Source organism: Taurulus bubalis, assembly GCF_910589615.1.
Source record: "Taurulus bubalis genome assembly, chromosome: 7".
In the NCBI taxonomy this organism is placed as follows: Eukaryota; Metazoa; Chordata; class Actinopteri; order Perciformes; family Cottidae; genus Taurulus; species Taurulus bubalis.
Window position 1 is genome coordinate 17225474 of NC_136595.1, and position 144179 is coordinate 17369652.

General features: G+C 40.3%; 8 protein-coding genes across 9 annotated transcripts in view; 4 read left to right on the plus strand and 4 right to left on the minus strand.

The window, feature by feature from the left end:
* Positions 1-8904: 8904 nt before the first annotated feature.
* On the minus strand, positions 8905-11967 carry dynlt2b (dynein light chain Tctex-type 2B). The gene is made up of 5 exons (XM_079221052.1): positions 11829-11967; positions 11175-11308; positions 10359-10428; positions 9425-9488; positions 8905-9319 (listed from the first exon to the last, which is right to left on the minus strand). The coding sequence occupies exons 1-5, from the start codon at positions 11873-11875 to the stop codon at positions 9272-9274; spliced, it is 363 nt and encodes a 120-aa protein (XP_079077178.1). The 5' UTR covers positions 11876-11967; the 3' UTR covers positions 8905-9271.
* A 6455-nt stretch (positions 11968-18422) lies between these two features.
* On the plus strand, positions 18423-28738 carry LOC306738841 (5-hydroxytryptamine receptor 3C-like; the record flags this gene model as incomplete). The annotated part of the gene is made up of 12 exons (XM_079220763.1): positions 18423-18432; positions 18559-18722; positions 18898-18942; positions 19079-19185; positions 19656-19825; positions 20239-20399; positions 20714-20924; positions 21881-22066; positions 22237-22466; positions 26027-26237; positions 28165-28374; positions 28455-28738. 12 exons carry the CDS (start codon positions 18423-18425, stop codon positions 28736-28738), a joined length of 1989 nt encoding a protein of 662 aa, XP_079076889.1.
* A 2298-nt stretch (positions 28739-31036) lies between these two features.
* Positions 31037-37262, plus strand: LOC306738843 (5-hydroxytryptamine receptor 3C-like; the record flags this gene model as incomplete). Its single annotated transcript, XM_079220765.1, has 9 exons — positions 31037-31058; positions 33129-33289; positions 33412-33456; positions 33933-34039; positions 34337-34506; positions 34826-34986; positions 35827-36037; positions 36413-36622; positions 37039-37262. The coding sequence occupies 9 exons, from the start codon at positions 31037-31039 to the stop codon at positions 37260-37262; spliced, it is 1311 nt and encodes a 436-aa protein (XP_079076891.1).
* A 2525-nt stretch (positions 37263-39787) lies between these two features.
* On the plus strand, positions 39788-50414 carry LOC306738844 (uncharacterized protein; the record flags this gene model as incomplete). The annotated part of the gene is made up of 17 exons (XM_079220766.1): positions 39788-39837; positions 40970-41117; positions 41299-41343; positions 41478-41587; positions 42064-42233; positions 42522-42682; positions 43032-43242; positions 43658-43948; positions 44280-44486; positions 46695-46855; positions 46999-47043; positions 47411-47517; positions 48096-48265; positions 48576-48736; positions 49096-49306; positions 49521-49730; positions 50122-50414. 17 exons carry the CDS (start codon positions 39788-39790, stop codon positions 50412-50414), a joined length of 2751 nt encoding a protein of 916 aa, XP_079076892.1.
* A 1870-nt stretch (positions 50415-52284) lies between these two features.
* rubcn (rubicon autophagy regulator) lies at positions 52285-72928 on the minus strand. Its single transcript, XM_079220482.1, has 22 exons — positions 72821-72928; positions 70499-70652; positions 69905-69988; positions 68521-68680; positions 68182-68288; positions 67609-67834; positions 66337-66762; positions 65464-65511; positions 64666-64761; positions 64172-64287; positions 63736-63934; positions 62991-63098; positions 62005-62079; positions 59877-59937; positions 59517-59649; positions 59272-59417; positions 59018-59082; positions 58484-58722; positions 57854-57915; positions 57611-57764; positions 57341-57434; positions 52285-54732 (listed from the first exon to the last, which is right to left on the minus strand). The coding sequence occupies exons 1-22, from the start codon at positions 72856-72858 to the stop codon at positions 54596-54598; spliced, it is 2928 nt and encodes a 975-aa protein (XP_079076608.1). The 5' UTR covers positions 72859-72928; the 3' UTR covers positions 52285-54595.
* A 5508-nt stretch (positions 72929-78436) lies between these two features.
* Positions 78437-109851, minus strand: tsc22d2 (TSC22 domain family 2; the record flags this gene model as incomplete). Its single annotated transcript, XM_079221205.1, has 4 exons — positions 78437-80859; positions 81308-81359; positions 94831-94902; positions 108254-109851. The coding sequence occupies 4 exons, from the start codon at positions 109849-109851 to the stop codon at positions 80563-80565; spliced, it is 2019 nt and encodes a 672-aa protein (XP_079077331.1). The 3' UTR covers positions 78437-80562.
* Positions 109852-125626: 15775 nt separating this feature from the next.
* pfn2b (profilin 2b) lies at positions 125627-131883 on the plus strand. 2 transcript variants are annotated; one of them, XM_079220719.1, is made up of 3 exons: positions 125627-125905; positions 128230-128422; positions 130874-131883. In XM_079220719.1, exons 1-3 carry the CDS (start codon positions 125777-125779, stop codon positions 130969-130971), a joined length of 420 nt encoding a protein of 139 aa, XP_079076845.1. In that variant the 5' UTR covers positions 125627-125776; the 3' UTR covers positions 130972-131883. The 2 variants fall into 2 exon arrangements, with proteins under 2 accessions (XP_079076845.1, XP_079076846.1); XM_079220720.1 differs by having other exon boundaries at positions 130476-130887.
* A 1522-nt stretch (positions 131884-133405) lies between these two features.
* The window catches only part of rnf13 (ring finger protein 13), a 34527-nt gene continuing 23753 nt past the window's right edge, over positions 133406-144179 (minus strand). The window contains exons 5-9 of the mRNA XM_079221465.1: positions 142341-142431; positions 141596-141701; positions 141131-141224; positions 135281-135361; positions 133406-134790 (exon numbers count right to left, since the gene is read on the minus strand). Of these exons, the coding sequence (XP_079077591.1) occupies positions 134420-134790; positions 135281-135361; positions 141131-141224; positions 141596-141701; positions 142341-142431 (743 nt within the window). The 3' untranslated portion in view covers positions 133406-134419. The remainder of the gene's footprint in view (positions 134791-135280; positions 135362-141130; positions 141225-141595; positions 141702-142340; positions 142432-144179) is intronic.

The window sequence follows — 144179 nt, forward strand, 5'->3', positions numbered from 1 at the left end:
TTATTACGCCGGGCAATAAGTCGCCGAGAACAAAAGAGCGGAGCAACTGAGATTGGAGTGAGACACGAGAAAAGCTGAGGTCGTGATCTTCTCAAAAATAGAAGATCTTTGACGAGTCGAGTCTTGGCCAATCAGCGTCTTCATGTTCCTCAAACTTGTTTTTAATGGAAGCTAGTCAGCTTGCTATCACGTGTTTGGGTTGTGTACTGTCGTTAAAGTTACTTTATGTTCTGTTACAGTTCAGTCTTGCTTGTAAAAAAAACGTAACGTGATGAAACATGCCGCCGCCCTAATCAACCGATTATTAAAATAATCGTTAGTTGCACCCCTAATATTATCCGTAGTCGCACACAGCTCCGACTCCTCCAGGACGAGTGTCTGAATAAAGCCGCTTCCAGTGCTCCTTCAGGACCAGCAGCAGTTTGATTCAGTAACGGCAGGATGTCTTTACTTTTAAAGGTGCTATATAAATGAAGTTATTATTATTATCTATGGAGGGGTGCATAACTCCATTCCACTAAATACTGATCTAATTGTTAGTAATGGTGTTGGTGATAAAGTACAAACTATATTTATTAGGATCTTTTGGTTTCTGACAACTTTTGTGATGACAATGTACCGGGTCACGGAACATTGCTGTACCTAAGATGCAAACATAACAAGAGGGTTAAGTATGTAAGTAATGTTAACTGGAAATCAACGTTGAGGTTAAATATAACTATAAAAGTTTCGGAATTTAAGTATGTGATAATTAGTCAACGTTGACTTCCAGTTTCAGAACAGAAACATCAGCCTCCTGGTTGAAAGTCTGCTCTTTCTACTAGTCATCTGTCCCAGCTCACAATTACGTGGATCACATACAAACTGGTGGGTTATAAGTGAATTATAGTGCATCATTTTTAGTAGGTATTATGTACTCGGTTTGTGAAAACAGCCTGAATGTTTAGATTTTAACCCAAAGTGCTTGCCCTACAACTACAAATCACAATGAGTGATGTGATCTCTCATTCAAGTCCTAATAAAAACATAAGAGTCATAAGATTCTGAAGGACTAGCTTAGTGCCCCATAGTATTTGTGCAAGTGTTGGGCATGAATGCATGGCAGCTCTGTAGCCGACCGTGTGTAGTTTACTTCAGATTTACTTTCATATTCATCTTGCTTTATTGTGTATGTAAGAGCAAAGTGTAACCAGAGTAAAATTCCATGTATGTGTAAACACACATGGCCAATAAAACTGATTCTGATAAAGGTCGAAAAGAAAAACAGTCAAGTTACTCAGGGGGTAAGAGGCTGCAATACACACCTCAAACACTGTATCATGCTCAATGACATACTTCCAAAATACTGACTTCAACACAAAAAAATAAAATCACGTAAGCTCACAATAATTTAGAAGTCAATGACCAAAAACTCACAAGGACATGATTGTTGATATGGAAAATACATTATTATATTGTGACACTTTTGCCCATAAAAAGTGCTTATTTCTTTGCTGGCAATGTCTGTCTTGTATATGTGTGTTCTTTTGTAACCAAGGGTGACATTTATATTAGCCTGTTCAGCCATCATGTTTTTGTCTCGATAACACCCAACCAGCCTGTAGAAATCTGACATGTGCTCATGGACAGCTTATGGAGACAATACCCACTCTTAACTTTTAGGTTCTGTACTTGGTTGTAATACATTTTTTACTACTTTCAATGCACATAAAATTCCCATATTTTCCTTAAATAAACACTCACTGCTGCTCTCAACGGCCTGCTGCATGGACTGCCCCCACAGGTGACATCCCCGATTCTTTAATTGTTGATATAGGTAATGGCAGTAGTTGCTAAGTGCGCCACAGAATCGGACGGGCCCTTCCCCTTTTTTAGGGAATCCAGCTCCCCAAACACCACCCAGGGGATCAGGACAAATGTGCTAAGAGAACATGAAGTGGGGAGAAAGCAAGTGTAGTGCCCACACTCGCAACACGTAGACCGCTGGTATCCTTGCAATGCAGGTTTATTGACGAAACTGACAATATTGTTGGTGAGACTCTCGTACATTTAACGCTACAGAACAGCTAACAAGCACACGTTGCTACTCAAATATGCGTCTCACACGCTTAACCTTCCCGCAACCCGACCATCATGCAAACTGCCTCCTTATGGTTGGCCGGAGGGAGCGAGAGGTGACAGAGTGACACCTCCCAAATACACAGACACCTGTACAGGGTCGCTACACTACCCTCCCCTTACAAAGTTCCTTGCCCAGGAAGATCAGGGTGGACTACCGTCACTTCCAATGAGACCAGGGCGCATTCTTGCCCTCTCTGGAACCTACGGTCTCACTTTGACTATTACCTGTCCCACCACAAAGCCCTTCTCCGTCTTCTCGCCCAGCCCGACTGGGGGGTTGGGTCCCCTGGAACAGGTGACAGGGGAGGACACCTCAGACTCCACTCACGAGCGTCTTACTGCATAGGTTCTTATCATTTACCTGACAGCCAACGTTGCCAACTATTTATTAAAAACTATTTACAACACAAATTCTAATAAAATGAAAACAACTTCTATCAAAAAGACAAACAAATCCTTCTTGCTAAGGGCCTTCACTCCACTCATGAGGGCCGTACTGCATAGGCTCTTATCATTTGTGCATAGAATTAGAGCACACTCTGGGTACGGACTCTGGTTTTGCAGGCAGCACCCTGTCATCACCATTGTTCTCAGCATTCAGGGTTGAGTCCCGTGGAGCAGAGGTGACGGGGGAGGACGCCTCAGACTCTGACGGAACACCCCTGCCCCAGAGCTCTGGGGAGTGCGTGTTGGAGGAACGCTACGGAGCCGTTTATATACACACACACACACACACACACACACACACACACACACACACACACACACACACACACACACACACACACACACACACACACATCCACACACTAAATATTTTAATACATAACAAGACAATGAAACAATACATTACAATGCAGACTTCAACTTTTTTAATTGTGAACAAAACAGTAACTTAATTCATGATTTCAATTTTGGAAACTAGGTTTCCAGCCAATTTGATTTTAACTTTAAGTGGAGGGTCATCAGCTCATCCTTCCACAATGCCTCCTTTATCAGAAATGTACGTCCATCTTCCAAGAGCATGGTTAAGGTGCCCGGCTCGCCCTCCACGTCCATGACGCCCAGAGCTCCCACCACTTCTTCTGAGTTGATCTCCTGCAGAGAGAAACGTATACAGGTACCCTTCTGTTAGATATTTTCCCACCTATTACCTATTACCAAAACATCAATCGTACTCATCCAAATAAACTATACATATGTAACGTTTTTATTTTGCTCCATTGTTTATATTAGTTTTTTTATTGTCACTTAAGATCTATTTTTTTTACTCGAATGAATGGCTGTTCCAATAATATTAAAAAGTATAAATAATTTTTTTAAATTATAATAAATACAACAGCAACAACCAAGTAGGCTTACTTCGACCCTTGAAAAAAGGGTGGACTGCAGCTGCACTCCGTAGTCAGAGTTTGTGACCTTTAGGTGGGACACCTGGATGTGTGTCCCAATCTCAAGCTTGATCTGCACAGCTCCTTGGGTGGTAGCTGCAGCCTTGCAGCTTTGGGTACCGATCCTTCTTTCACTGTGGCTTGTAGACCCACACCAGCTCCCCAGAACGAAAGTGCTGTCCTCTTTCCCTCACATCGTAGTTACGTTTTTGCCTCACGTCTTCCATGTCCCTCCTGCACTATCCCCAGTACAAACCCTGACAGAGTGTTTTGGACGCCTCAAAATGCCCAGACCCTGTAGCTCCATGCATGGCTTCCAGCACCGTGACCCATAGCCCCTTGGGAACCACCATCTGCCAGACCCTTGGTTGCTTTGGAGAACACTGCTACCTCTTCCCACGGCGGCCGCTGCTGCGCCTTCACCAACTACACGGCCGGCTGTAAGTCTGCGTCCTGACCCTGGCGCTGCTTCTACTCTGCCAGGTCCACTGTCTGCAGCTCCCGGCATACGACCTCCTCCAGCCACTGCACAGTCTCCCTCCTCTAGCAGTTCCTTCTCTCAGGTCTCTCTTCGCTCACAGTAACGGCACTAGTCTGCGGCACATGGGCGACGTGAGAGTGCGTCAGCATTGGTGTGCCGTGTCTGAAAGGGTCATTAAATTTGAAGGCCCGGGTGGAGGAAGAAATTCAGCCAACAACCTTCTCTCGTTCCGAGTGGTCTCGTTGATTTATTTGTCAGGTCACGAAGCAAAATACAAGTACGAGCACTGCGATTGCAAAGGCAGGGATGATTCGACCAGCCCTGCTCAGCCAATGTGGACGTAATTTATTATTTACAAATCTGATTGGCGCTAACTATCAGAAGAGGAAGGTAGTCTCCGCCCTTCTGACTTCAAGGCACAACATCGTGTACAACGCTGTCTGTGCCTCTCTTCTCTAATTGTTTTAATACAAAACATTTGTGTATGATTGAATGTGTTGGGTCACAGCTGAGCTACACTCCCTCTCGCTGACTCCTCACAGCTGACCTTGAACATCCTGACTGTGCTACTGTTTCACACTGTGTTTAACAGGTTGGTCAGCTGAGCACACACATTAGAACACGTTTTTATCATCACACAAAATTATTCAAGCACGCTGATTATTAATAATGATTATCACGTCCCAGACCGGCTCTCCACGTTGAAGTCGAAAGAATGGAGCTCTTCAAGCAACCTGGCAACTGTCACACCGCGGTGAGGGTTGTCTTGTCTTGGGTTTTTGTCTTGTAACTTCCTGTTTTATTTTGAAGCCTGACTCTCCTCTCGTTTCAGGTCACTTGCCCTTCCTCATGTGTCACCGGTCTGATTGTCTCCCCTGATCCCTGAGTGGTTCCACCTGTTCCCCATCACCCTCATGTGCTTATAGTCTGCGTCTTCCCTCTGTCCTGTGCCAAAGTGTTTGTCCTGGTCCATGCACCAAAGCCCGCGGCCACAGCCCTAGTTAGATTTTCCCCAAGAGTTTTTGTGCGTAAGTAGTTTTGTTCTGTTTTTTTTCCCCTCCTTCGGGAGCACTTTATGTTTGAAGGTTTAGTGAGAGAGTTGTTAGGATCGAAGGAAACAATAAAGTGCGCCTGTACGGATATCCCCTGCATCTGGGTCCTCCTTTTAGATCAGGCCTGACAGCAACCTGCTGATTTTTGTGGCTGCCAATTTTGAATCTGCCAGTTGTTCCTCTATGGGACTGTTTGCAGGATCCACCAATACACTGTGGTTGACTGCATTTATGTACTGAAAAGTATTAATAATTATTTTAATGAAACAAATATTGATTATATTTTCAAAACAATACTGGACATTGAAACTCTATAGAGGAATAACTATGCTACTAAACAGTAACTTCCAGTGGTTGTTGTTTATATTCAAAACGGAAACAATGGCCTGGTAATTGTCAAAGTTCACCTGTGAATTAATATAAATATGAATTATAGCTTTACACTTGTTCATTAATAAGAAATTCAGCAAATTGTTCTACTTGTTTATCATGAAGAGTGATACATGCACACAGGGTTGTCCTTCAATCCGCTAGCTCATGTCGATGTGTTCTTGGACAAGAGACTTAATCCCAAATTGCCCCACATGCTGTGCCAACGGTGTATGAATGTTAGTTAGTCCTGATCGGCAGGTGGTATACTGCATGGTAGCCCCTGTCGTCGGTGTGTGAATGGGTGAATGAGGACTCTTTTGAGTGGTCGGAAGACTAGAAATGCGCGATACAAATACAGTTCATTTACACACACGCTAAGCAGGCCCAGATAGGAGGACCCGAACACTCTGTATGTAGTATAAATGTGTAGGGGGGGTGTACAGTGTGTGTGTGATCATTAAAAATGTGTTCTGATTTATGTTTTTCACAGAAAATGAGCCAAGACCATTGAGTCTGAGTTTGAAAAAAATAATGAATCGTATCATTTTCGTTTGATAACAAATAAAAACGGGTCCAGACCCGAACACCACATAATGGTTAGGTTAGGGCCCTAAAGCTTTCTGAAGATTATAAAATTGCTTGTTATAGTGACCTCAATATCATCCTAAACAACCAAGAGACATTTGTGTAAAATGTTGATATTTCTTGTGTTTTACACAGTGAAAAACAGCCTGGTCAAATTGACCCCACAGAACACCGATGTGTACAGGACATTTAAAACATATCATGTTAATTTCATGTTTACTTAGTTGTCCCCATTAAATTAGGAAAAGTCATGAAATATGAAGCATTTATTTAGAGACGTTAAAAATTTAATGGGGTCAAATTGAGCCCAAAGGTAACAGGAAGGTTTTAAATCTTTTTTTTTTTCTCTGCTAATTTAATTGAATCATTACATCATGAATCATGGGCCCACTCACCCTTTCTTGGAGATCTTGGCACGCCCGTTTGCTCTTCTAGTATGAACCTTGTCGCCGGCGACAGAAAGTAACATGCCAGATGAAATTACCGTAACTCTTGAAAAAAATCACGCTATTGACATAATTCCATTGGATTCTGAACATTTTATTGAACAGACACTTGGAATAATTAATGTGAATAGATAGAGCTCTTTCCCCACAGATGGTTCAGTTAACCACGAGAAGAGGTTTAACAGAGTCTACTCTGTATGCACATTGTTTCGGCCCTTTCGCAGGCGTCCTCCTCTGTCCGCTGAAGCACCAAGGAGAAGTCCCAGCCTTGATATGTGCTTGGTACTGCTGTATCCAAAGAAGAAGGTTAAGTGGGTAGATCAGGATGACACTACAAGTCAGACATAAGATACATTTGACAAGATACAGGTCAGGATTAGCCGTCTCATGCGCACAATGTTCAGAATTAAGCGAGACAAGTTACATCTAAAAAGAAAAATGATACATTTCCACAACAGTCTACTATTAATCTAAAGTGGAATTAGTTTGTAACTATGGAACATTTCCTTTCAAATCTAATCAGAAATTAGACATAAATTGGCTCATAAATTGATTTTGAAGGGCATCAGAATCAGGGCATCAGAATCTCTTGATTGTCTCTAGGTGGTCTACTATTAATCTAAAGTGGAAATAGTTTGTAACTATGGGTCATTTCCTTTCTAATCTAGTCTGAAATTAGACATAAATTGGCTCATAAATTGATTTGAATCATTTTTCTCATGAATGTGATTTTTCTAGAGCTTTTATTTTGAAATTAAAAAACAGAACGTCCTTGGAATAACAGTTCTCATTCACCAGAAGTTTGCTCTTATTTTCAGTTCTTTACACGCTCGTACCGTAATGACTAGTACAAACGCATCCCAAAAAAATACGTGCGGGCTGGCCCGACTGTGTTTTTCGAAGTGAAGGCTGGCTTGGCCGTAGGTCCGTCCAGGAGAAGTCTCTGTTATTCTGTAGCAGCTGGAACAGAGGACCATGCCAGCGAACCCCCGCACTTCGGTCAACCATGCAGGTCTCTCTTCCTCTGAGGGTCGCCATTGCAGCCCTCACAGCAGGTGGCCCTTCCCTTTGACAGTCCCAGGGGGTCCACCGATATTGTAAGAATTATCGTGTTGGGTAAACTTAGCTTTTGCCTTCCTTGTGAATTAATGTCTGTTTCCTTTGTTGCCCTTTAGAAAACCGATTATCCAAAAAGCTACAAGCATGTGTTGGTAATATATAACATTTAAATAATTCAAACCAAATGTAAGGCTTTAGAAGCTATGTTGCTGTAATAAATGAAGCATATTGTAATAATGTGCCTATAATGCTGTAAGCATATGTCAATCTACAACACTACTTTCAGACATCTATAACCCATCTATGAATCTTTAAAACATGTATATAGTTGAATTTGTGTTTACATAGTCTCAAACGCCAAAGCATTGCTTCTAAAACAACAGAGATGTAGGGAGGAGAAAGGAGAGTATAATAGAGAGTATTCAGAACTCACCACGATCACAGCTGAGTGCTAAATATAAATGCAGAATCGTAAACATCTGTCATTGTGCAGTTAATTGGAAAAACAACATCAAGACCACCACTTGAATTGTAAAGAGCTGCTGCACACACAGATTTAGAGAGAGAATACATGTATTATAGACTGCTGAAAGAGAAGAGACACAATGTGAGGATACAGTGTACTTCTAAGGTGTAGTATAATCTTAACTAAGTTATATATTGCAAAAGAAAATATTGAAATTTTGCAAACAAGAAGAATACTAATGTACGAATGTTTTTGTGAAATTGTGTTCTAATCCTAAATCCCATCACCGTGTATAAAAGCAATAATATTGTAATAAAGTCATCCGATTGAAAAATGTTTCTCAAACTACTGCTTGAAAAGGAATACTATCCTGAAGAACAAATTGGTATTTCTCAGGTATAAAACCATTTTTTTTATACCCGAGAAATACCACATGAATGGATTAACATGTGTATAAATACATATACACACACTCGTATACAGTATGTGTGTCAGATATCCGTCCTTATTTTCATGCTTGGCACAATCAGCCAGCACACCATGACTTGAAATATAATGGCCATGTGAAAAAAAAAATGCAATCTTGATCACTTCAGGTGGCATCTCATGTTGTTGGTGATCCAGGGGACCCAGAAATATAACCCAACTCAAATTTGACTCAAGAAATTCCCTGTGGCTAGAAATGTGTATGTAATAAAAGTTTTAAATCTTTTCAATTTTGATTTGTTTATCGTAGATCTACAAATACTCAATGCCACAATGCAGTGCACATAAAGAATAAATAAGTATGACAACTGTAGGTAACATTTTGTTTATAATTATAGGCATTGTTGGACTTTTTTTCCTGTTTTCATGTCTTCAAACTGCAAAATTATATTACTTCTGTGATGAATAATATGTCTACTTCAAGAGATAAGTCATGGTTTGAAACTCAAACAGGGCTTTATTTAATATTTACAGTTATAATCTATAATGTAAGTTCATAAATCATACAAGTGTTGATGCACAAGACAGACAGTGGTTCAAATTTCCGTAAAGTATTTCTTGCTCAATTCCTGTATACTTACAGTCGTTGGCCAGCAGTAATGATCTGTCATAATGTTGACAATCAGAGACAAATACTGACCTCTGCTGTAGCTGCTGTGCTAAGTCAAGCACCTGAAGTGTACAAAAACACACTGTGCTGCATCATATTCATATGCACCGTGGGCCGGACGTGCTGGAGGCGAGCAGCCTCATTTGGATGTTCACCTCACAACTTTTCATCTGAGAGATCTCTATCATCCATCCTTATGTCCTCAGTAGTAATAGCTTCCGAAAACTGCCACCACACAGAACAAGCTGTCCTGTACACAGAGGCAAAACACATTAAATACACACTGATTAAAACATTGTATTGAGGAGTCTGTTTCCCCCCCTAACATCTGAATGAACAGAACAAAGGCACCTACGTTCATGAAAACATCTTCTGCATAGTTGTCTGTGTCCGCATCCCATAAACACCTTGAAGACATCCTGGTGAAACACATGAGAGGGTCAAGCATTAATTTTTGAAGGTCTGAACTATTTTTTGAAAAACGTTGTACAATGTAATGCAATCCACAAGGATGAGACCTTTAATCATAATATACATTAATTGTTGACTGTGAGTCAGAATGAAATTCCAACTCCATGGTAGCTACTTCTTTTTAAACATTGTTGTAATAATGTGAGTTTGAAACCGTGATGGCACAGCAAAAGAGAAGGTTACTTATCAGGACACATTTGTTTAATAATACTGTCAGTTCAATGACAGTTCAAATTCAGGAATTCAAAAATATCTTCTTAGTACTTTTAAATGCATGGAATTAAAGATTCTAGTGTCACTCAGTTGACACGATGCTGCTGTAAAAAATACAGTGAAATCTACAAATTCCAGCAAAATGTGTATGACAGCAGTGACAAATAATGTTACTCCAGTAAGGGTTCCAACACATTTTTACCAATGAGTTTTCAAAACTTTTCTATGACTTTTCCTTAATATTTTACTCCATTTCCATGATTTTCGAGTTTAAATATCATATCGTGATCATAGGATAACAGTTTTTCTCATTTCTAAACTTTTCAAGAAATGTCATGACTGTGGTAAAGCTGTCCAGTAGTACTGAAGGATTCTGATAAATGTAGTGCTGTTATTGCATTGTCGTTCTTTTGTTTTGTTTTGCAGCTTGAGCATTTATGAAGTGCACAATAAATATAACACACATCCGCTAAGTTGGTGATCTTTTTTTGTCCATCACTTGAGTGTTGATGGTAAGAATGACCATAGTCAGAGAGTATTCCCATATATTAGTTTTACAAATTCCACAGCAATTTTGTGTTCACCATTACCAAATGATCACTCACTTGACTCCTTGTCCGCGATGTTCTCCAATTACCACTTGCACGACCAGTTTATATCTGTCAAACCCAGCATCTGTTGAAGAAGAGAAATGAGCTGTAATAGTGTACATCAGCAATAATGCAATATTTCTGCAGGGACAATACAGGAGTGGGTAGCATTTACTTAGGTCCAACATTTTTCATGAAGAACCATCTTTGATGGGACACGTTTTATTGTTGACTGTTCTTGTAATGACAAAAATATACTTTTAGGCTGTTTTATTTAGCTTAAATCTTCTGACTTCATTTTTTTATTCTGTTCACTTTGTACTCGTTTCCTTCTCTAAAGGATTCAGAGTGGTTCTGTACTGACTGCCACATCCATCAAAAGCAGGACTTTGTTTCAAAATTGGTGGAACACCTTTAGTTTGTTGTCTTGACAATCAGAAGTATAGTGAATGTGTAAAACCTTCTATGAAACAAAGTAATCTAGGCTAAACCAAAAGGACATTGTAAAGTAAAAATAATTACTTTTTTCACAATCTAGTTTTGTATACCGGTATGTTTAGTTATTTGGAGGCGCTTTTTGCTCTCTATGTATTTCACCAAGGTCAGGCCAAGTCTGCAGTTCGGTTGCCATTTATGTTGAATGTTAAATCAGACTGTGAATTAACACAACTGAGTCATATTTTTTTAACGTTTATTACTGCTCAAATATATATTTGAAAGACAACTTTGACTTACGTCATTCATTATTTTGAACAACAATTCAAATGTACAACAATACTTGGATACTCTGTCCTTCTGAGTGATAATCAGAGATGGAAAAGCATCACTCACTCTTCACTTTGTCCTTAATGCCTTCTGCCAGGGAGCGGGACAGCTCTGGAACTTCTTCTGGGTCATACTGCATCCCCGACAGTCGCTCCCTCACAATTTCCCGAATGCAGTCCTTCACGATGGCCGGCTTAAACCTGGGAGATTAAACAGTAAACAACAAAGCAGAAAATGAAGTCCCATCAGCCATCACAGTGGCCACAGATCACAGTCTCTCTCTCTCTCTCTCTCTCTCTCTCTCTCTCTCTCTCTCTCTCTCTCTCTCTCTCTCTCTCTCTCTCTGGGTGAAATGTAATCCAACAACCAATGAAAATAAAGCTAATAATAATATGGGGGGCAGACTCAATGTGTCTGTTGTGCTATAACTAGCGTTAGCTAGTTGATTTAAGTTCGTTAGCTAATGTTAATTACAGTACTGACGCCAAACGTAACCACGTCTCGTATAGATCTGTTCAGCCAATCGTATTGATTGGCACAGCTACGTTAACGCTGACTAGTTAGTTAAGTTACAGTAGAAAACACCTAAGTTTCCCTTGGTACGCGGTTAAATATAGCTAGTGGCTAACTTAGCTTCCAAAACACATCGTTAGCATTGCACTAGCGTTAGCTAGCTAAAAGCTCCCTGTAATACCAACTGGGAGACTTTGACCAACTCACTTGTTCTGATGATTAGGTCGTATGAGGTATGTATCGGACGCCCCCATCGCATGACAAGTATAGAAGCCACAAAAAGGAAGAGGAAATAAAGAAGTCACGCAGTTGCTAGGGAGCTAATCGTTGCAAAGTTTCATCCGTTACCATAGCGACCTTTTTTCCAACTTTCCGGTTTCAAAATAAGAGTGCGATAAATACGTTTGCGCTGCGTCTTGTTTTGAAATATGCCAGAATTTAGAATTCAAATCACACAAGATTAAATGGAAAAGGACGATATCTTCCACACTACACTATAACACGCACAAGTATTTCATCAGGTGTCTCATACAGCCCGTATGAGGCTATTTGCATACGAATAAGATTTGCCTGTAGCTAATCATATGCAAACTGAAACCAGCGAACACAAATCACATAATTCTCGTTCAAATCTAGATGAAGATTCATTGAAATAATTAAAGGGACTCATTTCTAATTCCAGGTATGTTGTTCTTATGTCAAAAAAGCCAGAGGGGTAAACACTGCGCACAGTTGTATAATAATATTGCGTGTCAATGATATTGACATCATATAAACACTTTTAATCTGTTGTTTAATAATGCATTTTCATATAGGACAGAAGTTAAAATTTGACTTAAAGTCAAAATTGAATTATGCACAGGAAAGATGGGTAGAAATGTTTGACAAGCTTCTGTCTCTCTAGGGAAAGGTATGTACGATTTCTTGTGCAAAAATATCCCATCAATTTGAATAAAATGTAGTAAATATAAGTAAGTATATGTTTCCATCTTCTGCAAGATGGAGGACATAGAACACACTAGTCTTACAAAATTGTCATTACCCCAGTCATAGTACAAAACTAGACCCAAAACTTAATAAAACCTAGTTTCCACATATACATTTAATTTCCCTCAAGCCCTCTTGGTAGAGGCTCTTGGTAAGTTTCATTTTCCTAAAACTCTCTATTGTTAGAGCCACAGTACTTTTACTTTCATTTTCCTAAAACTCTATCGTTAAAGTCACAGTACTTTTAAGTTTCATTTTCCTAAAAGTCACAGTCTCTCTACCAAGGCAGGATACCTCATTCTCACAAGTTGTTTATATACTGTGCAGATCAGCTGTAGTGTGTTGTCTCTTTCTCAGCCATTAGCACCACTCGCACCGACAGGATGGCACCGCTGGAGTGGACCCGTCTCTTCCAGATAGCAGCAAAGGATCTTAAACCAGGAGACTCCTGGATTCTGGAGTTTGATGAAAGTCTTATGCATGCCTCCCAAAAACCGGGCTGGAAGAAGTGTATTGTGAGCACCGGTGCAAGGTCAGTGTGTTTAACTACTGTTAAATACTGTAGTTGGCACGTATATGTTAGGTTAAGTTTAAAATAAATAGTGTTTGATGCATTAGGTTTATTAAGGTTTTTGTCTATATGCACTAGGTGGACAAAAATCCCTTCTAGAACCTCAAAAACTGGTCTCCACAATGTAAACCATTACATTTTAGCTTAATAAATTGGTTTTAGTTCATTTTAGGGTTACATTTATAGCTTTTAGTTAATGACATGCCCAGTGTGACAAAGGTTGGGTTTTGTAGACCTCAGTTGATGAGGCCAAAGAACCATAGGTTGATGCAAAATATACATGACAGTATAAAGATTCTGGTATTATTATGTAAACAGGAAGGAGGTGGTGTAAAATGTCTCTCTCTTATTTTACCTTTTGCACTAGCTTCAGTCAAATGTATTTAGCCAGATAGTCAATGATTAGGATCGTCCAACTGAGATTTAAACCCAATTATATAATTTATTCCCCCAGAACATCGTTGCTTCCAAATGTTTCTGTAGCTAAAACCTGAGTTTCCAGTGTAACTTTGGTTAGTTGTCATTTTGTTAAAAGGCCTCTGTCTTTATGAAGGTACAAATGCACCAAGTGTGCAAGACGCTGGTCTTCTAACAAAGTGAGGGTTGCCTGTCACATGCGACTGTCATCCAGGCAGGGCGTTGTCAAGGTGAGGCCCTTCTGTCAGAACTGCAAGATATGCACCGAAGGTCCAATGGAGAAGCCAAGCATCGACTCAGAGAACATCAACATCCTCATGAAGAATCTTGTGGAGAAAATACGAATAAAATGCTACGATGAAGACCTGGGCAAAAAGAACAAGCCTTTCAGAAGATTTGATGGTCAAAGACCCCATGAGCCTGCTCATTGTGAGGCCTGTATGCAAGGCGTTTGTCCAAGGAGTAAGCCTTTTTAAATAATACAAAATACATACATATATAAATGTGTGTGTTTCAGGCTGTAGAGAGTTTACTGATGTGTTATGCCTAAGCTCATATTGAATATGCATTAGTTGACTTCCCCTCCTGTCATTCTGTTACACTGTGTTGCTTCCATCATTTTCATATGATAATCAAGTGCATATAAGCTTTCATAAATATTCCTTTTTGTATTTTCTTGTTTTTAATTCCCTTCAAATATGAATGTTTCTGCTCAAAAGCATTACAGCTGCCTTCTTAAAAACATAAATGTAATAGAAAAATAAATATGTATGCAAACAATTAACTCAACGTATTTGTGATTTGTAGTGTGGGTGTTTCTTTCTTTTCAACTAAAAAGTGATTTATTATGTATACAAAGGAATCACCAAGGTCCATTTATCTGTGAACAGTAACCCTAACCCCCTAACCCTAGCCTGAATATTATAAATAGTAATTGGACATGTGCTGGTAAGAATTTTAAGAAAAGGGGATATTACCACAGACTGTAAAAAGATATTACACACATTGAAGACATGGCAGTGTATCACCAGCAAGTGGCAGTGTTGCATGAATACAGAAAGAAAACATTTCAGTTTCATTTCTCTTGCATTCTATAATTAATGAGTGCTCTGAAGATTTGATGAAAAACAAAGACAGCAATCGTATTTCAGTTAATCTACACTCATTAGATTTATTTTGTGTGTGATACATTTGTAAATCAAAAGTTAACTCTCAGTCAGTGATAATCATAAGACATCCTAACTACCCAAACACACAACTATCCATACATTTGTTACCCAGAACTTTGACCGTCTACTAATAACTTTGTATATGCTTAATATCTGACCCATCAAAACAAACCTCCCCTTTCAATTCACTTTACAAACCTAGACCTGTAAGTTAAAGAACCTAGGTTTAGACTTGTAGGTTTCATTGTCCCATAACTCTCTATTGGTGAAGTCAGCTGTTTATGTTGTACACATTTAGTTGAAATGGAACCATGCAGAGGAGGAAGAAATGTTTGACGAGCTACTTTCTCTATGTGGAAATGAGAATGACAGCACATCAACTACTAGGGTAAATTGATCCCATCTATTTGAATTCAAATGTAGTAAATATTAGTGCAAGAGAGAAGACATAGGACACGACTAGCCTAACAAACGTGTCATTCCCCATTCCAATATTAGTACAAAACTAGAGCAGAAACTTAAGGTAAGGTTGGTACTTTTAAGTTTCCTTTTCCTGAAACTTCATTGGTACAGTCAGTTTCGTTTTCCACAGTCTCTCAACCAAGACATGTTATGTCATTCTCACAAGTTGTTTGTATACTGTGCAGATCAGCTGTCAGTGTTTAGTCTCTTCTTCAGCCACCAGCACCACTGGCACCGATAGGATGGCACAGTCAGAGTGGGCACCTATCTTCCAGATGAAAACTAATATTCTCAAAGAAGGAGACTCCTGGCGTTTGCAGTTTGATGAAAGTCTTGTTCCTAACTCCCAAAACTCAGGCTGGGAGCAGTACATCCGGAACACATGTGCCAGGTCAGTGTGTTGAATCATTAGTGTAGTGTTGTCATGTGTACAGTATGGTATACCTTAAGTTGATAGAAATGACAGTTTAAACTTTAGGAGATACATTTGGTTTGTTACGTTTTGTGTTTGTGTATATGTACTTACTGTACTTGTAATACTAAAGTAATGTCAACAAAAATATGTCTGATTTGGGGACCAAAACTGGTGCACAATGTATACCTCTACATTTCAGAGTCAATGGTCAAGGCTCAAGTTAAGTTAAATTAACGGAAATTAATGTTGTTAATGTTAATGCTATGTCCAGTGTTTCACAAGCTTGGCTATTTTAGAGTTATATTGATGGAAGAAACACTCTAGTAACACTTGCATGGCAGAGATAGAGTGTAATTTTGTTAAAGGGCCAATTCAGACTTTCTTTAACTTGGGTCCTCTGTCATTTTCAAGGTTCAAGTGCACCAAGTGTGGAAGAGGCTGGCCTTCTAACCGGGTGATGGTGGTCTTCCACATGCGCCTGACAGACGGGCAGGGCATTGTCAAGGTGAGGGCCTTCCGTCAGAACTGCAAGATGTGCAGCGACGCAGCGATGGAAACGCCCAGCATCACCTCGGAGAACATTGACATCCTCCTGGAGAATCTGGTGGAGAAGATAAGAATAAAATGCTACCATGAAGACCTGGGCAAAGAATACAGGCCTTTTGTAAGCCTGGAAGTCAAAAGTCCCCACGAGCCTGCTCATTGTGAGGCCTGTCTTGCAGGCATCTGTAACAGGAATTGAGCTTGCTTTGCTTTTAAGCACAAAAGCACATTTTTGTTAATTTAAAAGAAGAAAATTGTCTTAGACTTTAATGCCTAAACTCATATAAGCAAATCATGAATTTTTGTTAATTTAAAAGAAGAAAATTGTCTCAGACTTTAATGCCTAAACTCATATAAGCAAATCATGAATTATATATTACAATAATGTTTGCATTTATATCATATTTCATTGTATTGTGCACTCTTTCATGTTTATTAATATTAATTTGCAAGTTACCTTATTCTTGTAGGTAGTCAGTGGTCTTTAAAATATTAATGTATCAGCTACAAAGCATTAAACAAGCCTTCTTATCAACAGAAATGTGATGGATAAATAAAGCGTATACAAACAATAATCTAAATGATTTGTACTGAGGTTTATTTTCTTAAAAAAAAAAAGTGGTCTGATTTATTTATTATTTTAAATGGCACTAAATGAGAGGACGAAGTCCTGTTAATGAACTATATATAAAGGAGTCATTAAGGTAAACTAATCTGTAAACATTACAATACCTAAATGTCAAATATTATATTTGGACATATGGAGGTGAAATGTAGAAAAGGGGGATATTTTGCATACAGTAGGTTTATTCTTTTTGTATGCATGTCACATCTAGGTGGTAATGTGTCTACAGCACAAAGGAAATAATATACTACATTTCTAACAAGAAATGAAGAGAGAGTGTCACCCACAATTCATCACACTTCATTAACAGGAGATGCACAGAAGTGGTGCCTGCATGTGACGGACAGGAACACCACTGTAATAGCCTCAAAGTTTCAACAAATGCAGCAGTGTCCTTCTTAACAGCTCCAATTTCAATGTATGAGGCTTAAATTGACTATTTCTGCCCAACACTAAAGAATAGGAGTACGAAATTGTGACAACTTGTTAACAGCAATTACACAATATAAAAAACGGTTGGTTTGCAGAAGCATTGCGTGTTGCTGCAAAGTTGTGCAACCTGGTTAATTTTGACAGACAACTTTAAATATAAAATGAAAAATAGTTGGTTGGCAGGAGGTTTAAGGGGAAATGAGAGGACACATGTTTCTCACAAGCCACCCACTGTTTATTTGCATATGACCAGCAGCTGTAACACTGATGCCACTGTAGTCAGTCTTCACCGTCTGGAAGTCACACATTCTGGTAGAATACATTAACTTTGGATTATCTTTGTTTTGTATGAAACCACCAACAGGGAAAGTTGCTGCCTTGCAGAGTTTTCCATTTCCCACTTCATTTGCCAGGGGTTTGTCAACATCACGCTTGGTTTACATTGCCACTATGTATAGCTTGGCCACGAAGGCTGAATTTAGTCTCGCAAGCGTGAGTTTGCCAGGTAAGTGGAGGATATGCCTTTGCTGTCTGACCATGGTTATTTATGGGCAAGCGACTCTCCTGTTCATACAATTAAAACTAAAAGCAAATGTTCCAATGAAGCATTGTGATGATTCATCTGTGTGTCCTCCAGACTTGATACTGAAGAAACAGCTTTAATCGGACGACTGTAGGAAGATTTAACTCCTGCAATCATGACACCAAAGGTAAAGTATCTTCTCCTGGTGCATATTCTGTATGTTATGATGTGTTATTTCAGAGGATAAATACAGCATCAGTTATAATGCATCTTTTCTGTAACTGATTGTTTTTCCTAAACAATCTATAATTCATAATTTTAATTTAATGTTTTAAGTTGCCTAAATGTAATACATTTTTTGTAATTGTTGTGTTATTCTAGTGCTTCCCTCCATCAGTCACTGTGGTCGTGATTCTCATTCTTATGCCAGGTACGTTTTTTGGTTTGCACAATATTGAGTATTAAGCATCCACATATCACAAGTTTGTTGCAAAGAAGAAGGTTATATAGAATAAATACGCTCAGGAGAATGTGCACTGCATCGCCAATTATATAACGTATAATGTAGCCGATGTGCAATATTGTACAACAAATAATTGAAGATTTAAATGTATTTTTATTCTGCGTTGAATTGGAAATAAGTTAATAGAAATCCGTATGACTACTGGTAAGTATTGTGGAGACAACCCCCTTGTTTTTCAATCTTTTTTTTAGTTGCAGGTCTGCTGTCTTTTTGAAAATAAGCCAAAGCATGTTTACGACTAGACTTTCAATTCTTAAATCTTCCCGTCAGCTGTGTGCAGTGCCATCAAGGTGAACTGCTCTGAGCCGAACCAACCCGCTCTGCTGGAAGCTCTGCGTCCAATCTTTAACCTGAGCGCCATACGACCCATTATGAACATGACAACCTGCACCAACGTCGTCACAGCCTTCACCATGTATGGGATACTAGGAGTGGTATGTTTCAGCTCTGAGTCGATAAGAACAAGGAAGGAGCATTATACTGTATACCGAGTGACTCACTCCATTATATGTCTGGGCTCCACTGAGAGGATTCATTTGGTCCCCATAAAAAACATTAGAAATACTGTCACTGTCTTTGTGTCTTAACGCAGGTTTTCTTGTCTTCCAGGATGAAAAGGCTCAACTCCTGGTCACTTACCTTTGGCTACATTATGTATGTTCTACAATCATCCATGTTCATTTCTCAGTCAGTAGTGTAGGGATAATTGTGGGATTATTTTTTGTAAATGATGTGATTATTACTTATACAATACCTGATATATGCACTGACACCATCTTTGTGGTTTTAGTGGTGGGAAAACGAGTTTGTCACTTGGGACCCAATCCAATGTGGCACTGACAGGATTTCTCTTCCCAGAACCCTGTTTTGGGTGCCAGATATTGTTATCAATGAATTGTGAGTATATATTATGTGTATATATATATATATATATATATATATATATATATATATATATATATATATATATATATATATATATATATGTATATGTAGAGGTGCAAAGTTTTTGAAATGGCTAAATAATTTCCCAAACCAGCTGGGAACAGTAGTTTTTAACAAATTTAACAAACAGGAGTAAATATTGCATTTTGTATGACTATTTTCAGCCGCTGATTAATACACATTTGGTGGTTTAGAGAGTATTTCCGTAAACAGTACGATGTATTTCGGATTAACTCAAAATACACACACATGTTCGCTGTAATTAAGGAAAATGTCACACAACAGAGTGACTCATTTATGTGCCTTCAGGTTGTGGCGAAACAGGCAGTATTTGTTAGAAGGACGGATTTTTTATTTTTATTTTATTTTGTAAATTTGCAGATGTTTCACTCATAACTTCTCTGCCTGTTCCTGTCTTACAGTATGGATGAAAACAGAGCCCCCTTTGTCCCATATGTGTACCTGCATAGCAATGGTAAGGTGCACGATGCTAAACCAGTCAGAGTTGTCAGCTCCTGCAACCTCGATATCTACACCTTCCCCTTCGATATACAGAACTGCACTATGACTTTCAACTCCTACATGCACTTGGGTAAGAAACTTCCCCAAATGTCTTGTTTCCTGTCTTTATAGACTTTTCTATGCTGTTTTGGACAAATACATCCAATAAATATAAATGTAATCGGTAGTAAGTTATCTTTGTCCCTTTTATGAGCAGTAATGCATGTTTTCCTGTAATGGTGTCAACTTCTATTTTGGGACACCCATGTGTGCAACCTCAGAGTTGGGATGATTAATGAACATGTGGTTGGGAGGAATATCTATTTCACTTTTCATGAGTGTACAGTGATAAGCTTGGGACAGACAACATATTTTTATAAAATCAAATTAATATATATTAATTTTGTTAAATAAACACTAAATTCCTATATTTCTGTAATGTGTATAATGTAACATGACCTTGACTTGACAGGATATTATATTTCTCTATTCCTCTGCTCGTAGCGAGGGACATAAAGATGATCCTGGGGAGGAGTGCAGATAATATAACAAAGATCTCCAAGAAGGTGATAACCACCATGGGGGAGTGGGAGCTGCTGGATATCACCTCCAGCAAACACAAAGAAAGAATTTCGGATGATTACATTGATGAACTTATCTTTAATGTAGGTTGATGTCTGTAAATTGCAGATATTGCATTTCAGTCTCAGATTATAAGAGTATTGGGTTTGAAGCAAGTAAACCTACTGTATGTTGTGAAATTTCTTAATTTACTTTAACATTCGGTTCGATACGTTTGATTTGCATTCGTCCTATTATAAGTAACAGTCCCATTCCTTGATTGTGCAGCTGGTGTAAATATACTGTATGTGGACATGGAGTTATGACAGCACTATTGCACAGTAAAAAAAGCTTGCTCAGTTTTCAAATGTGCACAGAATGGGTACCTGCCAATGTGTTTTGTATCTTACCTCTGCAGGTCAGAGTGAGGCGCCGGGCCACCCTCTATGTGGTGAACCTGCTGATCCCCAGCTGCTTCCTCATCACAGTGGACCTCTTCAGCTTCCTGCTGCCTACCCAGAATGTGGACCGGTCCTCCTTCAAGATGACCCTCATCCTGGGCTACACCGTCTTCCTGCTGATCATGAACGACCTGCTGCCCATCACCGGAAGCACCATACCTCTCATAAGTGAGATTCAGACTCAGCAAAAGTTATCTGTATTTACCCGTTCCATCTGTATCTTGCTTTTAAATGTTTTGTTTTTTTATTCTGCTGTTGCTCTAGTTGTTACTGAGAAGCATAATTCATCTTTTGTATCCGTAGATGAGCTGCTGCATGAGGCGTGTAGACTGCCAGCTATCTTATGGTCAAACGTGTAAACAACGATATAATGATGATGCACCTTCTCTATCACATACTAGCACAGCCATATACTGCATGAGTCTAAAACAAAATACTATTTAGCTGAAAAGTTATCATCCCCCATTCATTCTACCTGTTCAGTTAAAGTTACTACAAGGAAGTTTCATTTTGTGTTGATTTTGGCGGTCCCTGTGAAAGAAAGTGGTAGTGTTTCCGAGCACAAGATTCCCTTTAGAAAACCTCTCAATTTACTGCAGCAGGCGTCCAACAGTCGGCTATGCGCAGTTCTGGTTCTGGTTCTTCCGTGTCTTAGCCCAGCAATATGGCCTGGGTCTTCAGCAGCGTAGTGTCGGTGTTGATTGCAAGACAAAGCTCTGCTCGTGGCCAAATGGTGAGACTCTCCTCCTGGACAATGAACTCCCTTTCTCCCACCGGAGCTTCCGACTTCAGGACGAAGTTAAAAGTTCCTCAACTTTATTTTCAGGCTCGAGAGATGTGGATCTGTGGTTTACCTTTTGCCACCATAATTAAAGAGATTACAGGTTTTCGTTGCAGAAAAAACAAAGATCATATGCACATGGACAGATATTGCCTTATAAGGCAATCCCATGCCTTATTCTACAAACAGATACTGTGGGCAAGCAATGGTCAGATTTACATATGCATTTCCAGATGCGGTACGGAGAGGTTTTCATTTTTGTTTTTTAATTTTCTTTTCTGTATGATTCAAGGTAAATAATAAAAACATTCTGACCCCTCACCCCTGTCTCTCTTTATGGCAGATGTGTTCTTCGCTATCTGCCTGGCTCTGATGGTGGCTAGTCTACTGGAGACTATCCTCATCACCAACCTGCTGTGTGGCTCGGCTGACTTCTCTCCCGTCCCTCACTGGATCAAAGTGCTTGTTCTGCAAAATCTGGGCCGTCTCGTTTTCCTGCCTCAGAAGACTAAAAAAACAAACGATTCAGGTGAAGGAGGTTCATTACAAATGTTGAAATTAGTACTTATTAGTATTAATACTGAATATGACTTGATATACAGTGCAAAGTAAATCCGATGGATCAGCATGATTGTTTCTACGCATTCACCATATTGTAGGAGTAGACGTAATAATGTATTTTTTCCCCTTGAAAACTAGAGATGAAACCCAACACTGTGGTAGCACAGCGAAAACCTGATGCTGAGCTTTCAGAGAAGATGGCGGAGGACAAGGCCGTCCAGGAGCTGAGGAGCCTGGGCAAGAACCTCCAGGCCATCCGCCTCCAGGTGGAGAAGCAGCTTGGTGGAAGCCAGGGCTCAGAGGAGTGGATGCAGGTGGGTTTCATCATAGACCGCCTGCTGTTCGGCCTCTACATCGTCTTCGTATCGGTCAGCTTCATTACCATCATCATTATCTGGGTGAACTCATACAGTCAGTAGACAACTGCTGCCTGTTTTAAGGGGCACGTAACTCAAACATATGTTGAATTTGATCAATACATAATAACATTGTTGTTTTGTTTAGAGCCAAGACATTTTTACATTCTCTAAAGTTATTGTATTATTAATCATAATACATTTTTCCTATTATCCCTATTGGACATTAAATTACCTCTAGTACATTTATTAGATGTCGAAGCCTTTTGTGTTATATTGTTCTAAAATGGAGAAAAACATTGTATCCAAAATAAAATTACTTGAAAAGATTCTTGCAGTTTTCGATTGACATTCATTTCAAATATAATGATCATGTTTCAATTTTTTTCAATTGATTATTTATTTTAATACCAGTTTTTAATCCTATATCCTATTGTAGATTCATATAACACAAACCAAATCTTTAAACTCACACTTTTCCCTTTGGTTTAAAACATCTGTGTATTTTCTGACAGTTTCCTACTTTGGGGACTTTGTGCAATTCAGGGCTTTTCTGGCATGCCACAAAATAAATCAACTCACCTTAAGTTGTTGGCCTTTAAGAGCACTTACATTACAAATGCTAGTTTTGCCATATATTTTGTCTGTTTTTGACACCTACAATGGTTGAAGGCAACATTACAGGACATCCCTAAACACCAGCACACCACTCAGACTAACAACCATTTTTGACCCAATGTTAATGTTTTTAGTGCTGCCCGCTGAAAGTCAAGCCTGCTAAGGTTCTATTCATCTTCATCTCTGTGCTCATGCATGGTAAGTACAGCTCATAATGCATGATGCAGATATATGTGTAGAGGAAGTAAAACGTTTTGAATTAATTGCGGTATTGTAATGGTTTAGCAAACTGAGGCTACTGTGTACAATCAAGTCAAGAGAAAATATATTATTATTTTATATATGTTAAACATTATCAGACAAAAAAAGTGATTTTCTTTACAGCTACCAACTAAAGCTTTAATGTAAATAAATTGTAGTTAGCCTTAGTAAAATGTGTGAGCATTCATTGATTAATTAAAAAAGGAACAACATTTCTTATTTTCGTTAAGGACACACACATACTTTGTGCAGGTTGCTTAATTTATGATAGAACTTTTGGTTGTTGAAAAGCATGCAGTTGGGAAATACAATTACTTGCTGCTAGTCGGGGCAGCTAATCTACACTAATAATCATAACTGCGATTAATTTATTCCACCGTAGCTCCTTGCAGTTCTGTCATGTTGAACTGCTCTCGACCCGACCCGCCTTCCCTGCTCGAGGCTCTCCAACCCGTCTTCAACCTCAGCTCCATTCGGCCTGTCATGGATATATCAACTCCCACCAACGTCAGCATTCATTTCATCATTTATGGCATTTTGGGGGTGGTAAGGGACCATGCACTATCCTAAACCCAACTCACTATTAGGACATGTTCTATAGCTTCTAAGTGTAATCTAGCATTCTCATATCAATCCATGAATAACTGGTTCTAAACTGATAAAAAAAAAAAAAAAAATTCAAAAACTTCACTATGGTTTTGCCAGCCAACAGGACAATTTCCCTTAATCTTTTCAATATCTATAATGTCTTTCCATAACAAAAATGTCTGTGAAGAAGGAATGCTTTCGACTGCATTTTGGTTCTTTTTCAGGATGAAAAGGCCCAGGTCCTGAAAACATTTATATGGCAAACTTTAGTAAGTACTTTCTTTAAGATCACCTTCTCAGTTACTAGAAAAAATAAAATTGTTCACCTTTCTCCACACTTGAGAATCAGAAAAACACGGACGTTTTCAGTTTGGATCTTAGATCAAGTTTTTGTCCAGATCCTACTGTATATAAGCAACAGAACACTAGACACTACATGATGTTATCTACCAAAAAAAATTACAATAAAACAGAAACATATCATTGTCAAAAAGAATAAAGACTATACTGTTGTGGCTCAGTTCTGTTACATCACCTGAACGCTGTAGTTGTATACTCAATGTAGTTTGTGTTGTATCTGTCTGATTCATGCTTTAGAGCTGGAGGAATGAGTTTATCAGGTGGGACCCAGAACAGTGCGGTTCTTCCATGATTATAGTTCCAAGGAACCTGCTCTGGGCACCAGATGTGGTCATCAATGAATTGTAAGTACCATCACAGTGCAGCCGTATTTGTGGGTTGACTTCATACACATCAATGGCCTGACCTTGATTGACTGCCATATAAGATCTGTTCTGGTGAATACTTTCTGTTCATTAACTATGTTTAACTTAAAACTTGCTGTACATGTTTGTGTTTTTTTCTGAGAAGGCTTTTAACGTGCAGAGTGTATTTTACAAATATAGGCATTTGTATATTTTCCACAGAAAGTAGATATTACCAATCATATTTAATGGCTTCTTTGTCGTTTCTCGTCCTGTAGCATGGAGAAGAGCTCAGCTCCATTTGTCCCATACAGTGATCTGTATTCTGACGGCTTCGTGGTGGATTATCGACCCCTCAAAGTGATCAGCTCCTGCAAGCTCGACGTCTACAAGTTTCCATTTGACATCCAAAACTGCAGTTTAAGCTTTAACTCCTACTTACACAGTCGTAAGTGGAAATGGATTGACACAATACTTGAAATATTCAGATTGATGTGTTTTTTTCATCTTTTTAATACACGTCTTACACACAGACATTTTTTGTGATGAATGGCATTATAAATGGATCAAATCTTACCAAAGCATTGACTGTATTATCTTTTGATTTCAGTAACTGCTCTTCAGATAGATCTCTCATTAACCGTAGCGGATATGTTAAAATACTCTAAAGAAGTGATGTCAACTATGGGTGAGTGGGAACTAGTTGGACTCACAGTGAAGACATACCTGCTACCAGCTGGGGATGGAGAAATCTACCAAGAGATGCGCTTCTTTGTAAGGAAAATATTGTAGACTGTAACTTTATTGTGTGTTACACAACAATAAAGATTAGATGAAGATACAGAAGGAGGAGCAGGATTGAAAAGTCTTGGGAGGTCTTTTGGTCTACGTCACCAAATATTTTACTACAGGAAGTGTATCATGTTAAATAAAACAATGAAAATATGAATCATCACAGGGTATATTAACAGTTACCTTACTGAGTATAAATGACTATCATCATACACAGGCATATGAACATGAATACTGTCTGTAAAACCATTATACTGTAATACACTCCCCAAACGTAAGTTTATGACCTCATAAATTGACAGTACTCTTGTATGCTGTGTTAAAATGTAAAGTCTATGTTCTGGGATGTATTGTTGTAACTTTCACTATTCTTAATTGTGATGATTGTGTATCGTCATTTGCAACTATTTGTCCCAATTTAATGAAAACTTGACTCAAATCATATTTTCCCAAGCATTTCAAACATAACAAAACTTCTTCGAGACATCTTTTCAGGCATTGTAAAATTGACAGCTCAACAAGTTTTCACACAATTTGTTCTGTTCTGTACTAATCTAAATCAAGAAATGTGGTTTACCAGCTGCTGTATCTCTGTCTGTACTGCTCCAGGTGTCAGTAAAGCGCCGGGCCACCCTCTATGTGGTGAACCTGCTGATCCCCAGCTGCTTCCTCATCACAGTGGACCTCTTCAGTTTCCTGCTGCCTCCCCAGAATATGGACCGGTCCTTGTTCAAGATGACCCTCATCCTGGGCTACACCGTCTTCCTGCTCATCATGAATGACATGCTGCCTGCCAGTGGAGACACCATACCGCTCATAAGTGAGTTGACAATATCCTCTACTATTGCAACAATCAGTTGAAGACATAAACTCTGACAATTAAAGGATGCAGCTGTTTTCAATAAAATTACTGTACACTACCGGGCTAGCATCAAACACCAGTCAGACAAAGTTAGCCACTAGCTGGTGATAACAGTGAAGCATTTAACAGCTAAAGAGACAAACATTTCAATTTTGAGATGAGTGGAGATCGAAACAGAGTTAGAAGGTAAGTAGATATTGGATTTAAAAGGAACAGTGTGTAGGTTTTAGTGGCATCTAGTAGTTTGTGGCAGGTTGGCGCCAACTAAATACCTCTGCTCATCCCTCCCTTTCCAAGCGTGTTGGAGAACTACGGGGCACTACAGGTATGGATAGGTATTTTGTTGATGTAGCAATACTCTATTCTTCTACTAGATTAAATAATTGTTTTTAAAAAGATATGAATTTTGAACAAATAAATTCAGAACAGAATTAGAAGTAATAATTTAGATATAACTAAATATTGTTTCGAGAGCCGATACAGTTATGTTTACATCAGTAAATTCACTATATAAAGTGACTTTATAAATGTGTATCTCACTGGAAATAAATATAAAATGTATATCTCACTGGAAATAAATGTAAAATGTCTCGACAATAAACAACCGTTCTGAATACAGACATTAGTTAATATCAGTCATTCCTCCTGACTTCTGTCCTCTCTGTCGTCCATCCACCTGGCTGCTTTGTCTCAGCCAGAAAAGTAAAAAAATAAATAGAAGAAGCATGTAGCCGATGGTGCATGCTGTGCTTTTGTAAACATGATGGCGGTGGATGAGAAAAGAGCCGATTGAATTAGGTTTCACAGATGTATTGATAAAGTATTGGCTTTTTATTCACAAATATTGTATTGCACATTCAGTAACAAACTCTGAAAATATTCCTCTTCAAACATTTGCAATTACTAACTTATTGCACTTGTCATGTATGTGCTGGTGAACTCACAGGAATGCAGAAAATAACACAGAAACACAGATGTTTCCTACCTGCTTTAGCCATCAGTGGGCAGTCTCAAACTAACGGGAACGCTTTGTTTTTAGAGCTTGTCCTTTTATGGATAGTTTGTTTCCATATAGTTCCAAAATTACATTCTGCAGAGCTTCGAAGGTGTACTTCAGCTCTGGAGGGTAGCTCAGGTTGAGAGCATACACAAGAGCAAGCTACATTGACACCGCAAAAGGTACATTTTCCAACTCATCTAGCACTTCCGTCCCCTCCAGAATGATCCCAACATCCTCGGGGTCATCACTGGGATGTGCACCTTCTTTTCGAATGGCAAAGATTCCAAAGACTGTCTCTGCCATGGCCGTTTACCTGCTTTGGCTTTCGATATTCTGTGACAAAACAATTAACGGGCAGTCATTTTTCACTTGTATTGCACATGTTAATTGTACTGTATAAACAGCTATCAATAACTTAATTCACATATTTATAAGACATTATGACTACCTGATTGTTTCACTTATCCATGGTGAGCTACTTCAATTACTAAGCCCTACCAGTGGCTTGTCTGTTACCATGAAATCAGTGGTTGTTATTCTAGCCTTACTAAGGTTGTATCTTTCCTAAACCTATATTACAGATTATTATTTAGCACCAACACCCATACAATAGTCGGGTTTCAGAATGCATCCTTCAGATAACAAAAAATGCGAAGGACTCACTTGAGCTAGAAACATGGCTCTAAATGAATGCTAAAGCTACTCCCTGCTGTCTGATGAGTAAAAAGCAACTGTTTGCTGGCACAGTCACCATATTAACTTAAAAGGTGATAATGCTGTGTGTTAATAGCCTTTAAAGCTTGGAGTTGTCCGTATGGATTTAACTTGTTAATTTGTTCTTATTATTACTTATTATTAATATTATCATTATTACTCTCATCCCAGATGTGTTCCTGTGTCTGTGCCTGGCTCTGATGGTAGCGAGTCTACTGGAGACTATCCTCATCACAAACCTGCTGTGTGGTTCCGTTCACTACTCTCCAGTCCCTCGTTGGGTCAGAGTGTTTGTTCTTCACATCCTGGGCCGCCTGGTATGGCTTCCTCCCAAGTCCAGAGATCAAGAGGACACAGTCATCCGAAATCCTGCCGCACAAGGTAAAAGACCTGGGATGTGCTTCATTTTGCAAAAAGTTTCCATCATCTCCTTCTTAATATCCTCATATCCTCCACAACAGAAATGAAAGTATCTTCTATGGTGGCAGAGGACAGCAAGGTTTCACAACAGAAAGGACCGCTGGATGAAGAGAAGGTCCTGCAGGAGCTGAGACGCCTCGGCAGCGACCTCGAGGCCATCTGCCTTCGGGTGAAGCATCGGCTGGGGGAAAGCCAGGGCTCAGAGGAGTGGATCCAGCTGGGATTCATCATAGACCGCCTGCTGTTCGGCCTCTACATCGTCTTCATATCAGTCAGCTTCATTACCATCATCATTATATGGATGCAGTCATACAACACATCCTGATTTTGCTCTTTTTGTTTTTTTTTTATATTTAGGGGGATTTTGTGAATTATTATTTGTTCACATGCTTTCTCATAGTCATTGTCAATTACTATGACTCAGCATACAAGCGTTGTGAAGGTTGGTTGAATTGTTGCATTTGAAAGTTGTTATGTTACAATACATCTCTCCACTGAACGCCCTCTTTCACAATTCCTTTTAATGTTTTGTGTTATTTAATTGTTTAACAGTTACGCACAGAGGCTCTAAAACAAACATCTGAGAGATTTTTAAACTCCTGTTGACTTTTCTCCTGCACAGTCACGCAACACATATTTACATACTTGTACAAACAATTCAAACTACACTTATCACTTTACCCTGGAGGAGTCTTGTAAAAAGGACAACATTTATGCGTCTTACAAGTTCTTTTATTTTAAATTGTTCCTGAGTTGATGTACAGGGCCTCGTTTCTTAGAAGTATATAAAAGCTTATGAGGATTGTGTAATTCTTTTTATTTCCTCTTAAGCCTGGTGTTTCCCAAAAGCATCTTAACAGAAAACACTCTTGATGAAAAAGATGATCATAGTTTAGCAAGTGTCTCGTACCTACTCGCAGGAGTTGAAAACAGCTCTGGAATGTTAAGCAAGCAAGACAAGATATTCCAAACATAAATTGTCCCAGTTCCTTCTTTGCATTTCATTTTCTTATTAACATGTAATATTACACCTCAATTGTGTCTGCCACTGTAGAAAAACATGAATTTTGAGTAATAAAACAAGCTTTATGAAATCTCTTGTGTGTGTGTGTTTTTATCTTTATATTTGATTACCATTAGGAATGTCGCAATACGGAATTTCAATATCACATTTACTATCAGAGGAAATATTGCAGTTTCACGGTTTTCACAATTATTCGTCACAACGACTACTTCAACTTCTCATATACATGTCTATGATCAATAGACCAGTATATCTCGGTCCCGCCAACATACTGATGCAGCTACTTGACACGGCTGTATCTCAAACCAAAGAGACATCTGCTTCTTTTTTCACGGCGAATGATGCATTGGCCACGCATTCTTGGTTGTACCTCCTTGCTAAGAAAAAAAAGATCTTTAAATTCTTCCTGACACTTCTCTTGCCTTGTCAGTTAAAATATCTATTAGTATGTTATAACAAACTATCTGACTCTCAATCACTCTACCCTTGAGGTGTCTAGTAACTGGAACAACACTGTTCATGTGTCTTTGAAGTTTTTCTATTTGCCTTTTTTCCTAAAGCTATAAGCAGGTGAAGCACAGGCCTGGGGTCTCATTTCCAAGACAGTTCGTCATGTTTGCATATATACAAATTGCAAAAACAAAACAAGCGCAGTGCATTCCGCACCTGACCTGACCACAAGTTGTGTGTCAGTAGCCAGGACCCCCTTGAAAAAAAGATTTATAATCTCATTGGACCATCTTGGATAAAAAAAAAAAGGTTATATTTTAAAGTAGCATACCAGTTGTCCCTCGTATCTACGCTTATTTCTTTTAAAATGATCCATCCATCCATCCATTTTCATCAGGCTTCCCTCTCACCAGCAACATTTACCAACTCATTCTGGGGGATCCCGAGGCATTCCCCGGCCAGCCGAGAGATATAATCCCTCCTTGGTCTTCCCCAGGGTCTCCTACTACTTGGACGTTCCTGGAAAACCTCTAATGGGAGGTGTCCAGGAGGCATCCAAATTAAATTCCTGAACCACCTCAGCTGACTCCTTTCGACACGAAGGAGTAGTGGCTCAACTCCAAGTTCCCTCCTGATGTCCGAGCTCCTTACCCTATCTCTAAGGCTGAGCCCGGCCACCCTACGGAGGAAGCTCATTTCGGCCGCTTGTATCCGCGACCTCGTTCTTTCGGTCACGACCCAGAGTTCGAGACCATAGGTGAGGGTTGGAACATAGGCCGACCAGTAAATTGAGAGCTTCGCCTTCAGGCTCAGCTTCCTCTTCACCAAGTGCATTTTTTTTTTACTCAACAAGATGAGTTAGAAGTGTATGGATGTGCATGTATGTACATGTATATGGATGTGTGTGAATGTGTATAGAAATGTTTTCTTTTTATTTAATTCAATAGGAAAAGGGATTGTTAATTAGCCAAAGAATAATATGAATATAATGAGGATAATAATGTAATATTTCAGTCCACTTATTTTGATTTCTTTTTTTTCTCTTTTGGGTTAAGGCTAAATCGTACTACTTATTAGCTTCCATTGTAAAAAAAAAAAAAATAATTAGAAACTGACGAATAGCCGCATGATGGTTAGGGATAGCTCTACATGGAGTATGCCAGAGTGAGAGGTAGGAGGTTATGTGGAAACTCTTTAAGTTGGAGCTTCAGGGAGGGGAAAGGGAATATGTTGTGTTTTATGTCTTATTTTGTTCTTTTCAATGTGTTTTTATTGTGACATATATCATCATCTTCCTCGTATGCCTCTAACAGTCAAAACTAGGCCTATACACAAAAAACTGAAATTAAATTAAAAACAGCTCAGCAATTAACTTATTTCTTGCTGTATATTCCTAATGGATAACGCCAAGATCGGATGAATTGAGAGTCCACAGTTGAAACATCCAAGGTTTGAAATTGAAATTCAGAAAACAGATGTGTCCAGCAGATTGAGTGCTTTTAGAACCTGGAATATGGAACAACGTCTACTATTCTGTGTTTATTGTAATGAAGGAATATGTCATTCAGTGCAACAGTGTGGCTCTTTGATGGCTCCAAAAATGGAGCTCTATAATACTTAGCAATGAGATAGTTCTCAGAAATATGCAGCACTAAGACACACAAGAAAACAAACTGTCCTTCCTTTTTATTTCATATTTATACTGTTTAAGTTAATTTAATTAAATTCCTAAATTAATACTCTGTTATTCTTTCTTTCATCCAACTATTTTATTGTTGTTGTTATTTTTATCTTTATTCGATTAGTATTAGTATTGCATACATCTTTCATCCCTGTTTTTATATCTTTTCTTATTTTCTGTGTAAATGGCTGCTACGCGACACGAAATTTCCCCTTGGTGATTAATAAAGTATATATTCATTCATTAATATAAATATTGTATACAGTTAATACTTTTGTGTGTCTATATTTAAATTTGCCAAATTATCAAAGAAATTCAACTTTTTCTTTGTTATGATTTATGGGATTGAAATTGTGTTATACACAGGTCATGATGATAAGTCGATCAGAGTTGTCAGCTCTGTGTCATGGATGATGTTTAAAGTTACTGTGAGGAACTTTTAACTGGTTGTAAAACAGTCATAATTTAATATGGTTCTTTATGACCCACAAACATATTTTTTTCAAATGAGGCTCTGAAACCAATTGACTGTTACATTTTATTTTATTTATTTATTTTTTCAAACTTTTCTCTTTTGTCAGATAGACGTGTTCCAGACTATTTCACTAGCATCCCTCTACCCTGGACGTTTCCAGGAATTTGAACAACACTGCTCATGTGTCTACAAAGTTTTTCTATTTGCTTTTATTCTTTAGGCTAAAAGCCAATGACGTCCTCTACTTCTTCTTTAAAATATGCAACACTTAGACACCAGAGGAGACATAAACGGTCCTTCTTTTGCATTTAATAGTCATATTAATCATCTTGTGTGTATTTTTGTATTTAGGCTATGTGTGATTACGTTGAGACAATTGAGTGAATATCAGTGCAGAGTAACGCTTTACACAAGACATAGGTTTAAAAACTACACATAGATTGTATAAATAAACACTGAAGAGAGATGTGTGCATAACCACAAACAGAATATATTGAAGTTTTTCAAATCCATTTATATAGCTTTGTCTTGACACTTTTCTATTGTGTATTATGCAGATGTGGTAAAAGGCTTGTTGTACGTAACAAGTGACGTCAACGCCTGAGATTAGCAGACATCCTTGTTTGGTCATTTTTTACTTTGAAAAGCAAGACACGCCCACAAGTAATTCAGAAGAAAAAGGTGTGAGTTGAGGATCAATTCAGCCAATGAGAAACTACACCATTTGTTCAGACTGTTGACATTGTCCTTTAAAATGGATGGGATGAAGCTGAGCTGACACAGACAAGATGACAGAGGGAAAGGCAGCCTGGATTATTTTCATCTGTTTTCCACTGCTTCAGGGTAAGGAAGGAAGAATATTGACCATCTACTCGATTAACAAATACAATCTTAAACCAAAATCTTTAAATCCTAAAAGCCTGTGGGAAGTGTTATTTTACAAAATGTTTTCTCAAAGTGACTTAAGTCATGTTAAGACTTTTGTCATGAAATCATTTATTATAGAAGTGTTAATTAATTAAATAAATATATACATATTTATTTTCTCATGAATTCAGATTCCTTATTTCTCTTTTTGAACTCAGGTTCTGTTGCAGCCTTGACCTGCACCAGCCCAACTCCTAAAGCCTTGTTTGATGCACTCGAGAAGGAACAGTTTTCTACACACCTACTGCGACCTGTAAAAAGCTTTTCAGATACAATGAACATATCCATTGATATCACTGTGTCAGGAATAATAGGAGTGGTGAGTCCATGAGCTACTTTCTATTCATGCTTGCACATACACAAGCATAACCTTTTTAACCAAGTATACTATATAAGATCATTTATTAATTATTAATAATCATAAATATTTCTCATGTCTAGGATGAACAAGCCCAGTCTTTGACCTCGCTCTTATGGCAAGTCCTGGTAAGTTGTCATAGCACTGACAAAAAATAAATACATTTAATTAAATAATATATTTTTTAAACAAATTTCAATAGGCAAAATTACTGACAAGAGCCCAAACAGAACAGATAAATTATCATTGTCCCAAATTCCAGAAATGTAAATAGTTTAAAGAGAAAATTGATGATCAAATATCATAATCTTGACCATGTTAAATGTGACAATGTCTTACTTTGATTGTGTATTGTATACTTTCAATATGAGGAAACAAACGTGTATTTTGTAATTAAACTGCTTGGGAACAAGAAGTTTCAGACTTTGGTTACATTGAATATATTAGTTAGTGGTAGGCTATGCGTATATTGTTGGTCTTGGTCTTTCCGTGGGATTTGTTGACAATAAGAAAAATATTAAAACATCCCCAGACTAATCCATTGAATCAAAGTATGGTTGTGTCTAAGCTGTACATCACAGGGGTGTTGTTGTGTTTAATGTAGGAGTGGGACATCGAAGGACTGAGCTGGGATGAGAAGGAATGTGGAACTAAAAGAGTCTCTGTCTCTCGAGAAAAGCTTTGGATCCCAGACGTCAGAATCGTAGAGTTGTAAGTGAAAAGAATGTTGAGTACTCTGTCAAATGGTGAATTCATTAACAAAAGGAATCACCATCAATAGCACGTCTCTACAGCGCTGTAGCTGTTGTGTTGTTTTCATCACACAGTGGTTTATCTTTTAGTTTTTATCTATTTGCTTCATCAAGAACTGTGCCCAGTTTTAAATATTTGGTGATTGAACAATGAAACTAAGAAAATTAGTCAGCTGAGTAGAACATTAACTATATCCTTTTAAAGTATGTCCAGGTATGTCCAATAAAAGTTGTTTTTATTCTCTCTTTTTTCCAGCATGGATGAAGACAACTCTCCCGAAACTCCCTATGTCTACTTATACAACACAGGTCATGTATATGATTCAAAGCCAATCAGAGTGGTCAGCTCCTGCCGATTAGAAATCTACACTTTCCCCTTCGATATCCAAAAATGCTCGCTGACCTTCGGATCATATCTACACTTTGGTAAGCCTGCGCAAAAAACAAAAACAAAAACATCGACCTCACATTGACTTTTATTATAATTTGGCTAGAGCTGCCACTAACTACTCGTCTGTATTGATTAATTCTGTTTTAGAAGATTAGTTGATTAATCTTAACAATTAATTTTCCATTTTACAGTTGATTTAATTTTTACAAACTAGGCTTTGTTATTTTATACTGCAGAACAAAACTAAACAAAATATGAAAGCATGCCCTGAGCTCTACCCATTTGCACGAAAAGCAACACTTCACACAGACTGGGTATCTAATATGGTCAAACTTTCCTCAAATTGGATTCCAGCTGAAGAGATGAGGATGATTCAAGGCACCCCAGCTGCACAGGTCCTGGAAGAGTCCATAAAATCGATAAAGACCCAAGGGGAGTGGGAGCTTATAGATATCGAAGCAGCTGAAAGTACCCTGGAGACAAACGTTGGAAGCTACTCCGAGATCAAATACTATGTAAGATATTTTGTTCTGTATTTTGGCTTTCAATATCACTGTTAAATCAGTTGTGACACCTTGAAGAAACTGTGTGTCGAATGTCTGTGTTGATTTTATTTACGTGATTGATCTTTGAAATTATTCTAAATAATGTCTTGTTTGTAGAAAAATAATACCAGTGAAAATGTGTGCAGTCTATGTGTTGTTGTCAACCCTCATCTCAGTATACCAAGTCAGAGTGGATGAGTATTAGTATAAAAAAAAAAATTACTGGAGGAAAACAGTATTTGTTGATGTGACCCGTACATATGAGTCAGCCGTCAGGGACTTTAGTCTGCGGTGTAGTTTAGATAATAAGCCAACAAATAAGCCAACAAATTGTCTCGTAACATTGTGCTTCATAAGCAATTTTTATTCATGATCTAAATTTTAGCCAAGAGCTCCATATCACACAACCTATTGTGCTATATTGCCCAAAAAGTGTCACTGCACAGCTGCAGTACGAGCAGTTTGCAGGGGCGGAGCCAGGTGTTGTAAGCATTCAGGGCTCAGCCTAAACCTAGAGGGGCCAGAGGAATGCCTAAAAATCCTTACATCATTTGGTAAAACCATGATAGTTTCCTGTTGAGCATACACATGAACATACTATTTTCCACCACAAGGCTTGACAAAGAGGAAAACACTATAGTTGTACCACTTAGTTAAAACTGATGAATGCATTTAATACCTGCTTTAAGGAGGTGCTGTGGACCAACAAAATTATGTTTGCATTTTTTCAGTATTTTTTTCCTTTTCAATGGTGAGGAAAAAAATATTTTTTTAACTGCCCGAGATTGATTGATTGTTTCTCATTCGAAGGTCATTCTGAAACGTAGGCCACTCCTCTACGTGGTGAACCTGCTGATCCCCAGCTGCTTCCTCATCACAGTGGACCTCTTCAGCTTCCTGCTGCCTCCTGATAGTGTGGACCGTTCCTCCTTCAAGATGACCCTCATCCTGGGCTACACCGTCTTCCTGCTCATCATGAACGACCTGCTGCCTGTCACTGGGGAGACAACACCTCTCATCAGTGAGTGACACCTCTGATATATATAAGTAGATTTACAGTAAATATCAACAGCCAAACTCGGCTGAGATTACTTTTACCCTCACTGCAGTTTGACAATTCAAATGTTAACCTGTTGCTCATCCTTGATGAATAAAGTATGCAATAACAATCATCTCTTTATTTCTTAACCATTCCATTTTGACTTGAGTTTTCTTCTTAGGTTATTCTTTTAGTTTTATATGTATACCATTATTCTTGACCAAATGCCATTGTTGGACAATTAATATATCGTCTTCTGATGGTTCTGATGTCAATCAGTTGCCCACCCATGATGAATACAGTTTGCATTAAAAATATCTCTTTATTTCTTAACCATACTTTTTTGACTTCCTGCAGATGTTTTTTTCTGCATCAGTCTCGCTCTGATGGTGGCCAGCCTGTTGGAGACGGTGTTTATCACTAATATCCAGTTCAGCTCCAGCCAGTACGGTGCGGTTCCGAACTGGGTCAGTGTCCTCGTGCTACGATATATAGCTATTGCCGTTTGTCTCCCTCCAAAAAAGAAGAGCAACCGCATTACAGTCTCCATTTACCCACCCACTAAAGGTATAGTAATGTTATTATCATATATTCTTTCATTATTATGTCTGTCACCATAACTACTTCTACATCTTATGTAATGAGTGTGTATTTGAACAAAGTTCTAATGACAATAACGACTGTATATAAGAAAAGTTATTTGAATCATGAAGGTTCATCCTTCATACATATATGCATGCATATACATATATATATATATATATATATATATATATATATATATATATATATATGTATATATACATATATATATATATAGCTTACAGTTCTCTAAACTGAAAATAATACTAAAATGTTTAAGTATTTCTGTTTGTTTTTTACAAGGAGTTTATTCATATTTTTTATTTTTACATATCTAGCAATGAATACCAGCATAATTCCTTCAAAAGATCTTCAGAGCGACTCTGGTGATACACCTCCAGTGAAACCCCTTCTGGACCCGAGCCTGGATGAACTGAGGAAGCTGAGTCGAGATCTCACGGCCATCCGCCTTCAGGTGGACCAACACTTCCAGGGGAGCAAAGCCTCACAAGATTGGCAAATGGTCGGGACAGTCATTGACCGTCTGTTGTTCTGCTTGTACATTGTCTTCATCTCCGCCTCCTTTATCACCATCATATGTATCTGGATCTTGAATAACGTGTAGGTTGACTTGATGGGAGAGTTTAATCTCACAATTATATTGATCATCAGCTACATATATATTAAATGTAAATAATAGTACAATGATGAAGTATTACTTTAAAAATCTTCCTTATTTGATGCAGAAAAACTAAATGACATGTCTTACTGTTTAAAGTAGACTTCTCTTGTTCTGTAATTGTATTGCCTGTTGATGTTGTCTGCTGCCCCATGCCTGTGTGCCAGTCTGCTATCTTCATGTGATGCTTGTTGTGACTGCATGCCAGGAATGGGTGTGTTGGAAATGTTTGGATGTGTTTTGCTGTCTTTTCAACTTTTTTACCTTCAAAAAGCTTTGCCTTTTGCCAGGCTGCCATTGTAAATACAAATGTGTTCTTAATGAGTGACCTAGTTCAATTTTTTAATTTTTAATTTATTTTAAAATGCTCCTTAATGCACTCAAGCCAATTAAATAAACCACCAACATCACGACAGAGGACTCTACACAGTCATCTCTCCAATGCATGCTCAGCTGCTTGCAGAGGGTGTTGCACTTGACGTATTTAGCCTATTAAGACTACATATCGACAGCTTTAGTTTTAGCTTGTTTCGCTAATTGCAGTTAATATGTCAATATATCAATATCCAAAGTACTTTTTTGACTTTACAGCCGAAACAAAGCTGTAAATCTTGAACGTAACGTTTAAAACGCTACAGCTGTCCACATTCGCTGATGAGAAATGGTGGGGTAATTTATTTTTCTGACGCCTTGGAAACATTCGATACTGCGGAGATCTGTTTGTTTTTTCTCCAGATGTTGGAGCTTGAAGGGATTTTATTTTTTATCTGTCGCTGGTTTCACAGCCGAGGATTCAGGGTTCAGGTGACGCCATTTGCACTACTCTGACTACCACTGTTGTCTTAATTGTCTTTTTGTCTCTGTTCTCTGTCTTTACATTTATTTTGTGTCTTTTTTATATTTATCTTGTTTATTGTATATTGTGTATGTACATAAGTACGAAGAGCAAAGTGAAACCGGAGTCAGATTCCATGTATGTGTAAATACACATGGCCAATAAAGCTGATTCTGATTTTGATAAATTGCATACGACTCCTATAGGAGTGATTCTGAAAAGCTTCAATTGGAGCCTGAATTTTAAAAATATCATTAATTAAATATCTTTAAATGTCATACAAGTATCTGTTTCGCTACACAGAGCCCAGTTTAACACCATGTAATAAATAAGGGACGTATGCAGGCAATGGTCAGAAACAGGCTTATGAGTTGTCAACAAGATGGTGGTTCAAATTGTAAAACAATTCCAAGAAGGGCACGCGAGTTGAGCAGGTCAAGAACAGGCAACACATCAAACAGCAGGAACATGTTCAGGTACAGGTGGTTGGAAAGCAAAAGAATAAGCAACACAGTGAGAACTACGCCACCCGGCGAGTATAGATATGCATGACATGGGCGAGTAAGCAGACAGCATATAATGTATACATGTGTGGAAGCGAGCGGAGAATAAAAGCCTGGGAATGAACACCAAGTTGTCGGTCATCTGGTGTGTAACCACTCAACAGAAAAACTACAGCATTGTAATGGGCAAGTTATACAGTACAGCAGGGCTGATGATGGAAAGTGGAAATAAATGAGTCGGAGAATAAGACAGCCATGTAATTTGGACAGGTGGGAGTGAGAATGTGACCGATCGGAGGGAAAGAGAGGCCGGATGAGAAGAGCAGAGTTGAGGCAGGCGATGTGACAGTAGGTCCGTTCGAGATGAGCCAGTTCTGCGCACAATCAATCGCCAGTGATCGGCGCGCAATGCATGCCGGCTAGATTTGTGTCCGACTTGATCCCGACTTGCTCTGACGTCATGCACACGTGGTCAACGATAATCTCACAAGAGCAAGGCGGCCGCCGATTTTAGAGCCAGGCGCCGAAGTAGCTTTCCACCGACTGCGTGGCCCAGTGCATGATGGGAAACGCCCGGCTGTCGCCACATCAGAGAGCTGATTGGCTCTTAGATTTGAGAGAAAACACCACGTGTTGTAGAAAATTCTTATTTTATGTGTAGTTGTAATACTTAACTCTTGATTCTTAACTATTAGTCTAAGGTTTAATCTAAAGACATATTGTGTGTGGTTGATAATACAAAATCGTATTATACAACACACATCAAAACTAGTAGTATCAATATATATTTATAAACATATATGATTAAATCCAAATGTGATCTGTAAACTACAAGTAAACTACAGATTGGAACTAACAGGAAGTCATTTTTTCTGTGACTTCCTGTGTATACTTTGAAGGCAGCCTAAAACTGTCCGACTTGAGCACAGTCTTTTGTCAACGCCCCCTGCTGCCGCCTGCTCTCGTCAGGCGAGGCGCAGCTCTTTCGAATGAGCCTAGTATGTTGACTGTTGATTACTAAGTCACAGGATTATAAAATAGCATAATACTAAAATAAGCATGTGGTTCGAGACCGCAGCACTGGAGAAGGAAAGAAATTGTAACTCCCATCGGTGGAGGTGTTGAAAAATAAAATGGTTGAGTGCTTACCGGAGGTGTGGAACAACAAGTCCTATCGTGTCCTGTATGTTTTTGATCCATCTGCACATACCTCATTTTTTGTGTTCTTCATTACCATTCATGTACATATTTATATCACTGAATCATGTGTAATTATTTTAACCAGCTTTTTTTCCTTGAGGTTTGTTTTGAAACTAAATGTATACACTTTTCAAACTTCCTGGGACAAATACATGTTTATATATATCCACTTGAAAGTCATTTTCTGTGTTTATTTGAACAGGTATTGCCTGAATGTGATCGCATTAGTAAATGCCAATGATACACTACTCACGTTATGGGGACTAATTTAACATTTGGGTACGAAAAGCTGGTTCCTACAAAGCAAACAAAAATGTTGGGATTTTCCTTTTCATTTAGGGTAACGGTTTTGTTTTGGGCTACGGCTAGGCATGTCGTGGTTGTGGTTAAGTCCCCAGAGAATTAATGTTAGTCATTTCAATGTCCTGCTAAGTGGCAAAAACAAGTCTGTGCATTTACACACCAGTAGGAGCTCTCTTTGCTTTACACCTTATGAGATCGTTGGTTGTAGAGGATAGTTAGTCCATCAGAAACATCGAGCATGAGTCCGTCTCAGAGGAGCATCATCTCAGGTTTATTCTTAATGTCAGGTAATGATAACCCACTTTTATTCCATACTTGATTGTTACTAGTTGTGTTTGCCTTTTATTTTCCAGACTGACACATGTATAGCTCTGAAACATAAAAGTTCCTTTTTCAGTGAATAACAAGCAATACTGTTATTATTATAGTAATATTATTTTAAAGTTTATCCTGCCTGGTTCAAGTTTAAATGATCCTTACAGTGCAATGATACTGATGTCATCTCTACTGTTTTGCCAGGACAAATTTGAATTGCTTGCATATGAGAATGTATAAATGGAGAAAAAAAAGGAATTTATCTATCCACTTTATTTGTGATCAATCGTGTGGTTTTGAATTCAAAATAAAGGAATTGTTCCGCAACTTTAAATCATTACGCTACATTATGATTGAAGAACATCTTCTAGTAATTAAAAGATGTAATTGTGAACATAGTGTCCGATGATATCACTACGCAAAGTAATGTTAGATTATTGATACAATGAAAATTCAAGGCATTCTTTTTGGTCTGGGTCAGTGTCTCTATGTTGCAGTAAACTGTCCTGTAAAGAAGGCCACAGTGGTCCAACCCATGAGTCCATGCAGGCTGTGTTTGACCTAGAACCCTTCAGGCCAGCAGTGAACCTCAGCAATCCCACCATAACTAACATCTCCTTCACCCTGTATGCTGTCCTGGGGGTGGTGAGTTTACTAGTGATCAAATAAAAAATACTAAGAGCACCTAAAACCAGATTAAAGATGTTTTGAGAGAATAGCAGACATTTATTCATATATCATTGCATTTTGTGTCTTGACTCTATCATGATTTAAGAGGTAACAATCAGCTTGAAATGAGGTTAACCTGTTGCATGCTGTATTTCAGAATGAGAAAACCCAAATCCTCACTACTTTCTTGTGGCTAAGACAGGTAAGTTGCATGGAAATACACAACACACTGTCAATACATGTAATGTGATCGGACTCTGCATGCGGCTGTAGAGAATCACATACAGAGAGTATATGTATACGTAGGTCAACATATATCTGATTAATCCCCTGCAGTACTGGCAGCATGAGTTCCTGGTTTGGGACCCTGATGAGTGTGACGGTGTCACCAAGATTTCTCTCCCTGTGAAGAAGATCTGGACTCCAGACATCATTGTTTATGAGTTGTAAGTTATCCAGCTGGTTACTTTTTTTCTTCTTTTTTTTAATGTATCACTGACTCATAAATGACTCATTACAAAGTAGTTAGTGCCCTGAGACAGATGGGTGCACTTAGCGCCCATTCACATTCTGTAAAATGCCACCGTCACTGGTTAATGCTTTGCACCATGAACAGTGAACCCCATACGCCCGTGCCAGGGAGTGACAGTGATGGTCATCATGTCCCCAATATTACTGATCCGGATACAGATGTCCAGGACCGATCACACACTCAATACACACAAAACATGTCTGACATTACAGCATCAGAATCAGAATTGTTTAATTGCCAAGTATGCATGCGAAGCTGTGAGAGCAGAAAGAATTGTGAAAGGGATTATAACTCATATTTTTGTTTCCCCTTGGGACTGATTTAAATACCCGAAACTTTCATCTTTTTCTGTTTATTTCTTTTACTGCCTGACTCCTCCAACCCTCCCAGTGTGGATGATGACGTTTCCCAAGCGTGCCCTTACGTCTACCTCAACCACACAGGTCACATCCGTTGGGACAGGATGCTTCGGCTCGTCTCAGCCTGCAACCTGAAGATCTTCAGTTTTCCTTTTGACATGCAGAATTGCACATTTACATTTGGCTCCTACATGCATACTAGTAAGAAGAGGCTTCTTAACATTTACGCAATCATAAACTACTCCAGTCATTGGCTACACTTTGACAAATAAAACACATGGTCAGAAAATGAAACTGCTATCTGTTTCACTTTTGGAATCTTTTGCAGGGAATAAAATAAATATAAAAGGAAAATGTGAACAAAAGCATAAATCTCTATGTGATTAATTAGTTATTACATTTAGCTAACTTATTTATTTTTGATTGACTTAGATTGGGCTATAGAACTGTAAGACTAGTTTTCTCTCATTGTGTTTTTCTCTTTCACAGTAAGGGATGTGAGGGTCAGTCCAGCTTTGACCTTTCAGGAGATGTCTCAAAACTCAAAGCGTTACCTGGAAGCCAGTGGGGAGTGGGAACTGGTGGACATACTGGGAGAGACCTCAATCCTCAAATTTGGGGTCGACGAATGGGACATTATCACCTTCTGGGTGAGGGAATGCTATTGAATGCAATTGAATGCTAGTGTTGCAGCTGAAAGTGTAAACCAGTAACTGCTTGCAAAAAAGTTTGCCGTATTAACTTAAAAGGTATGTCAATGTGGTTTATATTGCCACCAAGCGGCCAAATCAGCTATTGCAGGTTAAACTCAATTTACAATGCATTATACAACTTGCCGTTGTTACATGTCATCTGTTAAATGCATGTTTCCCTCCTTAGATAGTTTTGATATATGTAGATGGCATATATGTTATTGTATTATTTGTATCTTCCATAAAAGTTATTGAAGGCCAAAACAGTAAAATTATGAGACTTTTCAAAATGATTCTTGTTCACTAGGTGGTCATAAAGCGACGGCCGGTGCTCTACGTGGTCAATCTGCTGATCCCCAGCTCCTTCCTGATGCTCATCGACATCCTGTCCTTCTACCTGCCCCCCCATAGCGTTGATCGCGCCTCCTTCAAGATGACTCTCATCCTGGGCTACACCGTCTTCCTGCTTATCATGAACGACCTGCTGCCCAGCACAGCAAACGGCACACCCATCATAGGTCGGTGACATGTAGAGGTCTGAGCATCAACATAGCCTGGGTTATAGGTTCCACCATCACTGTTAGTCCACGATTTACATCGACAGTGACGTTGTTCTACATTTTTTACATATTGTTGTATTTCGTTTTATTGAGATTATTGTGGGAGATACACATACAATGTATAGGACATACAGTGTCATATATTTCCAACCTGTTTAATCTTGTTGTGGCAATACATCAGTCATGAGTTTTAAAAATCATGCAATCAAGGGTTTCTTTACTTTACTTTAGAGCGATACAAAATAAATCACTGAGTCAATGGAACGGGCCAACAGCTCTGTCAATGTTCTGCAGATATATTCTGGCTGTCTTCTGCTACTGAAGAAATATGTTTTACATTTAAAATGTCTTTAATGTGTTTCCTTCAACCTAGGTATATATTTCTCTGTGTGTCTGGCCCTCATGGTCATCAGCCTATTGGAGACAGTCGTCATTACCAATGTCCTCCACCACAACTCCATGAAATATCAAGAGGTTCCAAACTGGGTCAGGGTGGTTGTCCTCAAACACATAGCCAACCTCATTTGTTACCGATGGCCGGAGAAGATCAAGTCCCCGACTGTACCACAGAAAGATGAACCTGAAATTTCAAATGTCGATTCTGGGTTGTGGATCATCCAACCAGCCAGCCAGACACCTGCCCAGAACCCACCCAGCAGCGAAGGTAATAAAACTCTGTAAACGGCAAATGCTACTTCGCCATTACTTTTGCTACAACTGTAGCTGTACAGTGGCCAGTCCACAAAATACCAGTGGCCATCTATTTAAACAAAGGATAAAAAATAATAATATACTGTGTACTGAATATACTGTATATACTGAATATACTGTAATATACTGTCAGACTGGGAAATATATCTATAGTGACAGAATTGCTACAGCCTATATCAGTGAATCACCGTCTAAGGTTAACAAGTTATGGTTATTGAACCTTAACTTCAGACAGCAACACAACGGTTAAACTGTGATCCCTCCTATTACTATTCTCCTGCCAGGTGCAGCTTCTCTGCCTGAACTGCAACAGATCTGTCAATACTTGGGAGAACTTCATGCCCACCTCACCTCAATGCACAAGGAGAGCGAGCTGCTGGACCAGTGGTGTCATGTAGGATATGTCCTTGACTCTCTGCTCTTCCGCATCTATCTGCTGCTCATCTCCTGTTACGCGCTGGTCATCATCTCCATGTGGTGCGTCTGGATCAGCCTGTCCTAAAGGATCAATTCAGGGACCATTAGTAGGTAGTCCGTGTAACAAATTTAAAAGCAATCTGTAGAAGGCCAAACGAAGCCTTGGCCAACATTTATCAATTATTGTTTCTGTAATGTAGTTACAATGTAGAAAGCCGCTTTCGTTCATCAATTTCTTGAATATAAAAAATCTGTTGGATTATTTGCTACTGTGCTCAGGTCATATCTCGAAATCAGGGGCTATCTTGTTGTCATTGGTGATCATAAATCTGAGTGGAGTCCCCCAGGGTTCAAATCTCGGACCTCTATTACTCAACTTGTATGCAACGTTTCAAATAATGTAAGACAGTAATAGTATTTTAATATGTGATATTGTGATATACCTTCTCTGTTATTCCTGTCATCCTACAATTAAAGGCAATCAGTGTGCTCCAGTCTCTTTTTCCCTTTTCATGAGATCAAGCCAACTACTGAGAACCAGATGACATTTCGACCAGAATGTCTTTGTTTCGAGATGAAGATAGGTTTGAGGTTGACAGGATGTAAACATGCAACACATTTTCATTGCCAACTTGACAAAGACTGCTGCTAGGTCAGTGCCTTTTGCCATTGGAGATCTTTTGGAACCTGTCGGGATGGCGTGACAATATGCGCTTTTTACATGGAGTGTCCTTTCAAAGTGAACTTGAACGGACACTGCATGTGTGCATTTATGTTCCCACTCGGGAATTGTAATTACTTTTTGTGTACTGTGGTCAAGGTGAATACTCAATTCTGATTGGCTGCAGGGTGGCAATTCCTTTCTGATAATGGACACATTTTGGGGCCCGTTCTATTAAAGTGACTGGCTCTATCCAGAGGCTGTATACAGCTCAAATAAAGGAGGCGGCGGTGCCCTTCATCTCAATGTCGGCTGAACTGATCGTTTACACACTTGGCAGCAATGTGAGTTTTGTGACTAATCTTTGATATGCCCCTTGTCACAGTCGATGTGAATGACATATACTGACAGGAAATGAACATGGACTCAGACTGTTGACTCAGTGCAATTCCATTGAAACAATCGACTGACAAACTGACACAGCCGGCAGCTAAGTGCATACTGCAGTGCATGTCTGACCTCAACTGTCACAGATATACGTTGTTGACACATCTAATGCAAAACATCATGAAGATGATTAAAAAACCTGTTATACTATCCAAACATAGATTATGCAAACAGTCATCAGATAAGTCTCTCTCTGCAAGCAACTGGATATACAAGAAAGAAATACTGTTAGTCATGCTGCAGTCTATTCTAGTGTCAATAGTAGCCTCTGGCGGAGGTTGCATGTTTCCTTTTTCCTACATAACTGCATGTTGCTCTGGCAGACCATTTCAATCTCATGGAGGAGACTGCTCCTTTTGTAATCTAAAGCACATGTTGAGATAACGGCTAAACTGAAAATGACAGATGTGAAACCCGCTGAGCTCATCTTTGTCTGTTTCATGCTCCTTCACGGTAAGACAATTTGACTATCCACAAAGTATGCAAAAAAGATAAGGGTTGGACAATTGTAAGTTGGTAGTTAAAGGCAAACTTCAGTTACTTCTGGTCCTGTACAGTGGGAAAACATAATAATGACCAATATTTATTTAAAATGTACAGTTTGGTTTTACATTGTATTCAAAAAAATCAATCATAAATAATGCCAGTTTTTCATTTTCACAGTATTCAGATATATTTAGAGGCAGTTTAGTGACTGAAGCCATTAAATCTGTGTTTTTCTCCCATACTAGAGAACAGTACAGCACAATTTTATTCCATTATCTCTGGGTCATGTGTTAATTATCATGTTATAATCCATTTTAGGAAGATGAGAGGTTATGTGGTGGACATGATTGCTTATTCTGAAGCCCTGTTTCTGGATGAGCCCTGGATACACCATCCAGCCATGAACAATCAAATGTTGCATATACTCACATTTATCTTGCAATAGATATTGGGGTTTTTCATGATCATTTACTTGTTTTCACAAAAAAACAACATGATAATTCACTTGTGATCTCAAGATAACAGGGTAAAAAAAGCTATTTTAACCACAGACATTCTTGACTTCCCTGCTTTACCCATATTGTGTACAGCAGATTAAGATCCGAAATGCTTGTGTGAAAATGGCAATAAAAAAATGGAACTTCCTAATTCTCACAAATGTTGTTTTCTACTTTCTCTTCAAATCCAGGTTTTGTAGCAACATTCAATTGTACAAGCCCAAGTCCTGAATCTCTGTTTGCTGCACTTGAGACAAATTTATTCTCTAAAAAACTACTGCGACCTGTGAAAAGCTTTTCAAGTCCAACTAACATAACCATTGATATCACTGTGGTGGGAATTATAGGAGTGGTGAGTCGCCACAAACACCTTTTCATGCCCGCACGTGAACATACATATCTTTTTTTAAATTATGTTTTTTCATAATTATTCATTCAAATTCATAATGAATCTGTATAACTCTAATTTAATTTAAACATATGTTTCATCCACAGGATGAAAAATCCCAGACCCTGACAACAGTCTTATGGCAAGTTCTTGTAAGTTCTCAGAGGACTAACAAAAGGTCTTTGGTCCCGTAAATCCAATATGTGCAGATTTTTACGTGATTACATCATCTTTAAAATGATTCTGATTACATTAGTTTGTGTTCGTAGAAAAATAAGCTAATTCAAGGGGTAGGAGGTGTGTCTTTTTATATTACCATTAGCGATGCCAAACATCTAACTACATGCCTACTGTGCAAAATGTTAAAATGTCATGTATTTCCCACCTAAAATGATGGTGACTGGCTGTTTTGGATAAAATTCTCATACATTTTTGGTGTTAAGTTATGGAGTGACACAGCTGAAATGAATTGCATTTTCTGAGCTGTTCATCCCATTGGTGTTGTTCTGTTTACTGTAGGAGTGGGATATTGAGGGACTGAGCTGGGATGAGAAGGAATGTGGCACTAAAAGAGTCTCTATCCCTCGAGAAAAGCTTTGGAATCCAGATGTCCATATCTCAGAGTTGTAAGTTAAAAAGATGTTTAGTAGTCTGTGAGCTTTCTTCAAATGATTGTCCAAAAGAGAAACCAGCCTTCATTTAAAGTACGATCTGAAATATCAGCACATGGAAAGCAATCTTTGACGTTGTAAACCTGAGAGGAGAAAGGTAAACCTCCTGCTGGTACTATGGAGCCTAAGGTAATCTACTTGTTGCCCCATTTCTTTTTAAATGCTAAAACTATGACTTCTTAGGTATAAAAAGACCAACTCATTTTAGTTAAAGCCAGTACAAGAATCTTACACTTTGTGTTGATTTAGGCGGCCCCTGTGGCCGAAGGTGGTAGTGTTTCCGAGCCCCAGAGTCCCTTTAGAAAACCTCTCAATTTACTGCAGCGGTCGTCTGACAGTCTGCTCCGCACAGTCCTGGTTCTGGATCTCCCTTGATACAAATATTTATAAATATTGATTAATTGATAAGCAATAAAGAAACAGCAAGCTGTCGAGAGGCATATGAACCTTCTCGTCACTGTATCCCTCCCTCTCTTCTTTAAAAATGGGATTCATTCATGAATTCATAATTAATTAATTCTTTTCTATTTCAGCATGGACGAGGCCAAATTTCCCGAAACTCCCTACGTCTACTTATTTAACACAGGTCATGTATTGGATGATAGGCCAATCAGAGTGGTCAGCTCCTGCCGATTAGTAATCTACACTTTCCCCTTTGATATTCAAAACTGCACGCTGACCTTTGGACCATATATACACTTTGGTAAGCCGGACAAAATATAAAACTCAGTTCTTTAAAAAGTCTGATCTTTTTTAACTGTGTGAAGAAATTAAATCACTATACAGCAGCTTTGTACACTACAAAATGCCTGGTGTATAAGAGTGATTGCAGTTGTGTTTAAATAGGGCCTGAAATGAATTAAAAAGAGTTGACTGATATCAATTATTGAAAACATTTGTATGTGACGGGAGGTTACACTTGGCCTCAGTTTTCCTGTTGTTCCACATTCAGATAATTTGACAAAGTCAACTTTGAAAAGCCGTTTTGAATGTGCAATTACATTTTATTCAAGCGACAGACATAAGGATGATTCAAGGCACCACACCTGAAGAAATACTGGCGGAGTCGCAAGATGTGTTGGAGACCAATGGGGAGTGGGAGCTCGTCGGTATCGGTGTAAATCTTTCTACCCTGGCATTAAATCTTGGAAGCTACTCTGAGATCGAATACCATGTAAGCACTTTTTTTGCAATATATTTATCTTTTTTTCAGTTTGAAAATCACATCAAATTGTGAAGTGAATGAGTTACTAAAAAACAGCAACCAATCTTCCGATTCTTGGTCCATCGTCATTTTCCAATTCAAATACATTTTACGTTGCTTGAAATAAGTCTCCAATTCTAAACTGTTTGCTTTGTAAGTGTCGGTTGGTAGAATAATATATATACCCAGAATAAAAAGTTTAGGATCCAATGTGAGAAGAAGCCAAAAGTAAATGATTCAGCATCCAAATTCAGAAAGAAATGAAGATAAATGTTTAAAGTGTGACTAAAATGTTGAGTTGTTGTACTCAATCGGTGTCTGCTCTGAAGATCATTCTGCGACGTAGGCCGTCCCTCTATGTGGTGAACCTGCTGATCCCCAGCTGCTTCCTCATCACAGTGGACCTCTTCAGCTTCCTGCTGCCTCCTGATAGTGTGGACCGTTCCTCCTTCAAGATGACCCTCATCCTGGGCTACACCGTCTTCCTGCTCATCATGAACGACCTGCTGCCTGCCAGTGGGGAGACCACACCTCTCATCAGTGAGTGACACCTGTCATATTGTTTCTTACTTTATACCAGATAAGGTTGAAGAATCATGACATGCACTGCTGCACATAAGCTTTTAAAATCTAATTTAAAAAGAGGCGTAAAAATAGGTGGGTTTTCTTTAAAAGGTAACTGGCATGCAAGCAAAACATAGAGTACTTATTGAGAAGTGTGCTGAATCCTCCCTGTTGGTTTTGTTTCCCGCAGATGTTTTCTTCTCCATCAGTCTCGCTCTGATGGTGGCCAGCCTGCTGGAGACCGTGTGTATCGTTAAGATCCAGCACAGCTCCAGCAAGTACGTTGCGGTGCCTCACTGGGTCAGTGTCCTCGTGCTACAATATCTATCTGTTGTAGTTTGTCTCCCTCGAATGAGAACCATCACGCGAACCACTTTCTTCGTCAACCCATCTACTAGAGGTATGTCATCATTATTTATTGACATCAACTATGAAAGGCACGAGAAAGTTGATGAAGCAATTGATTTAGTTTGACATAGTTTGCAAGGAAATCCTTTAAATCCCCTAGTGACTAAATCATTTATAGGACTATGTTAAGTTACAGCAAAATCTAATATTGCTTTGTTTACGGTTTCCTTCTTTGTTTGAGAATTTATAAGAAGGTTTTTAGAAAACCAAAGATTTGAGGTGTCCTGATGATCATTTTATTGAACACCTACAAGCCAGTAAGAAGTAACTATGTTCCATGGCCATTGGATAATCTAATCAAGGTGCAATATCTTTATATTATTAGTAATTTGCTATTTTACATATATTGGAATTCAAAACAAGCTGTGCTTTGTTTTTGACAGAACAGAATTCCAGCATCAGCAGCATCTCAGTCTCTGGTGATGCACCTCCAGCGAAACCCCCTCTGACCTCTGAGGAGCCGGCCCTGGAAGAACTGAGGAAACTGAGCAAAGACCTCATGGCCATCCGCCGCCAGATAGATAAACACTTCCAGGGGTGCAATAACTTGCAGGAATGGCAAATGGTCGGGACAGTCATCGACCGTCTGCTGTTTGCCGTGTACATCATCTTCATCGCTGTCAGCTTCATCGCCATCACATGTATCTGGATCTGGAGCAACTCGTACGCAGCATGATTTAACTAGAAGGTTGAAAGCGTTATTGAGAAAACGTTCTTATGCAATACATGCAGTATTCTGAGATGAGGCGCGTGTTGATTCAATATAATGTAGAGGAATATAATGTGAGTTTCTGGATCTTGGAAAACATTTGTAGAGTTGTCTTTATCAGAGTAACTGCTGTTGAGATCAAATGACGTTGTGACTACAATTCTGGACAAGAATTTGAAAGGAGGGGAAGATTTTCCCTCCTTTTTTTTTGCTGAAATGATATCATCTTATATTTCATACAGATGTTTTTTTTTTACATGCCTTCATTTCTCCTCACATTGCTATTTCATTAAACTATCTCAACCTAAAATGGTGATGAAAGTTGCCAAACCCAGTTTGCTGCCATACATTTGGTGCTAAACGCTAAAGTCAGCATGCAAACATGCAACATGCTGATGTTTTGCAGGTAATGTCCACCATCTTAGATGAACGTGTTAGCACTCAACACCAAGTACAGTCTGATGGAAATGTCATTAGTTTAGCAGTCATTTTTGTTCATGAACGAAACTGTTGACCTGATGATGAAGAGTTCAGTATTCAGCAAAGTAATCACAATGCAGCCAAAGTTACGGCCGCGCAGACTTTGCGATTCAGCAAGATAGTCAACCTGGACGCCCAACTACAAGACGACCAAACAGCTATAGATATATTATGATGTTTAGATATGAAAAGAATTGAATAATGGTAATATTCATTCACTCATTGTACCACAAAATAAATTGCAAAAGGCCCCTGATGCACTTAAAAATATGCAACTAACAGTACACTATTTACTGAGCCCTGAGTCTCAGCCAGACTCCATCTTCAGCAGGTTTTATCCACCACAGTCAGTTAGCATAGCGCTGAAGCCCTGCCGTGAATGCAAATGTTTGAGGTTGGATTTCTATTAAAAGTATTTTCACATATTATCCACCAAATGGCGTAGTTTTTAAATACTTGTGCTTTACAAAAGTATTTCCATTTTCTGCAACTTTATTCATCTACAACTTTTTTTTATTTTTTACTACACTACATTTATTTAATGACTAGTTACTTTGCAAACATTTAATTAATACAACATTAAAAGACAATAAAAGTAATTGAAATGAGCTTCGGCTTTACCACCTGCAGTATTAAAGGGATGTGCACATGAATGCAGCAATAATCATAATCCAATGATACGATGTACACTTTACGGAAATGGACCATTCTCTATAATTAGTACTTTAAGTATATTTGGATGCTTACACTTCGGTATATTTTACTCTTATCCATGACCTTCATATGTAACAGTGTATTTCTCCAATGTGGACACTTCAGAATAAAATAAAATAAAACAAAATATCTGAGTACTTCTTTCATCACTGTGCTTAATTATTATAGATCAAAGCGCTGAAGGAGGGGCAAAATAGGAAAAGAAAGGTCAGCGCTGCCTCACTGCTATTTATCTAAATTACCGCCTCGCATTTGTATTTTTACAAATGTCACCACTTTTCCATTTTATCCTATAAGACATTTTTGTAAAATCTTTATAATGAACAAATGAGTTCTTGACTCAGTTAAGACCCCAAAACGTGTTTTGTGAGGTCACAGCAAATTCCAAATCTGTTCAACCATGAGTGCAGGTGAACACCCAGGCGTTCCTGAAATATCCCGTTCAAGAGAATGGACCAGACCAACGGGCAGACACATCCCCGGTACCGAGGCACAAAAAGGCCAAATAACTTCACATTAGGCTCTGGATATAAATATTTATGATAGTTAGTTGCAGCCCCCCGTCATTTTAGCATTAATTAGATTAGTTTTGATGACTTTTCTATCAGCACACAAACACTATGACCCTCATCAACAGTCTGGCCAGTCTTTTATTGTCAATTACAGAGCAAAGACAAATCAACACAAATAATAATTATAACAATAATTAACATTTTTGTATAACAGACACTTTAATCTGTAGTGCACTTTAAACACCTCCATGTTGAAGACAGTTCAAGGACAAACCATCTGCTGAGTCGAGCGGCCACTTCATTGAAGAGGCCAGTGTTTCCTTTTAAAAAAGGAGCCTGAAGACATGTTTCTCTCTTTAATACTCGTCTGTGGGGGCTTAAGGGCATACATATCAAATGTATTGCTTTAAGTAGTTTCTCACGAGAGAGCGTGGGCCTCGTGAGGGATTGTACACATAAAGCGAAGCCTGATGAGGACGGTATGGACTCTGGAGATCCATTAACAGGTTGATACACATAACATTGTTGTAAAATGAAGGGGGTCCCAAATGTGTCCAAAGGATCACAGGATGAGTAAAAGTGCAAGACACATTGTTTAGTAAAACTTTACATTTCTTATCACACTTCTCCACAATTTCTGCGTTATACCTGTGAAATACTGGAATACTATTGTCTCCCTTTGTCCTTTAGATATCACTCAAGTAAAACAATCTGAGAAAGAAAACACGCTGTTTGGTTCAACTGCTGTGTCAGTTAGTGAGCTTTAGCAGTGCTGGCGGGCATGTTGTCTTTTTTATTTTTTTTAGAAACAAGGCTCTTGCTGGATCCCTCCGTTTCCAGTCTTTAAATTAAGGTAAGCTAACCTTATTTTAAGTATCAAGAATTCCAGTCCAAGAGGTGCTTAATACATTTTGATAATTATGTTGCTGCATGTTAAGAGTATGACTGTTATCTATTCAATTGTGGTAATTTTGGACTGAACCCCTTCATAAAGTAGTGCATTCAAGGTTCATATTCTTAAAACGAACATCACCTAAAGAGTGATGTGTCAACCCCTCCAACAACAACAGACAGACGGATCAGTGCAATTAACTCGACTCTATTATTCCAAAAGCTGCGACGTTAGAAACAAGTGCTGATTAGGCTGAGGCAACCCTTTTGTGCATGATTGCATATACAGCAGGTAGATACAACACAACAAACACAAACACACACACACACACACACACCTAATAACCTTCCACACTCACTCACTCGCAGCAGCACAAAAATGGGGCATTTGCAGTTTCATATATTTGCCACACTGACTGAAACTCTAAAGTCAAGTCCTTCTATGAACTAAACTTTCCAATGTAACTCCACAGGCTCATCCATTCTTAGTTCATTGGTCCCAGAGGCACATAAGCATGGCTAAAGAGCTTAAAATGGGACAGTAGGAGCGTGGGGAAGAAAGGATTAGTTTAAACACCTTCAATATTTTCAAACTAAAATATAAATCTCAATATATAAAAAAGGGCAGGATTGATCAAATACAGTATCTGCGCTGAAAAATCTGTCAAAACATTAATGAGATTTAAACTGTTTACTTGCTATTTTTTTTTCTTTTTTTTTTCTTTTTCTTTAAATAGATCCTGCCATTTTAGGTCACAAAAAACAAACGTCAGCTAAGCCAGTAGCCAATATAATTACCACAATTGAAGCCGTTGCAAAAAAAACTGCAATTAACGGAAGGAGGAATATCAAACCTGGGTACAATAGTTTTCTGATCTAGTTAAATCCCAAATATATTAGATTGACCACACTGGAAATAAGTGCCAAAACGTTTAGTGAATCTAAAGTCCTTTTCACACATGTGACTTTAAGTCTCTGTAAATTACATGTCAGAGGGATTTGTCATTTAAACTTAAACACCTTTTTTTTCCTTCTATACTGCCACCAGTAGTCTCCACATTTTTTTAAATCGTATACTTTTACTTATTATGTGCAAGGAAATGTGTATAAATAAGTATTTGTTTGAATTAAATATTTACGATGAGCTAATCTCAATTTAGTTTTTTTAAAGTATTTAAAAAAAAAAAAATCCTGATTCTAAAGAACCTGAGCAATTTCTCTTTAAAAGTCACTACACTTTCATGGAAAAATTTGCTCAGACTTCATAAATTTCGCTGACACAAAAAATGACCACTACTCACAGAGTATAAAGCGCATGTGTGAAAGGGGACTAGTTTACACTAAATGCATCTGAAAATCAACAGTAGCCAAACTAAACACAACTGATGTAGTAACATCTGCACATCTGGCAATCTCTTAAGATTAAACATTAGTTTGCAGCATTGTCACCCAGGTGTGAGCGGACGGGAACATAAAGCGAGGTGGTCAGCCACTACAATCATGGTCGCATTGTGCTTTTCTTTTGTCTCGGAGTGTCTTCTGTTACCGGCACTAGGGCCCACCGCCCTCGTCTTCTTGTTCCTCCATGTTTTTGCGCGTCATCCTCTCTCTCCGCTCTGCCAGCCGCTGACATCGAGGACAGTCTTTGCCGGTCCGGAAACAGCCGCGATGGTAACACGCATGGCACTCTGTAAAGGGGAGGGGGGGAACATCACGAAAACAGGAGTCAGAGATGTTGCACTTCAAAACATTTACAGCACATACGGTTCATCTTCACACAGGACGAGAACAGGTTTCACAGAGAGCAGCTCCCATCTGCTAAACCAAACAATGCTGCAGTGTCCACAAACGTTAACCAGTTAAACCAGTTTGTTGACAGTGAGACGTGACGCGTCAACATAACAGCCAATCGCAATCAGACTTGTTGGAGGCAGGGTGAGGAGGGGAGTATAAAAGACGCAGAAGTAAAAGGCAGTGCGGCAGAAGGGAGGAGGAGACAAGCAGGCGAGCTCGCTGAAATCCTGGGGGACTCACGCCACACCCTGAACCAGTTCAGACTCATCCCATTCCAGAGTGCTTTAAAACTCTTCAATGTCTCAACCAACATTCATTTATGTTTCTTTGTTTGAAAAAGAAAAATGGGATAAAAGATAAAATAAAATGACAGGCAACTCAACTTAAAAAAAGGCGTTTATTTGTACACATGAAGATGAAGCTTAAATAAAAGCAACTAAAAGAATAAATTACAAATTAATTCAGAAACATGTAATCCCCTCACATTAATGAGACAGTCTTCCTTCAGCAAACATCTAAATAAAAACAACAGGCAGTGTTTCCTCCAACCTGGTGGAAGAGTCTCCATTGAAATCAAACACCGCATCTGCTGATTTCACACAGAAAGATTCATTAAAATCAGTGTAATCAGTTGATGTAGTGTTTGGCTAAGGATGAAAACACAACTCTTCCACTGGCTTAGGGGGAAATCTGTAACAGACCAAACTGAATTGTAAACGTTTATGAGTGATAAACCACTTTGGTATCATGTGCCATCCCTGTGGCCGAAGCCAAAGCAGTACTGAGCTCCATGACTGACGACAGCTTCAGTATCACACAAGCATCCCTGCAATCAAAGCCAAAGACATCCACCACCAACTAGCTGCCAAATCCGAACCAAAGCCAAGAAATACCATCACCACTGTCGTGCAAACAACTTAGGACCAAATGAAATAGAAGAATAAAAAGTGTACAAGATGATTCCAACCCCAAAACAGATGAAAGGTGACGAAGAGACGGAATCAACAGAGAAGCAGGAAGTCACTGAACCGAGCCAAGAAATAGTGCAGTGCACAACGTTTTTATACTTTGCATCTTGGAAGGATCATAACAACAAGATACAACAGGTTTAACAAAACAAGTCAAGTAGTTGTGCAGATCTACAAGAAAGTACTTGACATCTAAAGACTATGAACGCTGCCAAAAACATGTGAACAAAGAGTGGACTCTGGAAACCGAACGAGACGCTTACTTGAAATGATTGGAAGAGTTCAACCTGAAGCCCTCAGTTAACGGTCATCAAGCAGTCATTAAGATATGGACAAATAAAATCCACAGTTTTATCGAGCAGATTCATCAAATAATAACCTTTCAGCAGTTTAGTGCACTGTAACTTGGCTGATTATCCTTCAAGGAGAAGGCATATCTCTTAGCTTTCTATTACTTTAATATACTCTTACTCTTGTCCTCCGCCTCTCTCAATACAATCATCTGCATCAGGTATCTCTTCGATTTCTCCACTTGCAGTCTTGCTCTTTTTTTCTGCCCCTTTCCTAATCTTCCTACCTCCGGTTTCTCTCATAGCTTTGCGAGTTTTCCTATCCCTCCAGTTAGTCTGGGCTACGACTGCTGGCTCTTGTTGGTGTTCCTCCTCAAAATCCATCTCGCTTTTCCCCTCACTCTCCCCACTTCTATCCTCCTCTCCTTTGCTCCCCCCTCTGGAAAAAACACTGAACAGCTGATGAGGTTTTAACAATTTCATTAGTGAAAATTTCTCCTCGTTTTCTGCACCAGATATTTCACTTTCAGCGGCATTATGAGTCTCATCTCCTTCCCTGCTGCCTTTTCCTTCTTCCTTCTCCTCTATTACTTCGGTTTTCCGTTCATCCTCTAACTCACTTTTTGAGAAACCCTTGGCAAGACTGGCCAACCCTGACACCTTGCAAAGTCCTTTATTATCTTGTCCTACTTCATCTAGACTTTCCATGCTGCTGCCTGTTTCGCAGTCACTGCCTCGTCTGTCTTCTTTTGAGGTGTTCTTCTTTAGTCTGTCTATGTGAAGAACCTTTAAGAAGTTGACTTTTTTCCTGTTTGCATGACCATCTCCCCGTTCCTTACTCTTTTCCCTCTCTTCGCTATATTCCTCCTCATTTCCTTCCTCTTCTCCTTCATCACTCGTCATCTCTTCCTCCCTCTCTGACTCTGTCCCTCCAGTCAGCTCCTGCTCTTCCTCGTTGTTTTTACTCCCGGAGAAAGCTTTCACCAATTTTACAGGAGCGAAAGCTTGAAATATTCCCCCTATTCCCTGTCTCTCTCCTACTGTGTCACCCCTTTCCTCTTGCATTCCACTCTTAACCCCTTGATCCACACCTTGCTCTGAGCCTCCTTCCCCTCCCTCCCCCTCTCTCCTGTCTTTGAAGAGGGCCTTTGCCAGCCTACGAGGTTTGGGCATCTTCCAGTCTCTCCAGGTAAATGGAACAGAGAGGCGGGGGGAGGGGCCTGCCGCCAGCTGAGAGGGCTCACCTTCGCAGCGCTGGCACTTGTTCAGCTGGAAGGGGAAGATGATGTCTTTGTCGTTGCTGCAGAACTCGCACACGAAGCCCTTGGCCTGACACAGCTGGGGTAGATCGAAGTAACCGGGAGAGAAAGAGCAGACATTTGATTAAGCCGGGAATCTCTTGTCATTTGATGACATGAGAACAGTTCTTAACACTATTATTTCACTTTTATCACCGAGACAAATCAACTGGATTAACTCTCCCCGTTAAAAGAGAAGTCACGTGGTGATCTTACCACACAGCCAGCTACGTGCAGGGTGCCAAGTTTAAGCAGCTCTTTCATGCGGGGAGCCAGTTCCCCGTTACGCACAGCACTGAGGTCACTGAGGGAGAAGAGATGAAGGTCCTCGGTTAGGTGACCTGGCAGGCTGTCAAACTGGTCCAGCACCCTGAGGGACACACACAGACACACACACTGATGATGTCCGTCCGTAGAATAATTATGTTTTAAAAAACATTGTTAAACTTAAGAACTTACTCTTTTGCAAAGCGACAGGTCTTGAAGAGATTTTTCATGTGAAACAGCTGCACTCTCAAAACCTAAACAAAACGCATCGTGTTGTGACTTAAACATACACTGACAGAAACACAGACCCATACAGTTTAATACATGTTGGAAGGAACCAGAAGGCCAGGTTCAGTTTACACTACCAGCATCTGTGCCGTCAAAGTGTTTAATAATCTGTGTCGCTGCCAGCGGACTCAGTTGGGGAAGCATCACATTTCTTCTCTCTCTAGTTTCCAGTTGGTAGAAGATGCATTGACACACCTTAATAAACAATTCTTGCTCTTTTAGCCCAGTCCTGCCGAATCATGCACGCAAGGATTTGACTTCTCAGTATGGTTACCGTTTGAGGTCGAGGACATAAAGGGCTCTATTCATTCTGGTGTATTTCAAGCAGCAAAACCAGTCACGAGTTTGCCATTTTACAATTGGGACACTTTGTGCTCAGTGAACAACTCATGTTGGTCCACAGTGATTGTTCAGCTGAAACTGGTTATTGTGGTGGGTTCCCAATAGTTAATGGTGAAAAATAGAAAAAAATTCTGAAAAAAAAACCTCAAAAGAAAATTTGCCTAATGCCCATCCCGCTGCTTCTGTGCTCACCCTGACTGCCTCCAGAGCTTTGATCTTCTTGTACAGGCCACTGTTGATGTCATTGGGGTTAAATAGCGGGTCTCCGGCGATCTTGCTCAGCAGGTCCCGGGCAAAGTTGCTGACATAGTACTTGCTGAAGTCCCACTTCCTCAGCACTCGGCCAGGAACCACCGCCTGGGCGTTCTCATGGCAGCACTGGCAGAAGTAACGGCCGAGGTATTCACAGTAACGCATTCGCTTGATATAATCTGAAGCGTGGACAGACAGCAGAGACACAAGTGGGTAGAGGTAAAAATATGGAATGAAAGAATAGCATTTCTATATATAAAGCGAACTTCCATAGTGAAATACAAAGTTTTAAGCCAGTTGAGCACGTTGGAAAATAAGTGTTAAAGTTTTCCTGGTGAAATTAAATTAAAAACAATAACTGAAGCGGAGTGTAAATATAAATTAAGTGTGATGATACTATCTGTTTAATAGAAACATGTCCAAATGCAGTTTAAAGCATAATATAAATAAATTATTTGAGTTTGCTGGCCATACCTGGGTCGATGCGGGTACCACAGCCAGCGCAGCGGTAGTTCTGTTTCGCAACAATGATCTTCCTCCTGACGAGGGGAAAAAAAAAAGGTGTAAATAATATAAATTCTGTAGATCAAAGAGCGAAGACGGAGGTCGATATAGAAACGGCCAGGTGTGTGTCATGAGAAGGATGACAACAACAAATGAATGACAGATTAAAACAGAAATGAATGAACAACAAAATAAAAAAGGAACACAACCTGGTGTATACTCACTTTGGGGTGGAATGAATGTTGAAGATGATCTGCGGTCGTGGCGGCGCCCACTCCAGGTTACCTCGAACACGAATCCTCAGCTTGTAGATGTCTGCGTGTTCACCATCATCAGGCGAGATCGGCAGAGAGTCAGGGATGGGCAGCAACTAGGAGTGTGAGAGAGAGAGCAAAGTATTTTAATGATATTAATTGTGTGTGGAGAACTGCTATTCTGCTAAGTACAATATAAAAGCGAGGTGTTGTACCTTCTGTGGAGCGTCGTGTTCTGGGACCAGCCAGTCGAGCTCAGAGGCTGCAGGGAGCTGCATGCCCTCAAATTGCCTGAGTAAACCCATGGCTACTGACTCGGCCGAGTTAGACTGGAGGAAGGACGGAGAGCTGAAAATACATAGAGATGGACAGAATATATTTCTAAAATATAACAATTACAATACACTGGTTTTCAAGTTTGTCACTATTCCACAGACATAACATAAAATCCCTACTAAAGGTTCTTATTACCAATATGTATGTTTTTTCCTGTGATTAATTAAATTAGCTTCAACAGTGTTCAATAATTAAGATTGTGAAAAATGAGTTAGGGAAACAAGAAGTGTGTGACTTACATTGACTCTGAGCTGAGAAAAGACCTGCCGCTGGAGCTTATGCTGCGCTTAATGTCTGCATCTGGAAGACAATAAGACAAACTGTTAAACAAAAGAGATTCGACCACTTGGGAGCAGTTTAACAGTTATACACGTTTTTAAGATTTGTAGAATTGGAAATAACAGTCAGGAGGCTAAATTTGCCTGCGGGGGTAGAATTTAATGTACCAGCAGTTGGATGGTGTTCATTTATCATCATGGCACTACTTGCTACAGAAAATAAATTATTTAAGAAAGATGTGATACACAAATACACAAAAATAAGATGCTGAATGAAAAAGCATCACATCTCTGATTAAATTCAAGCATTTTTTAAAAGGTAATTTAGCAGGTAGCATACAGAGTAGTGTTGCAACGCCCCACAAACAACACGTAAGCAAAGAGCAGCACAGGCTTGGAAGAACAAGAATGGCTTCTATCACAAGAGTTTATTCAAATAAACCCTTGGTTTGATTACAAGCAAAGGATGATTTTAAATCAGCAGCAAGTGGCAAAAAGCACGCATGAGCAGCCAGTGCATGGTGAGTGACTTTTAGTGATGTTAGAATTGACTTCAGTGTGGGAGATTATGAGGAATGTTACATTACTCACATACAATGTGATTAAAACTTTTGTTTAAGAAAACATTTAACTGTGGTCACTAAATCTAATATTAAGATAATTCTGACCAATTTTCTCAATGTCAATATTGTGTTGCTGTTGGTGCTTTCAGAGGATGTTCACACACGTGAACATTTTTAGGAAACATTGTTAATGGTGTGGTTATAAAGAACAGGTAGAGCTTGTTTTCATGGAAATGTGTGGTTTTCTATTAACTACACTTAAGGTTTTTCATAGGATACATAAAATGACGCCGTATTTTCTGTTACGGTACTACCCATGTGCATTTTCATCTCATCAGTACTCAAACACAATCACACGCATGGATTCTGATTAAGTTTAAGGATTTTGGTCGTCTTCAGGGTAAGACATTTTTGCAATCAAGTATAAATCATTGAGATTATTTGAATTGGTAGAAGCATTTAATTTACCTCATCTGAAAAAGTCTAATACAAACGCAGACCAGGAAAACATTACATTGTTGTCAATATTACACTTGACCGGTGTGCGAAAATCTGTTATATGAGCCTTCAAAAAATAACCAATACATATTGGGCTGACTTCACACTTTAAGAAGGAATAACATGTGATGTGAATGTGTCTGAAATTATCACACCTCACATTCATTGGAGTCGCACTAGAGATTATGAATAATGGGATGGATGGATGGATGAACGAGAATAATCTCTATAGTCACAGACGCCACAGACTGTCACTTGTTAACGCCCCCGTCTCCTCCCATGAGCCTCTCTGAACTGTTAAACGATACGGGCACATTTGTCCACCAAAGCCCTGGAGCACTGAACAACAAGCACCAAACACAAACAGCCAAGCGCACCTTTCAACTGAGGTGACAAGGCAGGTGGCTCAACTCCAAATTAAAAACTTGCAGTAGTCCCTGCTCTGCTTAGAAAGATTATTTTTGGTAGGATGTTGGATAGCCCAAAAAAAATGCTTATCTGAAAACGTATAAAACAACGTATAAAAAGGTCTTAATGTCGGGGTTAATCAGCTTTTTTGAAACACTCCTTTTGTTCATAGCGGACCCAAAATTAAAAGTATATAAAAAGATATTCTTTAATCATGAAGCTTTTGCGAAAACAGTTTCGTACTTTTCCTTTTAGTCAGGCTGGTATGCAGAACCAAAACTGAAAGTGGTCAGTTTATGGATTTACTAAAAAAAGAAGAATGTAAATCCATTTTATCACACAGTGAACATCAGTATGCTGAAAAACATAGTTTGTGTACTTTTGAGGTTAATTCCTAAAGTGTCTTTAACGTACTGAAAGTTGTGTACAGAATCAATCAGTATGATCAAAGAAAGACAAAAAGATAAGCTTTAAACTGTAAATGATTATGGTTGAAGTGCCCTCCAGTTTAACCGGAGGGATTAAATTCTCAGTTTGGAGTGGAGCCAACATCCCCCCCCACAGTAAACGGTCTGTATTGTAGCTGTTGAGCCTCGCCCAATAGTCCAGCCTGCAGATACCTGAGAAGAGGGAGGCGAGTGACAGGGAGAGGCCGTTCTGAGACACCGCCAGCAGGGACTGACCCTCACAGCCATCTGAGAGACAGAAACTAACACTCAGCACAACCGTCACCACAAGCACAAACATGTTTTCACTCCACAGAGCTGCATGTCAGTGTCACAGGCAAACATACAGCACACTGCACTGACACAGCGTATGTGCGGAAGTCATGCAGTAACACAGCTCCACCATACAGCAAACGTTGTATGCTCAAACCACAGCACTGAGAGGTGCAGCTATACGCAACAAGTCAAACAATACAGGAAGTACATGCACATATGAAATCCCACTGCCCATGTTAACAGCATCAAAGCAATACGTATGTTCTGATATTTCCAAAAGTTAGCGATTAGTTTCTTGCAGTTACTATCTGTCACACAAAACGCCAATTTAAATTTACTCAGAGGAAAATGTTGAAGTGTCGTGAACACTGACTGGAATATACTGGAAGCTTTTACAGATCAAACAAATGATCATGACCGTTTAAATCAGAGGTGTGAAGACTCACATGACTGTAATGTCTGTGTAACACAAAGGAAAACATTTTACAAACTCCCATTCTGTGACTTTTGTACTCAGACTTTCATGTTTATGGTAAAACGTGACGTGCTTGGTTAGCAACATGAAGCAAGTGTGATTAGGTCATGAATTATGACTAGAACAGAAACAAAGTCATGCATGCAGACAAATTAGGACTTCAGAGTCTTAGAACACATTTAAATACATTTTCAATACTTCTTAAAATTAGATTATATTGTCAATATTTTGGTCAAAGTAAAAATGTCTGATTACTCTTAACTGTATCGTATAACTGAAGCTTGTTCATCATTCAGTAAAAAAAATGCCAGGTGAACTGACAAACACACAAAATGTGCATTATATGCCTGAATGAAAGAAGTTTGTCCACACTGATCAGCGAAAGTGACACCACATTCCCTCTCTCTACCTCGTAGCTCGCACTCCTCCACCTCCTCAGCTGAGCCGGAGTCAGACAGGCCCTGGCAGGAGTCCTGAGAGCTCCTCCTGGAGCCGCCGCTGTCAGTGGAGTGGAACACTACGAGGGAGGAAGGAGACAAGAGATTAAACAAAGAGGAATACAGAAGAGCAAAAAAGGACAGAAATCAGTGAGACAAGTTTCTCCTTCAATAGATTAGACTCAGTTTTGTTAAAATAGGCCACAATGTTCTCATAATCCCAGCAATAATAAATTGTCACGTAAACTTGCATGCTTCTGCAAGAACATCACTGAGCACAGGCTGTGCTAGATGAAGAAAAATGGCTGGAAATATGAAACACATCTCATGTATTCATACGAACTAAAGTTGGGAGGTAGTTTGTTGATAAAGTGGTAGTCATTTATGGTTGTAGCTGGTAAGGAAATCGTCAATGAAAATAATTTGTTAAGACATAGTTAAAACAATCATTTGACGAATCAATTTGAGGAAGTAGCTCTTTCTCAACAGCTAATTAGCGCTTATTAAAAGAACAAAGTATATTTGTAAAATCTACAAAGATGCAAATCAACGTAGCCTTTTCAACTAAAGTCTAGTAACGGAAAGCACGTTCACCATTAAAAGACCGTAAAATGGTAAATAATCAACTGATCATTTCTTAGTCAATAAAAAAAAAAGACTGCCACACTGTGTGTCCATACAGGGGATTAAACAGCTCCTCACTACTCATGCCCTTACAGTGCTGGGGGTTCGCACAGGACGGCAGGCGGCTGCGTCGGATCTGCTGCCTGCGCAGGCGGATCTTCTGTTTGAGCTGCTGAATCTCAGAGTCGCTGTCTCCCTCGTCCTCGCCCTCCTCCTCCTGCCGCCGCAGGTTGTACTTCATCAGCTCAATGGCAGCAATAAGGGACTCTGAAATGCTAAAATGAGCATTTTCCTACAGAACAAACAGATAATTATGAATTCATCAGAGGAGACTAGGCTTTCCTGTCATGCAACCTAACAAGTTCAACACTGCACTCTTTCAAAACCATAATTTAGTTGCTGCATTAGTTGCTGCATTTGTAAAGCACTTTGAACTGCCTCAATTTGTACAAAAGGTGTATATAAACAGAGTTTAACTAAATGAGTGATTGACTAATTGAGTTATTCATGTGTTAAAATGGACCCTGACCTTCTCAAGGTCAGCACAGCTGCCAAAGTCCTGCTCTGACAGGTAGCTGATGAGGCTCTGGCCCTCTGACGGCTTCCTGAACATCCCATCGGGAACACTGTTGTACTGAGGTCCATCTGAAGAGACAAACACATAAGAAAATACATTAATACACAAACAGAAACAGTAAAGCCACAATCCAACTGCATGCTGTAAGAGGATCTTAAAATATACACCATAAAATCCCAATAACACCCCCACCCCCTTAGGTCCAGAGTGTCACGTCTATGGACCAGCTGACTCACTTGCTATATTCACATTTAGGAACATGTCATGTCAGCTTTCCTGTTCAACTTCCTTCCATATTTAAGTTTGCTCTGGACTTTCTCTAGCTCAAATATTCTTTACATATTTTTTTTAACAATCACAGGATAAGAGCAAAGCCCTTTCTACTATTGCAATCATTTTTAAGTGCAACAGCAGCTGCAACATAAGTGTAAAAGCAGAAAACTCACGAGACTCCATGTAGAGGGAACTGGGCGAGCTGGCATCTTTACACTGAGGTGAGAAAGGGCCGTAGTTCTTGATGCAGCAGTCGTCCTCTGCTGATTCTGAGAGACAAATAGTCCATGTTACGTGCCTTTTTTCACCCAAATGACAAAGTCATTAATATAAACGCAAAATTATTTGAGATTGATGGGAACATGCATCACCATTCATACACAAAGCAGTTTAAAAGCTGTTTCGATTTTATCGTTGTTTTTTCTGTCAAACAATCAGTAAAATCTATAGAGATGTCTCACTTCACTGCATGCAGAAACAAAAACTTGACCGCTGACCTGTGTAATGAGAATTAGGAATGTACAGATTCAGAAAAAAAAAAATGTGAGTGAGACAGAAGTGAAACACGATGTATACACATACAAGTAAACACCTCCTTTAACATTTACACTTTGATTGTTACATAATAACAATGCCAGTACTCCTACATCACTATCTTCACTGTAATGAAATGAATATGTCTACACATAGTTTATATATTTATGATACTTTCAACACTGATCGGTTATGACAAATGAATGTGTGCATGGGCATAAACACAACACTGAAAGGGGTCATTCATGGCCTCATCACATCAATTTGACCCAAGTAACACAAACCAAAACGAAAAAAGACATTAAAAAGATAAAAAGCACATATTAGGAGCTGAAGGCAAGACTTGAAATGAGAGGGATGGAAAGAGTTCATCAGCATGCAGAGTGAAAAGCAAAGTGGGGTATAGTGATGGAGCACAGTGGAACTGCACTGCCAACCTGCTACCGGATCTTCTATTATTATGGTGATTTTTCTGTGGCCCCCTCCTTCGCACAAGAAATAAAGGAAAGAGAAATAGAGCAGAAGGAGAGAAAGTTACCTCAAGCCAAGAAGTGGAAACAGTCAGCAACAAGAATAGAGATGTTAATTCGGAAATGTTTAGAGCCCTCAGACAGGAAGTGTGCATCTTCTGAGAAAACATGTGGCTTCGCCACATCTTACGGAGCTAAAAATACAGCAAATATAGCATTCCGGTATACCCCCATCTGGATCTCACATTCATGTTGTGCAACCATAAAGCAAAAAAAGGAATTGTTAGTCAAATGTGTGCAGGAAACTCGCTGTAAAATAGGGACGTGCCGGTAGACGATGATCTCGGGGAAGGATGCTGTTCAGAATGCTGAGGTCTTTTTAGCTTGTTTTCCCATTAATGCATTACTTTAATTACTTCAATTACTGACACCAACAAACACACACGTGCACACACACACATATCAACTGACTGCCATTTAAGCAAAGATCTATGCCATTAAATAGTTTCAAATATGTCAAACAGTGTTAGGAAGTAGAGGCCTAAAGTGATTGGTAGAAAATATAAACAAAATGTGTCTTATTTAAGTGGAATATGCAGCATAAATACTGTAGTTTAGCATCATCCACATCTCGGATACTTTGCAGAGCACATTTACACAGACATGGTGCCACAAGAGCGAAAGACAAGAGAGGGCTGTATTTCCTGCAACAATACTTTGTACATGTTTTATTTCAATACTACATTTCTAATGCAATACAACATAACTAATACACAAAGAGACGGAAGGTAGCCATTGAAAGCTATTGTCACATGAGCTACACAAGTTATGTTTTCTTACCGTTCCTGAGTTTCTGATTGACCCCCGTGTCAGAAAACGAGCGAGTGTGTCCTTTGGGCCCCCGGCCCGGCCCCCTCTGACCCTCAGAGAAAGATGAGCGTCTGGGTGGGGTCGGAGCTAGGGATTTCCGTTGCAGGGGCTGGTCCTGGGCGACGCCCGGCTCACTGCTGTGGGTAGAGCTTCGGGAGTCACAGCGGCTGCGCTGCCCCAGGTTACCAATAGCCAGGTACTCCGGACCGTCGTCATAGTCGCCCTCACCAGAGTCCCCGGTCTCCGGCTGAAGGGAGGTGGACGAGGGGGGCTCTGTGAGCGAGATACAAGGGACCGAGACAGGGCCGGGAGAGGGTGTCATGCCGTGCTCACTCTCCCCCCGCCGAGACACAGACACCCAGGGAGCTCCCAAACTGCTGGCTGGAGAGGTAGTGTCTGCAACAGAACAGGTGGATAATGTGAGATGGATCGAGACACTATGTCACAGGCCTGCTTCTGTTTCTTCCCTTTCACAAATGTACAGATTGTTTTTTTAAATTAAAAGTAACTATTATGTCAAAATACTAATTAGAAAAATTTAAATAAATTGTGAGCACAGGCAGTTTAGAACAGAGAGTGTGAGGCCGTTTAAACACAAAACTGACCACAAACAATCAGGTCTCTGTGTGGCATTCTGTCTATTTACATATGAACTGTAGTGCATTCATTGTGCCATTCCCACCCCCACTTACCCTATACTGATTGCAGAATAGTTTTTATTTGCTTTACTCAATATTCAACTACAAAACAAGAAGTCTCGTAAAACACGACACCCTTTGCTGAGATCTGACTATACATTTCTGTCCCTTAAATTGATCACAAACCCAAATGTGGCAAAACAAAAGAGTTCCATATTTTAACTCCTATGACCTGAAGTGTGCTCCATGTGAACCCACCATTATTCTCTCTTGTCAGAAACACATGTTTTCCACTTCAGTGAACATCATAGCAAGTACTACTGCTTCCTTGTTTTCTATATATTAAAAAACAGATGATACTGAAATGCATTACTTAACCTTGACCTTTTTGTAAAAGTAATAATAAACAGACACGGATACAAGACAAGTGAAACCCAGACAGATTGAGTTATTGTTACAGCATACTTAGTTGAGCCTATGGAGAACAGTCAGTGTGCATCGTTAAGCATTCAGCTGAATCAAAGGAAATGACACATTAAAAGCACAATATAAACAAATCCACAAACCCCTTTCAAAACAACTGCACCCGTCACCCTTTGCTCACTTGTGCTGTTGCTGTTCTGGGATCCGTCTTCGGTAGTGTTCCCAGAGTTATGGCTGGTGGAGACGGCTTCTCTGAGGGAGCAGTTGGAGGTGGTGAGTCTGCGATTTAGAGATTCTCCTCTGGGAGCCGAGTCAGCGTTCCTCCAAACACCAGCAGCCCCAGGCAACACACACAGGCTCTGGCTCTTCAAAAGGCCCAGACATGGTGGGCCCTTCAGAGGGGAGAGCTGGAGGGGGAAAAGGTAGAGAAGAGAAGATAGAAAACGTAAGGCCTTGTTTGAAATGTCCTCCTTAAAGTTTCCTTCATTTTAGTTTTTGACTAACATAATAATGAGGGTATGAAGCACCACCACTTTTTCTTATGTTCAACAGCCGCAACCACACACAAAAATTCAGAGAGGAATTTTATACAAGAATCAAAAATCTGTTTCTTGCATAATGACACGATAAAAACATAATGCCAACATGGACAATACCTCCCAAATAAAAATCAATAACAGCTGATGACCAAAAGATGAACAACAAAATGAAAATGGTTGAGATAAATGCAGCAAAGTGATTTCACAAGACCCACCCCGAAAGTGTCTACTTGGGCCAGCAGTTTGGGGTTATTCTGCTCCACAGCTTCCAGACACTGGAACATGGCGGTCACATGGGGCTCGCTCAAAAGAAAGGCATCATCTGAAAGGCAGAGACAGACGGACAGAGATAAGGAGAGAGAAAGCGAGAGAGGAAAAGAGATAAGATAATGATTAAATCATTTATTAGTGAAGTAGAAAGAGAAAAGTGAAAGAGTAGAGAGAAAGTCATTCAGAAGAACAGGAACAGATAATGAAGGGAATTGGAGTACAAAAACACAAGTTAATTAGCTAGACTATTAATGTGACCCATCGTCGTGACCCTTACAACTCACCATTATAGTATTTGCTTGTATGCCCCAGATGCCGGAGCAGAGGTCGTAGCTGAGCCGACAGCAAGTGAACCTGTAAGCTATGAAAGAGCCATCGCTCAGCCTTGTAGCTTTCACCAGCACTCTGCATCCCGCTGCTCAGCACCGGCTCCAGGTGACTGAACTGTGAGGGGGGTGGGGAGAGACAGAGGGAGGGGGAGAGAGAGAGAGAGATTCATACAAGAGTTATTTGTATTTAATTTGTCAGTGATCTGTGCTATACAGTACAGCGAGTTGTAAACCTTACACAACGTGTGTGTGTGTGTGTGCATGTGATGTGGAACAGGAGCATATTGTGAAGGGAGAGGTAAATGGTGCAAACAACAGTCACATGTCAATCACTATTTTACTGAATTTAAGCAAAGCATTTTTTATTGTTTATGTTCTCTTTTGTTATTTTCTGTCCACATTGTTAATTTAACAGCATGACAACCAGTATCATGGGATCTTGTTGCAAATCGCATACTATTTACACCAAACATACTGCTCTTTGTTTACAGCCCAGTTTGTGTGAGACACATCTAGTTACTGTTGCACACTTGACAGAGGGGACTGTTCTCCACAACAACAACAAAAATAGGCAATACAGGAAGTGTTGTGACTCTGCTGAAGGCTTTCCATGAAACTAAAAACTTGGTAGGCTGGCTCTCAAATTCACCACCTATTGTCACTGTACAAAAGCTATACAACTAGCAGCTAAATGATAGTTAGTTTCCTGCGACAGTGGCTGGTGGAGCAAACAAACAGTGAATAAAATGCATAGGCACATCCTTTGTTGTGCGTGAATAAGTATTACAGAACTGAAAAAAACAGCCCTTTCTTGCAACAAATGTGGAAACTGAAAAGTTCTCAAAAATTACAACACCGTTTTTAGCTTTTGAAACAGACCAAGCAACAAGGGGACTCATGATTGGGAGATAGATAAACTGATACAAATCCAGAGTAGAAGCCTGTGTGGTAACGCTGTTAAAATAGATTATCGAGTCATCACAGTCCGGTTAGCAAGTTGTGTCATTGATTTATTTTCTCTTTATGTTCATGTGCAACACTTGTGATCCTACAATACTTATTATATTGTTGTAATTACAATTGCCCATGCTCACACTCTCCTCTTCGAGAGTAATTTCTTATCAGTACAGCCATAATTGCTGATACAGATTGCTAAACAGTGAAAATGAGTTCTTCAGTTACCAGGAACCTTCTTAAGATTGTGGGGAGTGCCGCATTCCATAGTTTCACATTATTATAATACCAAATCTTTCTGAGAACAAAATGAAAACTGTACTGCAAAGTAAGTTCACAATCTCCATATAAATACCAGCCTACATGTTTCTGGGAGGATTCATACCTGTTCAACGTGCGAGGCGAGGTGAGGGCTGATGTAGCGAACACACCACACAAACGGCCAGTAGTCTCTCTGCTTGTAGTACACCTGCAACACAAAACCAGCATGACTGTTACAGAAAAAAAAAACTTTAATAAACGCAAAAGGCCATTAGTGTGTCCAATAGTGAACCGTTCTCCTATGTATTTCAGGAAGTAAACTGATAAGGACAGGTTATAAGAATGTAAATACTTGCCGAAATGTAAGAAAAAGTACCCAAGACATACATTCCTGACATACATTCTGCAGCTGCAATCAGATTCCCACATAAGCAAATATGTGGTATCACAGGTGAAACATGGGAAATGTGGAAACATTGAGCAAACTGGTACTGCAGTTTGTTGTCTGATGGTGTGGTATTGTGGGGTTATGGGTCACACCTTGAATAAATTGCTCCTCCATGTTCAAACACAAGCCTTTATTGCATATTTTCAGGCCAAAACTAAGCTAATCTATCAGAACTGGCTGGAAGTCCCAAAGAAAGTGATCAGTAATCTGTTCACAACAAATAAATACAAAAAGGTAGAGTGGCATCAGTCAGACCTCCTGAGTTCTGACCTGCTCATTCTTCAGCCTGTGGCTCAGGATGTTGTTCATGTCCTTGTGAAGCCGTTGCAAGCCGCCATAACGTGACCACACATTGGGATTGTTGGTGGACACAAGACCCTCCACCGTGGTCTTTAGGCTGGACAGTAGTTTCCAGTGCTCCCTCCTGAAAGAGAAATAGGGCAGCAGGAAGGAGTGAGACAGGAAGAGGGAGGAAGTTTAGGAATGAGGAAGGAGGTAAAGAAGTGCTGGTGTTAGCAGAGCTGTGGCTTAAATCGTCACTGACATGAACAGAAAAACTTTTCCCAAAAAAACCTTGAGTCTTCAGCAGTTTAATTATGATAAGCTAGCTCTGCTATGAACTCTGTGACTAAGGGTGCTGAACATGAATACATGTTTTAACAATATCACCACACCCTCACCAAACTAAAAAGACAGAAAAGAAGGAAAGACTATTTTAAATAGACAGATACATGAATATACACCTACTGTCCCTCCAACAACATGTTGACAACAATCCAGGTCTTAAGTGCCACAAGCAGACATTTTTGACCAAGGTGACATTGATGACAAACCATTATCCCGTATTACCCATAACACTTCTGCTAAAAGAGAACACAGAGTTGTTGTTTTTCAGCAAACAGAGACCTTACTGAAGTCTTCAAGTTAATATTATAAGCCACAAATACTGGTTGACATAGTCCCCTTATCTTTAGTATACTGCTATTGAAAGCTGTAGCTCTAAAAGTGTTTGATACAAAACATCATATCAGGTCACATTCCCTAAGAGCCATAAAGCACTGGCACATCTCCAGGACATCCTCTTTTCCTCCTTTAGTCAGCAGTCTAACTGAATACTATTGAGAACTAGTCACATAACTGCAGCAACAGGACAAATAAATTGGCTGTCAGAAGACACCAACAATTGAGTGTGTTCTTTGAGTATAGGGTCATTTAACGTTTAATCTTCTTATATATTATACTTTAGTAAGTGGTGGATACTTGAAAGCATTATAAGATAGAATAATAAGACAACAAACATCAAGGTCATATCAAAATGATATCTATTCAAATGTAGGTCTAAAATTAAATCCCAAACAAAAAAGGCCCCTCTGTTTTGTGCAAGGTTGATTTAGGAAGCGCAGTCTGACTAATCCACAATTGAGGATCATCTTATTTTATTTCTTTAATCTCACAATCATCATCAGGCAGAGAGCTGGTTGCAGAAACTGTTGAAAGTAAAGGCTATAAAAACCAATGAATAGCACATTTATGAACACGGCAAAAGCAGCAGCATCACGAGGTCAGCCACAGAGCGATCTAATCAAATCACATCATGTAACATAGAGAGAGGAATGCTGAAAGTTAGAGAACATTCTCCACAAACTGTAGAGCATTGTGTATGTATGCAACAAGAGAGTGAGTGAGCAGGGCAGTGAGCATCCCTCATTGCACTATACAGCCATCAAAGGACTCATAACTAACAAACGTTTCGATTTGTTTTCAATCTTAACTTCAATTCCTAAACAAACACAGGTAATCTAGAAGTTGTCATGGCCCTAACGAGGCAGGAATGTCTCTACAACTGAAACAATACTCACAATATTGATATCAGTTAGCATAAATGTGTATTGTTCAGACTGAAATGTCATTTTAACGTCGCCTGCACACAGAAAATGAGGGAACTTGTGCAGCATTTCCTGTTAAACTAACTCTTCCATTAATCGACCTGTCAAGGACCGCGAACGTATAAACTGTGCATGTGTAAAAGAAACAAGCATGGAGCGTTAGCTTGATACATTTGCCAACATTTTACACAATAGATTTTACTTTGTATTAACAGTATGTAAATATCGTATACATCTCATAACTTGCGACTAGCTCCCCTCAAACTTAATTTGACAGCTAGCTTCAACCACAACCCTAGCACGGCGACAGCTAACAGTTAGCACTGTTAACAACAGGTTGTAGCGGTTAGCTAACATGCGCAAAACGCAACCAAACTTTCAGTAATAAGTCCATCAGTTGGTCTTAGACATGTTGACAAGCCTCGCAGGTAGCTCGTGTCGTTTGCTCCTAACCTAACTTAATTGTCAAACACTGACATGTCCGGTTAGCTTAGCTTTGCCAATCCACCAGTGTACTAGCTAGCTACCGAGTAAACTGTACAACATAACAACAACGGTTCCGTTCAGGTGAGTCTCTGTTCAACTGGCCGACATCGGTGAATTAGCAATCAGGTGCTCGGTGATACAGTTTCTAGTTTGTTTATTTATACGACTACGGTCACTCTTGGCACAGCTAGCCGAATAACCATCCCAGGCGGTCACTCACCGGCGCTCCTCCGCCTCTCCCTTCGCCGATATCTCCATGTCATCCGGAAGGAATCGAGTACCGTAAAAAGCCGCCAGCTTTCCTCGATGACTCCAATGTCTTCTCCCGTAAGACAGGTGTTACCGCGGTAGTTAGCGTAGCTTGAAGCAATTACACGCACTTCCATTCCTCCGCCATCGCTGTCCCCCCGCCTGTCCGAGCTGTAAATCAAAACAGTGAAGGCCGCATGATCTGCTGTCATCAGCGAGTGGGCGGGGACGTCCTACGTCCCGCCCACTTCTTAAACGATAGTCATGCATTTACTCTGGAATAAAACCGTAGCTCATTTTCTAACTCGTTGTTGTGGCAGTGGGCCAACGGTTTAACCGCTGCGACATGTAAACATTAAGCATGAAACGCTCTGAAGTGGCTGGTAAAATAAAAAGAGCTTTGTAGAGACACATGACTGCTAAGCGGAGTTACACCGCCACCTGCTGTCCGTAAACGGCATCGTACTTCTGACTGCTGCCCCCTGTTTGAACTCACACGTCTTTGTATCAATCAAACTTTATTTCAGACTCAAGGTCCAGATAGTACAAAACATTAAATAGAATATTGTATCTTGCGCCAATACTTCACACTAATAATACAAAAACAACACGAAGCTCCGTAGTTTGCACAAGACGGCAACCACTTTTAATCTTGACACCAGAACATTCCCTCTCCTTCTTCCGTTTTCCCCTTTACAATAAAAGCCCCAGAAACATACACCCGAACACTGCTTCATAAAGAGCTGTAAGTACTCAATATAATAGCTTACAATATCTACAGTATAACACAACAATGATTAATTGGTTACATTCATTCTCTCGTTTTCTTCTGATCCCGGACTGTATATTTAAAACACCAGTCATTACAAATTGTTGGATAGTAAAAAAACATTAGGAGAGATCCCAAAGTTTCCAAATATGTCTTTAATTTAGGAGAAAGGGGTATAAAATTAACAAACTAAAATATGACAAACCTTTACTGATTCGTAGAGGTGTAAATTCGGACAGACATAACCAGAGATGAATAGGGAAAGTAAACATAATAATACGAGTTGTAGCCTATAAAAGTTGTTTTTAAAGGAATAGAAGTTTGGAAAAAATTATAATATTAAGGCAGCACATATATGTAAACGCTGTATACCAAACTAATATATAATATGATATGGTTAAGTAATGCCATTTAGTGTTTGCCTATATTAAAAAATAACATTTTCACAAACATCATACCTTCAGTGAAGAGCTGGAACAAGACGATCCACAACATATACTGTATGTTATATCGTCATCGAGAGAATGAAATCATTTTCCAAATTGAAAAACTACGAGCATAAAGACTGTCAGGCAAAAGGTAACATATTAACATTTACTCAAACTTCAAATGAAATCAATGTAACCTTATCTGTGTGGACATACCCTTGAAATACAGTAGCCTACAAAAATAACTATGGATCCTTATATATGGATCCTTTTTTTGATGTCGCAGAACATTTTGACTTGTCATGGCAAGTAAATAACAGGTTGTACTGCATTAATGATGGCTGTGTTACATTGAGACACCAGTCAGCAGTGGTAGTGAGCCATCATGCACAATACCGCGCCCTGTTTTTTATATAAACATACCCACATGATGGCACCACAGTCTTGAATTATCTGTTAATTCTATGAATCAGTTGCATCGCTTGATGGCAGTGGCGAGTCAAGAGAGCTACACTGTGAAACAGTAAATCTCAGCCCGTCATAGCGGGGTGTGGTAGCGGATGACTGAATGGTGAGTAATTGCACACACACACAAACTGTGAGCAGTTCCTGCAAAGCATAAATCACAGCTTCCTCCATCTGTGCTGTGTCACATTATTTGACATCTGAGAAATGTTGGTAACGTTCTGTGATGCTGAGGCAAGAGAATAATCACAGTGAACATTTTGCCAAGAGGATTTTATCTCTGAGCATATGTATTCTCTGAAAATATGTTCAAACCCTTAGGAGAGCAGCTATACATTTCAGTGCAAGTGCAATAGTATGAAGTTCAACTGGTGATGAGGATTTAAAGGGAAATACTAAAATCCTTATAGCAAGTTTTTATCTTCATATAGATGGTTTTGCTACTTCGAATCTCATAATACCTGGGTAAGAAGTATTCAGATCATTTACTTTTGAAGAAAGAAATATTGTCATCAAGTATCAAAAGTAGAATACAGATTATGTAGAATAGACTTTTTCAGAATGTTATTGTATAATGTAATTACTGATGTTTTGTTATTGATTAATTATATATTGGGCAGGTGGATGTTACCTGGAAAGGTAGCAAGTACCTGTATAGTCTCGAAGGTATTTAAAACTTCAAAATTGTATTTCATAATTGTGGATAATATACACAATATATTCCTTTGAACGTGTTTAAAACGGGAGTGAGGACATGTCAGGACATGTTGATAATGAGGTCACAGGGAGAGCAAGTTTCAGATTGAACCCTTCATTCAAGGTCTTGCCTTTACTGACCATTATTTGCTCTCAGTAACGTGGAAAATACTCCCTGCTCTTACCACAGCGCTGCGTCAGCAGCTGTGACTCAGAGCTGTAACCGGCCCTGGCATGAAGGCACATGATCACCTGGAAGCAGATGAGTAATTGTTGACACGCTGACACAGAGCCCAGTCGAACCCGTCTGAGTTTGCAACAATGTGCCGGTTGTTGTTCTTTCATGTTATATCTTTATGGCGTCAGAAAATTGCTGATGTCCCATGCAACAAGAAAGTCTGAACTGTATTCAGAGGGTTTTGCAGACAGGTAGCAGGTAGCATAGCCAACACAGAGAAGGACGTGTCATAGAAAACATTAAAAAAAATACTTAATTATATGATGAATTTATGTCTAAGAAATTCTATCAATGAGAATCACATGTTTCTGATGTCTCTTCTGTTGATGCTATATACAATGCTGCATCATTCCCACACAGAAGAGTGTAATGTTCAACTGAGAGAACAAGCTTTCTATTTTTCACATGATCAAAACTAACATCTAAGGACATGCAGAAATCAAGTCAGACACGGAGAAGGAGAAAAACAGAAGGGCCATTACACTTTTCTTTGAACCTACTGATCAAATTATTTGTACCTTTGTAAACTCTAAAGGGGGAATTGGATTCACACGGTGGGATGTGTAAACATAGAAACCAGCATTTCATGGAAGCTGGTATTTTCTCCTGCAAAGTGCAAATAAGTGCAACACTGATGACCAACATTTCTACTATTTTTATTCCAAATTTGTAACTTTTAAGATTACAGGTACAAATGTTCAAGAGGAGCGTGACACTGATACAGTTTATGAAGCCAGTGGCCACGAGAGAGAGAGAGAGAAAGAGAGAGAGAGAGAGAGAGAGAGAGAGAGAGAGAGAGAAAGAGATAGAGATAGAGATAGAGATAGAGAGATAGAGATAGAGATAGAGAGAGAGAGAGAGAGAGAGAGAGAGAGAGAGAGAGAGAGAGAGAGAGAGCGAGAGAGAGAGAGAGAAAGCATATTTGCAAGCCAAGTCAGGCTTGGCTTGCAAATATGCTTTCTCTCATTCATGCTGTTGCATTTTATTCTGGTCACTTTAAAGATAAATAAAAAACAAAGATCATTTCATGCTTTTCTCTGAAGCTATAACATCAAGTTACAGGCAAGCTTTGATTAGAAAATTACCACCTTTCTGAACAAGTGATAATTTATGCCTGAAATCGGTGATGAGTCACAAACAATGTCATGATTTGTACACAGGTGTTATGGGTCCTTCAAGCGAACACACATGGAAAAATAACTTCCCCCAAACTGTTCGGATTCCAACGATTTGTTCATGGTTCCTTGGAAATTGATCAGATTACAGAGAACCTGTTGTAGGAACGGTGGGAGGAGCATTTGATCTGTTTTGATCAGGGGTGTCAAACTCATTTTAGTTAAGGGGCCACATGCTGCCCATTTTGATCTCAAGTGGGCCAGACCAGTAAAATCATAGCATAATATGCATACATAATGACAATACTTCTCTGTGTTTAAGTCATTGGTGAAGGTTTTTGGATGATAAACCCTATTTTAAGGTCTTTCTACAATAAACTAGAAACATAAAGACCAACAATTCAGACAAGTCCGGTCCACTCCACAGCCAATTACATTGTTAGTGCTCTCGTTGAAGCGCTGGACTGACGAGGACACACGCACAGGCTCAGAGGCAGATTGCATTTCACATGTATTTACCAAAGAGTGGCACATGCATAGGCTCAGAAACAGATATAAATAAAAAAGGAGGCTTCAGGGGTGCGCGCACCACACTTTGGGAATCCCTGGTGTAGACCCAACACATGAATGAGACTGCAATTGTTTTTGGCTGTTTTGTAACTTACAATTTTGATCTAAAAAATGTAAGGGGCTTCTGACTTGCACTGGCATGCTTGGTGTTCAGGTGGCGGCGCAAATAAGAGGCTTCAGACAGCTGTTAGCCAGAACCTCACTGCACAACAGGCACTGTGGCTTCGGGCAATCTGCATTGCCAATCCAAGTGAAGCCCGTCCCAGATAATTGTCATCACCGCTCCGTCTCCTCTTTCTCCGACTCCCGGTCGATTTCTTCTCCCGGTCTCTCCCCAACGCACCTCTCCGTTTCTCTCGCCTCCGGTTCCTCCCTCTCTCTCTGTCCCTCTCCTCTTTTATTACTGATAGCTTCAGATGTCCCACCTGACAGCTTTCCCGATTTCAGCCAGTTTAACATATTTTCATGGATGTTGCTGAATGAATGAAATGACGTTAGGCGCACAAGCTAGGCTAGCTAGTGTGTAGTAAAAGACAGTCTGGCGGCCGGACCGGAAGTGCATCTATTTATTAAATTGTACGTTTTTAATTGTAATTAAATGTAAATCTTACAAAGGGAATTTTTATAATCACAAAAAATCCTATTTAAAAAAAAAAAAATGTTTAATATTAATTATTACACCATTAGACCACCATTACATTTTTCCTCTTGCGCACCCCCTAGAGGCAGCTCGCGCACCCTTGGGGGTGCGCGCACCACACTTTGGGAATCCCTGGTTTAGATGATTGTGACACGGTGAAATTATTGTCAGAGTTGGCTGCAAACCTAATTACTGATAAAGTCATTAATATAAAAAGATTTTTTTTGCCAATTTGAACATTGACACAATGTGTAGTTTTCTGCTAAATATGTAAAGAGATTTTAAATGGGAATTTTCTTAATTTGCAAATGAAGGTCTGTTTTCAACTCTAAATTTACAGAAAGTAGTATGCACACAACATAAAAAAAAATTATAATTGCAGTTTTGAATAGAAAAAGGCTTATTGTTGTGGACTGATACACTTTTGTAAATCGTATCCTTATTGACATGTTTTTATTATACAACTCTGTAAACTTGTTTATGGTTTAGAAAATATATATTCTGATTGAATTAATATGCTCATGTTAAAAAAAGAGAAATCTGTGATTTAATGAAAATGTTCATGTAGTATGATGTTTGATATTCTTAAAAGCAATTACTAATGGATGACTGAAAGTAAAAACATTCATTAGTGGGGGAATAAAATGAACCATGTAGACATTCTCTTAATAAAACAGTAATTTATTTTTGACTGAAAACTAAAATTGTCTGAACAGCACATTACAAGGGCATTGTTAAGATATTTTCTCCAAGGCTCAGTGATCACTTTCATACATTACACTTGGCATGTACACGGCATCTCCTTCAAATGAAAGAAAAAATAATACTCTAAAGACAAATTAAGCTTGTTTGCAAAAAAAACAAAGAGTACATCCTGTAGAAAGATGACTGATTGTACAATTACCAAGCATTTTGGTTTGGTTCCAAGCCACAAAGAAAGAAACCGAATCACCGTCGACAGCAGACGACGGCACAGGAGGCACAAAAGACGCAACACGTACAGGACTTCCCATAATATGCTCTCTATCTCTCTCTCTCTCTCTCTCTCTCTCTCTCTCTTGCGCGCGCACACACACACACGCACACACACACACACACACACACACACAACTGGGTTCCAGCTTTTTAAAGTGTGAAATGTTTAATAGTTTCCATTGTCTTGTTTTTCTGCGTATATTATTTCTAGTAAGCAAAGTGTTGGTACACTACAATCGAAATCTGAAAGCTGCATTTATTAAATACAATAAAATCTGCAATGTAACAAAACCTTTTCTCTGCATATGAAAGTCGACACAGCATCGACATGAAAACAAAAAAAAGACAGCTCCTTCTCTGACTTATGTTTTGTGCACGACACAAACACTTCGCCAGTCTTCTTTTATTCTTACCCTCGACTCCACACCCCTCTGCCCATTGTTCCCGTTCTCTTTCACAAACCCTTTCACAATCATTCACAGACGGACAACTTGACACAAAGTAAGAGTGCTGGATAAAAACATGAGGTAAGAAAGTGGTTTGATTATAGAGCATGCAGAACATGCAAAACAGCAACAAAAAGAATATAGGGAAGGAGAGAGAAGGAAAAACAAAAAAGGTGTGTGCATTTAAAAAGAAAAAAAAACAGACTTACACAGCTTTGCGTCTTTGGTTATAAAGTAGGTTGAACCATTTTCACAGCTTTTCATTCACCAGACCAAACCCCTTAATTCATTTATGTATTTTGTTTTGACTAAGAAAGTCAAGAAAAAAAAAAGAAAAGCAAAATAGATTTATTTTTATCGAAACATCCCATCACATCTTAACAGTTGTTCTCCTGTACAAACCGTCCTTTCTCTGGATACTTTACAAAATATACATTCAACCTGGATTTCACCTAATGTAAGCTCGGCTTTAGTGTTAGCACTATTTCATGAGAAAACCATTTTCTATTATGGAACTTATTGCCTACTTTAATGAGATCTAGTTGCTGCATTAAACAACCAAATGTAATACCTGACAGATTCTAAAATACCAATGGACCAAAGAGAAAGATTTTCTTTTCTGTTAATAAGTATATCCATGACATTGTTCATTTACATTATGAAAATAGCAGCCCAGAAATAAATAAATGCAAATACTAAAACTGAACTAAAGAAGAAGAAAAAAGTATTATGATTCATGTCAAAGTACGGTGGCTCTGAGAAAGCAACACAAGCTTTTGTTGCAGCATTTAAGAAGCCGAGGCTCTCGACTCGCTCCACTCGAGCCGAGGCGCCCGCCGGCTTCCTGCTCCTCTCAGGTGGGACAAATCCTCTCCCCCACGGCTCTCTGGCCTCTTCCTGCCCTGGAGCGATGTGGGGTTGGGGATACTGGGAGGACAGACCCCGCTGGATGTCACAGGACCCTTGTCCCCTTCACAGGGTGGCACCGCCCCTCTTCCACCACTTGTTGCCCCCCAACTAGTCGAGCTCCCGTTGACCCTGCAGTTTTACGGTGTGCGGCGGCTTCCCGTGGCCCTCCTTTTCATGCAGCCAACCACGGGGACAGAATAAGACTTTTTGAGGGGTGGTGAATGTCTTAATAATGTGAAGCCTGGTGACGGCAACGAGCACACATTGAAGCACGGCTCTTGGTGGCAAACAAAGATCTCGCTGTTGTTGATTTCCTCAATTGGAGCATATTGAACGCAGAGTCGAGCCTTTTGCTTTATGAAGCCAACGGGACGGTAGCAGTTGTTGTCTTAACTGACGGGATTCTCCCACTCCTGTCCATGGGAAGAGTGCGTTTGAGCATGTGTATCGGGGAAACGGGGATCACGCTGAGGTGATGTTGGGCTGATGGGGGATGCTCTGACTCCCCTCGTGTTGAGCCAAGGGGCTGTTGTTGTTGTTGTTTGTGACGAGCGGGTGCTGCAGTTGCAGCGGCGGCGTGCTGCCGCCCTGGTTGAGCTGACTGGACACCTGGCCAAGCTGATCCGTATTGGCCAGCGACTTAAGCACGGCGTTTTCACGCTCCAGCAGAGAGTTCCTCTCGTACAGCTCCTTGATCTGCTCCTTCAACACCTCCACCTCCTCGCGGACAGCATACATCAGGTGGCTCTTTACCAAGTCCTGAGAAAGAACCGGGGAACTAAAATTAGCACAGGAATTAAGCAGATTGCATCCTCAAACAAAAGGAACAGATGACTCTGAATTCAAAGAGATAAAGTGGGATCTTTTTTTAGCAACATCTTTAGCGCTGACACCTCATTGCTGTGGGGGAGGGGGTGTTGCAACTGCATTCTCAAGAGATCACCTGTCAAACTGTGTAGGCAATACTATTCATTTGATTTTTCTGGTTTGTACTTCTTTTAAATAATGGTTGTTCATACAGGTAATTACATTAAATATCCCTCAAAATTTGCTTTGTTTTCATAGTGTCTGAGACCATTGTGCCACTTAAAAGTTAAACTTAAAAGTGGAAAACGTATTTTGTGAATGAAATCACTGGAAAGGCGAGCAGAGAAAGTGGGTCACCTGACCACATTTATTGCAACTTTAACATCTGTGGAAAACTCACCATTGCTTGCTCAATCTTGTTATCGATGGCGACGACGCTGGCACCGGATGCACTGGAGACAACGAAAAAAGCAACAGTTACCACAAGATACCAATCTCATGTCTCACACACACACACACACACACTTCAGTTTGATATCAGGTCTTTCCCATTCACCAACAGCCAAAATCTGTTTCATGACGAAGATGACCTCTGAGGATTTTACTGGTACTTAGAGTGTCACAGATGTAGACTTTCAGAGCCTACAAGGAGCCACTGTTACATGTTATCAAAGGCAAAGAACCAGCTACAAATATGGTGCCGTTTTTAAACACAGAGGGCATACTATACTAATCACTATACTAGATTTAGATGAACATGCGGTCGAGCGAGGCGGTGAAATGTCTCACGCAACAGGGCTCCGCTGTGTAGCCGGCCAACAGTCAACATTACTGTACAGACGCGTCTACTTTCAGCCACAAAATAGCAGCACCCAATGTTAATGTACTGAGGCATCTTTGGCCTCCATCCCTGACACCATACACAGACCACAAAAATCATGAACAATGATATTCTCGTCAACAACAAAGAACCCCACCTGATATTTGACCAATGTGCTCTGATTGCTGTTGTTGTTTTACTTTGGTGACGAAACTTGACTAGCTGTAAATTTCCACTTAAGACAGCAGAAATGTTGGTGCCTTGCATGACATCTTCCACCAGTAAAACCAGGCGTTCAACGCCATCAACAAAACACAATGAAGACCATGTCATATATTAATCACATCCTGATCAAACGCACATGGACACAGGATGACGTAAAATGGCACAGGAGCTGTCCAAAGTGATCCGTTAAAACATTTAAATTAAGTAAAATGCGCAAAAGAAGCGCTGTTCCGTCACCACACGTTTCACTAAAACCGCTCCGTGCACAGACAGCAGCAGGAGCCCCGATAACAATGCTCCCGGAGGTTGTTTAAACCAGCCTGTATCTGTGCATGCCTCCAGCACGAAGACAGCAGCGCGTTGCGGGCGCGGCTGACGTCGCCATCAGCGATCCGTTTTTCATGTGTCAATTAAATCGCATTATTCTCTACTCTCTGTAAAAAAAATAATATACATGTATATTTGTGTCGTGTGCTGTCGACATGTGAAGCATCTGTTCACTTCCCGCTAAACACGTTTCCATAATCACGTCGAAGTGGCGCAACATTTGTCCCCCTACCTCCTCTCGAGGAAAGAAAGAAACACAGTCTCCCATTTCACACATACAAGACGAACAACTTACTAAACCAAGCCAAAAGATCTTCGGACACTGAACACGACGTCACGTTTTGAGGGGTTTTTCCTCCTCTCAAAAGACAAGAGAGGCTCTTGTATCGCATGAACGCGTTCTTGCACAATCACCGCCCTGCTCGGATGTGGATGCAAAAACAAAACAGGACCGGAGCGCCTCGGAGCCGCTAGTAGGTGCTCTGACCGGCAATCTGGGACGTGAGAGGGGGCAACGTCGTGCACACGGCCTGTGGTGATGTTTGGAGAGAGGGGAAACTCAAGTGTGCTATAAGTTTAGTGGGGAAACGCTTGTTCGGAGATGTAACCCTGGTCACTACACAGTGACCAACAACATGACCTGGAGCTTCAGCACGTACAGCACGTACATCACATCCAGCACGTACATCACATCCAGCACGTACAACACAACCAGCAGAGATAAAGCCCAACAGCTGAGAGCAAATGTGCACATTGGAACCTAAATCAAGCCCAATATGACATGAAACACTTTTCATGGACATGGCCGAGTTAATTAAATGCCTTAAATCCAAATGCGCGCTGGTTTCGCGTGCGCGGTACAGTGAACGTCTGCCACAAAGTTTCCACATTCTTAACTGGAGGTCTATCCCAAAACAATGTGGAGCCAACAGGACGCACGGGCTAAAACAAACATAAAACCGCGCAGAGCAGGAGGACAATACACCCACATATTGTAACAAGCACGTGATAAAGTCTAGAGACAGAGAATGTGTCTAAAAGTGCATTATTACCTGACGCAACGTGCTCTGTAAGACACCAGACGCCCTGGCGGCGATGTTCCCGGCGAGCAGGGCAGACTGTAGCTCATTTTGCAGCGCATGTTTTTCAGATTCACCGAAAAAGGTTTCTGCCGTCGGCTATTACTTCACCGAGTGTTAACACGCGAGTGTGTCTTGTTTTCGTGGGGAGCAGCGTGTGTGTTAAATCCCGGCTCGGTCACATGGTGAGAAAACGAGGGGGCGGGGTTTAGCCGACACGCGCACCCTCTCGCTCCCTCCTCTAATTTACTTCTGGATTCTTAATAAACAAATGACGTTACTCACTGCCCGATCAACATCATATTCAAAGGCTTAAAGTTTATTTAAAAAAATAGATGGTGTATTGCATGTGGCAAAGACGTCTGGTGGTCTCTGTTCCTTTGTGTTACAGGAGAACATGTCAAGCTCCTACATTGGCAGCATGTTTTGGCAACCAAATAAGCTATTTAGTTAGTTCAGTTTTGTTTAGTTCACCTCCACATCTTTGCTTTCCTGCACCAGTGGATTCTCTCAATCAGGTTTCTCCAAATGTTGACTGTCCGGTGGCCTTTTAATGTATTTATTCTATATCACGAGTGTTAAAAAGATAAATGCCTGCAATTGAATTTGTAATGTGGAGCAGCGTTCAAATATTTAAAAAGGCAAATTAGACTTCAAAATGTCCACTCATTTAAATTCTCCTTAACTCTAGCATCTGAAATGTGTTGGAGGCCGTGTCTATAGGATGACGGATCCACACTAGATCTGATGTCAGCAACGAGTGAATCACTTTGTTGTATGACGTGAAGGGCATTGAACAACGACTACCCTCGCCTTGAACTGGGCATCTACACATCAGGGCCAACGAGACAAAAGAATGTCCACGAGCGTTGGCTGGAATGTGTTTTTATAAAGGCTGGATCAAAGTAGCTTGTCAAGTGAGTGGCAGATCTGGCCTGAAGGAGTTGCAAGAAATGTTGGAGAAAAAAGAAGAAAAAAAAGTTGCCATTCAGCGTCCAAGGAAAACAAAGCAGACTGGACATTTTATTCAAGGAGGACATGTGGCGGTTTATGTAAGGACCGCTTGCCGCGATAACCTCAACATGGGCCTTCCTCGCAGACTGCAGCGGTGCACACATGCACTCTAAACCGCCCCCCTAAACAAAGTCTCCAGGACCACAAGCCAACACATTCCAACTTTGGACACCTCCAGCCTCGAGGGCAGCGCCGCAAAACTGAGACATCGGTGTCCGAGCCACCATCACGCTGTGACAAGACAGGGTCAAGTTCTTCACTGAGGAGTGGATATCAAAACAGTCCAGATTTTTGGGATTGATACAAACTAAAGTGCGCTTTTCCAGCACCGGCTTATCTCCCGTTTGTTATATGCTATGATACCTGCTCACAAATTGGAAGCAGCATAAAAGGCGTCAACTTTATGCCATCAATGTAAATTATGTCACCTATGTGGCAGGATACATGTGCCAGAGCAAAGTGTGGTCTCCTCTACCCCTCTGGGTGTATCACATGATGTCTTACAGCATCACAAGTCGAATGTGTTCTTCATTTAAAAAAAAAAAAAAAGGCACAGATGCAGCGGCACACGTCGCTGTCGCAAAGCATACCAACGCTCACTGTGGGGGGCGGCAGCTGAACAAATTAGACCTCGGCCTTTCGGTGATAACCCCCCTCCCTTGATAAGTGTATTTCAAAACAATAGCTGGAGGGGTGGGGGCTAAAACAACAGAATGGTCCGCTCACTGTCGCTCTCTTTTCCGATGCAGAAACCTGGCTCGCGTCGGTTGAAGATGCAGTTCAGCTTCTATGCCAGATGAGGTCGGCAGAGGCTCCGATTAGTTGCGACCCAAAACTTCAGGAAAAACGAACAAAGCAGCTTCAGGCAAGAGCGGTTTGGTCATGACTTTCCTAAATGATCACAACGGATGCATTGTTGTAGCATAAATCAACTAGAAGCTTATTTTTTTATATATAAATTAGGACATTTTACAAGCTGTTTAGAAAAAACTCTCATCATTTCTGTAAGGAGACAAACTCATTGAATGGTCAGAGGAATGCTGTCATTGTAGCTTTGACCCTTGTGCAGAAGTACGTTGTCGTGTAGAAGTGAAACTTCCAATAATCTCACTCAGAGGTGTCAGACAAATGCTAAAAATGAACGTGGAGATGTAACAAGGTTCAGAGAAATTACTGAACAGGTCATAACAACTGCATGACTGCTGATCACAAAGGGACCAGCACTTTTGCAGGAGGGTTTTCTCTACAGGGGAGAGCAAGTTCAGCAAAGTTTAATTTATTTTAGAAATATGTCTGTCAAGTGCAATTTATTTTGTTAGCAACAATATTTTTTTTAGGTTTTGTATATTTTGAAGACCACAAACTAAATCATAAGCCAATATATGAATGAATGAAGGAATATATACTTTATTAATCCCGAAGGCTAAATTTGGTGTCGAAGTAGCAGCAATTTACAGAAAAAATATGAAAACAACAGACAAGTCCTTCAACTGCTCAGGGAAAAAAGACAGATCAAGTGAATAAAATCAAGCTTTCCATGTCATGTTTCACCGCTGCTTGCTGAGATTTAATGTTTCACTTGTGCAGTGTCATTAAAACTCTAATTTGCATTGCAAGATGTGAAACTAGAAACCGAAATGACGTCAACATGCTCGTCATGATCCAAAAGGAATGACCTGAAGCCCGAGTGTGATACGAAAGCAACGAGTCAAACAACACAAGAGGAATACTTGTAATTTGTGAAGCACCCTTGAAAACCACTTAGATTTGCATATTGTACTGACATGGTTACGAAACATCTTCAAACAATGGATGACAATCGGAGATTGCTGATAGTATGTAAATACGAGTCTGTGGACATTTTTCAGATGACGTAGATAAATACAATAGGAACTGTAGACTGACTTATACTGATCAATCAATCGACTCAACATTTCGTAAAGTTGAGATTGAAAAAACTACATTTTTTAAGATGACAAAGTGCTACAATACATTTTCATGAAAACTGGGCAACCAGATGAAGATCGTGTGATACAATCAAAAGCCTCAAACAGCTCTTAAATAAACCTTGTGAATGAGCCAGCTTTGTAAATTTTTCACGCTGTCAATAGTCTTATTTCATCACAGCATGAATTCCAGGAAACACATTTTTTGCAGTGTAATCTTTCCTTGTAAAATTTGCATTGCGACATGTGGTAAACCTGAAGGCCAACATGCTTGTCGGAATGCAAATGAATGACCCGGAGTACAACAAGACAGAAACAAGTCACACAAAACACGAGGACCACTTGGAATACTTGAAATTCCCCGTAAAGACTGACATTTGCATATTGCACTGAAATAGTCACAAAGAAAGAATCTTGACTCGAACCACTTCCGTCCTCGTTGCACTGCAATGCTTCAAACAATGGTGACAATTGCAGGATGTAAAAAGCATGTTAACATGTGCCTCAGAACATTTTTCAGATGTTTGATTTTTGGGATGTGATGTCTACATAAAAAGGGTGGTTCAGACTGACACAATGGAGTCTAACCAAAATAAGAAAGACCTACAGAGACCCCTTGTCTGGAGGTATTATTTGTGCAGCATCAACTCAGTCATGAGAAGGTGTGTCCGCTGCCACCGAGCTTCCTTGTAAACAGACCGCAGGAACTGTCTCACGCGGACCATTGCCTGTTACGTAATCCCCAGACTTGCGCACAAATATCTCGTTCTGCACGTGTCCCTATACGACGTACTGAAACCCACCAGCCTGTCTCCCTTTGGGACGCGGACACTTCTAGCAGACCACTTGGTGGATGAACCGGACGCCAGGGAGCATGAGAACGAATCGAGGCCCTCAGGGACTTAATACAAATAAGATCTGTATTCATGAGACAGCGGCTCATCGTTAATTTAAACGGCTTATGGAAGGCCTTATTATTTTAGCCTCTAAAAAGGGTAAAACAACTGCGAGCAAGGATTTATTTGTGAATGTTTGCTGCCGAGCCGCCCTTAAGCTTAGTTTGTACTCGCCAAAGTGAGGCGGAGTTAGTTTATGGCTTTGGCCAGTAACACCTCCAGTCTACGGGCATATCTATGGGCGACACTTGTCGTCTTCTTGATTCTTCACAGTTAATCTTGTTGCTGCGCCCTCTGGCGCTTCAGAGAATAACGCAGCGCTTAGAGCATAAACGCCAACGTACTTACTGGGAGCTTGCGCGCCGTCTGCGGAAGCTCACACTACAGCGGCGAGCGCAAGTATAAACAAAGGTATACAGCTCGTGAAGACACGATAAAGAGCCACAGTGTAATGTGACATTAAACCCCATATGCAAACACAGTGGGGCACCCGGGGAAGGTGTCCCCGAAACTTAAATAATCACTGCCTTAAAAACCAGATCCTCAGCACGCACCATGTGCCTCCATATAATATTTTACTAGTTTTTCCCTTGGCCTCCCTGAGTGATTTGGGCTTGTGCCACTTGTTTGGCTCAATGTGGATTAAGACCTCACTGGAATGTGTTAAAAGTAATAGTGTTACTCCTGAGGCTTTAATGGGAAAATCCTGGCACCTCATTGTTAACGAGTCTCTGTATTCAGCAGAGCATTTATCACGGGATCAAGGACTTAGCCTCATTTGGTCTTCCTCTCTGAAGTGCAGGGTTTGGGTCAGACTAATGTCATTAGGCACTATGCTGCAAAAACACTGGGCCTAATGAATGTCTCAGCTGTTGCATTTCACTCTGGCTTCTGTCTGGCTTTCACACAGCTTGAGCTTCAATCATTGGCACAGGGAAAATGCAGCTTGAAAATTATCTTAAACATTATACATGGGGTTTGTGGCCAGAAGGAACAGTTTGAAATTAAAATTGAGTTGGAGGTCAAAAGCATAACTCGCTCCCTGTCGTCATCAACCATTCAGGCGCTTGGCAGTGCTGCGTTTGACCATGTGTGGTCCAGAGGGGGTGTTTAATGGCCAAAAGCGGACGCCTATGGTTATATTGGGTATCTCCCAGGTGTGAATGCCTCTTACTGACTCAGTGTGAAGCAAGACTATGCTAAAAAAAAAAAAGAGACGTGTGCTCAGCAAACCTTTCCTGTATAAATAAAAAAGGTCAAACGTCAGCAAAGTTTCTAAAGATAAAGTTGACGAGATGAAACTGTTGCCTTCATACCGAGTTGTCTTTGAGACATGACCTCTGCTACGCAAGAGAAAAAAAAAAAAACTTTTATGTTTATGATTGCCATCCATCAATTCCTGCCTGCATCTAAAAAGAAAGGCCTCCTTGAGCTTGAGATCAGAGCTCTGCATAATGCCAAGTCTTGTCATGTCTATCAATGCTCTGCCGTTAGTGATTTCGCTGGAGGGGGGGGGCTGAGTAATCCGTTCACAATTATGTACTTACCGATGTATGTGCTTTTAAGAAAGACAACTGAGTCTGTGCCAAGAAAAAAGGCCTATTTGGTTTGAAAAGCCATTGACAGACTAGGAATATTTTCTAAAAGCGCCCAAGAAATTCACTTGTGCGCTTCTTTCCTTTTGGCATATCATGAGTGAAACTGTTGCTTTCCCACGTTTCAACTTTCCTCCTCCTCGTCTCAATAATGCAATGTTTGTTTCTGTGTCATAAACAGTGGCAGCTTACCTGGTCTGGATCAAATAATTATCTGTGGCCAAGCATGGGGCCACTAATCAAATGTGCTCAGTTGGAATATAAATCTGCCTTTTCTTTATTGTCCATAATCATAAAGTTGATCATTGTGGGCTGAAGGCAGTAAAAGAGCTGCTGCTGCTCCAGTTGGGACCAAACACAGACTCACAATGTTTCCATTCAGCAGAACAACAAATTGCTTTCCTGGAATGTTGACAAACAAACTAACTTGTAACTCAGTTAGGCTAAAATAAATGATTATCTCGCTTGTTGAGCTGTTGTTAAAAGAAGATTTCAGTCGAGGGGTATAGGATCAAACAACGGTCAATAACATTTGGAGCTTAGGATATGACCAACCATCATAGTCATCCTCTAAACCTGTGGGGGAAAACCACTGTATGGGAAGTTTAAGATGTGAATGGGAAGTTGCAAAAAAATAATTGAAGAAATTGTGTACATACTTACATCAGATGGGTTGCTATGTTAATCTCAATTAATTGATTAAATGTTTGGTCAATCTCCAAACTTCTTCTTTTCAGTTCAAAACCTAAAATAAATCTATCAACTTGTACATCATAAAAGGAAACTAGAAAATAACCACATTAGAGAAGCGTGAACCTGCGATTTGGGGCTTTCTTTTCTTCATAAAAAAAAACTATTTGTATTGTATTTATTGAAATAAATCAATAATCAAAATAGTTTTTTTTTTTTTTTTTTACAATATTTCTATGTACAGATGTGACAAAAGCCTATTTCCTTCAGTATTTATGTGACCTCACTGTCAATTTTTGCACTAATTTTATTTAGTCTAAATTTGAACACTACAACTAAATCTTTTCACACATCAACAAACCAGAGAAATTCAGTTTTCTTTCAATGGATTTCTCATGCAGATTTCTAAAGAGTATTTAAAAAAAATTATTTTAACATTATTAGCAGGCTCTAAATATTTTTGTACCCATATTTGAGCCCATAGAGCTGCAGTAGAACTGTAAAAAATAAATAAACGGGTGATCATGTTTTGAAGACAACAACGTAGTAGAAACTTGCAAACACCGCAGCTGGTTGAGTGACGAGAGGGCACGGTGCCCAGTTGAGGTTTTACATTTTTCACTAAGCAATCATTTCTAGGAATGCTCCTTCATGCCCCCAAACTATTTATGTGCAATCCCACTTCACTTTCAACAAGTCTAACCTTGCAGGAAAGCTATCGCAGGACAAAGGGAGGTGGAATGAGGCGACTCCGTCAGGTTTACCTGTGGTTTAGTTTCATGGAAACGTTTTAAATAAAGCTGCACTGTTAGTCACAGAGCCCGCAGGCAAACTGGATGGGGAACTCAAATATTTTGCCAGCCAACTCTACACACTAGCTCAACTGCTACTGTTGCGTTACATTGACAACCACGTCTCATCTGGACCGGCTCATATGGATGTTGGTACATGCTCACTGCAGTGCATCACACATTCTGGACTCATGACTCTTACAGGTCTTTTATTCCACTAATCGTCTTGTTTAGTTGCCAATCAGCTGCAACCAATTCATGGAGTGTTAACTTGGACATTCACATGCTTTTTATCATGCAGTGATCTATGTGGATTAGTTCAAATAATACATGTGATTAATCTTTCAATTGGAAAACAAAAACATAACTGTACTAAGGCACTGTAACAAATTTAACAATTCAACTGCATTAGCTTCAGATTTTTCAAGGTGTGCCAAAACTAATATCATAGAATTCATTTAAATGAGATCGGTTTTGTCCCAGGAACAACCACGGGCTACAAAAGGTATTTATTAATTACATTTGATAAAATATAGCTGATTGAATCCTCAAGCTGGAAGAGACATCACAGACAAATTTCAAAATAACAAATTTCCTGCAAATGTCCTCAAGAGTCCCAGTCCTTTGATCCAAACTGATAATTGCCTTGGAGTAATTTGATCAGGTCGAAGGACAAAATTTCATTACTTAACAAGCCAAATGCATGTTTAACATAAATATGCAGCAGACTTAACTCCAAAGTTTGTTTGCCGCCGTTTGTTGGCAGCCAATTAAATATCCATGGCAGAGAGTCAAGATCTTACAAACAGTCTCCATGAGACAGCACATGGGAAAAAGAAGAGGTTGGGACTAATGTAAACCACGGACACATTGACTCCAAAATCAAAACCAACTGGTATTCACGTTCCTATAGAACTGAAGTTACTTGACAGGTACTCATATGTTTTAAGTTAAGTAACAAATCATTGATAATGCAGCTTGAACTGCAAGATTTCCTTGACTCCACAACTATTTTCTGTATATCACAAGCAAAATCCAGAAATGCCAAAATACTTCTGAACTCTATTTGACGGCAAAAAGATGTGAAGTCCACAAAGACCATGGACTCATCAACTTATGTCAGTAAAGGTAAATTAACTTACATGTTCAAATACTTTGTCACATTTTTTGTCCAATTTCAAACTTAACAAATATAATAGAATTTGTATATTTCTCGGTATTGTTATCTTTGCACAGCAGTGAACGTCCCTGCTTGGATAACATCTGATCTGACAACTGATTAATCTGACGAGCATTTTCTCAGTTATTTCAAGAGTAACTACACCGCTAAACCACAACTTTTCAGCTGAAAATCAATGTATATGGGTATGTAGTTTGTTAATGGCTTACGGTCAAAAGTTTAAAAGACATTTTAGAGCAACGCATGGTGGAACTAGCACCACTAGTTGAACTAGTGGAACTAGTTTGTGGGCCATTTGCTTCATCACCATTGTGTTACCTCATTCAGCGATAAATTACTTGACAGATATTTATTTTAATGAGCATTTTTTGATTGATACCTAAGTTATTATTCAATGTTTATGTTATTTCAAATGGCATTTGCGAAGAAGAGATAATGCATTGATACAGGGTGGATCTGTTGTAATGGTACTAGATGGGGTGTCTTCAAAGAGCTGGGCAATCTGGATTATATCATCATTTCCTCTGATCTGACCTCTCGGTGTGGTTCAGGGTCCTCCTTTACTCTCATTCTCTCTCCCTCATTTCTCTATCTCCGAATACATGTTTCCTTTTACTTTACTCATGTTTCTCTTGTCTTTGTTTCCTCCCCCATTAAAATACAGGAACCTGTCCACTGCTTTCTACCAGGCTCTCGTCAGATAATTAGTCATTAACACAAATTCACCGGATATCGTAATGTTCCGACGACTTAATTTCAAGTCCACACAAAAAGAATTGTGCTGTTCTACAATTAAAATGACACACGAGTTACAGAAAAAGAGCCAACAATAGAGGCAACTGTCTGAGACCCCTTGCCCATGTTGATATGCATTTCAAAAGGCCTTTTTAAATGTTATTTATCAGTGGATGTCCGCACAACACCTGGAAATGAACCCTGACAAGACTGAACTACTTTTCCTTCCAGGAAAAGGCTCTCCCACCCACGACCTCACCATTACCTTCAACAACTCAGTGTTGGCCCCGCCCCCGACTGCCAGGAACATCTGTGTGACACTCGACAGTCAACTCTCCCTGCCAACATCACCGCAACAACACGTTCCTGTAGGTACATGCTGTACAACATGAGGAGAATACGTCCCCTTTTCACTCAGAAGGCGGCTCAGGTTCTCGTCCAGGCTCTGATCATCTCGTGCCTTGACTACTGTAACTCCCTCCTGGCAGGTCTACCTGCTAGTGACATTAGACCTCTGCAGCTCATCCAGAATGCACCCACACTACTCCGCTCCCTTCACTGGTCACCGGTGGCCCACATCCGCTTCAAAACATTGGTACTTGCGTACCGTGCTGCGAACAGATTGGGTCCAATCTACATCCAGGACATGGTAAAACCGTTCACTCCGCTCGGCTTCTGTCAATCAGCTTGTAGCTCTGTCACTAAAAAAAACTCAACAAAGTCACGACTGTTTGCTGTCCTGGCGCTTCAATGGTGGAATGAGCTCCCCATTGACATCAGGACAGCAGAAAGTCTCTACATCTTCCACAGCAAACTAAAAACACATCTTTTCCGACTATACCTTGAATAAAGAAAGTAACACTTTAATGGCACTTACTTATAGCACTTTGTAGCTTAACTTTCTTGAAGAAACTGTACTTTCTTGATTCTTGTTGTTGTTCCGAGTTTGTACTCATGGTTGATTGTATGGCCGGGCGGTATGGCCGAAAATTCATATCACGGTAGTTTGTATTATTCTGGAGGTTTCACGTTTTTTTTTTTTTTTTTTGAGAAAGCACATTTATTTATTGAAGACGAAATTAACTACTAAACAGCTGTTCACCGCTCGCTGTTCACCACTTGCTGGCCAACTCACTTGAAACTGGCCAACAGCTGTTTGTGCAGTGTGTCTTCTGGTCTGTCTCTTCCTGTTTTTTTCACCTATATTCCCCTGGTTCCTAAGTCCCTCCATGTTCAGCTTCTTTTCACTCTCTATGTACCAACGTACATTCATAACAACATTGTGCTGCCTGCCAAAGAGCGACAACAGCTGTTACAGCTATGCACCGGTATGACGGTATGTGAAACATTTAAATTTGAACCGGTATATCACCCAGTCCTAGTTGAATGCACTTATTGTAAGTCGCTTTGGATAAAAGCGTCAGCTAAATGAAATGTAAAGGTAGAGGCACGTCAGAAATACATATGTGGTTTAAATACTCTAAGTTTTAAAAGAACTAAGAATACCCTGCATAACTTCCGAAAGCCATCTTTAAATCACTTATTTGTAAGTGTCATAAATTGACAAATATTGTTTCCACTAATAGTTTTGCACTTCCGTGAGTCAATAAATCAGAGTCAGTGATCACCAGCTTCTCATCTAAAAATACAAAACAGACTTCAGAGAACATGACGTAAAACAACACAACCCCCCGTCATGTTATCTCACTGTGATATGCTATTTGCAGTGCTGAAACCCCCTGGCACTGCGCTACGTCGTCAGGGCCAGAGAAACCCGAGCGCCGGATTCTCGTGACCGGCAGGATGTCGACACTTTAAGTGTCACAAAATGCACCAGGACTCTTCTTCCAGTGCCATGCTTACGCCATGCAATGCATACTCGCAGCAGCTGAAATGTCCAGCTTGACAAGTCATTTAATTCAGTAGTTGGTCTCAAAATGTCATTTTGTTTCTTTTAACGGTGTGGGAACGCAACAATGAAGCTGCTGATAGCAGAATGTTTCTGGGAACATCTACAATCTTCATGTGATAATTTTTCAGTACATTCAGTGCTCGAGCCCTTTATCCTAAGAGCAGAAATGTGTGACACAGCATTTAAAGTAGAGATGTTTATTCTTTGTTTGTCTCTATGTGAATTTGGTTATTTACTTGCCTGCTCTCTAAATATGTTTTACTTACTAAAGCTCTTCACTTCTTGTGTAAATACATTATTTTAACCCAAACCTATCCACCACAATGGGAAATCCTAATGTTGGAAACATAATTGTACTTTCTGAAATGTTCTTCATTCAAATAAAACGTGCAACAGAGTGCAATAAATGTGTATTAAGACTTAATGCAGCTGGAGTCCGGTGGGAGCCTCAATGATATCAGAGTTAAACTTGCAAACAGTACAAGTAGAACGATCACATTACTTGTTTAAAACAAAAAATCCAAAACAAATTGATGACCGTAATTGACGTGTTTTCTGAAAAATGACTTCAAGGCTTCAGCTAAATGACAAAACGTCAAAATGGACATTTTCTTGGAAGGTGCACGAGGTTCAAGGGGTGCAGGTTCTGGTTTAGTCAGCCAGTCCAGGCGACACACACACACACACACACGTAAACACACCCGAGCTCATACCTATCGTTGACAGGCTTTAACCCTCGTAATCTGCTAGGCCGGAAAGCCTGGTAGAAAGCAGTGGACGGGTTCCTGTATTTTAATGGGGGAGGAAACAGAGACAAGAGAAACATGAGTAAAGTAAAAGGAAACATGTACTCGGAGATAGAGAAAAGAGGGAGAGAGAATAAGAATAAAGGAGGACCCTGAACCACACCGAGAGGTCAGGTCAGAGGAAATGATGATATAATCCAGATTGCCCAGCTCTTTGAAGGCACCCCATCTAGTACCATTACAACAGATCCACCCTGTATCAATGCATTATCTCTTCTTCGCAAATGCCATTTGAAATAACATGAACATTGAATAATAACTAAGGTATCAACCTAAAAAATGCTCATTTAAATAAATGTCTGTCAAGTAATTTATCGCTGAATGAGAATGACGATGGTGATGAAGCAAATGGCCCACAAACGAACATATTGCAATATTTATACACTTACAGTAGTACAAACTGGAGGTCTGAGTTTGCTGCTACTGCAAACCAAATATTTCCTAAAGCTGCAGCTTCACGTTAAAAGGAAATATGCGTTTGTCAGTTTGACACTGGCTGCTATCGTTCATCAAAAATTGACTTTTTTATTGAAACAACTGTACTTTGTTCTGCTGCACCTTTAGTGGTAAACTGAACTTACTGATACCAGCAGTAAATTCTGGTTGATTTTGCCAAATTAAATCCTGGTTGATTTTGCCAAATCAACCAGGACTGAAATCTGAAGGATTGCCACTTTAATGTGCTAAACTACCTGGCTATATTTACAGGTTGAGCTGTTAAATGTGGCAATAACATCTGAACAACTAATCAGCTTCAATCACTTGTACAGTCATGCATTCTCAAGTCTAATAACACACCGCTTTATGTTTAATACATGATTGATTGTTTTAGATAGATGTGAAACTTATATTTTTTCTCTCTTACTCCAACACATGTGTAATCATGGGATAGTGTGTGAAACTGTTTATTTACAGGAAACAATGGTCACCACTGATCAGGGATGATCTGGACAGGAAGTTAACTTTTCCCATCTATTAATGTTTATGAATTTACTAATACTCTAAAACTACTTGGCCAGACTGATTTGTAGGATAGCAAGTGAACTCTAAACAGGGGAAGTTGTCCTGATAGGAGATACAATTACGAACCACATCAAACATTTATCAGCTTTCAGGTAATTGCGAGCACAGGATGTAAATGATATAATCTCAGCCCGGGTGTCTAAATTTAAAAACAGTCCAATAAGCTTGACTACGATAAAATAGACAGCTTTATTTTAAGTAAAAGTATCGCATAGTATTATACTGCTAACATTTTCTTTGGTTTTTGGCCGACTATAAGGGTTACACTTTGGCGGACACTTTCATTTAAACCTAAAATGTCTGTTAATTGGAATTATACAAAGAGCCTATGTGTTGTAAATAAAATTGACTTTGGTGAACTATTTTAGTCAAAGTGCCTTCAAGTTCTGTGAATACATTGTCAGTATGTATGACCACGTGTATTTTGAGGTTCTCGTGACATTTGCTGCTTTACACTGATAAGCGTTTAATGATTTGATCGGCAAATTCAATTCCATTTAAAGCTTCTTATTAAACTGAAAAAGTTCAGAAAACACCAATGGCTTCAAACAAACAGGGAAACAGGGTGAAGTTTCACCTAACGGCTCACACATCGGACAAGCACATGATCCTGCTGGGTTCAAGTCCATGTTAGTTAACCTTCTGTCCACACCCGAACTGTAAAAATGTGTATAAAAGGCTTGTCTTACAAAAAGAACAGGGCTGGTCTACGAAATCGTAAAGTGGACAGTTTCATTATGTACGAGACTCTGGAGGATAAAAAGAAACAAAAGCAGGCGAGATAAGGGCATTCACTACCGTATTAGTGACTGCCGAGAGAGATTTACAGCCCAGTTTCCATATCTCAGCCCATGACAGATTTATCTGCACCACACCCCAATAAAAAGAAGCTCAAGACTTTCGGGCTTCCTCGTGCACTGGTGAGGTATTTAGACACTGCTGCAAATGTAAAGAGCTCACAAACAACACTCTTCAACACAGCGGCTGTGAGCTCGGAGCAAACATCCCTGGTTTGTTTGGGACAAGGGCAGAATGTTGTATGAGTGTTGAGTTCATGCTGCCGACAGGAGACAAGAATAGTCATTCAAGGAGAAGCTGAGAGAAAAGCAACAAATCAAAATCATGGAAATGGATATTGGAAAAGTTGGGGAAACACCGCACTGTGTGTGTGTGTGTGTGTGTGTGTGTGTGTGTGTGTGTGTGTGTGTGTGTGTGTGTGTGTGTGTGTGTGTGTGTGTGTGTGTGTGTGTGTGTGTCAACAGAAAAAGAAATATGCCAAACGTTTGCTGGTTTCATCTTTTTAACTGTGAGGATTTGGTGCTTTTCTTTGTCGTTTGATAGTAAACTGAATCCCTTTGGAACGGCTTTGGACTGGGCTTTTCTAATGGCGATATTAAACTATTTTCTGATAACCCTTATCTACATTATTATTCTACAGATTAACACGTATAAAAAATAATCATGAATTGGATCATCACTCAAAAATGTCTTATGTGCAGTATAACAAAATATCACAATTTTAAGCTTTGTTTTGGTTACTTTTTTTGACTGAAGCATTTGTTTCACAGCAATAGAAAGATCAAAATCTGACGATAATAGCCGGTGAGGTTTGATAAACGGGGTACTTTTGGCGTTTGTTTAAAGAAAACATGCCTTTCATGCTTTTCTTTTCAATCCCCCGGCGGGTTTTGTGGATAAATGTCACCTTTACACAATACAGTTGTCACATTGTGACCTGAACACATTTGGACTAGGTGAGCTGTCGCAATTTGTTTTGTTCCTGGAAGCAAATATTAAAGCGACTACAGTCAAATTGGTTCCTCAGAGTGAGGAAAGATGAAAGACAGAATGTTGTTAGGTAGGTATGCAAATTATACTATACAATTAAATTATGCCAAATACAAGCCGGGACATGAAGCCACACCTTCTGTATTAATCAACAATGAAAACTACATTATTTGTTTATCATCTTGTGAAAGCTATTATTGCAGTAGACTACTTGCTCCAGCTATTTAAATAACTTTGCCATATAATGACGAAGAATCGGTTTAAATAACTAAATACAATATTTAGATTTTAATAATATAGCAATGCGTACCATATTTACTTAGTCCTGTGCACTTTTATGGGGTGTAGTTTTTTTCTTATTTTCTAAATACATTCTGGACAGAAGTCTTTGCTGTTAAAGATAAAGCACGTGGTTGCTTAAAAATTGAGCAACCACCCTGCAAATAGATGCCAAAAAATGGACGTCACTCTCATGTTGGGCAAGCTGCCTGAAGCAAAGTCATACTATCAGATCAGCCTGGTCTCATGATGTGTGCTTGACAAGGGATTTAGCAGCCAGAACGTCCGTCAATAGAGAAGCTTTGTTTGACTCCTAATCACACATAAAGAGCCTGCCAAGTCAAACAGGAACAACTATTTGCAGCAGTATTCAAGCTTTAGGATGCATAAATTTGGTGGTAAAGGTTTTCCGAGCAGAAAATGGTCATTAAAACACTATTCTGTTACATGTTATGTAACAATGACATAACCATGATGGTTTCATGATGTTCCAGCTTCAGCAGAACAGGAACTTATAAAAACAAGCAAGTCCACATATCCCCGGGCTCTGACAGGTTAACAATCATGGCACAATGTACACAAGATGAAGACTAGAATCGCAAGCAGGATTTTGCCTGTAAAGCCCATTCAATCCTTAAGCTGCTGCATGGGCCTGAATCAACACACGCTCCCTCGGGTCACTTGAGGAAAGCCTCCGCTTTCAATGGAACGCACAATTTTAATTCCCTCCCTTTAAAATAACTTAAAAACAAGTCAAAAATGTAAAAAAAAACATAATGTCTTGCAGCACGGCACAAAAGACCAAACACGTGGCCAACACTGGGTTGTTTTCCTGCAAACAACTCTTCGATGTTGCCAAGTGCACAGAGTTGAGCAGACTTTATCCCTCCACTCATGTGACATGTATATATCTTTATTCTAACGTCCTACATACAAAACTCTCCAACTCTTTGAGGGCTGAAGCCTGATGCAGGGGGGAGGCAGAACAACACAATTGTCAGAGGGATGAGATGTGACCCAGCAGTTGGAGGCGTTCTTCTCATAATGTAGTGATTAGGAGACGCCGTGGGAGAGAGAGAGAGCGAAGAGGAGGCTCAATGGCAAACCGGGATGTGACCCTCTGCATGAGGCCGAGACTGCAGTCAGGCAAAGTCCCAGCTGTGCCGCTAACCAGCCCTGACAACACAACCCTGCCCATTCTGCTATGGGAGCGAGAAGAAAGGCTTGTCTGGGTATTTATGTCTCAACTGTCAAAACTCCAGTAAATAAGATCGCAGCTCAAGCTTTAGCAATGTTCAAGGCAGGCTCGAACACCTCAGCAAAAATGTAAAGTCTGTGTAAGATGAGCGAAAATATGTCACACTGATACGAGCATTCTCGTAAACCGAGGGTGTTAATTTCTGCTCAGGTTACACATAATTGTTACCATGAGCATAGATTACACTCAGTAGAATTTAGGATCTGGGTTTGCTCATTCAGCTAGCTGGCAGCTGATGGCACCAGCCCGGAGCTACAGAGCCACCCTACAGTATCTGCTCAATTTCACTTATCCAGGCTCAAGTTCATTGACTCTGCCAGTTAAATAAAGTGTAAAATTGGTTCCTGAAGCGTGACCCTGGCCAAGTGAACCTAGCCATACTGGCCCGAAGGTCCGTTTCTGTCTCGGCTTGTCAGCTGCTGCGTAATAACACCGGCCTGTCACTCTCCAGTGACTTTGCCTGGGGTTGCCCAGGAAGGCCAGGCGAGTGGACATGCTGCAGATTCATTCTAAAGTTAAAAAAAACAATATATATATAAAAAAACAATAAGTTCTTCCCAGCTGTATTGCCGGTTGTCTGTGCATTCAAAGCACTAGCAGATTCCTCAGCAAACTCCTTTCACATACCACTGAGTGTCTTTTGACATTACATTGGCTGTACGCTATGCCGAATGGCCCGCACAGGTCATAAATCTCTCTTAAATATCTATTATATTATATATTTGCATGTATTGGTGATAGGTTTCTCAAGAGAAAAATAATGTGTAAGATAACATTGAAACACACATTATGACGGCGTTAAAAATTACCCATATTTGGACTGAATAGAGCTTGAAAACATCACAATGTAAGTCAACGCAACCTCTGTTAACGTTAACCGTTGGCTCCACATTAAACTTGGAGGCTGAATCAGCTGAAGAAGACAGAGGCATGACCGTGTGAAAGTTCAGAATGAGTCCGTCATCACACCTCACCATCAAAGAGTCTTATCAGAGACTTATTTCAAAAGTGGCAGCAGTTACACAACAAACACTAAAACATAAATCACATAATTGCAGGAAGTTATTTGTTGCAACAGAGGAGATAAATCATATCACCTGGACGGCCTCTCTGGGTGTAATTGAGGACGACTTTATGCACTTATGACAAATCAAACCTGATTCAGTGGTAAGCTAAAGCACCGTCTGTTCGGCACCGCCAAATAAACCGTTGTCAGTCTACCCAGCCACAATGACTCACGTCCCGTTTCCTTGCGAAAATCTGCTCATTGTAAGACAGTGGAGGAGGTGGAGTGGTTTACTGCGGACGAGAGGAGACACTCGAGACAAAGTTGACTTGAGAAAAAGAAGAGGAAGACAACAGTGTTTAACAGAATAGAAAAGCGGACATCAAAGCAAAGCAGGAAACGTAGGTTCTTGTAAAAACCTCCACCTCTCTCAGCTGAAGGAGAGAAAGAAAAAAAATGCCCGAGAGGTTTTTCATTGCCTGCCTCGAACTTGCAGATTAGATATGACCTTAATTAGCCTTCAGAGCAGGTTTCTTACGTGTTTTACTCAAGTAAAAAAATACTTGAGTGAATCCACTGATTAACCTTCACAACATGACACGATTGATATAGAGTTACTATGAATATGAATGAATATGATTATATAGATGTTATAAATTCCCTGTTTAAGTAATTTTTCAAGCAAAAATGGCAAAAGATCCCTAATTCCAGCTTCTCAGTTGTGAGGATTTGCTGCTTTCTTTGTGATATGACGGTCAAGACAAAGAAATACGCTTTCACCTACTGTAATCGGGAGACGTCACCTTGGGCTTTAAGAGGTTGGGAAGGAAATCTCACAATGTTGTAGAACAAACAAATAATCAAAATAATTGCAAGATAAATTAGTTCGGAAAATGATAAATGAATTACAGCCCTTATTACATCTGCCCATTTCACATATCTGACCAATATATTGAATATTTTCTCGTAATTCCTCAAGGATGATCGAAAACAAGGGATCCTTAGAATTGTTCATCTTATGTTAAAAATTAATTTCGACCGAAACTCTCAAATGTTCAGCCTCAAAGAACAATCGCAACCTATTAGTTATAACTTCTCAGTTGAGTAAAATGATCAAGCAATGTGTCATCCATAAATTCACAACAGTAAAAACTGAATTAAAGGATCATCTTCTGTCCTAAAAGTGACGTGCCTCACTGTGTGTGGACTTTAATACCCAGAGACAATCAGTTAGGAAGAAGTTTGGGACGGACTGGGAAGAAAAAAAAATAAACGCAGTCATTGAATGGCAAATGAAAAAAACAAAGAAAAAAAGCTCCCAGACCCTGGAGACGCCGGGAAGACGCCAAAAAATGGGCACTCCCTGAAATCTCTCATTCACCCTTTCTTCAAACTTGGAGCCACTCTTCAACTCTCTCAGCCAATCCCACACTGTCATACCACGACACTCACTCACACACACACACCAAGAGAACACACGAACAGTCACAAGCACCAGTGAGCCACATCAGTAGACGAGACCCATTGAAAGCAAGCGAGAGCTCAGAGAGAGGATGGGTGACTCAAATGCAGCTGCCTGCCATGCTTTCCACACATCCTCATTACTCACTATTCAGTCCTCTCGGAGTTCTGTGGGGCCGCAGGCTCTGAAACCCTGTTGTTCAGCCCTTGCTTCCCACTCTAGAAAACTAAATAACTGAGACACCCATCTCCACATTTTCTCTAGGAACTGTTCTGCTTATTTAGAGCTAAATACATTTATATCCCACAGACTTAGTCAAACTTCTTCTCCATGCCTCAGGACTGAGCTCTGATCAGCCTTAAAAGCCTTTCTCTATAAAACCATTTAATTTACCTACAAATGCTAAGCATTTCCTTTCTTCTCCTCTTTCTTGATTGTGTTTTACTTGTTCTGAAATATACATTTCACCCCTGTACTTTCAGATGTATTACTGCTCATCATTAGCATAAGACAAACTCTGAGATGAGACCAGTTCTGCACAGTGGTTGTTCTCTCCCTTTCACTTCCTCAATTTTGCATGAGAATATCCGACTTTACTGTAAACCAGCAGGGTAAGAGACACCAAAAATCGGAAATACGAGACTACTTCTGAGGAAACTGAAGCACCAGAGATGCCAAGAAGGGTGTCTTTTTAAGCACACTTATTGCCAGACAATTCAAACTGATTCAGATCCGTTAAACATATCCACCGCAAATGGTGTGAATCGAGCTGCAGTTTGAGATCAACAACAGCAGGCATACGTCAATGGCACAATAAACAGGTGCTTAGTTTGGATAAACTTCAACTTTAAGCAAATTTTTCATGGTGATCATTAGGGCTGCAACTAAACATTGTATGTATTATGGTTTACCGCTTTGTCTTTAATACAACAGAAAATAAAAAATAGCCATCGCAATTTCTGAAACAATTGGTAAATGGATGTACATCTAGTCTTCCAACGACTAGAAAGCGCTTTAATAATACATGACATCATTCACACACTGATGGCTACCATGCAAGGTGCCACCTGCCCATCAGGACTGTCTAACATTCACACAGGCACAGCGACGGGAGCAGCTTGGGGTGTGTCTTGCACAAGAACACATCGACATGGACTAGCGGAGTCGGGGATCGAACCATCGATCCTTTGATTGAAGGATTACCCTGTTCTTCCACTGAGCCACAACAGGATGATGCCTTCAGATATCTGGTTTTCCTGGCAACAAGTTCAAAACCCGCAAGAAATTGAGTATAGTATCACATAACAGGAAAGGCAGCACAAGCTTACATCTGAGACGCTTGAACTGGGGTTGACGTTTAAGTGTGAAAAAGAACTTAAAAAATGAACTGATTATACATTTTTGATCGACAGTATAAACCAGAAACCCTGACAGAGTATGCCAGGCAGACACACAGCTGACAACCTCGCAAATAAACTAATCGATGCAGTGGAGACCTGCGGGGAAATTGGCTGCTAACTCTCCCATTCGGATGAGAGTTGTGATGTTTTTTGCGTCGGGTTATCGTTGCAGCTCAGCAGCTGTAACTGCCGCGCTCCTTCATCTTGTCAGTTAACAGTTTATGTAATCGGTTTTAAAAAAAAATGCACACAATGTCTTCACTGCTGTATTTCCAAAAGGTATGCTAACTGCAGCCTTTTCCCTTCTTAAAACTCACTTTACAATATTATTAGCAAACCACAAAGTATGATGTGTACTTTTCTCTTCTTCACTGATTGTTACCATGGATCTTAGTCCCGTAGCCAGCCAGGCTGACTATTTAAGCTTAAAATAAGTCTGTCTCTATTTTTGTGAAAAGGCCTAATTTGCATTACACTGATCTAAGAGCATCATCAAGACAGGCTGAGCACTTCAGACCAGTCAAAAATCTCCCATGGTCAGTTATCCTCACTGTCGGAAAATGTGGCATTAAGCTTCTGAAAACGCAGACATAACCGATATTTGTTAACATCAAATATTGGGACACATACAGTGAAGCATTGCTCAATCTCTCAGCTCAACATAGCCGACCCTACTCCATGTTCAAAGTACAGACTGGTAACAAGGGCAAATTACTTGGTGCTTACTTAACATGTTGCAAACACTCAAAAGAGGAGTTTGTCTGTTTTGCACCGAGACCATTTTGGAAAAAACAACAAACACTAACAGTTTACACACTGTCCTTGTTCCTGGAATAGCCTGCAACATACTCTGCGGCTGATTCAATGGTCCGGGCTTCCAGGAGAAACTAAGTTAGTTACGGCAGGCCACCAGGAGCGTGGTTGTTTACTTGCTTTGGCAGGTCCACTCTAATTGGAAGTGATCCCCTGACCCACATCTTGCCGAGATAACAGGGTGGGTCCTGCTATACCAACTTATTCAACCGCTTCGCCTCACACTGTTGGCCTCTTCATCTGATCTTTGAAACTTTAGAAACATATTACAAACCTGACAAAATTAAACACGAGTCACTGTACCATCACAAAATGAGGACATTACTGTTGCTCTGCCTCTTTGTGTTGTTTTTCTGGAACAGGGACAAATTAGTTGAAAACTGTTGATTAGTTATTTGAGGGTAGTTTCAGGAGACATCATTAAAAACCACACTGTTCAGTAAATATGCATCTATTTTTAAAAAACTCCAAAACTTTCACTAAAATAAAAAAAAAAAGAAAAGAGATTTTGGTGTATGAACTAAGGTTTCTCTCCTGGTTACTTAAACTATAAAAGACAATTATGTTAATTTATAGCCAAAAATTGCAGCCGTTTAGAAGCAGAGAGCGAGAGTGTTAAAACCTCAGTTAGGGACTGACAAAAAAAACAAAACAAGAGACAGAACAGACTGGAGGCAGGGCCAGCGGTCCAGCCCAAAAACAGAGCTGATGCAGACCCGTCTGCTCAGCCCGGGGCGTCCCACAATCACAGCCATTCAGAGCTCCTGGAATGTATCCCCTGGAAGTTCAGGCAGGTCAGCTATCTGTGGAAAATAAGCTGCTCCCTTGTTTCCAGGCACTGCGGCAACCAAACTACAACCCCCAACCTGACTCTCCATCCCACCCTGTCCTCACTCCCTCCCCCTAGGTGTTTAACTGAACACGTGTGTATTCAGACTCACAAAACCTTTGACAATTTGATGTCACTCAACTCTAGGCATGAAAAACAAGAGCCTTCATAGCTTAAACTTTAAAGTCATGAGCAGAGGTAAAAACTCTGTTCATCTGCCCAGCATTCAACACTACTGTTTGTTCGACTGAACAAAAGGACTCACTGCAAGTGTCTCTTCACAAAATCACTCTCCACCAGTCGAACCATTGTTTTCCAAACTGCAGGAGCCACTGCACTCGCCCCAGTTGGTGGTGGGACGACTCACAATTTCCACCAAGATGAACTCGCACACACTTTGCAGTTGACCTTCCACTCCGATTACAACTTTGTGACATTCGATGTGCGTGAGGAGAAATTAATCTTGTGGCTATTTGAGTTTCCACAACAGCATGGTGACTTCATATGTTGGCTATCAGACTTGTGGATGAGGTTTATCAATTTGGCAGCTGGTTTAGTTCCGTTTGGTTGGACCAAGTTCATTGGCTTCTTTGCCGATACGAGTGGCAGCCTTTTAATCTGGCAGAAACAAACTACAGTTTTTAAAACATTTCTTGTGACTAGATGGGGGTCAGTTTGAATCACCATACTGATAGGAACAATGACCTTCCACTAGCCTCTTATTTCACACTCTTCAACAGCCAAAAGCAGACTGTAGCTGAATGAGGTCTCTCAAGTGTGAATGTGTAGGCTATATATGCAGATAGGTGAGTAATGGAAATGTTTCAAATCTAACAGGCGCAACTTCACATCACCCGTGGAAGATATTCATTTGCGCCAACATCACTACCATTTTCAGCTTTTTAATAAGACTGAGACACTGGGGCTGTCTCAATAAAGACAGCAAACAGGCTGTTGTGAGAGAGTGAGGGTGGGTGAAGTGTGTGCAGTCCCCCGAGCACACACTTCAGATGACAGAGGAAGACTCAAATGAAAGCAAGAATGTGTAATTAAAGGTGGAGGTATGGTAGTGATAGAGGGATTCTTACAACAATACAAATTAATCCAAGAAAAGATAAATAATTGGGGTGTCCATAAATCATTAATGATATATTATTCATTGGCATTATCAAACCAAGTTAGTCACTTTGATTCCAGCTCAGTTATGCTGCTCTGGATAACATGTAATAGAATAATACAGTAAATTGTATCTCTGAATTAACTTCAGACTGCATTTTTCTTTGCTGTACAATTAAGATACCACTTTTCTTCAGCTTGATAAATGTAAAATGTGATGGGTTTATTTGTCTTACTTTACTTGAGATGCTAATCATTCCACACTGAGGGGAAATCATTCTAATCTCACAACTCCACACCCACAATGCTTTGTTCCATTTTTATGATGGACTCTAACTCAAAACAGAACCAAACAATGAAACTTGGAAAAGATTCCTTGACGATGCTCAGCTCGTGCTCAAAACAAGGCACCACTGACAACAGTTTGTAAATCTATGTCCTGTTGTATTAGTTTTTTGGTCCTTGCATAGTTTTATAGGAAAGTTATGAGTTAACAAGGCATTTAAATTACAACGATGTTCAAAAGGTTTAGTGCAAAGTGATCAACAAGCAAAACAGTCAAGAAAGCTTGGGTCAGATCCAGTTCGTTGTTGACTCAACTTGCAGCCATGCTGTTTAACTTATCTTTCTAAAAAAGTAGTTACAAAGTGTGGCTGAAGCACTACTGGCTATGTAGCAAATTGTTCAAATGGCAAAGGGTCAATTATAACAGCCCTATGTGGGACCCTATTTCACTCTTTAACTTGTGACAAGTGTGCAGTTTCAAGTATCTAAAATGTACATTCTCATGGAAAAAAAAATATGAGGAAATGTGCAGAGAAGAGGACTTTAATCTGTAACAAGTCAGCAACAGCTTGTTAAACCGATGTGTCAACATGGACAGGCCTAACAAGGACTCGTCTGAGAGCCACCGCAGAAGGCAGACATCGATCGTCCTGCTGGTTCAGTCTGGCCATGTCATCCCTGCCACAGACAGCTTACGTGCCTGCTATCATTGCAACAGGTGTGTGTTTGTGCACCCGTTTGTCAGTCCTCTCTACCTCCCTGTTGGCCCTGTCCTGTCCTGCTGCCAGCATTACCATAGCGACACAGACAGCCACTGATGTCACCCCTCTTCCACACACACACACAAATGACTAGGAAACGGGCACTGGCTGTTCCTCTCATGAAATCAGTGACACGTACAAGTTTCTGCCCTCAGCACACAAGCAGCCCATGTGTAACGCTGCTGGAATAAAGCATCTTGGTAAACAATGATTAGCCTCAGGAATAACTAGGCTACGAGTGACAAAAATCAGGTTTCGCCTCTTAAAGCACACACAAATGCTTCCTCCTCTGGCAGAACCATTCATAATGACCACTGAAGAACAGAGCACACAATTCATTCAGGATAGACAATGTGTGTGAGTGTGTGTGTGTGTGTGTGTGTGTGTGTGTGTGTGTGTGTGTGTGTGTGTTCTCATCTAGGTAATTATTGGCTCAAACATCTCCTCTCCAACACTCCTCTGCTTGCTTGTAATGGCAAAGAGTGGCAACACTTCCGCTAAAGCTATGTGATGGCCATCTGACAGACCCTAAAAATAGCTACAGTGTGTACATTATAAGAGTACTGGAGGAGAGTGAAGCAGAGTTGGTATTTAAAAAAGGTATAAAGTTGGGAGGCTGGGATTGCTGCCCATGGCAATTTGGCTAGCAGTCTCTCCTAGACAGACAGCAGAAAGAAAAAAAACGGCAACGTTTGGAGAGTTATTCCCTTCTCAGCTCCAAAACACAGCTACTGCGTGTGTTGTAACTTTTTCAAATGCTTGTTAACGCACCCAAAACACAAACAGTCTGTATGGAGGCTTGAGTGAGGGGAATGTTGTTTTGTAAAGAGGCAAGTCACTATGCATTGTTTTGTGGGTTGCCCATCATTGACAAAGACAGAATATCCCATCTCTGCCCGTTTTCATTGGCTCACTACACCTCTAACACCTCCTTCCTCTCAATGTATAACTTCACACATAGAAACAAAATTAAAAATAAGCGCTTTGTTTCATTGATCCTTGAGTACAACCAAACATGTTATCGTTAGTGTGCCTAATTTTGGCACTGGTGAAGGGAGAAGTTTACTGTGTGACCACAGTGCAGAACAATGCAACATGGATGTTTAATAGGAGGGTAAACTTCCATATACACACTTACTACCTCCCACAAGTTATCAGTGCTGCTCCAAGTTAAGACTGTATCTTATTTCGCTCATATATTCAGGCAAAGTGATAAATATCTCACATCCAAACAAAAAAAGAAGAAGTGGTAAACAACATTTATGGAAGTGGAATTGTTTCACAAATATATTCGTATTATACCCTCTTACCTGTCCTCATCCACATCCATTGTAATATGGATGCCAAACAGGCTGTTGACAGCAGGATTGGGCAGATTGAGACCCTCGCCGATGAAAGGCTTTATACCATCTTTCCCTGTCACCACAATGGCACTGTGAGGATGGGCATCAGACTTCAGCCTGCTATCTTCTATCTGGTTTCTGAAGATGAATGGAAGGCCTCCTCCGTGGGCTCCTTGGGGCATAAAAAGTCCTCCCGTGCCAGGCGCCTGACTTTGCACTCCTGGAGGGGTGTTGGTGGTACTGGGCACTGTGGCAGGTGCGTTCTGGACACAGCTGTGGGAGGTGGTGGAAGGTGCTGGGGCTGTGCCTAACCCTCCTGAAGGCTGAGTCTGGCTCATATGCTGCTGTTGGCCACTTCCTTGGAGGATGGCTGCCATGGCTGATGCATTTCCTACTTGCAGTAGGAGACCCAGGGCTGAGGCTGCCTCTCCGCCAAGCCCTTGGTGTGCTGGACCAGCAGGGGTGATTAGAGGCGATGGTACCTGGCTAGATAGAGGCCCCACAGGGAGAGTAGACATGGGAAGGTTCTGAGTGCTTGAGACAAATTGCTGCTGACTATAGTCCGGCTGACCAGTGGAGAGGCCAGTAGGATGAGTAGAATAGGCAAACTGCTGGGCCTGCATGGCAGGAGGCATAATGGGAGTCGCCTGATGCATGGCACCATGGTGTACACCATTGAGGCTGTTAGAGAGGAAGTTCTGGGGAGCAACAGGCTGCATATTGACCTGAGCATGTTGTGGTTGCTGTGATGCTGTAGTCGTATACCCTGTGGGCTGGAAGGCACTTGCTCCGCTCCCTAAGTGAGGAGCCAAGCCGTAGCCTTGCTGCAGAGGCTCTGAAGGGTGGGTGGGGTGCGCGACAGAGTAGCCACTGTCCGTGGTGTTCTCCAAAGTCTGTGCAGAAAAAGCACTGCTCGTGACCACAGAGTTAATGGCGGGCCCTAACCCACTGTCCCGGTCTATACTGTGATCAGGGGTTACAGTTGGCTTTATGTTATCAACAGTTCGATTAACATTAGAATCTGAATCTCTCTCATAGAACTCAGTACATGTCCACCTGCCCCGTCTGAAGGGTTCTCCAGTACCATGGTCAAGTTTAATGACCCTGAAACGGGAACTGCAGCTGGTGTTCACGGGAGCTGTGTGAGCTACACTGGTAGAGACAGAGGCAGCAGGGACTGTATTGTTGACCGACGGATGGGAGGCTGAGCTCGGGACAAAGGGTTGAGTTGTAGCTGGCACAGGCGCTCCTAAAGTATGTGGAGTGGCACGACCAGTGCCTATACTTTTATAAGAGAGACCCCCGTTTACAGGCGCTGTGGTGGGCGGCTGGCCGTCCTGAGGCTCTCCCATGTTGTTTAAGGTTTCCTCGGATGAACTCCTCTCACAAACCCCGAGGTCGGTCCGACAAACGTCAAATATTTCCGACGAGACGTCCTCAGTCCGAGACTCGTCCGGATCGTCGAGGCTTTCGGTGTCGTCAGTGATGCTGCTGGCCGCCACCTGAGCCTGCGTTACACTCGTGATCTGGAAACAACTTTTCTTCTTCGCCGGCATTTTCGACATGTTGACTACCTGCGTAAAGTCTGTCTTCTTCCAGATGAAACAAAGTGCTGGACTAATGTCCTGCGAAGTAATTCACAGCTGAGGGATATGACACAGACACGTACAGTCACAGGACGTTTCCATTCCGTACCTCTCCCTCCCTCTTCTCGGAGAAAAGTGTCACAACCGAAGCCGGACCCCCGAAAACTCGCGAAACGTTCCGCGGTGTCCGGTCACAGCACGCGTTTGACTGACGCTCCTATTACGGCCTCTCTGACACCCGGTCGGCCTTCCCAGTGTCCCGACAGCGGAGTTGCAAACAGGCCCTTGTCAAAGTTCTTGTTCAGCAGCTGCTACCGGTACTTTAGTCTGAGGCGGGCCCGGTCTCGCAGCCCTCTTCTCTCTCAGCTATATGTATTTATCACTGACTAGCTAAGTTAGCTGATGTTAGCTAGTTTCCCATACCTCGGTACCAGCATGTGGGAAATCATGATGTAAACAAATCCATTGTCTTTCCAAAAAGAGTATATAGTCCAGCGGTAGACAGAGAACACGTCTCAAAGTCTGTGAAGTTGTGCCTCTCGTCGTGTGGACAGCTCACGTTTGGCAGCTGCTCCTAGCAGCTAGCTGACAGATAACCACTTTACCACAGCCGCAGAAAGCTAACGCGCAGCTAACTCCTGCCTGCCGCTCATACCCCAACCACTCGACAAGATGGCAAGAGCGAAGTGCATCCTGGGTATTGAGGTCAAACTAGTTTTCTGTTATCTCAACAAAAAAAAACACAATGTCATAGACGTGTATCGTATAGTCCGCTCATGAAGTTGTTGCGGCTGTATTTAATTTTAAAATAGCTTAGTAAGTTTTTATGTGACTAATAAATTGTCTCTGAACGATCTTTGTCGCCGTCGTCACTTCCGGTTAACGTCCCACCCGGCAGATGCAGGAAATAGATCGCCAGCAGTCGGCAGATGTTAGTCATGGGCTGATGTAGGGTTTATAAATTAGAGATTGTACATTCGGATAATCTCATGAATTACAAATACAGTTTAACAAGTATACAATTGTCTTTACTGTTGCTTATAATACAGCTATAATCTGAAACAATTCATATTTAAATGGACCGTAGGATGTCTGATCTCGCCTGACAGAAGCAGCAGTCGGTTTTCGGAAACTTCTGACTCATTTATTCAGACACTTGAGTCATAATCCTATTGCTTACTTGGCATCATTTTACTCACCGAATGTTACATTCATAAACGCACGTACATAAATGTACAGGTTTGTGTGTGGCTGTGAGATTAATAATACTGTGCATGCTGTAATGTTGGTCACTGAGCACACGTGTATATTTGACACAAAACAACATAAAGACACTCAAGAAGGTAGATAAGAATTAAACGAAAAACATAAATTGAACAAAAATGATTATTTCATGTAATTATGTATTAGCTATAGCAAAGCAGTCTCAACTCACATATCTTGTGTGAAAGTAAATTTTCAACTGATTGTTAGACACCAGCACACACCTCGCCCTTTCAGTATAAAGATGGTCTGAAAAGGCTGAAATACAACAAAACCATCGATCACATAAGGATTTTACCTGCCAACGTAATATTCTACCAATTATATTATTACAGACACATAAAACACTAGTTCAGCACATTGCCATGTCGAGCCAGTTAGTAACATAGACAGAAAGTATTTTTCTAGTTGCCGGTGTTCATATCATGTCCAGGAAGCAGGAAACGCCTCATACATATAGCACATGACTATTGTGACCCCTAAGGGTAAAGCACAAAACAAAGCACATTCAATCATCAAATGGAATACATTGTCTTATGTTTGGTATTTGAAGTTTCTTCCTCCAATTTTAACTAAGATTATTGCATGTGGTATGTCATTAGAGGCCAATTTTTCAATGAATAGATATCAAATATGTTCTTTGCCAACACATTTGTTCTTGAGAAACCTTTATGATTTACAGTTTCCTCCGAGTTACACCCATATATTAGATTTTGACTCTGCACGAAGACTGTATGATTACTGTACTTTCTATCCATTACATTTTTTCAGTTGACATTTGACCCCTAGTCTTGCTAGGATGAAATAAGTTTCATCATCACACTTTAATGTATAACTATAGCAAGTAAAACTGAGTCCCAAACTGCAGCACACATAAGACAGAACTATTTACAATTTGAAACAGATATTTGAAATAGTTAAGTAGGTTGAAGGCTGTAAAACACTTCTTATTAGGAGATTGTAATGCATCCTTAAGACACTGCTCAGATCATTTTAAAATGCACACCTTTATTCATACTGTATGACCATGATGACTCATGACTTTGGCAGCTTGCGTAACGTGTAAGGTGTGAATGACGCACAGAGGTTTAAATGTTTTGGACTCCCCAGCATCAGTAATACTGATGTAACTGTTGGATAAGAGGATATTTGTTCAAAGAACATAGCACCTTAAGTCCCTAAAGGAACTTGTTTACCTTATTTCACCCACACTATGTTAATTACAGTATTGCCTTATGGTGAACCATTAGCAATGAGACTTATGATAGAGGTTATTGCTTCAATAAAGACCATTGAAGCCTTGTGATAGACAGTAGGACAATTTGTCACAAGGTCAACACATGACACAAAGAAAAATAAATGAGTCGTGATGTTGCCCCATGTGTGAGTCAATTCTGATCGTGGTCAAGAAGTTGTTTTCTCTTTTATTGCCTCCTCCAAAAAGTGTTGGTGGAGGATTATTGATTACTGATGAGACAAAAGTTCTTAGTTTTTTGTTTTTGTTGCAGATCTTGATTCAACCACGGATCAGGACTTTAAAAAAGGTTTCACTGGAAGGTGGAAGGGGGCATGCTGGTGGCCTTGGGGGTTTAAAAACATGTAGTTTCAGAGTCCTCAGTTAGCGATAACATGCAACACCTTCCATCCTTTGACCCTCATGACAAAATATAGAACTGTAGTTGTGGATAGTGGCATTCAAATAAAAATATGAAGGAGAAAGTGTTACTATTAGGTATTGTGTATCACTCAAGCACAGACTCAAACATGTGACCTCTCAACCTTATCTTTTAGATGGTCATCTTCCCATTCTGTCTGTCTTTAATTACTGCACTCTTTTGGCTCAAACTGTGTAAGAAATTGCAATACGCAGTTGTGTTTTTACCCATTTTATACACGGTTGATGAACTGAGAGGTGGAAAATAGCTTTGCCGTATTATTCCCCTGATACGACTGACTAATCATTGAATTACAGTTACATAATTTCCGGTTGCAAACTCACAAGGTCTGTCTGATGAAAACAATTACATGCAGTCCTCAGATAAGACAGGGGAGACGGAAAACAACTCAACCTAGATGTTGGTTGACACAGTAATAAAATACACAATTAAGTTTGTCTTCCTGCTGCATTTCATAAGCGGTGGAAAAATAAATAAAATGTAAAAAGATCATGACTTTATTCTTAAAACAAATAGAAGTAAGATTACTTGTGTGGAAAGATGTAGGGCTCTTTTAAAGACTGTGGCTTTGTGATCGAAAGCATTTATTTATGAGTTTGTCTAAAAAAGTACCATGGTGGGAAAAACCTACTGAATTGCAGCATGCTTTAAATAACCATGAAACATTACTTCTTACTCCTCTCTTATGGACCTGGATATAACTCCTGAAAACAATGTTGCAACATCAGCTCTATCAAGACCTATAAACTTAGACGCCCTTCTTTAGTAGCGGGCTGTGCGTGGGCTTTCCCAGCCCCAGCCAAAGTGTTTGTGTAGCTGGACGTGTTTATTTGCTCTGGTCTGAGGGCGAAGACTAACAGGCTGTGCTGCGGCGCGTCACAGTCCAGCATGCTGGGTCCACTTTCAGTGTACCACCACAGTAACAAGACAGGCGTTGTACCGCTGTATTTTGGGTCCCGGGGTCTTGGCCAGCGGTCACTCTCAGCAGCCCAACCTGGGAGACCTCTGGCCTTTAGCAAAGCAGCGTGAGGCCTGAGAGTGCACGATCAACAAACATAGTGACCAAACATCACTCAGCACTTGCTAAAAAGGGGTTCCCCAGAGAAAAGGGCACAAGGGGTTGGTTCAGGGCAACTTGACCAGCCTGAAACTAAATAATGAAATATGCACGTGAACCTTGTGCTTGGTTTCAGCTTTATTGGGCTCCTTTTTCCAGAGAAACATAAATTGGCTTGTTAGTTTTGACCTGAACCATTTACTAGTCTGTGTCTGACTGCGAATAACAGTAAGTGTTAAACAATGTTAAATTCATGTGTGTGTGTGTTTCAAAGTGGAGATCTAGCCCTTCTTCTTCAACATAAGCCTCTTTTTAGCTCCAAATATTTGCAACTTACAGAACAAGCTTCGAGTTAAAGTCTGGTGTAGTTTTGGAGATTGATGGGTGTATATTTTCTGTGGAGCTATGAATGTTCCTCCTGTTATTTTTCACTACCTCATGAATTCCTTCAGAATAAGCCTATTGAGCATTCATAGTTTAGTTATTACACAATATCCAGATATTACATAATACTGCATGTGAGTAATGTACAGTCATGTGCATTGTAACTGTCTGTATGGTAGAGGGTGGAAGAAAGAACCCCAAAGACAGGCACAACACATGACAATATGTTTACGCTTAGCAACTTCTTTTAACACTCTTATTTCATATTGTTACAACGCAGCTCAAATGCTGCAGACCAGACTAGTGTAAAATGAATAAATAACCACTATTAAACAGATAACCAATTCTGATCATATTTATTAAACAAAAAAAATGTGGAAATTCTGTAATTAGTGATGTCAGCATGTGTGGAAGTGTCTGAAACAAACAAAACAGCAGTCGAGTCAGCCAAGAAAGGAACCGTCAATATTCAGGTGGAGAGACATTAAAGCTGGAAGCACACCATCTCATGTGTGGCTCATCATCTGACGACCAACATCCTGAGAGACAAACAAGAGCCAGCGAACAGGAAACAGACCCCTAGTGGAAAGAAGGGGTCGCTACCATTTGGTATTGCAATTTTGAGACGTATTTCCCTCTGGGCCATTTGTCCCCGAAGTTGCAACCACCAGGGAATAACCCGATGTCAACAGGCAAGTAAGATAGATGAGAAGTTATGATTGTATCGTCAAGATGTGAATCATTTCTGAAACAGCTGCTTGTGAATACATGTATTCTCTCCAAGTGCCTTCAAAGACAAAGACAGGTTCACACACTTAATTTGACATTAAATGTTGGCATCACAAGGGAAACTGATAAGAAGGAAAAGGAGAGGAGCTGTTTAAAGTAGAAAAGTACAGGCATTTAATGGCACAAAGAACATATAAATGGCTTGTGCAGCTACTCTAAAGTTTGATGCTCTTCCATCAGACAGCAGGTTTTAAGTTGCTACAGAGCAAATTAAAAGCTTAAAATTGTCAACAATACAGGCCCAATGTCTTATAATGAGAGCAACAACAACATTGCTCTACAATTAGCATGTATTTCAATTCCCTAATCACCAAAAAACACAAGCTACCAAAACAATGAGTACAAAGTTCATGGTTTTGGAGTCTTAAAAGTCTTACAACACAAGAAATAATGCCAATTACCCTGAAAACGGGGGGAAATAAGCACAGAGAAGGTGAAACAACATTCCTGGTGGAACAGATTTTGAGCTGTTATCCCCAACGAAACAAGTTCTGATTCATTGTTTAAAACGCCTACGCTACAGACAAAAACAATAGAAATCTCCCCCAATTTAAGCACTTGGCCAAAAAGATTATCTCTCTTCAGACAGTTTCAGTGACATCAGGTGAGTGTTATGTGTGTGTGAGAGAAAGAGAGACAGTTTCTAAGCACGGAAACAATATTGTATGCTTACACACCCACGTATAATAGAAAGTGTATATTGACATGGTAATGTGTGCCGAAGTGAAATATTAACAAAGGAAATCTAAAATCCACTTGAACTGGTTCCTCTTTGATTTTCTTGTTAAAACTACATGACGTGATGCAGGTGCCTGGACAGGGAGAGATTGCGAAAATATACATGTTTTCTGTGGAAAATGTGCAGTGATTTACTCCCCCTCTGCTTCCATTGCTCTACCTGTGCCTTGCTTGTCCTGATCCTTCAGCAGAATCATATTTTGCTCAACTTGTTTTGACAGAGAGAGCTTGTTCCAGGAAATCATCTGCATTGCTGTCTACTTGACAAATTGAAAGAATTTTGAAAAGACTTACAATACATATATTTGCGCATGTTGGTCTGTGTGGTCTATGTGTTTTTGCAATCACTTAGTTCGCCCAGTATCATGTTTTCCTACTTCTTTGTCTCCAGGTAGGTTTAAGTGGCTCAAGTCATCTCACGGATAGGGTCAACAGGTGAAACTTAATAACTATACTGACAGTAAAAACATTAACTAATCCTCTTTTTCCCCTGGGGAACAGATCTCTAAGAACTCTGTAATTGCACTGTATATGATGCACATATAATTTAGGACTGCAGCTAGAGGTGGCACTGGGATAACATGAGACAGGTTACTAAGAAAGGCTAAAAAAATACTACAGTACTACAGATCTGTTAAACACTTATAGGCTGGACTTCATCCATCTCCTCTTAAGTGAATGTTATGTCATGCAAGGCTATTCATTTAAGCTCCTCGCCTGGGTCTAGAGTAGATCCACGAAAAACACCGTCATGAAGTTACATTAATTAATTTACACTGTACATAAAAACAATAATCTTTTGTGTTGTCTGAAGTCTGAAGTAACCAAATTCAACACTGAAGGCTGTGTCATGTGACTTGAATGATCTGTTTATAACTAATTAAACGTGTGTTGTCAATAAAGCTATCAGTTACATTTCCATTGATTCAATTTATTGACATAAAAATGCTAGAAATAGGACAGAATGCCCAATCAGAAGTTACGGGAGCCTTACATTAGTTTTAAACTTGTTTGCTTAATCTGGTTGACAGACAAAAAAAACAAAAGAATTGAATGGATATGACACGAAACAGAAACATTACATGAATGTAATCTTTAACGGTAAGTGAATGGCTCTAAAGATGGCAATATTGATCACTCCACCACTTTGGTCCAGACTGAAATACCTCAACAAAACAATTGGATGCACTTTTCATCTAGTACCGCCATCAGGATAAATTTGGTTTATGACAAATTACCTGCTGAACTAATGACATTTCCATCAACATCTACTGTGTTTTGTGCGAGTAAGAAAACGCTAGCACAGTAACAGCTAAAGTAAGATTGTGAACGTGGTGAGCATTATATCTACTCAACGTGTTAGCCATGACATTGAGAGCATGTTAGTGTGCTGACGTTGGCGTTGACCTGAAAGTACACCCTCAGTGAGCTGCTTGCGTCTTACTTGCTAACTTAATATAAATATTCCTTTTTAAATAATTACTCTTATATTGTAGAGTGTGGTGAATCCGATGAGTGAGACTACATAAAATGTTGTTTTCAATAGACGATTCAGTATAAGAATTACAATTTTAATGGGAAAAAGTTAAATTAACTTTCTGGTCTATTGACATTGGTTCTCTCACAAAAGTAATTTTGTTGCCACTATTTATCCTCATGTGTTCAGCAGCAGACTGTTTTTGGCTTCGATACTTTCGACTGAATTAAATTTGAAAGCAGCCATAACGATGTTTGTGAAAATAAGACGGAAAGCAAAGTTTACGCTCAAGCTTCTGTCACGCCACCTTGATCAACTGCTCGTGAAAGTGTCGATACAGTTACAGATAAGTGGGTCACCACCACCCAGTGACTCAGAGTTTTGCCTTGAGCAAAAAGCGCCAGCTAGATTTCAAAGTGAGATATATGTAGATGTCTTTAACCATTGCCCTGTTGCAGCAGCAGCACTGAACAGCACTGAAGGAAAAATAAGTATGGAGAGCTGAGAGCAAATACTTGAGCTTAAAAGTATAGTTGTGACCTTTGAATGACTGCATAATGATTTAATAAAGTGCACATCAAAAAATATTGATAATACTTAACTTAAGCCCAATATGACCTTAAGGGCTGAGACCGTTATGGAATGCACAGACCTAAAACCGCAAATTATAATGAAATCTATGTCAAAATGACATCTCGCACTGTTAGTTGTCATTTTCTGCTCCCCATCCATCAGGAGGCTTAATATGGGGCCAACCAACACTAGACATGAACAAATAGGACAAGTACTGTATCGGTCCATGTGGTCAGTGTGCAGAGGGGGACGGACTGGGTTTGAGACTTTTTAACTATGTGATGCAAACTGGAGGTGCAGAGTTTGAGAGAAGTGAGATTTTAGGAGGGAAATTATTAATATATTAATTTTAAGCATGGGAAAAGCTCCTCCGTTGGGTAGTCGACTGCAAATGGCACAGTTCTTAATGCTTAACCGCCATTGTTAACGTTAGCCCCTGGTCAGATCAGATATTGTCAGGCATCTTCTATTTGCTCCCCAAATGCCCTTGTTGGAGTAATATCTGTATGGTTCTCTTTCATTCACAGCTGTTTTACGATTGATTTGGTTATATACATTTTTTCAATGATCAGCTTACTGCTTACCAAGCTAGCCACTATAGTAGCTGTCTGAGGCTAATGTGTTTGCTAATACAACATCCTAAGTCCATCCATCCATTATCTTGAACCGCTTATCCTCTTCAGGGAGCCGATCCCAGTTGACAACGGATGAAGGCAGAGTTCACCCTGGATCCTGGATCCTGGACACCTACAGGCTATTTAGCGTCATCAATCAACCTATTTCTATGAGTCTTTGGACTGTGGGAGAAAGCCAGAGAACCTGGAGAGAACCCACGCCGGCACGGGGAGAACATGCAAACTCCACACAGAAGTGCCATCCAGCCCGGGAATTGAACCCGTCTTGCTGTGAGGCGACAGTGCTAGCCACCACGCCACCTGCAGCCCAACACCCTAACTAATTGTTGAATTACTGTTTTGTATTTTACTCTTTTTACTTTAACTCTCGTGGACTCTTTGTATATGTGTCCTACATTAATTACTGTTTTGCTCTTCTTTCTTCTTATTATTATTAGACAATGTTTCACTGGTGGTAATTCCTTCTTCTTGGCATGAAGCTCAGCAACACTAAATTTGATGGCAGGTTTTATGAAGTTAGTTGTAGACATCATTTGAGGCATAATGCAGTTCTAGTCAATGCATGTCTTTTCAGATGCACTGGTAGCTTACAGGTAAATAAGAGGAGTGGCATCATCTGTGTCATTTGATAACTGTTTTTCAGTTACACACAGTTTAAATGAACATCCATTCACACCCTACAATTATTTATTATTGGATCCTGAAGGATCCTTTGATATCATCTCATAAACGATCTGCCTTTTAGCGTTTCATTTTTTTTTTCCTTTCCAGCCTGAGGATGACTTTATTTGTGTTGACCTGCCAAGTGTTTCCTCACCAGTGGCTCTAGTGCACCATCTGTGTCACACTGTGCTCATGACTCCAGCACATAAATCAAAGCGGTAGTTCACAGTCACGGCCACAAGGTATCGTCACTGAGCAATAAAACAGTAGTGCAGATACTATGCTGTCCTATAGTGTGTGTGTGTGTGTGTGTGTGTGTGTGTGTGTGTGTGTGTGTGTGTGTGTGTGTGTGTGTGTGTGTGTGTGTGTGTGTGTGCTGCTGTACATTCCAGTGGTACTTCCCATTTATCATTCATTTGATTTCCAAATGACAGCTGCTCTTTTAGGAAGACATTTGCGGTGGCTTTGAGAAATGTGTGTGCGTGTACACCTGTGGGTGTTTCATATATGACCTGTAAACACGTGTCCATATCAGTGGGTGTAGAGGTCAAAGAATGAACTCTGAAGTGTAGACTCACATCTTTTGAGGGGAGTTTATCATTGACTTATGTGAAACATTTGGACATACGTTGCAGGACTAATCAAATGAGCAGTAAAATAAACAAAACAAATGCAATTCAGTGGCAGCTCTCAATTTGGCCGAGAGGATTTTTAGTTCCCATTTCAAGATAAAGAGCATCACTAATCTGACTGGAATGAAAAGTTAACTTTTAATCTTTTACCTATCTTTTAAGCTTTTACCTATCTTAAAAAGGCGGTCGCTCAAAAATGGTATCACACCGACTAGTCTGCATTTGCAGCCTTGTTATGTATACTCACGCTCGTGCTACCATGGTGTTTATAGCCTAACGTTGTTTTTTTACTTGGCAACTGCATTCACGCTTCAAAAATCTAAAAAGTGGTGTTCATTTATAAAGACTATCTCGTGCTCCTTTGGATCTGAACTGTGGAAACTGAGATGAAACTGAGATGAAACTGAGAAATAATGTTCTCACTGTTACAGTCTCATTTTTCTACAAATAAAAATGTATGCCATTGAAATAATTAAGTTGAAGAGTTAAAATCATGATGAAAAAAAAACCCACAATTAAGTACAAAGTTAAGAGAGACTTTCAGTGAAGCAGTGAAACTGATCAGACCATGAAAATGTCCGTCCAGAGCGAGATTCACTTTATCCTTCATCCCCCATGAATCATGACTATTCATTTGTGCAGAACAGTGGGGCTTTATATCCAGTACATGATCATACCACACGACCCGAGTATGAAGGACTGGACAGTAGCTTGTAGATCTGCAGAACAACAACTTCCTGACAGGCAAAAATGCTTTATTTTAATGTATTTATAAAATGCATAATGATGGGTCTTCTTTACATGCTAAGAGAGAATGAGAATAAGATGAGAATTAAAGTGTGTAAATACAAATAAAAGTAGAGGAGCTTCTTTGTTATTGTTTTGTTTTACTGTAACTGACTTTCTTAAAGAAAAACAAAATGTGGGTGTTGAATGATCCACAGGCATTCCTCTAGCATGTTTATGGTCAGAGCGAAAGAAAAGGGAGGTTTAAAAACCAAAAGGAAGAATAGGAATCAACAAGGTCGGAAGAGTTTCATACCAGTGCAGCTGAAAGTGCTTATACAACCCATTTCTGGGCCAATATCCCAAATCCATAAAACTATGCGTTTTATGGATTTATTGTTTTCAGGATGCAGGTCAACATTTGCAAACACATGCAAATAAATAAGACAAAGAAGGAGGTAATTGCTCTCTATTTCTTAAGTCTGTTTTATTTAAATTTTGTTTTCTTCTTGGTGATGCCTTCATTGCTATTAAAATCCATACTGACTCACTGGGTTTACATAAGCTCACCTTGTTTGTCTGTGTGTCTGTGTGTGTGTGTGTGTGTGTGTGTGTGTGTGTGTGTGTGTGTGTGTGTGTGTGTGTGTGTGTGTGTGTGTGTGTGTGTGTGTGTGTGTGTGGTGAATTAAGTGTTGTGTGTGTTTGCATCGAAACATTTTATATGTATATATGAAAAAAAGCGTGTGTGTACTTTTCAGAGTTAATTTGCATGTGTGTGTGTGTGTGTGTGTGTGTGTGTGTGTGTGTGTGTGTGTGTGACATCCACGTGCTGCAGTTGTGATTTATGGGGGTGTTGATCCATTCCACAGATGGGGGGTGTAGGCCTTTGAAAAGTCTGCCTCATTGAATGCCCCGCTGTGTCTAGCATGCATACTGACTCTGCTGGCCGTGCAGATGGACCACCTTTGATCTCCCATGTTGACCTTTTTCAGAGGGCAAAGGTTAATGGAGCGGGGCAAGCTGATTGTCACGTGGTTTTCCCCCAGTTGCTGTAAACAAGAGATATGTTATCAAATGATAATGCTGTTTTTCCAGCAGCTCTGACATTGTTGAGTGAATGTCCTTCATCTATATCCTTGAAGGGACACTTATGAAACTGTTTATGACAACTCATCTGTCAGAGCTTCTGCTTTCCACTGCATCTCTCAAATGGTGAGGGCGGTGCATCCTTTACCCCCTACCCCCCAAGCATTGGCTACTATTGATTTCCTCTGTGTGTGACAGACCTGAGGCCTGGTGAGTAGAGAGGAGACATTTTCTAGGAACAAAGTAGCGCCAGCTCACCATCTTCTCTACCTGCTGCTGCTCAATATTTAATGCCTCCAGGGAGGAATGACAATGGAAAGCTCGGTTACTTTTAAATCACGGCTGTTGTGTTGAGTTTTGTTTCCCTCACACCGATAAAGCTCTGGCAACCTGGAAAACAAAACAATTAGGAAATCCGTTAGTTTCAACACCAATTTACAGCAGCATAACTCATCTTATTTAGATATAGTGACTTCTCAAATGTGTAAACAAACTAATTAAAATACAAAATATTCATCATAATGGTGTAATTTGAGCTCAAATCCCAATTAAATTATTTATTTAGCGCTATGTCTTCGCTTATCGACATTTGTGCATGTGTGAGTTAAAAATAGGCCTATTTCTTAGTGCTGCACAAGACAAAGAGTGAACTAGGCTCATCAATAAATAATTGTGTCCAGTTGAGGTGAAAAAGACTATTCAAGACAAAGCAGACCCTCCTGCAGAGAAAGAAAGGATTGCCGGCTGATAACTACAAACACTGTCATGCAACTTTTGCTCTGACCTCTGATCTCTTTCTTGTTGGTTGCTTGTCATATTGATTAATTATATATTATATATATATATATAAAAATATATATATATTAATATAGCTTAGCTGTGATGAGAAACACAACCAGGGAGGAGGGTTTTACAAGCAGCGACATACATTCACTGGCAAAGGCCTCACATTGTCGCTGAGACATTGTTGTGGTCTGAAAACTAAAGAATTTTAAATAAAGAAATAAGCCAAACTGTTGCTCCAGGTGACACGCTTCTTTATTGCGGTAAGCCTTTAATTTAATTTGTTTAAGGTTACCTTTTGGCATTTCTTGCCTTTATTTGACAAATGACATTGTAGAAATGAGCAAGAGCGAGAGAGAGAGAGAGAGAGAGAGAGAGAGAAGGGTATAACAAACAACATGAGCTGTAACCACTCAAATATCAAGGCGCAAATTTGAGTTTATTTTGGGTCAATGATGGTTTTAAACATGATGTTGTCAGAAATTGAACACCCTGAGAAGAGCAAACTATTCGTTTGCTGGACTGAAGTGACTAGGGACTGGGAAGTATGGCTTGCCTTTTGTTAAGGTGTCGCCAGCCACACAAGGCTGGTAAAAAAAAAAAAAGTATTGGTTTATTTAAAAAAAAAAACTACTTTCCTTTTACTTCCTAGTAGTCTTAAGGTTTTCTACTTCATTCGAAATATATTTGTGTAAAGTCAAGGAAGACGGAAAAAATAACAACGTGTTAAGTTGTAAATCAGTTGCAGGCACATGGTACATTCATCTGACTGCAGCTGACAGGAAGCCACAGTCTCAGAGTCAGTGTGCACTATACTGATCAATTCTTTTTAACAGAGGAGACCACAAGGTTTGTTTTCATCACTTAATAGTACATTGAAATCATATGCTCAAACTTCTATGCATGGAAAAATAGGGATACCATGTATAGAAAAAAAGAAAGATTTTTTTTAGACAGCCTGCAGGAAAACCAAAGATGTTCTACTTGCTCTTGTCTTGTCTTATTCGTGTTATCCAGTTGTTATGATGACAACACATGATGCTAATGGCCTTGCTCAAAACCAAGCCTTTGCTAAAGCAAACACTTTTGCTCCTTTCTGTATCTCCGTGACTCATGTGCAGCCTGAGTGATACTATTTTGACAGAGCAGAAGTACAAAACAGAGGTGGCCATGGAAACTGACAACATCCAATGAGAGAATAGGATATGGGTGTGGCTGACAAGTCCCGCTCACTTCCTTCTAGAAGCCTGTTTAATTAATAACTTTTTTTCTGCACTTTGTCTTCCCAGGAAGGGAGAGACGAAAAAGAACTCACTGGAAGTTTCTATACAAAGATAAAAACTGTCACATGATGTCTTGTTTCAAAAAAACTGATGAATGAATCTGTGTATGTGTTGCATGTAAATAACTAACAAGCATAACCATGCAGTATATCTGTGAAATAGGAACTGAGCTCTGTGACGTTAAGTCTTCTCACTTGCAGTAGTGTATAGTTTCTCACTTACATTTATTTTTACATTAGTCTGAATATAAATGATTTATTTGACATCATTCATTGTGCGTCATGTAATTAAGAGTCAGGTTTATCTGAGCAGTAAAAGTTGCTGATTAATGCTCTCCATTCATTCCTTAACTGTGGTTGATTTGAAAAAAGTGCTTTTGCTTGCGTACACCTGCTCAATAGAAGTGGCTCCCAGGTGTGAACTCCTGGATATACCTGAAAGACAACAATTCCCCAAATAAGAGAAGTGATGCATTTCAGATGTACAAGATAAACTATTAAACATATCGGTCTTTCTTTTCAGGTCAAATGTGCAGGGTTTACATTCTGTCTTTGTGTTCTGCTACTTTAAAAAAATATGCGCACAAATGAGAGGAGAAAGGGTAGGTTAAAGGTTTTATTGTTTTATGTTTTCACACTTGTTTCATGTCTTAGTGTAGCTATTGAAAGTGATGTGCTGGTTTCTGTTTTGTTCATTTTATGTGAGTTAACAAAAGCAAAAACTACGCTGAAATGGCAATAAAATATAGCATTTTTAATAAGGTGAACAACTAACAGTGTGAACAACACCAAATATATTTTCGGAAAAACAATTTGCTCCAAAAAAGGCCCTATCCCACAATTATTCACCAATTTCGTGATACTTGGATTTTACATTATGAAGACGTATCCTAGACTAACATGGTGAAAACTCACAAAGAAAATGATGAATGGAATCACACAACATCCCTGCTGCTTAACCACTGGCAGACATTTTGGATTGAAAGCTATGCTTAAAATGTAAACATACACACATATATGGAAATACAGCTTCTCTCTCTAGAACAGCGCTAAGGATAGCAGCCTCGGAGAATCTCCCACATAAAAACTTTATTCAAATCTCAAATCAAAACCACCTCTTCAGAATTGTTTTTAATGTGTGATTGTGGGTTATATGTTTTTATGGTATAGCTCTTTTATGATGTAAAGTGTAAAGTGTCTTTGAGTATTTTGAAAAGCGCTATATTAATCAAATTATTATTAATATTATAACTCTTCTTTCAGGAATCTAAAATCTTGATCCTGTCCAAAATGTAAGCAAGTTACAGCATGATATATCCTATTGTCTTGAGATATTTAAGACATGTTTATTGGAGATCCAAAATTGCTCATCAGCATAATGAGTTTGCTACTCAATGTTTTTCTATGTGATGGACTAATGGCCTGTTGAGAGTGTTTTCCTGCCTTTCAGTGCATGATGTGAGACCAAAATGACTGCCGAACTGCTGATTGTGTCCACGTGCAAATTTGCTCAGATGCTTAAAGTGGGGTAGTTATATACATGGATCTTAAATAAAGAGATGGATAAAACCTCACTGTGACATGAACATAATGAAAGGATCAGTGGCTTCACCATCAGTAAAAACTAATGTGTATCAAAATTCATATCATTTGTAAATCTCAGAGATTTACATCAGCCTGAAACTATGACTCAATTCTGATTTGCAGATTCACATATGTGTAAATGTATATTTATCAAGACAAGAAAACCAAATCGTATTCGTCATGAAACAATAACAACAATGGCAATCTGTAACAAGCATTTCACATAGAGGAGAAAAAATAGTCTGTATTTTTTTGCCACGATATATTCATCCGCCGCGCAGTATATTATGCAATGAGGCAGTAGGGCGAACAACGTCCCAAGCGGAGTGATTTAGTCAGGACTACACCCAAGCGCCTGTCCAAATGCAGCGGCTTTTCTTCGTTGCATAGACCAGAAGAAAGCGGAGACGTGACGGAGTCGGGGGGGTTCTGCTTACTGGAGGCTCGTTAAACCACAGATAAATACAGCTTCATCACTGCTTCTTCGTCGCTCAAGAGACGCCCGTGACCTACTTGACCCTCCGTATTTTTCCATCTTTGAACTAGTCTCACAAACATGTCCTGGCAAACCTACGTGGACAGCCTGATGGCTGATGGCAACTGCCAGGACGCGGCCATTGTTGGGTACACGGACGCCAAATACGTCTGGGCATCGTTTGTCGGAGGCACCTTTGCCAACATGACGGTTAGTATGCTCTGTGTGTTCGTATCAATGGTGACACGAGAGGAAAAAGTACATTTTCCACGCCGGTGCGTTTGTCTGCATAGCAAGGCCTCGTTAAATGGGGATAAGACGAGCGGTGTGTGTGGTACACATGGTACCCGTTGGTCACAATCGATCTGCATTGGCACGTATGCACCGTTGCTTTTCAAGCCACCACCCGTTGTTGTAGTCGCTTTACCAGTTTCCTGGTCAATTAAACCACACTGCGTGGTCTCAATGTTAACATTATTTTGTTTTTAGAAATCACCCCGAGATGACTAAAGCCAGTGCCGCGAACTCGAGCTAATGGGGCTAGGACGCTAGCTACCGTTAGCTTAAACTAGCAGTGTTTGCCTGTGATGCCGGTGCGATAAGATGAGCGAGCCGGACAAAGCACGCTGTTTTTTCTTATTACAACACATTTAGATTGTGTTGATGTCCTCTTGGTGCTGCATAGACATTACTGCCTTAAGCGTGCAACACCGTCTACCAATGGCGTTGCCGAGCAGTGTAACGTTAGTCAGCTAACTACAGCTCGCGATTAGCTTAAAACCAGGCCGGTCATCCCTGTTGGAGACTCATTACCGGCTAACGCTACTAGCGCAAAGTTAGCAGCGCTCACATGCGCGCTCTCTCTCGTTTTCACCCATTCGGCTTCTGTGAATAACGCCGCCGCTGCCGCCCCTTATTTTCCAAGATGGCGGGTGTACTCATTCATTTTGTTCATGGAAGTGGACCGAGATCGTTTGGTCTCGGTGAACATCGGTAGCGGTGGTCCACATTTGCACCAGGCAGATTCCTATGGCTTTGCATCGCTGCACGTAGACCCGATTGACTGCAGCATTTAACGTTATGTGAAAACTTTTGCTCAACAGTCGTCTTGGGCGCTTTCACTGAGCCTCCATTTTGTCTATTAAATAAATCATTCGTCAATCATTTTAATATTTGTGTGAAGGTGAATTCAAAAACAAACATTTTAACGAGCACGTTGACTATGAAATGGCAATGCATGCTACACACAAGTGACCTGTAAACGTGTGCCGCTGCTCCTTGGGAGTGTCTGTCCGCTCGGGCCGCCGATACAGGGTAGTGTTATCCTTTTTGAAAAACTCTAATAAAATGAATTGACCTCATCGTTTTTCCATGTCTGTGAAAAAAGTTAATGTGAAGGTAGAGTCTGCTTACCAGCTTGCTATCAGCGTTAGCCTTCCTTTTCTTTCCAGCCCGGGGACCTTTGATAAACAAAATCGGCTAAAGGAAAGCAGAAGGCTAGACTATAATAAGTGAAACTGCTGTGTTTAGTTTTCGGAACCAGAGCATTGACTGACCGGGCCTTTTACATGCTGCTAGCCGCTATGCTAACGTTAGGTGAGCTAACGTTAGCAGAAATCCCTTGAGTTTCTTGTTTTTTCCTGAAGGATTTCCTGTGTGCCATGACTGTGCACTTCTGGCGTTAAGGGGCGACGCCTTTTCAGCATATTGGTTCAAAGAATAAACTTGGTGTGGGAAAAAAAAAAAACTACATGTTTTTTAAAACTACAATGCGGTCAATTATTTTTTGCACTTTTATATTTGCTGATGAATTTGTGGAGTTTGAAAAGGGCAGTTTACCAAACGAAGGAATTGAGGACATCCTCTGTATTTTACCAATATTAAATGATAACCTGAGCCCTAATCATGAACAGTTATGCCTGTACTTGACATACTGGGTGTATAACACAGCAAGGGACTATCTTGACTCAAAAGTAGGGAACACCTTTTCTTGGAAAAGTTATTATCTAATCATGAGTTGTTGTTTTTTTTCTGACTGTTGTACATCTTTAATAAATTATTTATTTGTCTATACTCCATACTGTGATGTTCTCACGTACATGTACACATGTAGCTGCTGCACTAGAAACGGGTGCAGCATTAGTACATGCTTTAATTCCCAGATTACTAAAATTGCATGGAATTAGTAGGATATATTAAATCCTCAGATGCCTAAAAGACATCCAAGATCATTCAGTCCTCACAATGTATATGTATATATATATATATATATTAATTATTTATTTATTTAGTCCAATACTGACATTTGTTTGTAGAGGAGAATGAAGAGGTAGAATCATTAATGGTTTATTTGGATAGCGCTTAATCCATCTCAAACGACTTCAGTGCCCACACTTGATGCAATAAATGAGCATTATGTTAAAGTATAATGAAAACAAGCCATAAATTCCCCTTTACAAAAAAACTTGCTTTTTCTTTCTGCATTAATCAACATTTTGAAGAGTTGTACCTAACTTCTTGATTTCTCCCCTTAGCCTGAAGAAATTGACACCTTAACAGGAAAAGACCGCATGGGATTCTTCACCTGTGGGATAACCTTAGGCAATAAAAAGTGCTCCGTCATCAGAGACAGCATCCAAACTGAGAACGACTGGACAATGGACATCCGGACAAAGAGTTCAGGAGGAGAGCCCACATACAACATTTCTCTAGGCAAAGCCACCAAAGGTGAGCCCCACGTTCAGTGTTACAGTTTAGTAGTGCTACAGAGGTGGCATAACCTGCTTTGACATAGTGCCATTAGTTTAGCTACATTTATAAACTACTGTTGTCTGTGCATGTGCGCTAGATCTTGAATATGCCTTTCCTCAATATATGACTACAGTGTTGAATGTATGTAAATGACTGGATGTTGCTTTTGGATGTCATTTAATTATGATAAATAACTGCATCTCAGCCAAATGTAACCTGTAATCTTTAGAGGTAAGGGGCAGATTCATATCAAAAGGGTCTTTGTAGAAGACTGTCTGGCAATACCATTAGCATGGAAGACTATTATAGCTGTATTGCAGTTTATTTCTTTTGTTAGCATAAGGAAAGACTCTACATCTGAAAGATGAACTAATAAGTCCTAAATGATTTACATGTTCCCCTCTTTGTTATCTATCTTGTATAAAAGTTGTCGAGATTTAATGTTTCCGCGTTCCTGACCGTTATTTATTGACTAAATTATATTGGTCTAGAGTTTCACTGAACTACCATGTATTAAGACAAGATCTATGCTAAAACTTAATGAGAAATTAATTTCATCCTGACTGTGGAAAAAGTTGCATCATATTTGGCTACTGCTCTGCATAACGGAAATACTTAACATCAGATTTCACAACTTGGAGATTTCGGCTGGTTCATTTTGAATAAAGTGCTTTCAGCAAATTTGTGAATCTATTTAAATTTACTAAAATGATACGTATATTATAGTATCAAACTATGCAACAGAATTTAAACCACAAATGCCTACATTTATTTTTACAACGGATGGTGTTTACTGATTTTAGCTGTCAAAATGGACATTTTGGAGGTGTCTACGCTTTAGCTATGATCAATACCTAAATTCTTACCAATTTCTATGATGCATAGAAGTGAAGTCCCTTTTTTTTAGGGGCTTGCCTGAGAGTTGTGAAAGTTTTCATTTTGCCTGTATGGGCCCCGATGCCCTGTCCTCCACTAAAACTTTAAGGTGAGACTGCAGCTGGTTCCAATTTCCACTCACTGGGCCAGGAGTTCCCCAAAAAACTATCTTGACCGCATGCATCTTCCTCTTTCCTGGTTATCACACTCTACCCTCAAGTATGAATCTGTTCCCCTGCTCACATGCTTCCACTCTATTCCTGGTAAAAGACTTATTCAGGCACTTCAGAGCTCTTGCATGTATTGAGGAGAGGTTCCACGAGCATGCTGCTGTATCTGCATGTGTGCCGTGTTAGCCGTGGTTGTTAGTATCCAGAGGACCGTCACTTTCCTAGTCTTTGCTGCTGGCATTGTGTGTATTGATTACAAATTAAACCAAGACTAGTCTCCTATGTGGTGTGCAAAAATCTCAACTACAAACAGGGAGACGAACACAAAGCTACTTAAGTTAGTCACACGCTAAACAATACCTGGTTGGTAAGAAGCCAAACGTTTACTCATTAAGATGAGTAAACTTAAATTTACCTCCCAACAGGTGTGCAAACTTTGGCTGTGACTTACTGTCATAGATATGTCCAAACGAATAGATGTATAGGTTTTTCGTCTGGCATTGCTGTCCGCTCTTTCAGAAGGTTTTTTTGGTCAGTAAAATAATCTGGATTTGACTAAAACGCGAGATGTGGAAAATTAGCTTTTTTTTTTAATCGATAGATCATGACATCAAATGTTGCTTTTCACTCTTGGTGAAAGCTGGTAGATGCTAAAATGAAACACAAACTACAGCTCTGCTTGATTACTTTGTCATCACAAGGTTGTAGACTGACTAACCGCTTTGCATGCTTCCTTTACGTGTATCCTCCCGCTGTACTCACCCTGTCTTCCCAATTGTGACGTCTTGTTTCACCACCAGCAGCACAGATACGAAAATGAATGTTATGGCTCTGCAGCCTTCAGACCAAAACTCCACTGTTTTTGTGCGTTGTCCTGCTCTGTAGCCGTCTGTCCGCCTGCTCCTTTTGGCTCTGTTCTTCTCGTTTCACTTGTGTGATCTCTGCACCTTCTCTAAATGTCCCTTCTGTCTCTTTTCTTTCAGTCTTGGTCTTGGTTATGGGCAAAGAAGGGGTCCATGGAGGCGGATTGAATAAGAAGGCATACTCGATGGCAAAATACTTGAGGGATTCAGGGTTTTAGTTTAGTTTTGACGTAGCTTATGTGGTGTAGTTGAGGGAGAGGAAGACAAACAACAAAAAGAAAAATAACATAAAAACAAACAAAACTTTAAAAACAACAAAAAACTAAACGAATTACTATCGAGCCCATGTTTTCACACAAACAGAGCATTTCTACCTAAGCGCAAGGTTCAAACTCTGTTCTCAAGTATGTAGCCCCACATTTAGCAGGGTGGCAATTCAAAAAAAGTATGTTCTTTTCCAGTACTGCTATCACCATGTCTGTTCATTTATTTTGTTTTTTTCCTTTTGTGTACTCCAGCATTGGTTGTTGTGATGGGGAAGGAAGGTGTCCATGGAGGGCAGCTCAACAAGAAAGCATATCATATGGCTGATTACCTGAGGAAGTCCGGATACTAAAGCAGCCTGTACCCAGCCACCCTTACCACCCTGTTGCATTTCACACTACTTCAGTCCTAGTTGGTAGTTTCTCTTTTCTTAATTTTTCTGCCTTCTCGCCTCCCCCTTTGTTATCCCATATTTTGTTTCCCTCTTCCTGTCCCCTCAGCACACTTGTGCTGTGTACTCTTAAAACCCCCTGAGCACTACAAGTTGATCCATAGCAAAGAAGAGCATGTTGCTAACAGGTTGTATGACAACATCTTCCAGCTAAAAAAATCTGGCAAAACAGTCGGACAATAAAAGCTTTACCGTCAATTTGAAGTAGGTATTTCTTTCTTTTGTCATGGTGCCCATTACTTAATCTCTCTCAAACCCGATCATACACACTCCCGCCCCGAGCAGTCGATGACTTAAGCACTTGAGCGTTAACCAAGCTCGTCATGTCTTCCTGTTTTTAATTTCCTTCATGTGTGGAAGGGGAGACTGCGAATGTCGGTCCACTGCTGTTTCCCCTCACCCACCACTGCCCCACTCCCTCCTGCCATTTTTTTTTTTTGTTCCGCCCCTTTCCGCGTTTCCCCATCCTGTTTGCTCAAAGCAAGCGACACTACACACCTTGCAGGAGACTCGTCTTCATCAAACACTTCGCCCAACCAGTCCCCTAACCCTTCTCCTTTCAGATCACTGCTGTCCTGAATATATTTTATGAAAGGGCGTGTGTGGGGGAGGGGGGCTCAGTTGACTTGTCATGAGCCAGATTTGCAAGCATTGAAGTTGTCTAAATGCTGGTTGCCTCTCCTCCCAAACTACACGGGAACCCCATGGACATTCCACAGTAACCATGGCTCAGGCACTTGATACAGTTTTGTTTGCCAGCTCCTGTAATATATTTTCTTTTTGAAAGGCTGCCATTTTTGGATCGTATATTTCCCAGCATATAACCATCTGGAGCGTGTCCAGTTAGGTGTTTTTTTTTTTTTTTTTTTTTTTTTTTTTTTTATAGGACCAAGTGTAGTCAAAGCTCGGGTGTTTGTTGCTCTAAATCATGTGAAGGATGACTGCTAACCTTTTCCTGATGAAGGAAACGCTTACAAGATGTAACGCTCATCATGGTTAAAAATATGAAGCTACAGGGGAGGTAAGGGTGGGAGTATATGAAGAAAATTCTCTTTTTTTGTCTTTAGAAAACAAACTGCATTTGTACAAACCCCATGCTGTGTTGACAACTACAAAACTGTGGAATACATTGCCTTTTACTCTCTAGTCAGCTGAGCTCTGGGGTATCACACGGTCTGTCAGCATTCAGTACTGCTAACACTAACGTCCAACTGACAAAAAAATACCTTCAAAAGTAGACATGACACTCAACGGGAGATTGGATTGGTTGGAACAAAGACGCTTCTGGTTGTCTTGTTGAAACTAAACTGCAGAACCTGTGTATCCTGTGCCATACTAGAGATCTGTTGCTGTTGTAAGATGGATTTTACCCACTGTTCACTAAAGAGTCATTGCATTGGCACTTGTTTCTGTTTTAGCTTCAGCTCCACTGTTTAGGCCTTGTGGGATATGTACTCATAAAAAAAAAAATTGATTTCAAGTCCTGTTTGCTGATTTATGTTCATTTCCTTTTTCTTCACCACTTTTATTTTTTCTATTTAATGCATCTGATATCATATGCATAAAACCAAGAAATGCCATAAATTGATTTATCACCTTGTTTACAGACAGATCAAATAAATTTATTCCAACCAGATAAATGTTTGCCGTTTATCACACCGAGTTTTGTTGTATGTAATTAGATGATACCACTAATCAGTTCGTCACATCTGCAGCTTCAGCCACAAATACTTAAAACGGGGAACCTGCTGCCGAAAGGCAAGCAAATGGTCAGATGTTGGTTTAGGCCTCAACTTTAAGACCAAATGTTTGAAGCTTTTTGAGCTGCATCAATTAGACAGGTGTCTCTCAGAAGAACGGGATTACCAAAGTGTTGGCAGGACTTGGCAGAGTAAACTCTGGAACCCTCTAATCTGAACTAACTGCAGTTTTTCAGACCATGTGGCTCTGGATCTGAATGTGTTATTCTCAGTTGGCGGTTTGAAACTCAACTTTAAAACTAGCATGGATAAGTTAATTTTAACATTAGAAAATCCATGACAACGCTCCAGGATGTCTCCTAAATGGACCTTGAATTTGCACTCGTAAGTGGTGACATCTGTCCATTGTAGAAGTCCCATAATTTCCACCTGCTAATGAGCCCTGAAAGGCTGATTTGTATTGGATAAGCTGCTTATTACTGAGCGTTTGGTCTACAAGTTGATTATAAACTGCAGCTGTACATTGTGCCAATCTACAGACAACTGGCGCCTTTGAAGCATAAACACTGGTAACTGGGTAGTTGGATGAATGGACTGTTGGCTACATTACATTGTCATGAAAAGTTTCCTCAAGTGTCATTTTCCTTTTATTGAAGTAAAGTTGTAGTGAGAACAGACATACATGAGCAGGAAAACACTAACAAGACAATATAACTGAAAAAGGCATTGTTCACGAACGAAAAGAAAACAAGCTACATTATGACAAAAAAAAGCATATTTACTATAAACTGTATTAAAATGAGATGGTCAGTTAAATGTGTATTACAAGGCTTATCAACAAACTGCTTGCGTTACGTGGAGTGATGGAGGTCTGGAGCAGCCGAAAGAAGTTAACCACAGGCAGCATGGACAGTTTTCACTCGACCGTTTCCCCACATTTGAAACAATGTGACGTCACACGAGAGCACATTCTTTGCTTTAAATGAGCTTTCTCAAACTGGCTTCTCTTAGTGTGAATCACTGTAACAGATAAACCGTGGCACAAAATACAGACAGGAGCCCCTTACAAGAGGCTAGAAAATTAATTGGCAAAAACCATATTGCTGTGGCTTTAAATGTTTCCAAACTTGCTGAATGTTAGTTAAATCTTTTGACAAAAAGGATGCTTTATAGCGTTCAGGACTGTCAGTGTAACAGGAACATGTATGTACAAGAATGAAACCATCCCGTCATCTGAAACATGGAGAGGACATGATCAAAGTTGTAACTTATTGTGATTTATACTTTTTATATACACTAACTAAATAAGCGCAAGCTTGTGTGTCAGGGACCTTTACACTCATCTGTGCATCATCTCATACGACTACATTAAGTACAGTATAAAAGTCTACTGTACATCAGTGTCGCCAGGTCTGTCAAATCTGCCAAGTGGCCCTACGATAAGCTCACCAACTTCCTGTCACATAGTTGGACATCAGCCTGTTATCCGTAATCATGTAAAAAAAAAAAACGTAAGATTTGTAATTTAAATTATAGGGCGGATAAATTACAATGTCTCGTAAGCAGTGACAGAAAAGATGAAAGTGTTTCGTGGACCCCCCAAACGAAAGTCTCTGCAGCTGAGAGGTCTAGGAGGGGGCTTCGGCGGGTCAAGCTCGGGGCAGGTCGTGCTCGAGGCCTTCTGAGCAAGGCTGCTGCATCTGCACCACTACGGTCTCCACGGTGACCTCCTCCTCGCTGTCGCTGCTGTCCAGCTCGTCGTCCTCGTAGTCGGAGGACTCCTGGTCCTGCTCCGCACGCGACGCTCCCGACATGGTGCCGAAGGAGTGGGCGCTGGTGGAGGCCAGAGAGCGCAGCAGGGGGGTGCTCTCCGACACCTCCTCGTTCTCGTCGGGGCCGCTCTCGCCCTCCTCTGAGTCGGAGTCGGAGTCGCCCTGCGACGGCACCACCTTCTGCTTGCACACTGGACACGTCTTCTTGGTTTTGGTGAGCCAGGGGTCCACGCACTTACTGTGGTAGGCTGCAGATGCACAATCGGCAGAAAATTGTATTTATATTTTTCGAACAACAAGAGATTTAACAACCTGTTTAAGTAAAAGAAAGCGACCTATTCAAGCTCAGAGATGTCCATTAATATATATTCTTTTCTTATTGCCAATGAAAAGATCAAAAAACTAACAATGAAATGATCCCACTAACAAATATTGCCGGTGTAGTCAAAGCCTGACGTTGCTCATTTCTCAACACCGATGTTGTTAAAACCACATTAATGAGCACCACTGGTCGGCACGCTCCTTCATTATGATAAAACATGAGCATTGTCGTTTACTTTCAGTGAATCCCAAAAAAACACCATGTTGCCATAAAGATATATAGAGTATAATCACAATAGAGTGTTTTGCCATCTACTTTATGGGAGATTGTCTATAAGGAATAGGGAGAATGAGCAGTCGTGAGGGGAAGTACTTTATTTAATAAGGAGCTTGCATTTTATGAGTGTTGAGACTCACCATGAGAACACGGCAGGACCCGGAGTTTGTCACCTTCTTCATATTCGTCCAGGCAGATGGCGCACACATCATAGTTGTCCCCTGTGTCAGAAAGACGAGACACGTTCATCTTCTGACTGCTTTTAACTGAACACTTCTTTTTTTTCCACTGAACATCTATAGTACTTGTGTCTTAGTGGCCATTATCATCTGAAACCTGCACAGCTCTGACATGGCAGGCGCATCGCGGCTGTGAATGATGCTCATAGCTGGAAGGCGACTGAGGAAAGCGGTTAGTATTCTTTCAGTATTCTCAGTACAAAAGTAACGTTTATTCAAACATCGAAGCAGTATATTGTAATTTGTGGCTATCGTACAAGTGCGCTAATCCACTACGAACATTGCAGTTATGAAAAAATAATGCATAAAATGAGGGTTAGTTTGGGAAACTAGGTGTGGCGTTTTCCTGAAGGTCATTGCCGTTCAGGTGGGTCCATGACGTGTCGGGAACTGCGGCTGCTTCATGAGTCTTAATTTCCTGAAATTCTGTTAATGGAGTCACTTTTCCAAATATGTCCCGACAGAAATGCCAGCACTGCCTCTCTGGACGTTATAGGAGGTGCAAAGTCTTTTTGAGCAATAAAAAAAGCCCAGGAATTTATCAACACACTCCCTTTTCAAATTCCTCAGCGTTCTTCTCATTTTCCTTCCCTTCCTCTTCGCTGCCCGGCCTGGAAGGAGGGAGCGGGGCTGTGGGTCGGTGTGTTTATGTAAGCTCTAAATGAGCATGTTTTCCCCGACTTGGCTCTCTGTGTTCGTGCCAGGGCTGCATGTGACCGTATAAGGATGGAGTCATATCGACCAGACCCCCTCCCCCTCCTCCTCCTCCTCCTCCTTTTCTATCTGAGCGTCAGCAACTTCAACGTTTTCACCTCTGCTCTCCCTTCACACTTTTAGCTCCGTTTCTTCCTTTTCCTTTCTCTAACGTCACACCAATCTTTTCATTACCTCAACACTTGCCCTTTTTGTATTTGGGACCTAATTCTCAGCAAGCCTCCATCTTTTCCTCTCTTTCTCTCTCCCAGGCCAGGGCCGGACAGTCGCTTGTTTGTGCAGGCTTGGATCCCGAATACACTCAAGAAATGCTGAACTGTTGCACTCACTGAGCTATTCTGAGTGAAGCAGAGAGGAAAGGTTCAGTGGCTCAAACACTTTAAAGGAACATTCGGTTTTGTTTTTTTTACAACTTGGGTCTACTTGTGTAGTTTGGGCCACCATTCCCTCTGCTAATAACAACATTGTCTGGCCCAGATCTTGAGCAGGAAACATGCAGCGCTCTGCAGCAGAACATAATTCACGGTCTGGTCCGCTCATCTCTCCTCACTGAACACATTACAGCAGTCCTGCTGATCAAAGAGCTGTGGACGTTACCCACTCCTCAGTTCTAACAGCTTCAGTAATGAAATTACTGTGAGCTGCACATGTGAGCTGAGATTCACTTTCATGAGAATCACAGGTACAGTACACATGTCAAGATTAGTGCTAAAAAGAACTGCTACTACATGAAATGATCTCCAATAATAATCATTACCAGAGTTTTTAGAGAGAATAAAGCAAATATTAAAAGCATGTATAAATATGCATGCTCAGCAATAACAGCAGCAGGAAATATGTGAAAAAAACAACTCAATAAAATCAATAAAAGTCTTAATATATTGTGTTTTTTGTATTTTGTCAGCTTTGAAGTTGGGTGGTAAAATATATATTTTTCAAGGCCAATCGAACAAAATCTAGATCATGTTTGGCAATGAGAATGTACGTGTTGGGGCATGTAGCACATCTTAAAAGGACTCACGAGCCAGTGCAGCTCTTCTCCCCACTATTTTTCATTAATCTGGCAGCATTCCTGGCTCTCAGAGGAGCCACACTGTCCTACTGAGCTTCGGGTGAGCAGTGAATGTGCATAGCAGAGCGAAAGTGAGCGTGAGAATGACAGAATAACTGAGTAAAAAGAAGAAGAAAAAAAATGCTACTGCACAGTTCGCCACTGGTTGAACCGACCAGACGAGGGCAACGACTAGTGAACTAAGACAGAGAGAGCGCCTCTGTACCGACATCAACATGCCTCACACACAGACGGCTGAGACACTGCAGCTGCTCTGTTCACAGTGTGTGTGCGCGTGTGTGTGCGTGTTCAGCTCCTCGCCTATGGTTTGGTGTGACTCATCATACGCAGGGAGGGATCAGACTGGAGTTCAGGGGTCAGAGGGAGCGTCCAGCCTCTCAGTCTAATGAAGGGTCTCAAACAATCCCCCACATCTCCGCAGCCAGTTTGAAGTTCACTATGTGTGTGTGTGTGAGTGTGAGTGTGTGTTCACAACTTCTGGCTTTAACTTCTGCCCGACGCCGGTTGTTGGCAAAACTCACCACCCAGAAATCGCTATCAAGCGTCAGGCCTTCTCCTAAGTGGGGATGACGCAAGTCTCTGCAATAAAGCCGGAGTGTAAGTCAAGTTAATGGCAGAGCGGCGCTGCACGCTGACAGCTGGTATTACATAATCTTGGACATTTAGACAGTTCTTATGTTGCATGCTGCTGCTCAGACTGGTATTGTGCGTGAATTACACGGGTACCATGGTTTTCATGAAGGCATTGTGCACCATCCATACAGACTCCCTTTGTGTAAGCCACTATACATTTCAGCCTGTGAACTCCCGTTTCCATACATGGATGTCTGAAATTATCCAAATAGTCGACCATTACCACCTCTGGCTCAAATCTACACAATAACTGTTGCGTAGATATAAATAGTATAACTTTCATACATGCTTAACAGCAGAAGCGATACATATTTGAAAAAGGAACAGAACTCAATAAGAGCATGACTGACTAAGTGTTTTTAGAGTTAATAGATCGACGCCTGTTTTTTCCAGTTGAAGCTCCTCTGCCAGAGAAGGTAGATAGATGGTGGGCAGATACACTCATCAGCAGTAAAGCATTCTGCCAGCACAGGAGCAGCCGAGGCCGATCAACTGGTTAAAATCTCCCCCGAGGTGACTTCACATACTCAGAAAAGACATCACACCATGTTACATTCCCTTCCTCTGAAACAAACCAATGGTATCCAAATAATAGATTGTAAAAAAGAAGCACAAAAGTGTTCCCCCCCTTAGGCTGGTAACTGGTTTCAGATGGGAAGTTGTGACGCATTGGATTTGGGTTTACCAACTGCTGCGAAATGGTCTGTTACTGCAGAAGAGATGGAACAAGCAAGCGCTGAGCAAAAATACACTTCCTATTGAGTGCTGCAGGGATGATGTATTCTTGTAGACTAACACCAGAAGTTAGCCTCGCACTGGTTCTCTCACTTATTTTAGGCATTTCCAAAAAAAATAAAAAAAACTCACTGACTTTGAGACGAGGGAACCGGAAGAGAAAAAACGCAAACTCATTTCCAGGTTCTAGGAATCATCCCTGCACCTCTTCACTAAGCCATTGCATCTTTTAAATGAAGCAGTATCGATGCACATGAGAAAAAGTCGAAATAACCCATTGAGACCATAATGTCAATGTTAAAATGTATCATCTTTGTATTTCAAGAGACAAGTTGGAAGTCTTCTCAGCCACTTCATTGTGGTTCTTGGAGCGATCATCTAGTGGCCTCCATAGGAACTGCAGCTTTAGACATTCGCACGATGGCTTCAACATAAATGTAAAGTGGCAGATTTCTGCTTTCTGAACAGCAACACGACCGCAGCGTCACAGTGTTCCTGTTCACTTTGGCTGCATCTGCTCAAAGCCCCCAGAGTCCAAGCTCAGCATTATCTGTTGCAGCGGAGGCCAAGGGCGCCTTTAGGCATCTTTCCCGCTCTGTGCTGCACACACCACACACACCCACACCCACACACACAAACACTCTCTCTGAACCCCAGTCTCGAGCGGCCCAGTAACTTGTGTGGCGCTGAGCTGTCTCTCTGTGGTTCCAGCTCGTCATTGATTCCGGATATACAGATGTGGTAATATTTCACTTCTCCGACTCCAGAACAAGAGATATCGTCTTTGTTATACCACATTCTTATTCTTTGTCAAAACCTGGCGGCTACATTACCCACAATGCTCGACCACCGACAGCTGGGGTGGACATTTTGTTATGCTAGAAATGGCTAATGCAGCCTCAAGCCACTAGCTACAAGCAGAGATGAGATACGCCACAGTTTATTCATTTTTAAACTTGTAGGCTTCGAACCCAATTCATTGTCATGTAACTTCACGCAGTTCTCTCACAAGGCTTTGTGCACATTTTTCCCACAGATGCTGTAGTACTCCCAGAGACATATAAACATACTTTGATGTTTATGATGGTATTTTATTAAAGATATTTTCAATAATTGCAGAATTATATTTATTACCCATAGAGCAAGATCCTATGACTCCCTCCCTGCAGACACCTCAGTGAACCGAATCCATCATCTTCATGCTCTATAACCGTGTGCCAGCTGGTGAGCCTTTATTAAAAAAAAAGTAATACTTCCTAGCAATTAAAACCGTGGATATTTAGTAAAAACCTTTTGGTGACGAGTACATCAACCATTATCCGTTATCTGTTGAGCTCATTTCTATGACAATACATTGACTAAAAAGAAAGTAGTTTATTTTGTTAGCGGTCATAGTCTGACCTGGCGTAAACACTGGAACAATAAACCGCACTGGACAGCACAGGATGTGTCCCAGTGCTCTCATGCCACTCCCATGCGCTAACCAGGACACGTGGCTCTTTGCCAAGCTAGCCTTGCTCCAGTGCCGGGCTTAAAAGGTGATTAGGTAGAGATTTGGTGTCCCCTTCCTGTATTGCCAACCGCTCTGACTCAGCTGAAAGGACTGCAGACGCCACCCTGGAGGCCTTTTCCTGGACATTGTAACTGTAGCGGTGCCTGGTGGAAACCCTGAGTCAGAGTGGGCACAAACCACAGAGCCTGACAAGACAAAACCAGCTATATGAGCAACACATGCTGCTTTTAGCTGGTGTATCGCACGTGCATGTATTTCTGCCAAGGCCGGGGAGGAGCAGCTCGACCCATAACGTCCTCCATTAGCAGCTTTGCAAGGGGGGCTACTTATCATTCACCACCCGTAGTCTCTAAAGCTCCTCGGTGTTCCCCTGCACAGCTGAGTGTAGCCAGGAGTTTTCCAGTTTGCAAAAAGAAGAAACGGACGGCACAAAAACCCTCTAAATACACAAAACCTACTTGACCATAGCACAAAGTGGATTTGCATTGCAAAACAATGCTATAGCCGATGTGACCCTTCCACCGAGACAGAGGGGGAAGCCAGAGGCAGAGCTCGAAAAAGGGTTCAGAGGTTCAACTCAAATGCTCTAATTCACACAAAGGTATAGCATTTACTCCATCTACCTTAGTGTCCTTACAAACCAGCAGCACAGACCGTACATCCACTCAACACGTCTGAGATAAAAAACTAAATACACTTCACTTTCAGGCCCTGTCATGCCTGTGGCATGAGACTACATTCCAGACCATCAGTCATGTGTCCAGTCACAACAGAGAGGAGCTCTAATCTGCCACGGAGGGCTTTGTGGAAAAATCAAATCCATATTAATCCGATTAGCTCCAAGGTGGAGCGCTCCAGGGAGGAATGATGTGTCGTATGTGCATTGATGACATCTCTCTTCTGGGTTTAATCGCGTGAGAAAGAGCATCTCAGGAGGATATAACGTCTCGACAGACTCTAAGATCAAAGTTCAGAGTGAGTTTAAGACTTATTATGTCAATTCCCTTGAAAGTGCAAGTACACTGTAAATGACTTGACATGACACAGTCACAGGTACTTGAGATATCTGACATTGCCTCCATACCTTTCTTGTACTTGTGGATGGGAAGTTTCTTGAGCTGATCTTTACGCAGGCGGCTCCTCCGAGCCCTGTGTCGATCCTGGACAAACTTGGTGATCTAGGAATGGCGGAAGAAAGAAAGATGTCAGAACGCTTTGAAGATCAGTACGTATTCAAGTGCCGAGTCCAAAAATCTGTTACTGTGATTTCTGTCACATTAGGAAAAGTGTGATGTTTTGAGCCAGTCTGGTACCTGACAAGGGGCAAATCTCAAAATGTTGTACTTTTCCTACTGTAATAGAGTAGACATTTTAAAAGGAATGGTTAACATTGCTGAGAGTACTTGTGAGGTAAGAATTCTTTAGAATACCAACCATTTCCAAGCATCTATTTTACGACATTCAAGTAAAATGAAATCACTGCCTTTAAAAAGGTGCTGCCAAGTTCATTAGAGAAATGTACTTTACGTTAAAACAGAAATGTACCTACCATGAAAACGACAATGAGGATGAGGCAGATTCCCACAATGATGAGGAAGGGGATCAGGTAGTATTCGAGCGGCAGGCTGAAGTCTGGCATGAGGACCACATGTCCCCTAGGAAAACAAGACAAACACTCTGACCGAGGCCTCCACAGACGCTTTATTGAGGCAGCATTTCACTACGGCATTGCATTGTCACATACAGGGTCATTCCACACGGAAATGTATTGGGGTTCTCACAGAACTCGCTCTACAGCAGGCATATCTCTGCACAACCAACTTGGTCTACACTGACAAAACTCTGCCAAGACCATGTTTGGTGTTCATTCCTCTGCAAAGTCTTGGGAATAACCCTGAGTGTTTGGATGGCATCTGGCAAGCCGCACACGCACACACACACGATTTAAAACGTGAAAACTTGAATGCTCTGACTCTCTGGGCTCCTCTGGCAGGCTGAGACATTTCATTGCAACATCAGCAGCAGCAACAACTCATTACAAGACGAATCCTCCACCCTGATATATTACAGTCCCTGCTGCAGGCATTACTCTACAATAATATTAGAGTCAACTCGTATCTCTTCACAATATTACACCGAAAGCCTGAAAACCTACAAGTACAAATATATATATATATATATATATATATATATATATATATATATATATATATATATATATATATATATATATATATATATATATATATATATATATATATATGTGTGTGTGTGAGATTTATGTTTAGACTTACCCTTTGTCATACGCAAAGTCTTCTTTCAGAGAGTTGGCAGTTTGTTCGCTCACAAACACCGAGGGAATATCTATCTGCTTCATAATATCCACTAAAAAGAAAAGAAGAAAAAAAACTTTTAATGTATCATTTGACTGGACAGCATGGCCTAAATCCACTGAACAATCTTGAAACATGATTCTTAGGCCGGTGTTAAAATCAAAGTCTTGTTAGGAAGACTTTGTTTGAAGCACACTGAGAAACTGTTATTCAAATGTGTCAGGATTTGACAAAAAACTTAACTTGAGGACGACTTACTTCCTTTCTCTGGAGGTTTAATTACATTTAACAGTCTTCATCATCTGATGGAGTTTGCCTAAAGTTCTTCAAAGCATGATGAAGACCGTGAGATGCGGTTGAACTACAGCCGCGATGATTAGTCAATAATCATTTGGTTGATCGACAGAGAATCATTTAGTCATTTTTTTGTAAAACAATACCTCAAAACTCACTGGTTCCAGCTTCTCATATGTGGCTATTTGCATGTTTTCTTGGTCTCTTGTGTCATTTAAAATAACATGCTTTTTAAAAATGCTGGTCAGTCAAAACGAGCAATGGAGGATGATGGGCATTTTTAGACACATTATAGACAAAACAATGTAATTTGCAGATTCATTGATAACAAAATTAATCATTAGTTGCACCCCTCCAGAAAGTTATTAACTGGACTGGGAGTTAAGATTTCTCAATCCAAATTAGTTCTCGTCAAAAATTAACTACCTATCTAAACAATTTGGCAATCTTGGATTTGTACTTTGTCTGTTTGTAATGCTCACGTGCTTCCAACCTCACTAATAGTGCCGCTTAAGTCCCATCTTGTGGAAGTATTGACAGATTTGAACCTGTTAAAACTTTAAGGATGGCACTCTGTTTGACCATCCGACTTTGGTGGACACCTTCAGTGAGCTGAAGTAGTGACAGTGAGATCAAACATCGGCTTGTGACATCTACTCATCTTGAGAAACTCTTAACCAGCACAAGAAGCCTTGTGGATGGTTCTGCAACCCCTTGAGTGAGAATATAAGGGATACCCTAACTCAGCGGTTCCCAAACTTTTTAGGCCACGCACCCCCGTCTACATCCCGACCGGGTTCACGCACCCCCAATCCCCCACACCTTAAAAAAAAACGCAACAGAGCCTATTTATAGCCGCATAAAATCGGACCAATGCGAGAACTGTTTGCTCGCGCGTGGCTTTGTTACAAGATTTAGTCCGCTGAATAAATTTCAGTTACACAAGGCGTCACTTTTAAAGAGCAATAAGGATGGTGAGGGAACAGGCTCAGAGGCAGATTGCATTTCACATTTATTTACTTATACACAGTAAGCCACGTAAAGAACAAAGAGTGGCACATAGGCTCAGAAACAGATATAAATAAAAAAGGAGGAGTCCATATGAGGATTTTCACGTGCAGCGCAGGTTGCTCAGCCTGTCAAGTCTACTTGCAGAGAGTAAAACTCACTCTTCTTCACGCGACCGACTAACGTTGCCAGGATGTCTTCGAACAAAGCATCGATGCGGCGCGAGACAGTGTTGTTGGACACCGGGATCATGTCTAACTTTTTAGCTTCTTTCTCTCCAATCATACATTCCACCATCTCTTTAGCAGCTGGCAAGCACACGTCTTCGCCGATTGTGTGAGGTAGACCCTTCCTTGCTATTCGGTAACTGAGCAGATATGAAGCCCGTAGTGCGTTTTGTGTAGCGCCAACACATGAATGAGACTGCAATTGTTTTTGGCTGTTTTGTGACTCTTCCAATTTTGATCTAAAAAATGTAAGGGGCTTCTGACTTGCACT

Coding starts and splice junctions, on each gene's coding strand:
- dynlt2b (XM_079221052.1), bottom strand. CDS start 11,875: ATGGGGGCGTCCGATACATACCTCATACGACCTAATCATCAGAACAA. Junction 11,309..11,828: donor CGACCTAATCATCAGAACAA/GTGAGTTGGTCA, acceptor TTAATCTCCCAG/GTTTAAGCCGGCCATCGTGA. Junction 10,429..11,174: donor CATTAAGGACAAAGTGAAGA/GTGAGTGATGCT, acceptor CTTCTTCAACAG/ATGCTGGGTTTGACAGATAT.
- rubcn (XM_079220482.1), bottom strand. CDS start 72,858: ATGGAGATATCGGCGAAGGGAGAGGCGGAGGAGCGCCG. Junction 62,080..62,990: donor GGAGGAGTGCGAGCTACGAG/GTAGAGAGAGGG, acceptor TCTGTCTCTCAG/ATGGCTGTGAGGGTCAGTCC. Junction 57,916..58,483: donor AAGCTCTGGAGGCAGTCAGG/GTGAGCACAGAA, acceptor CGTTTTGTTTAG/GTTTTGAGAGTGCAGCTGTT.
- pfn2b (XM_079220719.1), top strand. CDS start 125,777: ATGTCCTGGCAAACCTACGTGGACAGCCTGATGGCTGATGGCAACTGC. Junction 125,906..128,229: donor GCACCTTTGCCAACATGACG/GTTAGTATGCTC, acceptor TTCTCCCCTTAG/CCTGAAGAAATTGACACCTT. Junction 128,423..130,873: donor TCTAGGCAAAGCCACCAAAG/GTGAGCCCCACG, acceptor TGTGTACTCCAG/CATTGGTTGTTGTGATGGGG.